Source organism: Vigna angularis, chromosome 5 (assembly GCF_016808095.1).
Source record: "Vigna angularis cultivar LongXiaoDou No.4 chromosome 5, ASM1680809v1, whole genome shotgun sequence".
In the NCBI taxonomy this organism is placed as follows: domain Eukaryota; kingdom Viridiplantae; phylum Streptophyta; class Magnoliopsida; order Fabales; family Fabaceae; genus Vigna; species Vigna angularis.
The window spans coordinates 557984-687468 of record NC_068974.1 but is presented as its reverse complement, the minus strand read 5'-3'; the positions used below and the strand labels follow the sequence as shown (position 1 = coordinate 687468).

Below are 129485 nucleotides of genomic sequence, written 5' to 3'. Positions count from 1 at the left end.
GATATTAAGGTAGCTCAGCCTTCACTGTCTAGACATCCTTAAATTGGACCTTCTCAACACTATATCAATTGAATTAATCAAGAATAACGTAAAAATGATGAAATTTATGACATATAACCAGCTTATTTATGATTAAAAATCATTGCTTTATTATTTAAGGGATTTGACCACATCAGACTTGTAGGTTTTTATTTATTTATTTTTACATAATTAGGGTAATTTTTTTAAATTAGCAAAATAAATATATGAAAAATATAATTAAAACGACTCAGTTGTGATTCAAAAGAAAAATATTCACTAGTGCAGCGAGGGGCTTTTACCGCGGTTGATTTTCACTATACGTCGCGGTTCATGAACCGCGGCATATTCAGCCGCGATAGTAAGTCAGACACTTTATGCCGCGGTTCTAACCGCGGTATATAGGCTGAGGAATATGCCGCGGTTCCCTAGACAACCGCGGCATAAATTCATTTTTTTAAAAAAAAAAAATTAAAAAAAAAATTAAAAAATGCACTATATGCCGCGGTTCAACCGCGGCATATAGGCCGACGAGTATGCCGCGGTTGGACCAGATATCATCATAGACAACATCATGTACTTCCTCTTCATGCACAATGCAGGAGATAAGTTGTAAATTATCAATATAACTGGCCAACAACTGTGATTGGTACTCAGATTACCAAATGGGTTCATTCCATCAGTGGCTAAAGCAAGCCTAAGATTTCTACACTCTTTACCAAATTCGGGGAATTGTCGATCAATATTTTTCCATTGCTTTGAATCAGCTGGATGACGAAGCAGCCCGTCAATTTTTCTCTCATCTGCATGCCATCTAAGATTTTTAGCATCTTTGGGATTCGCAAAGAAACGCTTAAGTCTGGGCACTATTGGAAGGTACCAAACTACTTTCAAAGCAGATCCATTTTTTTCTATCTGACCATTATCTTCACTATTGTTTTTTGACTTGTATCGTGATAAGCCACATTTTGGACACTCTGTCAAAAATTCAAACTCTTTCCTATACAAAATGCAGTCATTGGGACAAGCATGTATCCTTTTATACTCCATACCCATTGGACAAAGAATTTTCTTCGCATCATAATTACGAGTGGGTAGTGTATTTCCATCTGGCAACATTTCATTCAACAACGTCAACAGTTCTGTAAAAATCTTATCAGTCCATCCATTGCTCGCCTTCAAATTCATGAGCCTTAACACCGCTGACAAACGTGTGAACTTAGTTGAACCGACATACAAAGGTGTTTCTGCATCAGTCGACATCGTCTCATACACATGAGCTTTGGCAAAATTTTCTGCTCCAACATCGCGGATCATGTCCTCCAATTTGTCTTCATCCGGTCGATCTTCTTCCATGGTGGAATCAGTAACATTTACACTTTGAGAGTCAGTGGGAAAATCCATTTCTTCGCCGTGCCAGATCCATGTTGTATAGCATCTTAGAAAACCATCACATATAAGATGTTCTCTAATTTGAGTTGCGTTCAACTTTCTCTCATTCAAACAGTTCACACAAGGACATCTAAACTTCACTTCATCATTAGTTCTCCCCTCATTACGTTGCGCAAATTGTATAAATTCCTCTACACCTCTCTCGTACTCAGCACTAATACGTGGTAAATTAATCCAATTTCGATCCATATTCCTAAATATTACATAAATAATATTTTAAGGTTTATAAATAATACAAGAACTACAACACACATTACCAAAACTATAGCAAAAACCATATCATACATTACCAAAACTATAACAATTTCATGCACTATCAAAATTAAAGCAAAAATTATACCAAAACTATAGAAACTTCATACATTACCAAAACTATAGCATTATGCAAAAATTAATGAAGCAATCACGTTAAAAATGCAAATGGACATAAATACCTGGAAGAGGAACGGCGGCGGAGAGGGTGAAAAACGCAACACAACGGCGGCGGCGGCGGAGAGGGTGAAAAACGCCAGAAAATCACGATTTTGAACGGCTAAAACTCGTTTTTAAAGTCAAAAACGAATAATGACCGAACAATTTTGAGTTTAAACGGTTAAAAACGCAAAATCTGAGATGAAGGGTGGTTCGGAGGAAGAAGAAACGCGAAATCAGAGAGAACGCGCGAGGAAGACGGAAGACGATGCACTGTTCCAAGTTTTGTTTTTTAACTCTGAACGGGGGAATCTACCGCGGTTCACTACTTAACCGCGGTATAAAAGGGTTATATGCCGCGGTTTAACCCCAACCGCGGCATATACTAATTTAAAAAATTATCAGAAATGGCATTTTTGAAATTATATTCAAACTATATGCCGCGGTTCAGCGGGCAACCGCGGCATAAACATCGAAATATTTCAAATTAATATTAAAATAATTTCATATAGGCGAATATGCCGCGGTTCCCCAGAGAACCGCGGCATATACCCCTGAAACGTGTTCAACACAACTGTCTCCCCAACTGCCTTTCAGAGAATTTCAGAAGTTACAGGGGGTATATGCCGCGGTTCTCTGGGGAACCGCGGCATATACCCCCTGTAACTTCTGAAATTCTCTGACTGGCAGAGAAGTTGAGACGTTACAGGGGTATATGCCGCGGTTCCCCAGAGAACCGCGGCATATACCCCCTGTAACTTTTCAAATTCTCTGACCCAGTCAGCACCTGCAATAAATTGGCAGGGTATATGCCGCGGTTGTGCAGAGAACCGCGGCATATACCCTGTTATTTAATTTTTTATTCATACGTGGCGTCAAAGGCAATGGTTGACTGGGGTATATGCCGCGGTTCCCCGTAGAACCGCGGCATATATGTTCGTTTTATTTACAAAACTGCCACCGCGCACCATTATGCTGCGGTTTTCGTTGAACCGCGGCATAATGTGCGCTGTAAAAACCCGATTTTTTACTAGTGATTATCGACAAAAAAGTTATATTTTGAAATTTGACTTTGTAATCTGTTTATTTTTAATTTAAAGTATATATAGTACATACAATTTTATTTTAACCATAACTTTTATATTTTTTTTAAACATAGTTTTAAACTTTTTTATTTTTATATGCAAATTCATTTTTAATTTTAATCCATTTGTATAAAAGATGATTTATTTTAATTTTTTAAGAAAAAATTATGCTTCTATGCACAACTTTGCTTTGAATGGAAGAATTTTCCTGAGAAGCTTTTGTGAGAAGTTGAATATAAGAAAGGTAAGAGCAGGTAAAGGATTTAAATGAAGATATGTGACTTTTAAAAGGACACGGATAGTTAGCAAAACTTTCATGTTCTTTAATTTTAAATAACTTTTCAAATTTTCAAGGATTATAGCACTAAATTATTATCATTTCACAAATTTTATCGTTTAATTTTTCTGAATTTTATTATCATAATTTTGAATTTCATTAATCTTAAGGATCATATAAATTTGATCATCTTATGCTAATTTAGTAGTTATTTACTAATCAATGGTTGAACATGTGCAAAGACTTTGCAGTGTTTTGTTATCATACAAAGCTAAGAAACAAAAAGCTTAAAGACAAAGACCATATCAAACAATACAGTGGCAGGAGACCACGACAACATATCATATGCTATAAAAATGTTGTTTGATGAATCAAAATTCATAGGTTGGTTGATAGCTACGATGACTTCTCTAACTTTTCCTTTTCCTTATTCGTACGTTGTTCTGCTGATTGTTCTCCTCTTTCTCTCGTCTTTGTTCACTGCTACTTCTTCAAACTGTGGTGGTTCTAGTGTGAACTTAACCTCCTCTTTAAACAGCAAAGATTCAACGACAGCATGGAATTCACCTTCTGGCCACTTTGCCTTTGGTTTCCAATCAGTTCTATACGAGAACAAGGAGTTCATGTCCGTGCTTGCAGTTTGGTTTGCCAAAGACCCCAACAAAACCATGGTTTGGTATGCAAAGCCAGGAAAAGAAAAAACTCATCTTTTTCCGTTAGGATCAACAGTGAATCTCACAAGCAAAGGAATTGTCGTGTATGATCCAAAGGGTCATGACATGTTGTGGCAACGTCCAGAAAACAACACTGATTCTTTAGTATCATGTGCTTTTGTGCTAGACAATGGAAGTTTTGAGCTTGTGGATGATGATGGGAAGAAGGTTTGGGAGAGCTTTGAGGAACCCACAGATACTATTTTGCCTGGTCAGAATCTGTCTAGGCCTCGAAGCTTCAGAGCACGCCAATCTGACACGAGTTTTGATGATGGGAATTTTGAACTCAGTTGGCAGGGTGATAGCAATTTGGTTCTTTACCATTCTCCAAAATCAAGCAACGATGATGCTGAAAGCTCTCAGTCTCCAACACACGACGCTTACTGGGCCACTGGAACTGTCGGAACTGAATCACAGCTTTTCTTTGATGAGTCTGGACACATGTACATAAAAAATGGCACGGGCACAGTGATCAGTGATATCACAAATGGTGGATCTGATGAGTTCTTTTACATGGCTAGAATTGACCCTGATGGGGTTTTCAGACTATATCGGCACCCAAAAGGTGTGTACCTATGAAACATCGACATTTCCATTTGTTTCATGTATATGTGTTTGATATGTATCTGTATCTGATACCTATATTATTCTATACTTTACTATATATGCGTAGGTGAAGGATCCAAAACTTTTAAAAATAGTTAAGAGAATCCAATAGAACTACGTTTGAGATAAAAGATATAGAACCATGTTAGTCTTAATGTTCCAGAAATATGTTCTTAATTTGAATTATGATGCTGCATTTATCTGATTGTATGTGTTTCAAAAACAGATGAGAACAAAGCTGTGGCTAATAGTTGCAGTTCAACGTGGTGGAGTGTGGAGCAAAAGCATCCAGATGATATTTGCCTTTCCTTCACGAAGCAAACTGGGAATGTTATCTGTGGTTTTAACAGCTACTGTGTTAGCAGCGGTGAGAGGACTAATTGTGAGTGCCCGGAGCATTATTCTCCTTTCGAACATGACAATCTCATAGGTTGTAGACCAGATTTTCCACTGCCCAGTTGCAACAGAGACGGGTGGGAGCAGAATAAGGATCTTGTAGATTTCAACGAGTATCCCAATTTGGACTGGCCTCTCTCAGATTATGATAAGTTTGAAACTGGAATGGACAAGGATTTGTGCAGACAAAGGTGCCTTGAAGATTGCTTTTGTGCTGTGGCCATATATGGTGATGGAAGCTGTTGGAAGAAGAAGTATCCAATGAGCAATGGAAGGAAGCACGCGAATGTGACTAAAATAGCTTTTGTCAAGGTGCCCAAAACAGATTTAAACAATGATGAAAAAGAACAGACTACACTTGTGATTGTCATATCAATACTCCTTGGAAGCTCAGTGTTCATCAATGTCCTTCTACTTGTTGCTTTGTTTGCTGCTTTTTTCATTTTCTACCACAAGAGGCTTTTGAACAGTCAGAACCTGTCAGTTGGTACAGTCAGTCACTTTACCTACAAGGAGCTTGAAGAAGCAACCACAGGGTTCAAACAAATGTTGGGTCGAGGTGCTTTTGGAAAAGTTTATAAAGGGGTGTTGAGATCAAACGCAAGCAGGTATGTTGCTGTGAAGAGGCTAGACAAGGTTGTGCAAGAAGGTGAGAAGGAGTTCAAAACAGAAGTGAGTGTGATTGGACAAACCCACCACAGAAACTTGGTTCGTCTGTTTGGTTTTTGTGATGAAGGGGAGCATCGTCTTTTGGTGTATGAGTACATGAGCAATGGTTCATTGGCTGGTTTTCTCTTTGGGATCTCAAGGCCTCATTGGAACCAAAGAGTGCAAATTGCTTTGGGGATTGCAAGGGGGCTCACGTATTTGCATGAAGAGTGCAGCACTCAGATAATTCACTGTGACATAAAGCCTCAGAATATACTCCTGGATGAGTTTTTCACTCCAAGGATTTCTGATTTTGGCTTGGCAAAGTTGTTGCTGGCTGAGCAAACTAAAGCTGCTAGAACTGGTTTGAGAGGGACAATTGGTTACTTTGCACCAGAATGGTTTAGGAAAGCTACAATCACAACCAAAGTAGATGTTTACAGTTTTGGAGTGGTGCTGTTAGAGATCGTATGTTGCAAGTCAAGTGTTGCATTTGCGTTGGAAAGTGAAGAAGAGGCACTCATAGATTGGGCTTATCGATGTTATAGCCAAGGGAATGTAGCTAAATTGGTGGAAAATGATGAGGAGGCAAAGGATGATATGAAGAGGCTGGAGAAGCATGTCATGGTTGCAATTTGGTGCATTCAAGAGGATCCTTCACTCAGACCTTCCATGAAAAAGGTTACACAGATGCTTGAGGGTGTTACAACAGTTTCTGTGCCACCTTGCCCTTCTATATTCACTTCATCTTCTTTTTAAACTGCATCAGGGTGTTATTTACAACAGTTTTTGTCAATACTCAGTCTGTTACACATTGCATTGCACTTCTGCTAATTTATTTCACACTGCACTATTTCATCTGATTGAACATGGAATGCATCATATTTTTCTACTGCATGAATTATTTCAGCATGCATTAATCGACTGGACATTGAATAGGGAAATATATTGGAAACTCAAAAGAATGTAATGGGTTAATACCAATGATTTAGATTGAAACTCGGGTAAGATATTGATATCACCTCATATAACATATTTATAAGTATTTTTCTTATAAGATGTTTAACTTTTTATGTATGAAATTTACACTCACATTGAATAAGATGACCATTACTTACACTTATGACGTCTGAAACCTCTTTAGAAAGATTTTTCGTAAAAGGAATCCTCTCACATCTATGATTCTTCACCAGGTATTCTTTTGTGGGGGTGAGTTTTCAATAAATATTTTGAAGGAGCTAAAACTTTTATATAAATATATAATTTTTTTTAAGATACCAAATATATGAAATATAGTAAAATTAAAAAAAAATATTTCAAATTATACATATGAAAGAAGAAAAATTAAGAGGGCCAACACTTTTATATAAATTTGGTTAAGATACCAAATATATGAAATATAATAAAATTTTAAGAAAATATATTTCAAATTATACATATGAAAAAAAATTAAGAGGGACAAAGCTCTTAGGGTCAAAAAGTTTTTCATTAAAAAAGTCCATGATATCAAAATATCCATACAAGTCTTGTGGGTCACGGTCAGTCTAGGACCTTTGTTGACTGCAAGTGCATTGGTCGCAGTGTAGCAAGTAATAAGTATTTATGTCGTTATCTCTCAAGAGAGTTGTTCAACACTCAACAACTATTGCACTCAATAACTCAATTAAATCTCAATTAAACTACAAAGTTCACAAGAAACTATTTTTGGTGTTTTTATTAAATAGTTTGTGTGCAAGGAATTTTTGTATGTTATTAAACTATCGAAAAACTTTGCTTATGAATTCCAACATCTTTCTCCATTCTTTGTAACCCAAAAACTTTGTTCTTCTAACTCCCTAGCTTTAACACCCCACATCTTCCTATCTTCAAGACAAAAACTTGTTCTAAAGGCTTTAACCAATTCTAATAAAGGTATACAAGTCAAGTTATTCTTGTATTTACATTTCTCTAGCACTATAGAGCATAAAACACTACAACAAAGGCAAGAACAAGAATATAACCACTATAGAAAACAAAACTCGAACCACAACTCTTTCCTTTCCCAAAACCTTCAAAATTAAGAAAGGAAATCATCTCTGATACAGTCATGAGTGTGCACCCCCGTTACTCTTATCAAGACGTTTTAAGTCCTCAATACTTCCACTTAAATACACAAACTCTACAATCCAGACTTGGAAAGACATGACAAACCACAACGTTTAGACTCAATTCTACACTGGAAAGGGACAAACCCACAACCTTAAGGTCATCCTAATGACGAATTGCTCTGATACATTAATGTAACATCTCAAAATTTCCTTACCCTTAACCAAAAACATAATAAGGTCTTTACAAAAATAAAAGATTTCTAAAACTAAACTTCCTATTCTACACCTTAGCTTCACCGTTTCCTAGCACCTACTAACCCCGACATTCCCCTAAGCTCACACCATTAAGGTGATCATTGCAAAAGAAAACAAACACACAAACAGACAAAAACAACAAGGGTAAGCTAATATTGTAAACGAATCAAATCATACAATTATAATTCATCATACAACACATTTCACTTTAAAATCAAACAAGAACCTAAGAATATATTCATATTCTAAACTTGAAAAATCTAGATACAGGTATTGATGTCGAGCTATGACAAGTTATGCACTTGTGGTGGCCTCTACTGTTCTACAGAGTCATTGCCAATGGGTTTCACCCTACCATACAAACAAGGTTAGTCTGTTCAACATCTTAGGCCAAAATGGAGCACCTAGACTAGGGTCTCCTACTACTCCTCACCACATAATCCCGTCTCTACCTGAGATGGAACGATTATTTGAGCATCAGGATAATCTCCAAGACTAAGCTTCTTACATCAACACCTACTCTACAGGGCATCACCATGGAATCTCTCAACGAGAGTCATGGATTTATGTCCATCTACCATCCACATGATCAAAACAAGATCATTATAACCATCATATTCATCAACCATACACATACACATAAACATATTCAGAAATCATAAATATTTTTATTTAAATAATTTAAGTATAACAAATTTATAAACTTACTTACCCAAATAAAGAATTCAAAGCAAAGAAAACACATAAGAACTTAGAAACAAAGTGCCCAACAAATTTTAATTTTTTTTAAGGATAATAAATTATCACACTTGATAATCGATTATTCCAGACAAAATTCATAAAAAGACGACCTTCTGACTGAAATAATCAATTATCACATCTGATAATCGATTATTCCAAAATTTTTTAAAGAAAAGACAACATTTTGACTAAGATAATCAATTATCAAGTAAGATAGTCGATTATCTCTATTAGTTTTTACATTTAACATATTTTTTTCTGGTTTGGTTGCACTGTGACTCATCCAACAAATAAATAGGTTCCTCAAACATTAGAATTTATGCTAAAACATATTTATGGTTAAAATACTTGAGAATTAAACTGTAAAATAATTCTAGAGGGCTTGATTGATCTCTCTCATAATCTTCTATTTATAAGAATAAATTGATACAAAAGTACATGATAAATAGGGTAACCCTAGACACAATATAATCATGATAAATAGGGTAATCATAGACACAATATAATCATGATAAATAGGGTAACCCTTGACACAATATAATCATGATAAATTAGGATAAATATCCTAACAAAAATGAAGTGTTACTTTGCTCATTAGGCAAAAACTAAGTGCACTAAACCAACTCAACCATTGAAAAGTGCCTAAACTCAATTCCACACTTTCTAACACAAAACTTGGCAACCAAGGGGTCTAAAAAAGTCATAATTGACCCAACAATAGACCTCAAACCCTCTACTTTAACACAAATCCTCTACTTTATAATTTTACTAGTCAAAACCCCTAAAAATGAATAAAAAACCATACAAACTCAACCTATCAATTACCAACTAGTTCTACATCAGATTTCACTTAACTCAAAGCTTAAACAAGATTCAAATGACTATAAAATAGACTAAAACACAGTTTTCCCATTTGACCATTATTACCTCAACTTCTCACTTATCAAAACTTCCATTTTAGACCAAAAACCAACATATAACTCAGCCTACTCTCTACTTTCCAATACTACATCAAATTTATACATTTATACTTCATAACAACATTCACAAGCTCATTCAAGTCCAAATCAAAATCATCAATGTCATCATGCATCAAATAACCAAACACATTCATCAAAATACAATTAACAATAAAACAATAATTTCAATTAGAAACAAATCAACATAACATTATTCAACACAACATAGCAAGCATAAACTCACGCATCATAACACAAAATTAAGGACAATATTAGTTTTCCTTACTTGTTAGATGACCAAACGATCCTAAAAAATCTCAAACAGCTCCTAGAGATCAAAAGAATCTAATTGTGCCTACAAACAATAGAATCATGATCAAGGTATGCTGTTAGGACCACTGATCGACAATAAACTAACAATAGAGGTTGAATGACACATGCGAGAAATCCCCTTTGCATTGTCTTAAACTGAAAACTAAAGAAAAGGAGTAGAAAATAACTTACTCTACATGGAAGACTGATCGATTGAAAGTGGAAAACTCACCGTTGTGATCTCCTAGGAAATATCGAACATAAGTCTCAAGAGTTGAAATTCTTAGAAGGAAGGGAAAGAGAAGTCAAAGAATGAGTTTTAGAGAGATGACGAGTGTTTTAGATGATGAGACATGTTTATAAAATTATATTTATATTATTGAATTATTTTAACATTAAAATATTCGATCTCATTATTTTAAACACCTATCTAATATTCCATTTTCTAGATTTTTATACTTATTCTAAAATTGACTTCATAGAGTATACTAATAAATTTGATTTTCTTTCATAGGAATTAAATTTATGCTTAAAATAAATCATTTTAGCTAATGGTAGGATTAATATTAAATATAGTAAAAAGGATATTGCATTTTATTCTTTTAGAGTTTTTGGAGATTTTACAAAATATAGACTTGTCGAATTTAATCTTATATGATAAATTATAATCTTATTTAATATTTATTTACAAAACTTTATCTTTTCAATATAAATATATATATATATATATAATATTATGTTATTTGTTTTAAAGTATATTTTATTTTAAATGGTAGATAATTATTTTTTTAAGGTGATATGTTTGAAATCTAACCATTTTGATTATACTTAAATAGTAGATAACTTATCTAGTTTATAAGATCTTATAAGATTGTTATATCTAAATTGCTAATAAGTATTTTATTTATTTTATGTTCTATTTATATTTAAAACCAAAATTTTGAGTTATATATGATAAAATAAAGAAATACAAATATGATAGTCTCCAAACCACATCGAATACAATTTGTACGAGAAAAATGTTATAACTATCAACATAACTTTATTATCGCTTAATATTGACTATATAAATAAATATCATTTACATATTATTAAATAGACTTAGTAGAAACATATAACTGATAATGATACGTCTCAACACAATCATATAATCACTTATATATTTGTCTTAAATATTTATGTTTCTCTGTTTACATTATTTTATAGTTTTGATAAGGGATATGAATATAATTAATTTTAAACAAATTTATTATTTTTGTCTTTTTTCTCATTACATATATGGATTATTTCATAATTAGTTATTTTTTTCATAATAAATTTAAATTCCTTTTTATCTTATTAGGGCATTTTGATAAATAGCAACATCAGATAATTAGTTTTATTTATTTTTTATTTTAATTATATCTACTATAAATTTTTTTATTAGTTTTACTATTTTTTTAATTCAAAATTTTAATTTTTACTTCTTTTTTTCATCCTCAGTCCCATATCAAAGAGTGTGTTAATAATCTAGAAATGTTTTTTTCTTTTCCCTACAAATAATAATGTTTAAATATTAAGTCAATCAAAATATCGTTCGTAAATTTATTTTCCATTGTTGATATTAATATGATTGGACATCTATATTTTATATATAATCTTTACATTTTATTTGTGAAAATTATATTTTTAATGAAATTTTAAAAACAATATAACAGTATTTTTTTAAACTAAACCCTGAAAATAATTGAATAAAAAAAACGAAAGTAAATAAATAAATAAAAATATTTAACTAAACTTTTAGTTATCCAAGAAAGACAACTATACAATTTTAAACTTTCACACGTATAAATGTAGGATCTTATTTTTTTTTAAGTTAATTTCATGTTTTTCTTTTATATATATAATCAGGGTTACTGCATTTAAAATATCATTTACTTTAATAACGAGTAACTTGATGTTGAGATTTCATTTAAAAAAAATGTAATTCATGTGAACAAACTCTAGATTAATGATAATGTATAAGAAGAAGATAGTTTGTTTAATATCAAATATTTTAGTATTTGATGTGAAGATGAAAATTTATTAAATTTAAGCATTTTAATTTAGTTTATATTAAAAAAAGTTAATGCATTAATATATTTTTCAATTAATTTTTTATCTGTTTAGTTTTTTATTAATAGGGCAACATATCTATTATCTTACTTATTTTCTTAAAAATGTGTGAAGTTTTATAGTTATTATAAAAAAGTAATTAACTAAACTTTTATACAATTTTAATCTTTCACATGCCATAAATGTAGGATCTTATTCTTTTTTTTTTTCTAGCATAGCAAGGGTTAGTGCATTTAAAATATCATTTAATTTAATTATGAGTAACTTGATCATGATTTCACTTCAAATAAATTGTGATTGATTTGAATTTTTATGTTTTTAATGAACTATAACAAACCCAATATTAATGGTAATGTGTAAAACGAAGATAGTTTGTTTAATATAAAATATATTGGTAATTGATGAGAAACAATTTAAATGAATTACAACAAAACCTATATTAATGTTAATATATAAGAAGAAGATAGTTTCTTTAATTATCAAATATCTTAACTTTTATGAATTGAAAAAATTTATTATCAAATGGATAAAAAAGTTTGAAATATAAACATTAAAAACATATTTAATCTCAGAATTAATTATTTTATAAATATTAAATTAAATGTAATCAAAATCATAAACCGATTAAAACTTAATTGGGATATTGTATTGCATTGGATTTAGAGGGTATTTTGTAATTTTGTGTTGTGTGACGGTGGCTGAGAGTGTCCGAGTCGGAGTCCGAGTCGACCCGCCGCGATCTCATACACTCATTCATTTTCTCCGACTCACGAACCCAACCTTTTTGTTTTTCTTCGCTTCTTCTCTTCCAATTCCAATCGCTCCACCGGATTTCTTCGATCTGCAAGCTGGCTATGGACTACGAACCCTACGACAGTAGCGGTAATCTTTCTCTCTCTCTCTCTCTCTACTCTCTCTCTCTCTCTTCTCCTTTTAGGTTTAGGGTTAGGGTTTCTCCTTCTCTCTTCTTCTTCAATCTCCCTCAGCTCCTTCCTTTCCAATTTTTCCCGAATCAAAACTCATACGGACAAAATAACCCAAGTTCCGGAGCCTCTACGACTTATGGCATCGATTCATCGGACGATTTTTGTTTCTCTTTGGTTTTCCTCGATTAACAGCTACTGAGATACGCTCTTGCTCGTTTACTCGCGTGGCCTGAAATTGGGGGTAAGGCAGGGGGTTTAATTCAGGAACGGAAAGATACTGTCTGTGCTTTGAGTCAAGATCCTCGAATGTCTCTTTTTCGTGCTGTTATCTTTGAATGGGTTATGTTCTTTTTGAGTGGTTTAATGTGATATTGACCAACGTTGAATTTAAGTTTGGGGATTGTGTGCTTTGTTAACGGGGTTCTTATGGGTCAAACAAATGCTGGTATTAGTGTGTTGGGATTTGGAATAATTCGTGCATGGTGAGAAGTTGGTGTGTTGTTTCTAGTTTGTAATTTGTTTAACCCAAGCAAGCAACGGCATCTGGTTGTTTTTTATGTGCTGGTTGTGTCTTGTGCTGTGTGGTTAGTTACTACTGCGGCTACTTATGCAGTGAAGTGTTACTTGCAGTGTGTTTCCTGTGGATGGGTTTAACTTTTTAACAATGCTGACAAATCTGAGGGTGTTGATATTTGATTCCTAAGTTTAAAGTTTGGACTTGGTTGTCATGTTGATTTATTTGGTTGTGATGATTTCAGGAACTGATGATGATCTTCCACCAACCCATCAAAATAGAATTTCCAGGGGAGGAGGTGGAGGAGGAGGAGGTGGGGGACGTCTTGCCGGGAATGGAAGATCTGCTGTTGGTTCAATTCCGTACCCTAGGATGTATGGGGAAATTGATATGGAGACCCAGATTCATCAGCTTGAGCAAGAAGCTTACAGTTCAGTTCTAAGAGCCTTTAAAGCTCAAGCTGATGCCATTACTTGGGTATACTTTTTTCTTGTTGTTTCTTCAACTATAATGTTTTTGAAGTTTTTATTAGGTTTAAGTGACTACTATTCGCACCTGACACATTTTTGTTTTTCAGGAGAAAGAAAGTTTAATTACAGAGCTGAGGAAAGAGCTGAGATTGTCGAATGAGGAGCACAGAGAACTTCTTGGTCGAGTTAACGCCGATGATGTGATCCGGAGGATAAGGTCTTATCGAATATTGAAGCATGGGTTTTGTTATTCTTTTTTGTAGTTTGTCATGAATTTCCACATATGCATGCACTGTGTCATTGCTGTCAATAAATGTTTTTCTGGATAATGACTCCAGGGAGTGGAGACAGACAGGAGGCCATCAGCCTGGTGTACTTAATACTGGTCAAGGTCTTCATGACTCGGTTCCCAGTCCCACAGTCTCTGCTTCTCGCAAGAAGCAGAAGATTACACCATCTGTACCATCACGATCTTTCGCCGGGCCTTCTCCCCCGTTTCACCCCCAAACAGTGAGTGCACCCCACCAACCATCTTCCTCTGCAGCAAAACGAGGATCTGTTCCTGGATCAAAGGGGAAAAAACACAAACCAGTAAGTTGGTTTTATACAGAATCTAGAGTGCTTTTTTTTCTTTTTATGTACATTCACTGAGTTTAGGTTTGGTAAGATTATTGTGATTTGTTCTTTCACTTGCAGGGTCAAATATTACCTGGTGTCTCTTCGATGAAGCAGTATCCTTCCACTGGACCAGGTGGAAGGACTCAAGTGCCTAATAGAGCTGTCACGGGTGAGCATGCAGAGGGAGCATCATTTGACTCTTTGGTTGGTAGGAGAGTGCGGACAAGATGGCCTGATGATAATAACTTTTATGAAGCTGTTATCACAAACTACAATCCGGCTGATGTATTCACAAACCTAGATTACTTAGGAATTTGTTTTCCATTTATATGTTGCTTAAATGTTCACTTTTGTTCCCAACTTTTTCAGGGACGCCATAATCTGGTCTATGACATGGGGAGTGCAAATGAAACATGGGAATGGGTTAATCTTTCAGAGGTATATCTGTCCTCCTCTGGTGATAACTGAATTAATCTGCCTATTTTCTTTTAACACTTGTTTTTGGTACTTCATTGTTATAACACTTAATGTAAGATGGATAATGGATGTTACATTATTTGATGTGTTTTTTGTATCTCATTTTTTTTTTAATTCTTAGTCCTGGATATTGTGGCTGCTTCGTGGTCCACTTTATTGATAGTTAAATATCGTAAAAGATGGTGATTATAGGTTTAAGAAACTTGACAAAATCCAAATCGATAGCAAAATTAAGTATGTAACGTGTATTCAATACACCTGATTAGTGCAACACTGAAATGTATGAACAGAAACCCCTAGTGAAGCAAACAATATTTTCATTTGTTTTTAACCTTCATTTAATTCCCAATTGTGTTTCTGTGATTTTGGTAAGATGTAATACATGGTTGTCATGTTTTTATGAATGTTTAATACGGCCTGGAATATGGTTTTAAAAAGTCTTGATATTGACATGTTTAACACTTGTTAATGATATATTGTTTTTGCTAATTCAGATGCAGTATTTTAACTGCAGATATCTCCTGAAGATATTCAGTGGGTTGGTGAGGATCCAGGAATCAATCATCGTGGGGGTTTTGGGGGCTCTGGTCATGGGATGAATAGGTCTGTTGGACGGGATGGTGTTCCTGGAGGTGGAAGAGGCAGGGGAGCTACAAAAGGGCAATCCAGAAAAGATTTTTTGTCATCTCAAAATGGCATAGGAAAGAAGGCGCCTGATGATATACAAATACTTCACACAGACACACTAATCAAGGAGGTAATAGAAAGCATTTCAATTTGAACACTCTTTGAGATAGTTTTATTTTTATGGCTTTAATTGATAAAGAAATAGGTAGTCATACTGAGCCCTGACCACATGAAATATAGCAGTTCACTTGCTGTCTAAAGTTTCCGACTGAGTATTCTCCAGAGTAGTCAAAATCGGGATTAAAAACTTGGAATCACATGATTTTGCCCACCATGTCCAATTTAGAGCTTATGAAAGATTGAGCTAGAGAGGGATTTTGGTAGAACTGTTGTTCAAAATCATGTAAATGTCACTGCGTTTTTGTGTTGAGTTGCGATTCAGGGTGTTGGGGTTCTGCATTGCTCAAAACTCTTATTGGGTCAATTGATTCTGGGTGAAACACAAGCCTGATAAAAATTTGATCTCCTGCATGCACATTTGGTTTCATGTAATTACGTAATTGATCTTGTGTATCTCCTTTCTTCTTTTCTGCAAGCAACCTCTTTCCCCAAAAGAAAACATGGCCAATTTTACATGTCCATACTAAAAAGTAATGTTGTCAAAACGGACCACCTGCCCCATCCGGCCCGGCCCATTACGGGTTAGTCGTTTAGTGAGCCAATCTAACTCAGTTCATTTATTAGCAAACTGAAAAAATTGGAACCTGGTGCGGTTCACCACGGGTTGGTGGGTTAAAACGGGTTGGCTCTCACCTAATTACAACTTTTTTTTTTAAATCCAAAAAAATTACAATTTTTTTGTAATTCAAATTTAAATAATTTCACTTTAAAATGATGTTAAACTCCAAAGACAATTCAAAATAAAAAATTAACATATAATTCAAATGTAATCCAAAAGCAAATCCAAAAAGCGAATAAATAAGTTTATGATATTGATAATTTTTGTGTCATTTATTCATTTATAAGATTAGAGTTTTGAATGGATAAATTTATAATATCTTGCTCTCTTAAAACATCTTTTTCTTTATTCCCATTTACAATACAATAAAAAGAATGTTAACATATAATATTGAAATACAAAATAATAAATAATTAAATTATGCTATGTGGGTTGGTGAGTCAACCTGGTGAGTCGGATTCTAAGTGAATCTATAAAAAAATTTCATTTCTTTCAAACTCAACTCAGCCTGAACTCGTGGTGGGCCAGGTTGGCCCGCCGGTTCTAATCCATTTTGATGGCACTACTAAAAAGTGAAGCTGTGCAAAAGCATACCACTTGGTTTCACATTTTTCTCCTTCACTCACCGTTGTAACTTTTTTTTCAATTATGAGATATTTGCGCACACACACACATCTATTATGTACTAGTAGAATCTACTATCTATGTTATGATTCCGCAATTCTGATTGCTTGACCATACCATGATATACAATGATTTGTACCACAATCCCATGATTTACTATCTCAAGCCCTTTAGGATCCAACCATAATCTCAATTTTGGCTACCTTAGCATTCCTCTACCCGCAGACTGCAAAACCTTCTACCTAATTACAAATATACCCTGATACATAACTCCGATCAGTTATTCTGAGTAACTTCAGAGGCATTTTTTAACACTGAACTAATATGGAACTGTTAATGCAAGATAAGTTATTTTGTATCACATTCTAATAATACATGGCTGCCCATTGGAGTTATTTATTGGATTTAAATGCTTTATTCCATATGTTAAATTTCTGGTGAACTCGACAGGTGGAGAGGGTATTCAGTGCAAATCATCCCGATCCCCTTGAAATTGAGAAAGCAAAGAAGGTATTGAAGGTAAGGGGACCATTTTATTTCTCTGCTATTATATGTACTCAAGGTTGTTGACTTCTTTGAATTTCTTGCATTTGGCGTGTATTACCTGATCTATATTTCATGTATTGCAGGATCATGAACAGGCTCTTATTGATGCAATTGCAAGACTCAATGATCTTTCTGATGGTGAAAGTGGTACATCTCAATTTCTGTATCTCATTGCAATACTTCTGATTTTTGTCTTTTCCTAATTAGCCCTCTAAATGGTAGTAATTATACTTGTGGTAAGTAGTCAACTCCAGACAGCGGTATAGCAGATCATACAGTGGCTGCTCCACTAAATACAGTTGGTAGAATGAAGAAACTTAGAAAACGTTCAAAACCCTATCAATAATCCTAACGGTTTTAAACTCTAGTACCATAAACAAATGAACATTGATAGGAAACTTTCAGCACTCTGAAAAAAAATCCGTGAAGTTACTATAACCAAAGAAGTGTTTGTTTAGATTGAATTATTTTAATGATTTCTTTTCAAGCTTCCTTATAGACCCTTTGAAGACCAGGAAAAATATCTCTCCTCCCTCCAAGAAAAAGAAAAACATATACCAGGAATGTATATTACTTGCGGATGGTGATACTGAGGTCAATGATGCCTTTTCCTTGTTGAATAAATTTCCAATATAATAAATGTGTTTGGCATTCCTGTAATTATATTTGTCATTATGAGGAAAGGGCGGAAAGGGGATTTGGGGTTACCTTGCCTGTGTGGCAGGGAAAGAGGAAGAATCTATAGAAACATAAACAAATTGAAAGAAAAGCTGGAAAGGTAAGGGGGAGAAAATTCATCAAGTAATTATTGTCTTCTATTGTCTTGTTAGTGATTCTGATATGTAATTGGGTTCTATCCGGATGTCTCTGTAATGGAAGTCTTAGTTTCCACCTAGTATTTTATTAAACAAGACAGATCACACTTGGGCATCTCATTATCACTTCTAATAGAACAGAGGGAGGAGGAGTTTTCAAGAAGCTGCTGTAAAATCCAACCTGAACAGCCATAATGTGGAGGGTCTTGGCCAGAGAAGAGTGGGTATGGCTGGAAAAAGAGCAGATGAACCAGGGGTAAATAAATGTGGGGTTTCTCCAATCCTATCAAAAGGGCATACATTATGCCCACCCGTTGTAGTGGCTGCAACAGATGTTAATAAACACACACACACACACACTTCATGCTTATGCCATAATGGCAAGGTGAGATGCCTCATCTGTAGCTTCTAAAGGCCATGGTGCAATGCATCATAACATAATGAATCATTGCAATAAATTACTCCCTCTAAAATTAAGTGGAGGGGGTAGTATTTTTGGTTAGGTCTATTTGATTGCATGTTCTTAAGTACACCACAATTTCTGAGCATGCATTTGATTTTATTACCACATGAAGTGTTTCCTTAAACTGGTTAGTCTAACCTGTTGAGATGTTGACAAGTAGTTTGTCAACATATGTCTATCGGATTTATGAGCTACATGATATAATTAAGGGAAGTGGAAATGTAGCTACATGTAGAAGTGCTCAACTGTACAGGCATTTGATTTTATTACCACATGGAGTGTTTGCTTAAACTAATTAGTCTGACCTGTTGAGATGTTGACAAGTAGTTTGTCAACATATGTCTATCGGATATATGAGCTACATGATATAATTAAGGGCAGTGGAAATGTAGCTACATGTAGAAGTGCTCAACTGTACAGGCATTTCACTTCACCTTCAATTGTTCCACATCAGTTGGTGATTTTCATTTCAAACTTTTAGACTATGTTCCATACGAGTATATGATGTAGCATGGAAATGAAAGTATGACATACTACACCCAATTTTTCCGCCATTTTGGTTTACGCTAATGTTTTCATTGATGTTTCTTGGGATGGTGTCTTCTTCTAAACCATCGATAATAATAAGTAATGTCAATAAAAAATGAAAATGCATTTTATAACTTTCTGTGCCATTCAGACTAAACAGAGTGACTAATTAAGGAATCGATTACTTTTATGAAACCAAGCTTATTTTGTTATGGTTAAACAGATGGGGCTGGCCATCATTTCTCACATGCTCAATCAATGGATCGAGAGTGATGAAGAGGATCTGTTACTTTGTACAATGAGCAGAGGAGGCAATGTGTTGCGACAATTCTGGAAAAAGGGTGTATTACTCTTGTATTATGACATAAAGATTATTATCCTCTCTAACATTTTATAGCTGTAGGCATGGCTCTTGTGGATTAGGCATTATCTAGGATGGCAAATATTGTAGTTTGGTAATAATTATTTATTTCAGTTTGAAAGTTGACCTAGGACCAGCTGATACTTGTATAATTCTATCTCACTAGTGATTAATGTGTGGTAGTGTATAAATTCTTGTATTTGATGTGTCAAATTGGTGTCCACTTCTCAACTTTACATGTCCTCTTTTCATTGTTGTTTCAAATTGACCTATGGATCCTTTTCTTAGGAGTATTTTAAGTAGGTCATACTAGTCATCATAATTACATTAACGCTTTTTATTACCTATCTTCTATTTCTAAAACTCCAAACTTAGACCCATTCAATTGCATTGAAACTTGGTAATCTAACTTTTGATTTCATACTATAGGGGTTAGAGTTAACACTTATTTATTTATATAGTATCATTATCTATTTTAAGGTTTTTTTTTTCTTAAATCAACACATGCGTTGGCCCAAGACCTTAATATGATTGCCATCAAAATTCGTTGAAGTTCGATTTGTATTAACCTATTGAACCAAAGTTAACCTAATCTCTACTACCAAAAAAAGAAGAAAGAAAAGAAAAGAAAACTGTGAGAGAAGTTCTTTGGACTGATAAGACTTTGAAAGAAACGCAAAACTCCCCTCCCCATTGCCTAATCACAAGGAAAAAGACTCATAAATATCTTCGTATTAGCCTAATCACATGGAAAAAGACTCCTAAATATTTTCGTATTCAATGTAAGTACTTTAAGGACTAAATATATTGTCTTTCTTAAATGGATGTTTTAGTTTTAACTTTTATTAAAAACAATTATATTTCATCCTTGTATATAAATTAAGTGAAATAGTTCTCATGTCATTATAAAAATTTGATTTTTTTTTCATTTTTCCAAAAAATTAAAATAACTACTTTCTGTCTCTAATATTCGTTTAAGATATATAAATAGTATTTATTTTAATATTTTTTAAAATTACCCGATATCGTTGTCTCATAACAATTGGGTGTGTCATGGAATAGTCAAAACATCTCTTATTCTAGCATAAGCAATTATTAAGTATCATATAACATTAAAATAAAAAACAATTACTAACGTTAAAAGATGATAAACAGATTTTTTTACAGAAATTAAAATAAGAAAACTAGTCGTAGGAGAAACTAAAAATATCTTGAAGTGGAAAGTGGAAGGGGAATATATGTTTATGTGTTTGTGTATAAAGTTGAATACGTGTTTGGCACAACACTCTGAAGACGTTGCGTTGGAGGACGCGATATATGTATATTAATTTGTCTTCTTCAGAACTATTAATGTCATTATCTTAAGAAAAACATCGTACGAAACTATACTAATTTATATTTATTAGAAGTCCATATCTAAGATAAAGTGAATTTATATATAAATTATAAATTTAATTTATAATATATAAATGATTATAAATTTTATTTTACAAATTGATTTCATGGGATTGAATTAAATTTAAAGTTTATTTTTGTAATTATATTTATATAAATTATTTATTATTTATTTATTTTTTCTTAATAATTGTGTTGATGCTGTTTTGTCGTTACATTTGATGTCTGAGTCAATCCTCAATAACCAGACACGTTCACGAACGCCTGTGACACTAATCACGTAAAAGGGAACTCAGTTTTTTATAATAATAAATAACAGTAATAACAATGTGTCTTTGATTATTTTTTAAATAATTTAGTGTAGTTTTTGAATTTTTTTATTTTCTTTATGTCAATTTGGCGATCATTCAAGTATGAAAATCTAAGTCATCAGATAACTTGGTTTGACATATAACACATTTCATATTTTTACACTATTTTTTAGTCAGTTTAACACATGATACTTTGCCAAGGAATATTTTTTTTTTAATTTTGACACGTAATCTTTTAAATTTTGATGATAATAATTTAATAGAAAAACTAAATTGATTTTATAAATTAAAATTCAATTAAATAAAAAAATATAAAAATTAAAGTAAATCATATATCTAGATATAGAAATGGAATCACTCATTAAACGTAATAACAATTTAAGAAAATAATAATACCGATAATAGCTTGAACAAGCAATGATAATGTTATTGAAAGTTAATATATTAAAGAAATAATTAATATTATCGTATTGAATTTTTTACTTAAAACTGAACAATTAATTACTCTTAAGGATACTAATTATTGTTTTCATTAATTTGCGAGGTTAATGAAGCATTTAAAAGACATTAAGAAGAACTCAATTAAGAAAATATTTAATGATTAATAAAAATTCCATTTGCTTAATTTATATTGGTAAAAGGAGTTTAAGTTTGGCTGATTTATGTGTGAGCTTCAAAAAAAGAACTGGCAAAGCGCACTATGGCTGCTAATAGAGTACTTTGTTGAAGCAGAAGAAGATACTGTTTTTGGTCAGCAAAAGTGATCAGAAATTGAACTCTCACTTCTTCCAATCCATTACTGATCAATGGCTTCTGTGCAAATCCTGTGTGCATGCACAAGTAGTAGCCAGGTTCAACACCAGAATTCAATCAGATACAGATATGGATACCCCAGAGAGAAGATGAATGAGAGAAGGTGTTCAGTTAGAGTTGAAGGTGGGAATGGAATGGTTGTTCCAAGTTCAGAGGAAGAGAAGAGGAAGCTGAGAGTGTTGGTGGCTGGTGGAGGAATTGGTGGCCTTGTTTTGGCTCTGGCTGCAAAGCACAAAGGGTATGCAGTGAAGGTGTTTGAGAAGGATTTAAGTGCTGTTAGAGGTGAAGGTAGGCACAGAGGCCCAATTCAAATCTTGAGCAGTGCCCTTGCTGTGCTGGAAGCCATCGATCAGAGTGTTGCATGGAAGATAAAGGAGGCTGGCTGTGTCACTGCCAATAGGACTAATGGCTTTGCTGATGGTCTATCTGGAGAGTGGTAATTTGTTATGTTTCATCGTGTTTTTCTCTCTGATTGCTGTTCTTTGAAATACAACATGAGACTTCAAAAAGACAACATGGTATATACACTGTATAATACATGACAAAAGATACTGTTTTTTGACTGTTGTTTGTGTTGTTCTTTGATTAAAACTGGAGTTTCATCTCAGCAATCGGTGTTTTAAAGGTATGCATGCACTAATTCTAGCATGTTGAAACTCCAATTCTCTAGCAGGAGAATAATACCAGAAGCTCCTGAAGAACTCTGTCTAAGATTTGTTCCATATCATATACTATTTAAATTTAGGAGTGCTGGAAAACACTATCTAACACTCTCCTTCTGGCACACCACCCTCTACAATTGGTTTGGAAACTGAAAATCATGGGAGAGACTCATTACTTAAGAAGTAATTAATCCAATTCTTAAAATCTTGTGATTTCCAATAAGTTTTGATCAATAATAAAACTTGTATTCAAAAGATTGTGTTGCTAGCATTTTCATTCTAGTCAGTTTGCAGTTGAAAAAGTCTTCTGTGAGATCTTAGATTATTGCAGTTTTCTTTTCTATATATTGTTTATGACCATCTCAGAAGGTTTTAGGTGGTTTGGTATACAAATTGTGCTTTTTGTCACTCTCTTTTCTTTTTCTTATTTCCATTTCAGGTTCGGTGAGTTTGATCTTTTGACTCCTGCTTCAAGGAAAAGGCTTCCTCTTACCCTAGTCATATGTAGGATGACACTGCAAGATATATTAGTCAATGCAGTTGGTCCAAACATACTAAGAAACAAATCTAAAGTTGTGGATTTTATTCAGGAACCTAGCAAGGTTTGAGTTTCTCTGAAAAACTAATTTCTGATTGCATAAGGCTTATGTTAGTTCTTTTCAGATTTTTTTTAACGTTTTTTCCACTCACATCAGGTTAGAGTGATCCTTGAAAATGGTGAGCAACATGATGGTGATATCCTAATAGGAGCAGATGGAATATGGTCAGAAGTAAATTATACCACCCTTCCCTTCCAGTTTTATTTTCTTGTTTTCCTTGCTTTTTCCATTCAATCTATTCTGTTTTGTTTTCTCAGGTTCGTTCTAAACTCTTTGGGCGCCAAGAAGCAAATTACTCAGGTTTCACATGCTATAGTGGATTAACAAGTTATCTACCACCATATATTGATACAATTGGGTAGGTACTTCATTCCCAAATAACATGTTAGGACAAGGTTAATAAGCTATTCTGCTGTTTAAAGTTTCTGATTTGGTGACTACTTGAAGGTATCGAGTGTTCTAGGGCATGAACCAGTACTTTGTTGCTTCAGATGTTGGCCATGGAAAGATGCAATGGTATGCTTTCCATGGGGAACCCCCATCAAAAGATCCTTTCCTAGAAGGTATGTTTACCCTATGTTGAGTAGAATTTGGATTCTGTGTCGAGTTTTTTGTGTTGTCTTTCTGCTAAGTCTTCAAAATACAGATATTGATTTTGATGTTTTAAAATATATTAAAAAGTTTTTAATATATCAATATAAGTGTATTTTGAAGACTCAGTAGAAGAACAATACGAAAAACTCAACAAAGAATATGGATTCGTGTTGTGTGTATCAATTGCTATGGTGGTTGAAAATTTGAAACAAGTTCATTTGTCCATGTTTCAGCAGGTAAGAAGAAGAGGCTTTTGGATCTCTTTGGTAATTGGTGCAATGAAGTGATTGCACTAATATCAGAAACACCAGAGAATATGATTCTGCAGAGGGATATATATGACAGAGACATGATCAACACTTGGGGAATTGATAGAGTGACTTTGTTGGGTGATGCAGCTCATCCAATGCAACCAAATCTTGGTCAAGGGGGTTGCATGGCAATAGAGGTTTCTCATCTCCAACATTCAACATTCAACATCCAAAATGAAATGCATTTCCATCAGAATACACAATTCCGGCAGCATTAATATATATAGTGCTTCATGGATAAGCATTACATTATAACTAAAATCTTTATTTTGTTTATTAATGTATCTTATTTTCAGTTTCATTCCTCCATAAACCTGTAGCCATACCTAAGTAGCTAACCTCTTAATTTGTCTTCTTTTGTTGTAATACATTTTCAGGACTCTTACCAATTGATACTTGAGCTTGACAAGATTGCTAAACATGACCCTGATGAGTCTGAAGTTATCTCAGCCCTTAGAAGGTATCATATTTGTCTTTTCTTTTGTTTTCCTCTTTGGTATGTCATTTGTCATTTTAAACAGAAAATGGTTCTCCCTTTTGATACCACTTGAATGTAAAAAGCATCACATTCTCTCACAAATCCTAAATGTGTGTCACCTTGCCCTGAAACTGGTATGCTGATAATTTGGTTGAACTTTTGTGACTTCATCTTTTGTTAGATATGAGAAGAAAAGAATTCCAAGGGTAAGGGTGTTACACACAGCTAGCAGAATGGCATCAAAAATGCTAGTCAACTATCAACCCTACATTGAAGTCAAATTTTGGCCCCTATCAGTATGTTTTATCTTCATCTTCATTCCTGCAGAATTTATTTGAGACAAAATTTAGATGCAGTTTCTTATGTTCCTTCAATGTTGTTCTCCAAGTAGAATCAAATTTCCAACTTGATAGTTCATAGAGGAACTTTTACATCAAAGCTCATAGTAACTTATGCAGGCAATTGTTCCCACAAGACTTTTTTTCACTCCAACATGTTTGATAATGTGTTTTTGGCCTCCTAGGACAATTTTCTTAAATGAATGTAAAAGGATATAATAGAGAACAATTTGGAACCAATTTTACCCTTTTTCTAACAATATACTCACTGACACAAAAGGTAACATTTCAAAACAGAAAAACAGTCATAAACAGAGGCAAAAGTTAAGACTTGAAATGTTTTTCTTGTGTGAGAATATCATAGATTCTTTTCTTTTTCTTTCTGAAAAAAATGTCTGGATTCACCATTATATAAGAAATAGCAACAAAAGCATTCAAAGAACTATATATAAGTTTTGTCCATTTAAATGTGTAAAATCTTCAATTCTATCTAGTGACCAAAACAAAAGTGTTGTGACACCTGCCTGACCTTTTGATGTTCAGGAGAATGCAATAAATATACAGATAAAGCACCCTGGCATTCATGTAGCTCAAGCCCTTTTCAAGTTCACTTTTCCACAGTTTGTTACTTGGATGATGGCAGGGCATGGGTATCAATTTTTGCAGAATTTTTTTCAACCCTCTTTCTTGTTTTTCATACTAAGTTTTGAATATTGATTTTGGTCTTATTTTTTTCAGGCTGTGGTGAACACACATGCAACATGATGAAAATAACAGTTGAAGTAGTAATTTTTCTATGTATATTTGAGAACACTATACCATACCATGTGTTGAAGATGAAAGAAAGTGTATTTATTGATTTACATCGGTATAAATCTTTGAAAAATTAAAGCAAACTTGATTTTCATAAAGGTAGAAATGATTGCTTTTGCAGAGACAAGATGATTTGTCTTGCCAGTATTCACAATTATAGTTTCACTTTTAATGTCACCCTTATGGCTTGGAGAAACAGTATACTTTTATTATTAAAAAGTTATATATATATATATATATATATATATATATATATATATATATATATATATATATATATATATATATATAAAGAAAACATCAATAGTGATATGATGTTTAATGCCAAAATGATAAAAGCAACATTGTAAATTGTTGGGATTTGGGGTTTTGGAAATATAACATATATATCAAAATATTAATTTTCTAAATTTAAATAATAAATAAATATGATTTTATCTTCTTGTAAATAATATTTTTAAAAATTTGAAAGATTTCTTAAAATTAATTTAAATAAAGAGATATTAAGCAAATGTTCTAAACATTCCTTTTTATCTTAATATATATTTATTTCAACTTTAAATTTGACCCTCCTTTTTTTTGTAATTATTTTCTTTTTTCCTCTTATGTGATCACATTTTCATAGAACTTGACATTTCTTTTATTATATTTATTTTTCTATCAATCTTGTAATTTTTGTCTATTGTGTGGATTTCATGGTTCTATGGTAGAAATTTTAGACATTTTCTAGATGTTATAACATGATTTTTCATCTACTTCTTTTTTAATCTTTGAATCATATTTTTCAAATATTCATATTCTTTTGATATTAATTATTCTTTTATATCTTCTTCATTTTGTAATTAACTCTTCGTTCATTAAATTTAAAATAATATTTTTTCTTTCATGTGAATTTTGAAAATGTTTATATTATTTGTATTTTTAATAAAAAATAATTGTTTTCAAAGCACACCTTATAATATTTCTCAAAAGATCTTGATTAATCTCAAAATAACAGGTAAGACATGAAAAAATAATTTAACACTTGAGTTAATCTTAAATACAATTGTTTTTTTCATTTCGTAATTTTCATAACAAGTTGTTCTTTACTCTTGTCTCTTACTCTAAAAATATGTGATTTGTTAATGTTTTTGAAAAAATTTCTAGACCATGTGATTTATATCATTATTATTTATAAGTGAATGTTTTTTTAGATTTGTTGATAGTAAAACGTGACATTACAAGAAGTAATTTGTTTTTTTTATTTTTCTCATACAATTTTGACCTTTTGGAGATGTTGGAATCTGCATGTTTTTTTTACGAGTTTCAATTGATCACAAAATAAAATAAGTTATAAATCTAAATCATTAACAATAATTAAACAATACTATAGTCTTAAAGTATCTATAGGTGAATGTGTGTAATATCCTAATTTTCAATAGTATTAACACTAATATAGTATAAATCATACATTAATAAAACTAGAATAGTAATAAGGAAAACAATACAATTATAAAGACCATTTGTTTGATTAATGTTTCTTGAAAGCATCATAGGTAGTCCAACTTTCAATTTAAGCTTATGATTGAGAATGCTTGAGCATTTAATATCATTAACAAACTCAAGTAAAAACTATTCAACCTAAATTTCTTAGTCTTCATCATATCAACAAGGTGTGTTTGAGCTTAAATAAATTTCTTCTTAACCAAATATCATTGATAAAATGAACTCATTAACTTGTTTAATTGACTAAGTTGTAAGACAAAGTATTGAACCATCATAAAAAAAATTCAGGATTTATCATATTTTGTAGAAGGCCATTTTGCTTGGTTGGTTTGGGATTCTCGAGATACTTCCAAGTAGTAAAGACCATCTTTTTCTTTAGCAAGTCCAATCCTCCTCCCTGAGTCTTGTTCCTGAAAAACACATAGAGATGGAGGGAAATTGTAAAGCAATTGAGATCAGAGGTTAGTTTCTTTATGGAGAGAAGACTGGCTGAGAGTTTGGGATCATGGATAACACTTTTAAGCATAAGGTTGGGGTTTACTTGGATATTACCATATCCTGCAACAGTAGCTATTGACTCATTGACAACAATAATTTTTCTATTACTTGGTGAGGGTGTATAAGAATGAAACAAGTGGAATAAGTGTGTCATATCATCTATAGCTCCTGAATCCACAATCCAAGAGTTCACATTATATGAAATATTCATACAATAAGTTTTACCTGAGAAAACAAAAGAACATGATCCAGAGGGTTCCTTTATATTCCCCAATAACATTTTCAGTTTCTTTATTTCTTCCATATTGAAACTGTCTATTGCTGGAGATTCTTTAATCTTTGTTTGTGTTACGTGCACTTGGGACTTTTGTTGTCCTCCACGACTCACCCACTCCTTTCCTGGAGGTTTGCCATGCAATTTTTTCTTGGAACCTTGGTCTTTTTTCTTTTGTCTCACGACCTTCATTGTCGTTCCTCAACTATTGTTGGCCTTCATTGCCATTCTCATCCAAAAAAAGAGGCAGCCTTAATTGCTGCTGTTATTCTTTTCGTTGTGTTAACCTAACCTCCGATTACAATGTTCGGCGCTACATCAGGTAGAGAAGTCTCTAGTTCTTCACACAAAAATGGGGAACTCCAAGGTCTTCGAGCGTCATACAGACTTGATGGAAAAAAAATTCTCAAATGGTCCCAGTTTGTTATAACCTATCTCAAGGGAAAAGTATGTTTGGTTCACTCCTTGAAAATGGTCCAAGCATGGAGGATCCAACATTCGGAGCATGGGATGAAAAAGATTCCATGATTATGTCTTGGTTGTAGGACTCCATGGAAGCTACCATCAGTGACACTTGTATGTTTCTTAATACATATTTGGGACTCCATAAATCGCACATGTTCTAAAGCCAATGATGCTGCCCAAGTATATGAAATCAAAATAAAAATTGCAGCCACAAAATAGGGAAGCAGAGGAATCACAGAATATGCGGCACTGTTGCAGAATCTATGGCAGGAACTTGATCACTACAGAGTTTTTGAAATGAAGTTTGTTGAGGATGCAATCCTCTTGAAGAATTTCATAGAAAAGGATCGTGTGTATGATTTTCTAGCAGGACTAAATCCTGAATTTGATCAGGTTAGAGTGCAAATTCTAGGGAGAAAGGATACTCCTTCACTAGAAAAAACCATCTCTATTATTCGTGCAGAAAAGAGTCGAAGGAGTGTAATGCTTGAGTCTCAACTAATAGATGGGTCTGCTCTACTTACCAAACTTGAACTAGTGCAGAAAGGAAATGAGCAAAATACTAATTCTCTATGGAAAGGAAACAAAGAAAAAATAGACGAAGGTTTAATATGCATGGTATATGTCCCATCCAGGCAACAAGTAGCTGATGTGTTAACAAAAGGTCTCAATAGTCCTATCTTCCAAGATCTTATAAGCAAGCAGGGAATGACCAATATCTATTCCTCAGCTTGCTTATAAGATCTTGCAAGATAGGACTATTAAACCTTTTGTTAACATATCAGCTACTTGTTGCCTCGATGGGACATATGCCAAGCATATTAAACCTTCGTCTACTTTTTCTTTGATGAAGTGTTTATCTATTTCAATGTGTTTTGTCCGGTCATGTTGAATGAGATTATGTGCAATTTCTATTGTTGATTTATTATCATGGTACAATTTCATGGGACCCTTCAAATCATCTAGAATAATTTTTGTCCATAATAACTCACATATTCCTTGAGCAAGTACTTTGAACTCTGATTCGGCTGATGATCTAGACACTACATTCTGTTTTTTACTTCTCCATGTTACTAAATTTCCACCCAGGAAAGTACAATATCCAGTAGTCGATCTTCTATCAATTAGAGATCTTGCATAGTCTACGTTGGTGTAGGCTTCAAGGTTCAATCTTTAATTCTTCTTGAATAGGATTCCCTTTCTGGGAGTGCCTTTTAAGTAATGTAGAATCCTGTAGGCAGCTTGAAGGTGAGACTCCTTTGGTTCATGCATAAGTTGACTTATTACACTTACCGAATGAGTAATATCTAATCGGGTATGTACCGAATATATTAATTTTCCAACCAACCTCTGCTACATCCTTTTTTCTACTTCTGATTCATCTCCAGATTTACTCAGTTTGTGATTGGGGTCCATTGGAGTGGTTGCGGGTCTGCATCCAATAGTCTTTGTCTCAACCAACAAATCGATTATGTATTTTTGTTGGGATATAAAGATTCCTTGGTTAGAGTATTCTCCTTCAATTCCTAGAAAATATTTCAGTTTTCCAAGCTCTTTGAGATCAAATTCTTGGATTAGTCTTTGTTTAAATTTTTCCTTTTCTTTTTCGTCATTCCTAGTTACTATAATATCATCCACATACACCAAAAGAATTATTACTTTTCCCTTTTCTGAATGTTTTACGAACAACGTGTGGTCTCCTTGGCTTTGTTTGTAACCAAATCCCTTCACAGTATAATAAATAAGGATGAACTATGGTTGTATCACTATCGTCTAGGACATCCATCATTTAAGGTGTTATAGTTTATGTTTCCACATTTGTATGAAAACTTAGATATCTCAAAACTTCATTGTGATATACAAAGTCAACCAAAGATTGTAAATGTGTATAGTTGTTTTGAATTAGAAGATCTTCTGATATTTCCACATTGCCTTCACCAGTTTCATTTAAATTCACGTCTTTATTTCCTATGTTTAGAATCCATTAATAAGTCTTTTATGGATTTATCACTATCAGTTGATCTTATGCGATATAATCTCATATTTTGTCACCGTGTAAGAACTTTGCAATGTTTCCATAATTCATAGTAGTTTATTGATGACTTCACCACATCATATATTGTTCCTTTTCTGACAACATGAAAGATTTTCCTAAAAACACCTCAAAAAAATACAACTTTGCCACCAAATGGTGTATGGAAATTGTCTTCATTTCTATGTCACATAATATCCCTCAATTTTTTGTTAGAAGCTTTAGGAAACATAGGTATCGTTGTTACTACTTATGGCAATAAGGTGAGAGTTTTGTTTCTATCTAATTTATTTTGCTTGTAATTGTGAATGCTGGTGCATAATTTGCATGGTGAATTTGTGAGGTGTGTTCTTGTTGTTGTAGGTTATTGCTCTTTCAAAGAACGTCTTTCCCAGGGACATAAACGAAGATGAGCACGAGGAAGTGGAAGATACAATGAGGTTGGCTTACTTGAATAAGCCAGAGGTGTTGTACAAGCTTTGCAAAAAAATATGTGTTGAATGATATCTAAGTGAGTTTTATGACTTTTTATCTTTTAGTTATTTGATGTTATCATTATTCTTTGGATATGATAAATTGATACCAAAGTAGGGATGGTATTCTCTGGGTTGATGTTGTGGATTGGTTGTGTGTGTGTAGGGACAAGTGAAAGTGATGATGTTGTTAGGAGTTGTGAAGATGGTTGCGAAGAAGAAAACAAGTTGAGACATGATGAAGAATGATGGATCGACCTCACGCATATAGTTAGAACTCATACAAGATCAGTAGGATAGACCGACGTCATAATAGTTATAGAAGTTTGACATCTTAACATACAGTTCGACAAGCATAATATGAGATTGGCTAGTAGTATGACAACTTGACAGCTAGTGAAAAATCTTAGATTATAACTAGTTTGATATAAAACATGGAAGATCGACATGCAACGTAAGAGTTCAGCTCACAGTATAATCAACCCAATAGGCAACATGGAAGCTCGACATATAACATAGGAGCTCAACATGCAACATAAGAACTCAACAGGAAGCATGAGAACTCGACAAACATGATTTATATATTTAAAAACTAGGAAACTAAAGTTTGACATGAACTTGTGTTATAAGTCTTTAGGATGATTATCATCATAATATTGTTAAACCAATTTACTAATGTTTAAATTATTTACTTCCATGATTTATTCTTATATATTATATAAATTCTTTACCATGTTATACTATGAACTTTTATGATAAACTTCAATGTCTTACTTATTGTTGCAAAAAAAGAATCATTATTATCAAAATTAACAAATACATTACCTATAAATTTATTTTTAAGTAAATTATATACGGATTTATCAATATATGTTTACTTACGAATAAATTCTTAAATAATGTTAACTATTATCTATCCATAAAAATCAATAAGTAAAACTGTTTTATTTATTGATTTTGTGATTTATTTATGAATTTTTGTAATAAATAATAATAAATTTTCTTACCCATTGGATCAAGATTGCAGTTATAAAGTCTTGTCCATGAGCTATTCAAATTATTTTGGTATAGTGTCAGAATATGTACTCTGTACACAATTAAATAATTTCACTTATTTAACATTCAATGGTAAATGTTTAAAATTAAAATTAAAATTAAAATTAATCAAAACTGGAACTATGAAAAAGTAAGCAAATGACATACCTTATCATGAGCTTCAAAAACATTAGTCCATGATTTCTAAAGTACCGTATATGCATTTCTAATAACAAAAGTCATTGAATTTGTTTCATCCATGACTCGGGTCTTGATTTTATATCTACATATATAAATTTTTTTGAAAAAGATTGCAATGTAAGAAAAATACCAACTTGTATCAAAAATGAAAACCACCTGGGAGTAACCTTCATCACATGTTTATTATATTTTTTACAGAAGACATATTTTACCTGAATTACCTAATTTTTTATTTTTGATTTTTTTTTCAAGAAAAGATTTTCTAATTGTGTTCCCTTGGTGTGTATACTAAATAGATTAAGTTCAAAAATAGTTCAGTAAAGGGCCTAATAGTTTTGGGCCGTTCGAGGGAGAGCCCAAGAGTCCAAAAGCATTGTTTTGGGATCCGAAGCCCATTTGTTTAGGGTTGAATGTGGCAGTGCGGCGCCTTGTGAGTGCTATATATAAAGAAGAGTGTTTGCGAAACCCTCATTCATAGTTCTTCCCTTTCTCTCTAACTCTCATTGTAGCACTGCTGGTAATGGATCTTATAGTTTTTGTTTTTCCTCTTTTCTCTTATCGTTTTCATTGGTTAGTGCTTATGTTTAGAGTTGATTTAACAGTTGAAGCTGCAAACGATGTCGCATCGGAAGTTCGAGCACCCGAGGCACGGTTCCCTTGGATTTCTCCCAAGGAAGCGAGCTTCTCGTCATCGTGGAAAGGGTGACTTATTCAATATTTTTGGCCTGTTTGTTTGATATTTTTTGTTACTGTTCTTCACTGTGAGATTTAATTGATTTTGTAAAGGGATTTTTGGATCTGAATTAACTTTTAAGTGATTGAAACCAAAATGTTCTTTACAATGAGTTTTTTGTTTTTTGCGCTGGCATGAACAGTTTATTGCCATTACCTTGTGATGAGTGAAAAAAATTGCTTCCGTAAAAAAATGATTAATCAAGGCTGGAGTCTCAGAAACGGCTCTTTTTGCCAAAATCCTGTCAAAGGTTTTGGGATGGAAAACTAATGAGCTCGAGAATTGGCAAGCATTTTGCCATAGGCCTCTGGTTTGGAAGCATTTCTTCATCGATATAGGTATTTGGTGACATTCTGTTTTATGCTTGGCACGCGGAGGTTGAACATTTTCTCCTATTCAACTTACTAAATATTATATGAAACACGTACTTTTGGTGTTTTAAATACAATATTGAAGTTTTTAATGATTTTTGGAAGCATTTCCAATGTTGATTTTCAAAGGAATTGATTTAGGCAAAATTCATTTTGAACTCGTTTTTTATGTTGTATATCTTTTTATTCTAAATAAAGTTGTTAGTAATCATCATCTGCACACTTATTTTCACACAATTCAAACTATTGCTTTTGTTTTAATTCAATCAATCTGGTTGTAGTACAGATGAGAACCTAATATGAGAACGTTCACCTTAAATAATGATATCCATAATGGGAATATACCTTTAATCAAAGGAATGGCAGCAGTTGTCGTAGATATGGAGATCGCAATGGAAATCCAGGCATTGCATATGTATTGCAACTATTTATGATTATAATCCTTTGTGGGGAAATGTGTTTGCAATCCAGATGTCTTTTAAAAAAGGCTTGGGTTTGCGGGTTTTAATTAATTGTATTATTTACCATGTAATTCAATAATTCAGTTATTTTTTATGTTGTTGGTGATTGTTTAATTTTCGAAGTTTAGTAATTATTATTTAATGGTAGATGTATGATACACCATCACTTCACATCACTTTAAAATACAGTTCAAGGTAAGCACTTGTTAGCATTGTAACCGTCGAAACTATGCTTCCTGTAATACCTATACTGTATGATATTAGCTTATGACAGTATGTTATTGATAGTTGTCCTGAAAAGTCTTGTATTTTGTTACTGCAGTGAAGTCTTTCCCAAAAGACAATCCTAATCAACCATGCAGGTTGACTGCCTTTGTGGGCTACAAGGCTGGAATGACCCACATTGTCAGAGAAGTTGAGAAACCTGGATCAAGTAAGCATGGCTTTTTTGTCTAAATTATATGAAACAGATCAATTTCTAATCATCATTTGAGTTTTTTACAGATATTAAATGGAGCTTGATTGTTCACTTTTTATTATTCAGTTTTAACTAATTAAATTACTTCTATCAATTGTTGTCTCCTTTTATAAGAGTCATCTTTTATTTCTGATTTTGCATTCTTTTTAATGTCACTATTTTGGTACTCATTGGGGTTTTATATTTTTACCTATATGCCTTAGATGTTAATGGTTGCATTGTGTCTTTTCTTCTGTTGTAGAACTTCATAAGAAAGAAACATGTGAAGCTGTCACTATAATTGAAACTCCTCCGTTGGTTGTTGTTGGAGTTGTGGGATATGTGAAGACACCACGTGGCCTTCGTACACTGAATACTGTTTGGGCTCAGCATCTAAGTGAAGAAGTCAAGAGACGTTTTTATAAGAATTGGTGCAAATCTAAAAAGAAGGCTTTTACCAAATATACAAAGAAGTACGAAACGGAGGAAGGAAAGAAAGATGTTGAATCTCAGCTTGAGAAATTGAAGAAGTATTCAACTGTCATTCGTGTTCTTGCTCACACTCAGGTAGTTGAAGTGTTTAGATTGGATTTTAGTTTGTGCAAATAATCTATGTGGCTGAGTATGGTTACTTTTCTATGTTTTTTTTTGTAATGTCAACTGATTTGGTGGCTACTATGATTTTTATTGAAATGTTATGTTTTTTTCTACTGTAGATAAGGAAGTTGAGGGGTCTGAAACAGAAGAAAGCACATTTGATGGAGATCCAAGTTAATGGTGGAACAGTAGCACAGAAGGTGGACTACGCATACAGCTTCTTTGAGAAGCAAATCCCAGTGGATGCAGTTTTTCAGAAAGATGAGATGATTGATATCATTGGTGTGACTAAGGGTAAGGGTTATGAAGGTGTGGTGACTCGTTGGGGTGTTACTCGACTACCTCGCAAGACTCACAGAGGTCTGAGGAAGGTTGCTTGTATTGGTGCCTGGCACCCTGCCCGTGTTTCTTTCACTGTTGCCAGGGCTGGTCAGAATGGTTATCATCATCGAACTGAGTTGAATAAGAAGATCTACAAAGTTGCCAAGACTGGCCAAGAGTCACATGCTGCCATCACTGAATTTGACAGGTACAGTAGCTGCCTCTTTGTTATTTTAGTTCCCTTCGAAATTGTTGAATGTGATTTGTTTGCTAAATTTACTATTAATAATGACAGGACGGAGAAGGATATTACCCCAATGGGTGGGTTCCCACATTATGGTGTGGTGAAGGATGACTACATTATGGTGAAGGGATGCTGTGTTGGACCCAAGAAGAGGGTTCTCACTCTTCGTCAGTCCCTTCTCAAACAGACATCTCGGGTTGCTCTGGAAGAGATCAAACTCAAGTTCATAGACACCTCGTCCAAGTTTGGACATGGCCGATTCCAGACCACTCAGGAGAAACAAAAGTTTTATGGTCGATTGAAGGCATAAAGATTTTCATTTTACTACTGTATTAGTGTCATCAATTTTTGCAGCAAACCAATACATTGTATTTCATCTTTTTTACGTATTTTCATTTAAAATTTCAATTTTGTTAAAGATATCTAATATTGATATCTATTAATCGATTCAACTTATTATTTGCCAGTACTTTAAATTGAGATTTTGCTTATTTTAACGGTCAGCCGAGAGGTTGCTGAAATTTAGTCAGTCTGTGATAACCTTTGATAGTTATGAACAAACCCAAGTTTGTTTGCTTATTCATGTATTCGAAACTTCACTTATTTGCAATAAATGATCTTGCTATATATAAGCTAAGTAGTTTGTGTAAAACATGCTTAAGAAGCAATCCAACATAATATTTCAAGAGGTTAAAGTGAAAATCAACATTAAATCAAATTTGAAAATCATTCGACTTTAAAAATCAAGAAATTTGCTTGTACTAATCATTCTCTGATCTTTGTAACCTCTCTAATTCTTCTCCACGTAACAGAAAATTCTCTCATGAAAGTTAGAGTTTTTTTTTTTTTAATTCCGATGTATAAAGAATGGACTATGTTTTAATGAAATTTCAATTCTTTATCATAATATTAATATTTTACTTCTATCACATGTAATTTATTCACTCGATATTTGATTGTACTCATTTCCACAATTGCAATATTTAATAAATCTTATTTCTTTCAAACATCAAACACATTAATAAAAATAATCCTTACTTTTACTCTTTTTTCTTTGATATATTCAAATCTTTATCATTTTATTCTTAAAGATTTATTGATTATTTTTTTAATTTTAATTAACTACTAATAAAAGAAATTATTAATAAAATTATAAAAATAGTTTATTTATCTATACCTATACCTATTTAGAGGATTTTTTTAGTATTCACATTTATTTTTTATTTTATCCTTTAAATAATTTTTTTATAAATTAAAATATATATTTTTTTAATTTTATTTTTTAAGTAACTAATGTTTTAAATTTAAATTTTTTTATTAAATCATTTTTAAATTTAATCATTTTAATTTAAATATTATATACAAAATAAATAAAAATTATTTATAATAAAAAGGTTAAACACAAATCTTTATTAATAAAAACAACTTTTTATAATGATTTTTATACACAAATCTTTATTATTTTATATTTTATATCTTTTAGTTATTTTTTCAAACTCAAATAACTACAAAAAAAATATACACAGTAAAATTATAAAAGATATCTTTTTTGAGTTATTTTTATGATTTTTTAATATTTTAATAATTATTATATTAATTTTTATTATCAAAAGAAAAATAAGGATAGACATTCATGTTTCTACTAGTTCTTTTTATTTTTGCACTTAACTAATTATATTATGTTTTTAACTATGAAGTAAATAGATATGTTAAATTTAAAGTTAGATCAGACTAAAACAATCTGATAAATAGTATCTGAAAGGGAAAAAAAAAAGTATCCCTAACAGGCCTAGCAAACATTCCCAGGTCATTCATTCAGACACAGTTGGGTTTTGGCTCTTCTTCTCCTCTCTGCTTTCATCTCTCTCAAGGTTTGTTTGTTCACTGTGACTCTATAACGAACTGCAACTGTTTGCATCTAACCTGTTTGATAAATTGATATTCATTTACTTGACTTCAACTCTTCCTATTCATTCAACTTATCGTAGCTGTTATCCACTCAGAGAGAAGTAAGGGTTGTTCGATTCCATGACTACACGAATTGCACCTGGTGTGGGAGCCAATTTGCTCGGTCAACATGCCGCTGAGAGGAATCAAGATGCCACTGCTTATGTCGGCAATCTAGACCCTCAGGTAACTAACCTTCCCTTTCTGCACTTTCCTCACTCATTTAACCAATTACCACTTCATCTAGGGTTTATACCTTTTCTCTTTGTGCTCCAGATAAGCGAAGAATTATTGTGGGAGTTGTTCGTTCAAGCGGGTCCAGTGGGTATGTTTTATTGTTTTTGTTTCGTCACCATATATGCACCATCTGATTTGTTCGTTTTCTTAGTTTTAGGTTTAAACATACTCACTTTTCTTTGTTTATTTAAGTTAACGTCTATGTCCCGAAGGACAGAGTGACCAACCAACACCAGGGTTATGGGTTTGTTGAATTCAGGAGTGAAGAAGATGCTGACTATGTAAGTATTATATCATTTGGAATTCACTTCTCCAAACCCGAATAACTTCTTTTTTCTAATTTTGGGCTGTTGTCCACCCTTTTTCTTCTGATGTAGGCCATCAAGGTTCTTAACATGATCAAGCTTTATGGGAAACCGATCCGTGTGAATAAGGTATTTGCTTGTGTGTGGTGTTTAAGCATGTGAATGTTAGTATAGGAATACTTATACCAACTCTCCTGTTCGTTTTCTTGTGTTTGGTTCCCTTTTGAATGGAAGTTGTATTTTCTTTTTCCATTTTAATATGTTTGGCTTGTATGATCGAAATTATTAATTAAGATAACTAATGGAACGAAGCCATTCTTAATTGATTCATGATTGGTATGAGTTTCCTTGATCACCACTTCCGGAGGGATGTTAATATAAATAGCGCCTTGAAATGGACACTCTTTCTCTGTCTTTTTTTCTTGAACTGTACATTGTTCCACTCAAGGAACTGGAGAATGACATGTGTGCTAAGTACTATTTTAAGTAAAAATTAGTTATTTATCTTTTATTTTTCCAACCCTTATTGTATGCATTCCTGGATATCATTCTTATGTACTGATTAATCTTTCTTTGCTGTATTTGTTTGAACAAAATTTGTTTTACACTGTTCAAGTGATATCATGTCCCTTCATTAAAGAAATATTTAGTTTCCATGCTACTTCATTGATTTGCAATTTTTTCGGTTCCAGGCATCCCAAGATAAAAAGAGCTTGGATGTTGGTGCAAACCTTTTCATTGGTAATCTTGATCCTGTAAGTCACCCAATTATGCAAGTGTTAAACTGACTTATGCAGTTATGCATTAAGGTCAAGACTTAATTTGAGTGCTCCTAATGTTGCTGCAGGATGTAGATGAGAAGCTCTTGTACGATACTTTCAGTGCATTTGGAGTTATTGTTACTAATCCGAAGGTTTTGCTCTTTGAATATATTTATTTATGTCTAGTGGTAGTTGCTACTACTTTTCACGCCCTGCTATTTTCTTATTTCTCATTGTTGGCATTTACCATTTTGTTTTGTTTAAAAATATTTAGTATCAAGCCAATGACAACTAAAAATACCCACCTGTTTATAGTCTTTTGCCCTTTAAACAAATAAATTTGCTGCCCAGTGTATCCTTAGAGGCCATGGCTTTATAATTATGTCCCCCTAAACGCATTGGACCATGGTAGTCAGAATCCTGGGGAACATACATTTTTGTTTATGATCTGATATGCAACACCTTTTTTGCTGCAGATCATGAGAGATCCTGAGACAGGAAATTCGCGTGGTTTTGGCTTCATCAGCTATGATTCATTTGAGGCATCTGATTCTGCCATTGAGGTATGTTTCAGTCTATTTTAATCAATTGTATGAATATAGCAAGGCCAACCTTTCATTTTTTTTATACTTAGCACATGTGGATCATTAGTTCAAACTGGCCAAAACATATAACACAATAAAAGGAATAAGAGGTTGTCAATAATTATCAAATCTTAGACTAATTGACCAACTTTTGTTTCTCTAACTGGAAGGTTCTGAAATTCCAGGAGTATGAGGTCCTGGATTTGTTCCTTGTATTATGTGTAGAGGAAAAAAAATTTTGGTAGGGGTTCCTTCTCTAGTGCTTGACTGTATACCTAGAGAGATTTGTCTCTTTTATCTCATGGGAGGTAGTATAAGAAACCAGAAATACCTAAAATGAAATATTTACAGTTGTTTTTACTTTTCGTACCCTAAACAAATGGAAACAAAAGCATGTTAATATACATACTGAATCCATCAAAATTCAAGGTTCTTACAGTTATATCTGACTTCCATATTAATGCTTAATGGTTTGTTTGCATCGATAGTAGCTTTGTAATATTCCTGTTTTCTCTAATTCAAACTGATCAAAATAAAAAAATGGAATAGTTTCCTACTGCAGAAGAGGGAATACCATTGTGAAAAGCGACAGACTTTTTTTTTTTCTGCTGCTTGGGACTGAAACAGGGGACAATCCCAATGGTAGGACGAATTTAAAGAAACTAGAAGTTGGAGAATTGTATTTTGACATTTTGTATTACACAATATATTCTTTTTTACATTTTGGTCTAGCATAGGGCATTACACTAAGTAACAGAATGCTACACAAACCTACGTTAGGAATCCCTATTCCTCATTTTTGGGAATGGGAGTTCTTCTGATTTGGCTTGAACAGGATTGCCTTGACCAAAAGCATGAACCCTTCTTTGTATACCACTATGTGAAGCTGATAGGTCCTTCTGTTTTTAGCCAACCATGACCGGAAGTATTGATATTCAGATGCTGTAATGCCCCTTCTAAAAGTTGAATCTAGTAGGAAGCGTGGTTGTTTTGTTTTGCTAACTTTTAAGGTTAAATTACATGGAAGGGGTGGAAGTTATCATAATGTTAAAACAGATACCAACATAATTTTATACACTACGATGGAAAATTCAACCAAAGTTATAAATTAGGGAGATAAAGTACATCTAACCTCTTTTCATTTTAGATTAACACATGTATACATTAGAATCTTGTAGATATGTTAGAATCCTGTATAATAACTATTGATATTAGGATCAATTAGATTGATTCTATATTTGTTATAAGCCTAAAACCAGGGTAACTTAATATTTTTTGAAAACGAGCGAAATTTATTGTATGCCTTCACAATTTCTCTCTTAACATGGTATCAAAACTTGACAAGAAAGGAACTGTAAATGCTTTCCATGTGGGCCCACTTCTCATAAGTGTAAATTTTTTAGAAACTATGTACGCTTTCTGGATTTTGTTCTTTTTTTGCTGTGTTTCAGTGTTCATTGACGACAACTTTTTGGCAAGCTCTTTTGGGCTGATGATCATCACAATTGGCATTGCTTTACAAAGACCAACTCTGCAGCTGCCACATCCTCCTAGCACTTTTGCACTTCTTTTTCTACTGCACCCTCCAAGCATGTTTGCTCTCTTATAGTCACCCTGCCTTCTAGACACCTTTTGCTCTTCAACATCCACACTCTCCAAAAGTTATCTTGCCCTTTGAGAGCCTTTTAGCCATTCGGTAGGTGCTGTGCCCTCGAAGCATTTTTCCTTTCCAGCAACACTATGCGCATCAAGCGTTTTCGCTATTCTGCACCCACAGTACCCTTTGAGCAATTTTGCTCTCTGGTAACCTGTTGGGCTCTCCTAGCATTTCGTTCTTTGGTAGCCGTTCAGTTCTTGAAGAAGTTTTGCTCCCTGGTCACTGTCACATTCTCCGAGTTTTTTTTATGCTATTCCTTGAGCGTAATTTTTTGCTCTCTGTTTCCCTTTGAGTTTTTCCTTTTTGCTATTTGACAACTTCGGTGCTCTCTGACTCAGGAAAACTCTCCGCTGTGCTTTACAAGTAGTTTTGCTCTCCAATGGTTGTTGTGCCCTTTGATAATGTTTTGCTCTCTGGTAGTCATCGTGTCTTTTAAGCATGTTTGCTCTTTGGTGGCCGCTGTACCCTCTAACGAGTTTTGCTCATTGGCAACTGCTGTGCTTAGCAGTTTTTGCTATCCAGCTGAAGCTGGACAGATCTTTTGCTCTTTAGAAGTTGCTGTCCTCTGATAACGTGACCCCATGGTTGGAGCTGTCCTTTTCAGGCAACCATTTTGTGCTTTACTTACGGTCAACTTCCACCATGTCATCTTCACACGCCTACACCAAATTGATGTGTGAAACTGTCATTATTTAGTTTGTCAGCTCCAACAACCAACTGGCTGACATGTTTATTTAGTCTTTCAAGGGGTCTTGTGTTGATAACATTTGTAAAAAGGTTGACTTATATGATACATATGTTCCAGGGGGGGAGTGTTAAAAATATGATTTGAAAGACCAAGCATACCCAAATGTGAGAGAAAGTCGTCCATAAAAAGTATTTAGAGGTCTTGTGTTGAAGACTTTAATAACAAGCATATTGTTGAAGTTGATTATTTCTTTGACGCAGAAATTCACTGAGGGTCCTCGGATTAACTACATATGAAATAAGCTCGGTACATATGTCCTTTACGCTTCAACTTGAGTTGAGTGTTAGAATCTTGGAGATATGCTATAATCCTTAGATATAGTAGCTGTTGGTATTTGGACACTTAGATTGATTCTATATTCACGTTATTAGCATAAAATAGAGTAGTTGAATATTCCGTAATTATGTTTTCTCCTCAATAAATTGAGTAGCTCTGTTGTGGTCTAAACGCACGGAACTTATCATATGTCTTCTCAGTTTCTTTATTGTTAACAGTATAAAAAAGTATTAAAATTGTTCAATTTCAATTTGTTGTCTGGGTATCCAAAACGCACGTAACAAAAGAATATAGAAATTAGTGTAAGCATTTCCATGCCACTGATATTGAATATTTGTATATTTCATAGGCGATGAATGGACAATATCTTTGCAATCGTCAAATTACAGTGTCATATGCTTATAAGAAAGACACTAAGGGTGAACGGCATGGTACCCCGGCAGGTAAGACCTTTCTTGATGCTATTTCTATATTTTTTTATGGATTAATTCATGCCTATTGTTCCTTTTTGTAGTATCTGACTATCTGCTAATATATTTCTTCCGTGGTGCAGAAAGAGTTTTGGCTGCAAGTAATCCAACTGCACAGAAGAGCAGGCCCCATACTTTATTTGCCAGTGGACCTCCGACACTTCCCAATGTTCCTCAGGCTAATGGGGTTGTACCAGTGCCTCCCCGTCCCTTTGCTAATGGGGTCGCTCCTGGTTCGATTCCCGCCCTTCGTCCACCACCCCCTCAAGCTGCTGCGTTCCAGCCTATGCCAGTACCTGGACAACCAACCTGGCATCCGCAACAGCCTATGCCACCTCCACCTCAAATTCAGCAGTTCAGGCCACCACACCCTGGTATGCAGCAGATGCCACCACCTCCACAAGCTCCTCCCAGGCCTCTTCCACCACCAGCAGTAATGGGAAGTCAGCCACCACCTGTCTGGCGTCCGCCACCACCACCCCAGCATCAGGGTGGACGGCCTATGCCATACCCTCAGTCTATGCCTCCGCCACCACCTCCCCAGTAATCCTGCTATGCTGCCACCTTTCAATTGAAGGAATGCAAATCATATGGAGTGATGTTCTTGACTCCCCAATATCTGGAATTTTGCCCATTTATTGTTAGTTGTATCGTTGCATTATATTTCTGAAATAGTGTAGATTGTAACATGAACTCCCTGACCGCTAACAATCTTACAATTATTCCTGTCCAGTAAAGAGAGAGAAACATTTGAGTTTTGGCATCATTGCATGGTTATTTCCTGTCATATTATTAATGTGATGAAGCAACCAAACGACTTTGATGAGATTATTGAGTTCTAGACTTCCATAGAAATGATATTGTTAGGGGAAATGTTAAATTAACATTCATGTGTAAAAGTTGGGTAATGTAGTAAGCATACATGGATAGGGTTGAAAGAGGGAAACTTGTCACTGTTTTCATGGACATTTCTTTTTCTAATTCTTTTAAAATGTATTGTCTAGCTATTATTCATTTTTATTCTGTACAGATTACTGTAATTTGTACAGAGAAATAAGAGCTGCAAAGTTTTATGAGAAATAAGTCTTAACGAAAAGGTTTTTCCCAAGTATTTGTTTAGAATATTATATTAAATCAGTATATTACATATATTTTCTAAGGATTTTTAGATTAGTAGAAAAAAAACCATATGAATTTTCAAAACTCAGTTACTTTTTGTTATCAGTGAGCACGTTCGTAAGATAAAGAATATTTACTAATACAAATTCTTAAATTTTGTAAAGTGTTATTTTTTTATCCTTTCATATATTTCCTTCTCTCATGCAACAATTGGTAGAGGACAGTATTCAGTAATGAACAACTTTTTCTTGGAATCAAATTCCAATGCCTTTTCGTTTTTGCTAATAGCATACTTTTTTCCGCTAAATTCTTCCTTTTCTCTTTTTACTTTAGTAAAATAATCGTTAAAAGATTCTGAACTTTGCATTTTCCTATCCAAGGAGGAAAATAAGTAAATAAAAATAATAATTTTGATTGATGTGATATGCATTTATGCCATCATGGATTTGTTTTGACTCAGATTTATTTGCCATCACAAATCTTTTACAATTTTAGATTGAAATTATCTTTTGAATGCAAAGTTTATTATCAAAATATACATATATCAGAACGTTAATTGAATAACTACTATTATTTTTGGGTTATAAATATTTAATTACTAGTCATTCACAAGTTTGAATAGTTATCTATGGATAAATTATTTAAATTAAAATTATCAAAATCTTTTAAATTTTAAAACAAATATATATATATATATATTTTTTATTTTTCATGAAAAAGTAAAAAATATATTTCAAGTTATTTCTTTTTCCTAATTCAAAAAGGGCATCTTTATAAATTAAAATTGTCTTTTTTTTTCTAAAATAAAAATAAATGATTTTTTATATTAAAAATAAAATTTTTCTTTTACTGGATAAAATGAATATTTATAAAATTGTAAAGTTTTGTACTTAACACATTTTTTTCCAACATTAAATTATTAAATGTTCATGATCTTTACCATTTTCATAAATTTTTGTACAATGTTATGTATAAAACATGTGAATATAATTATTGTAATATTTTAAACATTATAAATATTTTAACTTTTAAATTTGCTTTTATACTTAAAGAACATTTTGTAAGAGTTTTTTTAACCTTTTGTTAAGTATATATACCTAAATATTTATTTGTAATTTAAATTTGATCAAAATTGTTTGTAGGTGGTATGTTTAAAAATTTTAAATATTGTTTAGACCTTATTCTTTAGAATTGGAAAGCTATTGGTTTAATTTAAATTTTTATTACATTTTTTCTCCACACACCAAACTCATTAATAAAATATTGTTCAAGCTCATCGGCATAATACATCATCTCTGATTCTTCTGAAGTTTATTTCCCAAAAAAAAAAGCAAACTTTTCATAAAATATAGTAGTTTATGTTTGATTAAAATATTATTATACCTGTTTCAAAATTTAGATTCTATTAGGAACTTTCGTTTATTGAATACAATAGCACACTGCAGAAAAAAAAAATACAAAATACCAATTTCTGCACATTCATAAAAACTTTATACAATTTTAATTTCTCAACTATTTAGTAAAAGATGTTCTAATATACCTTTTGAAAGGAACAGTATCTCAATTATGGCATGAGAAAAAATGTATAAAAATGAATGTTTGTAACAGAGGAAAACTGTTCTGCTAGGCCCTTCACCCTTATTTAATGATCTTGATTTCAATTGTGAAAGTTATAGGGAAGAAAAATTTATACCATATAACTAGAATGAAAAGAAGCTAAAACACCACTGAGATGCTACAAAATAAGAACCAAAACCCTATCTTCCATGATTAAGCCTAAAAATAACTTAACTCCAAGTAAAACCAGGAAAACTCAAAGATATAAGATGCCATTGAAAGATATGAATGTAATTTTGGTCCAAGAGAATAAAATTCAAGAACAGTAGACAAATAGAAGCTGATTGAGAAGATAAAAGATGAAGTAGGATTATAAATTTTGTGTGGTCAGAAGAAGGATTTGGTCAAAGAGTAGAAAGATTAGAAGTTGCATCTCAGTAAGAAGATGCAAACTAAACAGTAAACGAGATAAAGATATTTGCACTGTTCAAAAGTTAAAAAAGGGTAACATCAGAAGCAACAAGCTCATGACTGGTATGTGGTTGGAATAAAAAACTTAACAGGACCATTAAGCATTGATGCAAACAGAGCAACCCAAATATCAGACTATTCATGCACTTGCAATATTGAAAAGCAAGCAGAAGCATAAATTTAGAAGTAATCTTCAAAAGCAATATTCTTGAAAGTTTTCATAACTTACAAGAGAACATGGCCTTAGAAATCCATATTGCATCAAATATCAACAATTCAGGTTCAAATTTTGAAAAGGCAAAAGCTATCAAACAAGTTTATTCAATGGTAGATCAATCAGTGCTTCTGAAGAGTCTTTGTACACAACCCAGTTAGTTGTTTGTGGGTTTGGACAAGTAACACAATTAGGAAATGAGTTCATAAGAATTAGAGATGGTAAAAGTATACAAAGCTACAGATGTATAAGAATAAAATCCATAAAAAAATTGCAGTACCTGGAAATCTGAACAATTGAATAGAACATAAACGGCAATTAGCCCAGATCATACAAGCAAAATTGTCTGATATGATTATGACAGATGGAGTGAAACGAGTGATTATTATCTGATTATATCTTGAAGGAGATTGTGAGAAAAACAGAGAAAAACGAAGCAGGACTCACTGATGCAGAGCTTGAAGGATGTTCCTGATGAAGTTGATGAAGGAACAGAGGCCACCCAAGAAGTTATGATCAATCACACCATTCCCAGAAACGACATGAGCAAAGTCAACGAGTTTGACCAGAGGCTTGGCGTTCCCCTTCTCCTTCTCATACACCACCAGAACAGAACATGAATAGAAATGATACAGAGTCTGAACCTCAAACCACGCCTTCAGCTCCACCAACCGCTCCAAGACGGCGCCGAAAACCTCCGCCGCAAAGTCGCAATCGGGGTCGGAACGGGAATCGTCAGAGTTGGAGGAGGAGACGAATTTGCGGAGGACCAGGGCGACGCCCTCGGCGGAGAGAGTCTGGAGGAAGGTTCTGGAAGGTTCCCAGGAGGAGAGGGAGTCCTTGACGCCGGTGATTCGGAAGGCGAGGGGGATGGTTGAGGTGGTTCTGTCTTTGCTGAGGCTTTTTGCGATGTAGTCTTCGGAGTGACCGAGGTGCCAGGTCCGGGAGCCGATTTTGACGTCCATGACGGAGGGTTTGGTGTAGGGGGCGATGAGGTCCTGGAGGAGGAGGTGGGTGTGGGGGCCGGAGCCGTCGGAGGCGGGGACGACGGCGGTGCCGTGGAATGCTGGGAAGAAGGGGCGGATGGACGGTGGGACGGCGAGAGAGGTGTAGAAGGAGAGCTCGGCGGAGCCCCTGTCGTTGTCCTGCAGTGGCTTGTAGAACTTTCCAGAATCGTCCACCAGCGGACCCAGAACGCCGTTCTTTGCCATGTGACCCGCCACCTGGTGCTCCGGCACCTTCAGCATTTTCACGATTCTGAAACGGAGAAGAGAGGTCTGTGAGGAAGAAAACGCCCACCACAATACAACAAAACAACAAAACCAGTTATATTGTCTTTGTACACTTCAGATCCAAAGATGTATCGAACTTCACCATTATATATAATAGTTTATGATTTAAGATCCGAATCAGTTCTTTAGCTTTACACCATCTAATCATCCAATTACATTTTTTTTGGATTGATTTGGCGTGAAAGACAAAAAGTTATGATTTTTTTATTTTGTTTTGCAAAGAACAACAGTGTCACATGACGCAAAGGACAACAATGTCACCATTCAGCTGAGTTTCATTAATTCTGCAAAAACAAACCTACATGTCACATTCAAAGGATGGAAAAACAGGAAAAAACAGCTTTTCCAAAATAAAATTTTTTTCCTGATGCCACATTCGGCCAAAATTCACACGTACAAAGAACTGAACCCCGGAACACAACACAACATGGCTGATATAGAATTTACAATACCATAGTTCCTCTCCAAAGGAATCAAACATGAAATTGGTGTTTATTTCAGGACCTATATGAAAGTGGGGAATCCTTAGGGTAGCAACACAACAGATCCTGTGGTCTTCCGATTCTGCAGGTCTTCATGTGCTCTTGCTGCCTCAGACAAGGGATAGGTGTCAGTAACTCGCACCTTTAAGACACCAGAAGAAACCTTGGCAAACAAGTCTCCTGCAGCTTCCAAGAGCTCATCCCGAGTGACGTTGTAATGCTTTAAGGTGGGTCTTGTCAGGAACAAGGACTTTGTAGCCAGGGAAGATAATGGAACTGGATCAGGTGTGCCCGATGACTGCCCAAAACTTACCATGTAACCTCTAAGCTTCAAACAAGCCAAAGATCCCTGCACATGCATAGTTAAGGGCTTTGCTGATAATATGCCTAAAATTGTTAAATGATAGAATACAAACATTAATGGAACAGACCAAGGGAACCAAAGTCCAACTTTTTAAAAATGAAACCTCGCATATGTTAGTCAGTGTGGTCATAATCAAAGTAAGTAATCAGACAGACAGACAGTTATCTGAGAACTTTAGGGTTCTATTCTACTAATTAAAACCAGTGGCCTATCAGCTTTTGCTCTCTGAGTTTTCTGTTTTTGACTAATAATATTCATAAACAAGAATATTCACTTTGATATCATCACATGTCTCGCAAACTCAATTGAGAAAACAAATGCTAATTAGATGTAGCACTAGGATTTCATTTCTAAGTAAGAAAGTTACATAGTTCTGAGTTCTTTAACAGGGTGTAGGAATTCACTTGTAGATTTAAAACGACAATAAATTTAGTGTTCATCATCTAGGATCTGGTTGGTATTTGTTGATGATTTAGTTTTCTATGTACTGATCAACATAGGATCAACTGAATCATAAATCTAGCACATTCTTTTGGACACCTGATTATGGTTCAAGAATCAGAATATAAGTAAAAACCTGCTTATGGATACCACCAAGGAAGACACAACATTGTTATTATTGTTTTCACTCGTGCACCCAACAATTCGATTTTTAAATTGCACTTAGGCATAATATAGAATGTGACAGTTATACCTCAAATGTATCTTTTCCCACAGAATCATAGACTACTTCAACTCCATTGCCTGATGTAATTTCGTTGACACGAGCAACAAAATCTTCTTCTGTGTAGATTATTACATGATGACATCCATCCTCTTTGGCCTGAGCTGCCTTCATTTTATTGGATACAGTTCCGATAACGGTTGCCCCAAGAGAATTTGCCCATTGGCACAATAAGGATCCTACTCCACCAGCTGCTGCATGTACAAGAATCGTGTGACCAGGTTCAACCTGCAAAATGATAGATATCTTAGTCTATGTATGTCATCATATTGAGGCAAGATTACGGGAAACAGATTGACTATAGGATGAAACATATTTGGTTAATGTTCTAGTCAGCTATGATAACAGCAAATGTCACATCTTTGCTAGCTGCAACCATGTCTTTTGGTACTGAACCTGGGACATCACAAGCATGAATGAGGCAATCACAGATTCACACTAAGTGAGGAATATCTTAGTTCATTAAATCCTGCATTTGACTTGATTAATATCACTTTATTCTCCTCCTTAAGGTGAAATCTCATTTTCATTTCTCAGGCTTTGACATGATTGAATAGAATTCTATTTGGTACCCACGCGATTATAGATCCAATTGAAAAATAACGGGGACTTAAGTTGCAAATTGGAAGTACAGGATTTTAGCATGATTTTCATAAGCCATTGTGCTCTCTTAACGACAACAAATAGATTCTTCCATGTGGTTCTCTCAAGGTTCTTACCAATGAGTCACTAGAGGAACCTATATCTTCTTTTATAACAAGGAGTAACCAAGAAAAACACACGTTACCAGAATACCGAGTAGCTTGGAAACTAAGGCTACACAGAGCATTTACAAACATGAATGAGGAAAAGGTAACATAGATTGAGATGGAAAGATAGTATAGTAGAAGACATTCCTATAATCAATAAAACATCATGAAAGATAATGTCAACCTATAACTGTTTGAAGGCATACATATGAAATAGTAGGACTAAATAACTGAAGTCTATAACTGAAGTGAGCATATGGTGAATCAATCTCCCACATTCTAAGAAAATACACTAATGAATGTTGGTACAAACAATAGGAGATCCTTCAGCAAGCATAGAAATACACATACCTTGAAACATTGTTGAAGCAAATAACGAGTTGTCAAGCCCTTGGACATGATGGATGCCCCGATAATGGGGTCAATTGAGGGAGGGAGGGGAACTAGATCTTTTGCAAGAAGAATGTGCTCTTCAGCATATGAGCCCAGTGGTTGACACGAATAAGCTACAGTTTCTCCAACTTGTATGTCAGTGACTCCAACACCCACAGCAGTGACCACCCCAACACCCTCCACACCTACCATGCCACATTATTAGAAAGAGTAAAGCTTCATATTCTATTTTTCCTTTCTAGGCTTAATTACCCTTTTACTCATTCAGGTTCTAATTGTACCAATTGGGTCTCCAAGTGTTGCAAGTGTGTGATCAGTCTACAAGTTCTAATTCTACTAATTGGGTCATTCAAGTATCTCAATTGAAGAGATTAAAATTACACAGTTGCAACACATAGTAGACCAATTAGCTCAATGGAAATCTGGGAACTAAATCCACACATTTGTGATGAATAACTGAGAGACCCAAATTACACAGCTGATAGTACAATTACAATATTTGGAGAGCAAGTGTAAACTAAGTCTCTGTTTTCAACCAATACAACTACAAATATTAATAAAAGTTTGGTAGTAGTAAAGCAAAGAAACCTGGAGTGTAAGGTAAAGAAGGGACTTTATAAACTCCTGTCCGAAAATAGACATCAATGAAATTAACCCCGACAGCTTTGTTCCTCAGACGAACCTCGCCTTCTTTTGGATCTCCAATTTCCACATCTTCCCACTTCAGAACCTGTCAATTCCATAATTCAGTGTTGAATTATATAAGTGAGAGTGAAAGAGAAATGAAGAAAGAGACCTGAGGGCCACCGAGTTGGTGAACTCTGATAGCTTTCACCATGTTTGTAGTTGCCGATGATTTCGAAACAGAAGAACTGCACTGTATTGTATTAGTACACTAATGCTTTGCTTTGGAATACCATAAAATTCAAAGGGAAAAGGATATAACCCAAATGAATGTCACAGATTCCACAAGCATTGGTTCTATAGTCAAACAATAATTGAATACCAAGTTTTAATCTTTTTCTGAATTTTTATGATTTGCTTTTGATTTGTTTGTGGTCCATTCGTTATGGTGGCCGGCCGAAGAGTACACAAAGGATAAATATATCAAAGTGCGACCAATATTTGATTATTATTTTTATTAAATAATCTTTTTCCTTTATGTAAAAAGAATAAACTTTGGTTTAAGTTTCTGCAATTTTTTTAATATAACTTTAGTCTTTTAAACAAAAGTTAAGAGATTATTTTAAATCATGTTTAAGTGTCCTTTTATATAATGTTTTCAAGTGACCCTTTTCAACATGGAAAATATCATTTTCTTGTTAAAAAGTTAAAGTTTCACCCTTTTACGTGTTGATTGAATTCTTCCCACATTCATTTTGTTAAAAAGTAAAAAGTCAAATCATAATTTTGAACTTTCTCTTTTTTTCTTCTCCTATGTTTTAGTTATTCTATTTTAAAAATCCACAATTTAGATTAAACCATTAGTTTCAAAGTTTATTTTGATGCAATCGAACTTTACCTTAATATATTCATTTAAAGTATTTTTTTATAAACAATTTAATTAATTAAAAATAAATAACCTATGTAAAATTAAAAATCAGATTAAAATTATGGATATTTTAAATAAAAGAACTAAAATCATTAGAAAAAAAAAGAACAAAATCATAGATAACTAATTAAAAAGCACCGAAGTCATATTCTGGCCAAACACTTACGTTTAGCTTTGTTACTTTCTCCATTGCAGTTGGATTATAAAAGAGGAGCAACACTAGCAAATGGCTATGTACAAAGAAAGATAATATGAGAAGAGTACTGTGTAGCCAAAGTGAAGTCATCAAAGAAATTACTCTTATTTAAGTACACCGACTTGTGGTGAATAACACACACTAGCATAGAATTCATAATCTATAGTTCTTTTCAAGATGAATCACACACGCTAGCATATAATTTATAATCTATAGTTCTTTTCAAGATGAATCACCCAAGGATTTGGTGTACAACACCCCTATACACAACACAACTTAGAGTCTCATGGTATCAACACAATGGATCCTGAAGTCTTCCGATTCTCCAAGTCTTCGTGTGCTTTTGCAGCCTCTGACAATGGGTAAGTATGATTAACACGAACCTTCAAGACACCAGAAGCAACATTAGCAAACAACTCTCCTGCAGCCTCCAATAACTCATCCCGAGTGACAACATATTGCATTAGGCTGGGCCTTGTCAAGAACAGGGATTTTGCAGCCAGAGATGATAATGGGACTGGATCAGGTGAACCCGATGACTGTCCAAAACTTACCATGTAGCCCCTAAGCTTCAAGCATGCCAAAGATCCCTGCACAAATCACACAGCTCAGCATATGCATGCCTTGTTAATGACTTCTCTCGCAGTACTCTAAGTGCACTTCTACACTATAAATTTATCTCAAGTCCCTAAAGAGGCTGCAACTAAGACAGTTAAGGGTGACAGCAATTAAGGCTGCTTTCTAACGATAGTAATCCTTGGATTTCAGGCTCAAGCTATATAGATTGAAATCCATAGCCTGTCAAATCTTGGATTTAACCATTGATATTAAGTACTGTAACCTTCCGAAGAAACACAAATTTCTCCTTTCACACTATTAATGCATGTCACAAACTTAATGAGAAACCAAACACTAATAGAATACCACATTATGAATTCTAAATTAGTAAAAGGTTTACTGTAGAGAAATTCATTAGCATCTATCAGTTCATATGTAGGTGGGGAACCGTAATAATCGTATCTAGGACCTAGTTGGTGTTTAGTTCTAATTAGTTATTAACATAGGCTCGTCTGAATTATAAATTATAAATCTAATCACATATCTACAAACCAAATTATTATCATAGAAGGAACCTGTAAAGGATTAGAAAATAAGAAAATTCTAATGGATACAACCATGCATGAACAATTTGGCTTAATAACTTTTTAGTTCTCGTGGTATATCCCCTTTTATCCTAAAAAATCAGTGATTTTGCTTTTGGTCCTCGTTATTTGGTTGTACTCCCTGTAATATTTGATACACGTTGAATTAATCCTTGTAAAAAAAAAGTGAAGTCTTCTTTTAGGGACTAAATCAATATAACGAAACATATACTTCGGACTAATTCAGCATGACCTAGATATTATAGGAATAAATATCAAACAAAGACAAAAAGCCAAACTGATTGAAACCAATAGTAATTTTATGCAGGGATTAAAACCAAGAAGGACATATGTAACAAGGACTAACATACAATCTAATCTTAATCATTTTAGTTTTCCACTCAATTATCAAGTATCTAATTTTGAAATTTAATTTGGATGTAGTATAGAATAGAATAGGTACTACCTCAAAGGTATCCTTTCCTACAGAATCATAGACGACTTCAACTCCATTGCCTGACGTAATCTCATTGACGCGAGCAACAAAATCCTCTTCTTTAGAGATTATAACATGATGACACCCATCCTCCTTGGCTTGAGCTGCCTTCTCTTTATTTGACACAGTTCCTATAACAGTTGCACCAAGAGCATTTGCCCACTGGCACAATAAGGATCCAACTCCACCAGCTGCTGCATGGACAAGAATTGTATGACCAGGTTCAACCTGTAAAGTGATACGTACATAAACTCTGTTAAGAGAAAATAGACAAATCAAATCATGAAGTCATAGTTAATATACCATAGTCCGCAGTTGAAAACAGCAGATACAGAAGGAGAGCAACACTAGAAAGTGCCAAGTTCTAGTGAACGAAAAGAACATAAAGCCACGAGTAAGCCCAACCAAGCTCATCAAAACAGGGACTAGGTATATGAACTAACAAAGAACTAAATTAAAAAGCTAATTAATAGAGATTCTCAATAACTACAACTGACTAATATTCTGAGTCCTAAACTAACATCTGCTAAATATACTAATGAATCTGGATTAGTATGATGACAAAACTAATAGATAAAAGTAAAATAGCTTCAGCTACAAGGACTATAACATCATAGAAAATGACCTTAAAACAGCGGCGAACCAAAAAGTGAGTTGTCATGCCCTTCAGCATGATGGATGCTGCAATATGTGGGTCAATCGATGAAGGGACAGGGACTACTTTATTTGCAGGAAGTATCTGCTCTTCAGCATATGAGCCCATTGGTTGACCTGCATAAGCTACAAGATCTCCAACCTGCCTACCAGTGAGTCCAGCACCCACAGCTGTGACAACCCCAACAGCTTCCATACCTGCCACGTAAAAAGGGGCATCGAATTCAATACCTGATACCTTGGGAATTTGTGTCTCTCCTTTCTTAACACATTCTTTTAGCAGTAAACACATAAAAGAAGAAACAAATTAAAACAGTAAAATAACGAGAAAAGGATAATATTGACACCCACAACACAACGTAGAGTGTCACACACACACACACACACACACATCTACGTACTAAACCCACATCACAGAAGAAAATAAATAAACTGACTTTGTTTATTGAGAATGAAGATTGAGAAGGAACCTGGAGTGAAGGGAAAAGAGGGGGCTTTGTAAACTCCTTTGCGAAAGTAGACATCAATGAAATTGACTCCGACGGCTTTGTTCCTGACGCGAACCTCCCCTTCTTTGGGCTCTCCGATTTCCACGTCCTCCCACTTCAGAACCTGCGACGACGCGATGTCACTCATCAATTCAATTAGCACCACCGAATTCAGCAAAAAAGAGAATTTATGCATTATATTTACCTGAGGGCCTCCCTGTTCGTGAACCCTGATTGCTTTCACCATGTCTGTTGTTGTTGATAATGAAAACGAAGCCTTGATTGTGAGTGAAGAAGAAGAAGCAGAAGTAGAAGAGAGTGCAGAACGAGTGACCAGATGAAAGAGAGTTGGATTGCTGGCTCCCATTAACCTTAAAAATGACATTTGATATCGATCGTTTGATTTTTTGTTTTGTTTGTTTTTTTCTGAACAAGGGTGGTGAGAATTTGCTTGGACTAACTATTTTCAAACAAAATAATGACAAGAGTTTAAAGCATTTTTAATATTGAAGTGGGATATCACTTTGTTGACACGATTTATTCATATATGTAATTTTTTTAAATTATTCATTTCTATAATTTTTCAAAAAAGTTGCATACTATGAGTAGTGTGATTTGCGTATAATTTAGCTAAATTTATTTCCCAAGAGTCGGGTAAATTAATTTTTAGATGATAGAACTCACCTGTTTCATGCTTTCTTTTGTCTTTTATTCAATGGTACAATTGCTAGAGGGAATCGCGAGGGCTCAAACTAATTACCATTTACGAGTTCGTTTATATTGAAACTCTTGAATTTGCAACTTCTGTCGCATGTTGTACTTGACATAAACTTTATTTAGATGGTAAAAAGAAAATCATTAAACTGTTTGACGTGGTATTTTTGGTAGATGAGCTACGATAACGCTGTTCATTGTTGGTTTTACAGAAATTCCATTATGCTTTTCTACAACTCTAGCTTGAGAGAATCATTTTCAGGGACGAAAGAGACTCATCAAAACTCGACATTTATGTTGGCCATTGTCACCAGATTAGAATGCCAAAATCACTTTTCGAGCAAAAATATCTAGCCTGCTTTTTATCAAGTGAATGAAGGTAAGAAATTGTTACTAAATGAAACCAGCTGCTTCAATATATAGAAGGGATAGTGCCAGAATGATATGCTATAGTACTGCATGATTCATTTCCACTAGTTAAGAAACAAAAGTCCTACATCTCTACTAAAAGGGCAGGAATTAATCAAGGCTCATCAAAAAGACTTCTGACTTTCTAATATATACATAACGTTAACTGAAACATTTACATGCTGATATACAAGTATGAAACACAATGTCAGCCTATAACCTAACTCACTGAGACTGGTGCCTTGAATTTAGCTGTTTTACCTTTACCTCCATCCCATGCGGCTGTGAGGATGACCCTCCGTGGGCTTGACCCTACAAGATAATGAATATATAAATCATGAGGACAACTCTACTACCATATTTGGTAAGCTCTCCTAAACATTTGGGTTATGTCAATTTTGGGAAAGATGAAGGTATTTCTAAGATAAATCAGCCAAGAAAATGTAAGACATTTTTGTATTTTCCTCTTTCTATGAAGAGACATACAAATTCAGTACCATTACCACATATGAATGACGAAGCCAGGATTCATTAACAGGTCATGTCACAATTTCAGGATTAACTTCAGGAATCATAAAGGTGTTGAAGATTTTAACATCAAAATCTTTCAATTATAACTTTTCTCCTTTTCTTTCCATTTTTTATAATCCGATGATGTTAGTTAACCATAAAACCGATCCCACCAAGAGTGATAAATCTTGCTTGGTTAGCGGTTCTTATAGTTCATTCCATACTAATCGTTGATGCAAAAATCACAAACTATAGGGAGTAATAAATGACTAGGTAGTCATTTAGTCCATAAAATATTAAGAGCCAGCCACTCATTGTAGTTCTTAAAAAAACCTGAAATTTTTCATGATATCCCAGGAAGATAAATCTATCAGTCATTTTCATCCCTACTTCACCTTATGTCAGTTAACACTAACGGAAATGCATGCGATACATACAGCGCAAAGTTGGATTCACATGTGGCTTTGAAACAACATCATGTGAAATTACAAAAGGTAGCAGATCATTCATGATATTCACCAAGAAATGTGAAAACTGTGTCCACACTGCCATGCTAGGAGAGCTCGCTGAGTACTTCGAAGATCCTCTCTAATCCATTTTCTTAACTTTTATAATTCACTGATTCCTTTGTAATGAAATTTGGAAGTCCCCATTACAAAGAGCTTCGCGTTTCATTGAGTAGAAGGAAGAAGCAAATCGAACAGAATGTGTGAAATGGGTAAAGGAGTATAGGCAGAAGTTGGAAGCTGCGTTGCTCAATATATGCATCAAATATGGAGCTTAACATGCTACACATCCATTTCGTTGGTGCTGAGTTAAGACGAACCCAAATGACAAACACATTGATCTTTCAATGACCTCATGAGAATATTCAGTCTTTCAAGGACTAAAATAACGAATTCCTTACCTTTTAGGGACAAAATTTACTATTTACTCAACAGTAAAAATATAGTAGAGTCCATACCATCGGTTGCATCCTTTGTGGGGCCATGTAACAGGGATCATGGATGGATGCAATTGAGTTCAACTGTCCCTAAATCAAGATTCAACCCAAAACCAGATGTTATAAATCTAAAACCCCAAACTATATTAGAAAAAACCAAAGAGTAGGCACTATTTATTACCCGGTCTTGGATGCCATGCTGGTTGCAATAATAATCATTACGAATAGCAGCTACTGAATTCAATTGGTTGCACTTCAACAAATTAAGGAGAGCAAATTATTCTTTGAAGTAACAGGAAGCAGATTACAACTGGGTAACTGCTACATCATATTGAATTTCAAATTTCTAAATTTAGAGACCACCTACCATTCCAAAATCAATCCGCTGAGTAGAAAAATAGCCATCCGGATTCTGATCTTGTGCATTGGGGTTTTCCTATAACAAATACAGACCACAAGATATTTTTCTATGATGAAATATCACAATCAGTAATGAATCTGACATGTACTTCAAACAAGAAGCACCAACCATTTGCTGCCAGCTAGAATCGACTCCCATAGCAATGATCTCTGGTTCAGGGCTTACCTATCAAGCATCACTACATAAGAGGGGCACACAAAGGCTATCTGATGTTATGGAAACGGAGTCTGTAACATTAGCATTATGTCTGACATGACAAAATAACCTTTCTTTTTCTAAGAGTACCATTATTTTTGTTAGTATGATCAGCAGTATTACTTAGATTTACCTCTTGAGAACCAAAACATGGAAGATTCGGTTCTCTGACTCTCTGAATTGAACCATCCAGGTTCTCACACTTTCTCAAAGCTTCTTCCAACGCCTTTACAGCAGCAATGTAAGTCTCGTATGATAAAGACCCTTCATCACCCAACTCAAAAGCTCGTTGACATAAATTATTATAGCGCTCAGCCCTAGAGTCAGAGACAACGACATCTGCCACAGACAGATCTCTTTTCTTGGCATCTTTTGTCCAGCGTTTTAATATATACCGAGGTGGGATGCTATGTATACCAGAAATCTGTAGCACAATCATTACATGCCTACAAAGATAGCCATTGAACTCAAATGAATAGCAAGAGCATGATGCTTCTGAAGTCGATTCATTCCACGTCACAACAAAATCTTGATTGTCCTCGAAATCCTGAACCTTAAACATTTTCATTGCCCCATCTTCGCTCTCTTTCCTTGGATGACAAGCAACAGCTCCCAAGACCTCACCCTGGAACTTCTTAAACACTGCATTGGTGTACAACTCCACCATTTGTTTCCCAAAAGGTGATGGGGACTTCAACGCTGGCTGTCTACGCAGAGTTTCAAAATCAGCCTTGGCTTCCTCCTCACACTTACCCCTCAACACCACTCTGTACTGCTCCAGAAACTCTTTCATAGTAGTTTTCCTCTGCACATATTTATCAAACAGGCAGTTCATGGCTTCTGATCTCTGCACAGTCGACATTCCTCCTAAAACCCTGCCATTCATAAACGCAGGTACCCACTGTTTCCGATCCTCATAAATCTCACACAACCAACTCTCATCACCCATGTCAAACCTCTCAACCATCTCCTCCCACCTATTCTCAAACTGCTCCTTTGTCCTAGACCTCAAAACACACTCACTAAACCCACTCATAAACTCCCCACCGTGCCCACGAATCCGGCGACCGAGTTTCTCTGGAACCTTACTCAACACATGCCACAGACAAAAGCAATGACAAGACTCAGGAACCACTTGAGCAACCGCTCTCTTCAGCACTTCATCACGGTCAGTGAGCATCACCTTTGGAGCACCTCCTCCCATTGCCCTCAACCAATTCCTCATCAGCCACGCATATGTGGATTCAGACCCATCAGACACAAAGGCCAATCCCAGCAAGAAAAACTGAAGATGGTGGTTCACACCAACAAACGGAACAAAGGGCAATCTACACTCGTTTTTAACGTGAGTGGTGTCCAAAAGCACCACATCACTGAAGTGTCTATAATCAAGCCTAGCCTTAGCGTCCACCCAGAAAACACTCCTCAACCGCTGCTCCTCGTTAAGATCGACCGCGAAAAAGAAATTAGGGTTTTCATTTTGCATAGACATGAAAGCGTTGAGCAAAAATTGAAGGTCACCTTGGGCGAAAGTTAAGTATTGCGGTGTTTTTTTAACCTTGAGTTTCCTTGAGGGACTTGCCTTGTTGTTAACATTATTATTGGGTTTAGGGCTACTGTGAATGGGGGAAATTTGGTGGTTATGGTGTTTGATGAAAGAAGAGATTATCCATGTACCGTGGGGTGTTCGTTTCACGTGCATGGAAGCCTTGCAATCGGTTTTGGCCCGGGAAGGGGCCCGTTTGGGCTTGTGGCTTGGTGGGGCACCGTAGCGAGTGCAGGCGAATTTGGCGTCGATGAAGTTGCCGGAGATTCGGGATCGGCGGCTGGCTTTGATTATGGCGGAGAAACCCACAGATTTCGCGTGGGCTTGGTAGAATGCGAAAGCTTCCTCCTTCGAGTTAAACTCAGGCCCGGGCCCAGACGCGGGCTCCGCCTCCATTTGAGTCGGCGATTGTGAGATGGGAAGTTCAAAGATATAGAATCAGTGGGAACAAACCAAAAATCTCTTCTTTTCCCTTCCTTTGGTTTTTCCTTCCACTTAAATAAGCATTCTTTGTTTTTGCATCCTTGGAAAAATAAACAAGAATGTTGTGGCCTAACATAACATGTTCCTTTTAAAATAACTACAAAATTAAGTTAACATGTACAAATGTTCTGAACCTTTCCTTCTCTAAGTACATTGTCGAAAAGCAAAAACTGTTCCAAATGTACAGTGTATATATATATATATATATATATGTTCATAAAGCTAAGTACAAGAACAAGTACAACTTCATTGCACTTGGAGACCTACCTAATCATGCAATAGGCCTTTCTTGACATCTCTATGTTGCTGAACAATCAAAACTGAGCCATGAATGTCGAAGTCTGAAGAGGCCAAAACATCACCAACAGTTCCCAGTTCTGGGCATTCTTCCCAGTCACTCATACCAATTGTTAGTGAACTTTGCCCTCTACCACCTTTTCCTACTATAAACAAAGAATACATGTCCCCTATCTCTTTCAAAGCATCCACCGTTTCTGCTCCATGCTTCACAAACTTTTCCACATACCCTATTTGGCCTGAAGTCACATACCTGTTGTAGAAGTCCACCATGAATGTGTTGTCAATCTCATTCACAGTCTCCTCCCCAGACAGTGACATCAAAATTTCCTTTTCCTCTGATTGTCCACTCTCTATCTGTTCGTTCTGTGATGAAGAAGTCAGCAAAAATCTTATGATCGTTAAGTTCACGCGTGGACTTCCTGAAATGCGTAGGCTCCATGCAATAGCCTCACGATCATCAGGGCCACCGAAGAAAAGTGTTGCAATGTTTTGTATGCCTTCAGATGCTACTAGCTGTGAGAAGCCAGGTACCCTTGCAAGGCCTCTTTCCACTATGATACCAACTGAACAAGGGGCATGTCTTAGCACCTTCTGGTTGGTGATCCTTATACCCTCTTTTCCACTTTCCAATTTCCCATCAATGCGTTGGTGCTTGTGGAAGGGGAGTAGCACAATTGACACTTGGAGATCTTCTGCTTCATTGCACACATCTTCATACAAGGACGGGAAAGAAGACACTGCCCTTCTTTGGTGGACTAGAATCTTTGTTTCTGCAGTGAAGGTATCCAAAGAATTGTTGATTTCCACCACATCATTGCCCCCATAGTCCTCATCGTCGCTAAGGTCAGCAGTTTCTTTCTCATGGTACAACAAGTTGGACTTGATCTTCTTCACAAGCTCTATTAGGTGCATTAAGTAAGTGGTAGATGGTGATACTCCAGAGCCATGTATTGCTAGCACTGTGGCAAGTATGGCAGATACCTGACGAGGGTCATACACACAAGCCAGAATTCTGAGCTCATCTTCCATTTGTTGTGGTTCAATTGCAGTGTAGTTGCTTGCAAACATTTTGTCTTCCCCTCTGACTAGAAAAGCCACAACTACTCCTGATATTATTGTGTTCAGTACTATTGATACCAACAGAACATTGTACGCTTCCGAATCGAAAGTCTGTGAATCAAACACAAGAACCATTGAATTAGTTTGCAGATTTGAGATGAGGAAAAGATACGGAGGTACAATGCATTGAGTTTTTCCATATACCAAAATCAACTTACACTCAACTTTTAAGCTTGTTGAGTGAAAAGAGCTTCTACAAATTTAAGTTCGTAACATCAGTTCATTTCATCTTTTTATCCAAACAGTTTATAATTCAACAAAGTCAGGAAATATACTCACAATTACTTGCTTTGCTGCTGCACCAATGAATAGAAGGTCGGCATAACCTCTAGTGTTCAATATGAAGCCAAGAAAAATACCTTCACCAGTGGGAATTTTGAGGTAGCGGGTAGCTATAAGAGTTCCACCAAGCTTGCTTCCAATGCTCAATAATATCAATATGACCATATTGGCCACACGCTGAAAGCTCTTGAAGACATTTATCAGGTCACACTGCAACCCCAAGTAGCCAAAATATACCGGAAGCACAAAGTTGTAAATAGAATAACCAAGTTTGTGCAGCAATGTTCTAGCTGTTTTTCCTTCCTTGGGGAACAACAAACCAATGGTGAAACAACTAATAATACTGTTGTAACCAGAAATCTCTATTATCATTGAGCTAGTCAGAAGTATGAACAGAATGAGTAACAATTCAGGAGCCTTGAGGTACTTCTGGTTTCTATTTCTTGCGTTTAACCAAACTGCCAAGTGCCGGTTAAGGTAAACCACCACGACAGTGATTATAAGGCAACCGAAACCAGAAGAAATGTGATTTGCTTTTCTCCAGTTAACCATGACGTTGAAGAGCAACAAGCACCCCATTTCTGTGATCAACGCAGATGACACCGCCGTTCGCCCCACGTCTGATGCTGCAAACCTCAACTCTGCTGCCAAACGAATCACCATAGGGGAGCTTGTGTATGACACCACTAGCATGATGATCATTGAAAAATAATACAAAGGGGCATTGTCAAGGGTGTTTAGCTCTTGATGCAAGTAAAATGAGACAGATAGACCAAAAACAGCACCCATCAAGGCACCACCACAAGCTACAAGGTTTACCCTACGCAGATGGCGCATTGCGTAGTGCATATTCATCTCTAACCCAAACAAAAACATGAAGTTTATGCGACAGAAGAAGCTTACAACTTCATAGTAGTTTATTGAGCTAGCAGGAAAAAATGTAGCCTTTATATACGGAATGTGTGACATTGGACCTAGCGCCAACCCAGCCTGTTGAACGACAATGCAACGAAAAAGACTTAATAACAGTGAAACCTCAATTCTCTACAAACAATGTACAAACAGAAAAGGAAAACATCATTGTTCAATATTCATCAACAAAATTAAGGTGCTTGGTGATTGATTACTACCAGAATCTGCGCAATTGGTCCAGGTTGACCCACAGTCCTAAACACAACGTTGAAGATATGTGACACGACAAGAATGCAGGACACTTGCATGCCCATTGAGCTTAGGGGGTTAACCAGATCATTGTTGCAGAACATGGAGTGAGTGGCATCCATTGTGCTTGCAGTGTTTCTCAAAACTAAAACAAAAACTCAGAGGAATCAAACGTTATAGAAGCAATTCATACGAGGTTCTATGTTCTGTCAATCTTCTTTTGCATAAGGGCATGATGCAATCTTTGTTTCAGATCCTAAATTATTGGTAAGAGACACGTAACACAACACAGGCCCTTTATAGTTATTCTTCCTACACTTTAGCTCATGCTAACACTTATTTATTATTTTTTACGCAACTCAAAATAAAATATTTTTCTGGCCACAATAGTTATCATTATTATTATTATTATTTTATCTATGTAACTGAAAATATTATTAATTTTAATTTTTTTCATAAAATAATGAATATTTGATTAAGAAAAGAGAGTGAAAAAGAGAAGTAGTTTGGTGGTGGTGAGTTAATCTTGGGACTGAGTCAGAGCAGTCGCCTTCCAATACCCATATCTCTGTCTTGTCATCTGCTGCCGTCTTTTCTCAGAACTGCAATTTCTCTCTCTGTTTCTTTCAGCTTTGGCGCAAAATCATAAAAAAGTTTTCACCTTTCTTCTCTCTAATTTGTTCAGGTAACAAGTAGGTTTTTCAATTCCTTCATTTTTCCATCAGATTCTCTTCTTTCGTTTTCGTTGTTCGAGACTACTGACTAGCCGTAGAAGCCCGATCGTTTCTCTTCCTTGGCTTTTACTGCACACGCTAGTTGTTGTTGCTGTGATTTCTCTCGTGTAAAATTATTTTTTTATTGGTTTGATTTTCGAGGAAATCGATGATCGGAAAGCTGTCAACTAACTTTATTCTATTTCTGAAGGACTGGGATCCTGTTCCTGACTAGAATTTTGTCAATTGTCGTTGTTGACTCGTGTTTTGGGTTCATGTGCAGGATCAAGTAACGACTTTTGAGTTTGTTCTTGACCGCTGTCTTCCATGCCTTCGATCATGTCACCCCAGTGGCAAGACAAGGCAGCTGGTTTCTTTTCTTCCTCCGGTATCATTCTCTAATTTGCTGCACTCTTCTCTTTCTTATTTCCTTTGTTCTTATAAACTTTTGGACAGTTTGTACCTGAGATTTTTGTGTAAATTAATTCCATAAGCTTATTGTAATTCATGAAAGAAGGTTTATTCGTTTTGTGTGCTGTTTTTTTTTTCAATTATTGAGAAGTTATTTGAATTAAGCCTCTCTGGTCTCTGATTGTTCATGTATGAGTTTGATGCAGGAGTCAAGCTTAAAGAAGCCAAGGAATCAGCAGGAACATTTGTTGGTGAGGTCACCAAAGATACAAAAAGCAATGTGACTGAAGTGGCTGGACGAGTGGGGTCAATGGTCAAGAGTCGGTGGGCACTTCTCCAGCAGCCATCCACAAGACATGCTGTGCAGGATCGCTTGATATCAGCAGCTGCTACAACTGGCTCGCTCCTGAGGAGAGGCTTGTCTGGGACAAAGGATAAGGTGGTTGTGGGAAAGTCCAAGGTTGAAGAGGTAACATAGTTGAGTAAAAGATTTTAGATTGTGATGGTTGACTTTTTAGAAAGGGATAAATGATTTTGTTCACAAGGTTTTTAAACAAGAAACAGAATGAGCACAATTTGTAATTTTAGTAAATGTTAAGTATGTCAACTTCAAATGAAGACAAAAAAAAGTCTTAGCATGGCAATTTTATTTTATTATGACATCTAATCCCTTTCTTTTGGGTAAAGGGAATGCCTTATCCAAACTGATTTTGGATTATATAATTCTTTCAGTTGGATGTTGCATAACTCGTGGTCTGGTTGTAGATTGTTCTAAACTGTTATTCTGAACTTGGTGTTAATCAAATGGATCTTTGGAATTTTCGTTCTCTTGTTTTTCTCTCTTCTATCCTTTCCTTCTTTAAATATCTTACTTGCTAGTCACATGCCAGGATATCATCAGTTTGTTGCTCGTAATCTTTACTTTCTTCTCTTTGTGATTTTCCATCATGTTGATTTATTTCAGGTGGCAAAAATTACAGCACAAAAAAGTAAGACTATCTTGACAGATATTGAAAGATGGCAAAAGGTAAAATGATATTGGGCTATCGTTCACCTATTTTTTACTATATGCGATTTGCATTTATTCTTACTGTAATATTCTTGTGCAGGGAGTTGCAAGCACTGATGGTAAGTTTCTGAAGCACAAGACGGAGAAAGAGAGCAGTTTTTCTCATGTATCACAGTCTTTTGTTGGCTATGTAGAATAGGTTCCATTATTCCCACAAGGCATTTTGGGATAAATTCCACTTTGATACTTTTTCAGTAACAGTTTTTGACTATTAGGTCATATGGAAGTATAGCATTCTTTGTTTTTGTGTAGCTTTTTACTTTGTATTTAAGATTTGCTGCAATGGTGCTTAATTATTAGCTTATTTTGATCCCAGTATTTGGAGTTCCAATTGAGGTTACTGTGCAGAGGCAAGATTACTGCAAACCTATTCCTCGGATATTGGTCAATTGTGCAGATTATCTTATAGTTTCAGGTAGCTATTTCTAGAGTAAGACTCCCCATTCATGGAGCAGTTGTTTTATTTTTTAATCTTTGCTTTTGATCTAATAGTTATTTTAAAAGCATTTGGTCCAATAGTAATTTCATTAATTTTATTTTAAGCAGGTTTGAACTCGCCAGATCTTTTTAAATCTGAAGGGAATAAAAAGGTTATTCACCAATTGGTTTCCCTATACAACCAAGGTAATTCAACCATTCTCAGTGATGGGTATGTTTGAGTTATTATACTTGGATGATATTATGCATGCTACTGTAATTGCATTGCAGATTCTAATGCTTCAATACCAGAAGGCACGAATCCCCTTGATGTAGCAGCTCTTGTGAAATATTACCTTGCTAGCCTTCCTGAGCCACTTACCACATTAGAGCTTTATAATGAGATTAGAGGTGCTCGGTCCAGCATATACTCCATGAGAAACATACTCAAGAGGCTTTCCAGTGTAAACTACATGACCCTAGAGTTTATAACCGCCCTTCTACTCCGAGTTAGCCAGAAGTCACTTCTCAACAAGGTAGGAAACTTACCTTTAAATCCTATTCTTGATCTTCTTAAGTGTATTTTTTTAATTTTATTATTTGATCAATATTATTTTTTTTTGTAATAGCACCCTGCTGTTGTACAATATATTTACATTTTTTTATCAATATATTGTTCGTGTGGTAAATGGAGCACACTGTTGTCCAATATATTTATGTTGGACCAAGAGTAATCATGAGTTTAAACTATCCTCATAAATCATAATAAAACAAGAAAGAAAAGAGATAGAATATGAAAAAGATTCATTACCAAAATTCTCCTCTTGTAATATTATTCCTTATTTCAATATCACTATTTCCTAGGTACATAACTTGCTTTGTTATGATTGGCTGCTTTCCTCAGTCCATGCAATATCGCTGTGCTTTACTATTCGTTACATGTTTATTACTGCATAAAAGCTGGATTAGAGTAGCATGCTGAAGATTTTTGATGTTTTCCAGATGGATGCTCGGAGCTTAGCTATGGAAATGGCACCTGTTATTATGTGGCAAAAGGAAAACAGACCTGAATTTTATCGTCAATATTGGAATCAGATGTCAAGAAGTCCTTCCGAAAAGAGTGTGGATACACCACCTGGTTCATTTGCTGCCTGGGACATGCTTTCCGGTAAGCAAAAATATACTTAAACATGTAAATTTTTTAAGATTACCAACTCGACTTCGAATATTATTTACTATTGACGATGGCCAGAAGGTTGGTGGCCACGTGGTGCATTACATGAAATCACTAGTTTCTTAAACAATGGGGATTTTTATCAAAATGATCTATATACAATGATCTTAGCTAAGCTTCAACTTTTACATTGCCATGTGAGGGAAGACCAATGAAAGGCCTAATAAGGGGAGTTGAAGAAGATCATTGGAAACCTTAAGGAGGCAGTTCATATGCATAGTCTTCTTTTGTTCATTGGAATTATATGTCTAGTAGTCTTTTTTGTTAAGAATCATGAATTTTGAGAATGTTATAAACATATTTGGTCAGCTCACTAGAGTCTTAGACAATGTTTCATGGTTATTCTTGAAATGTTTTGTTGGAAAACTATGAAGCCCGGATACTTAAAATATGGGAACATATCTGTGTCAGATATTGATACTCCTCGGATACTTTCTGGGGATACTTCCATATACGTATCCAGAAAGTATCCAAATATATTTTTATAAATTTTTAAATATTTTCTAAGATACTTCTGGGATGCTTAGGTAACTCATCTAAAAGGTATCCAATCCTTTTTCATTTGAGTTTTTAAGGATATAAGTTAGATACTTCTAAATAGTATCCAAAAAAGTCTGTCTTAAAGCTTCTTGAGCAGTCATATTCTTCCTGTATTCTTTGAAGAGTATACTACCTCTTGAACATGTCTATTTGTCAATTGTGATCACCATAGTAATGAATTAACAAGGAAAGTTCATTTTCTCTTTAATTATCAATATTCTACATCTACGTAAACTATTTTATAATTCTTTTAACAAAACCATGACATATCATATCCTAAATATAAAAAAGTTGTTGTACCCGTGTCGTATCATATCCATGCTGTGCTAAGTATCCAGACTTCATAATTTTAAAATATGGTTAAACAAACATAGGAATACTCGTATCTGGAAATATTTTGTAAAATATTCTTACCAAACACACAAACCTAAATTCATGAGTTAAGGTTCCAGGGAAACTCAATTCCCTACCAATAACCCCTAAGAGAAACCATTTGAAAAGTGAAGTCCTCGATTTAAATTAAATGAACTATCCAAAATCTTGGTTTTTAATTGTGCACTGTGTGGAATTGTTTGTAGCCAACGTCTAATTGTGGGCAAAACCCCTGTTAAAATTTGAGAATATTTCTTACCGTGTGTGGCTTGCTGTCTGATAGGTTTACCGTCTGTTGGATTCTTTTATTTTATATTTATTTTACCATGCATCTACTTATGAAAATAGGTTGCTTCTGACAACTTATGAGAAAACGAATAGTCTACTCTTTGTTTTCTGTGTTTTCTTTGACCAACACACTACCTGCAGAGTAAATGAAAGCACTTGTAATGATTATTTTTTACCCAATGGGAAGCATGACTCTGCAAGCCTACAAAAGCTACTCTTCGGATTCACTTGAAGTAGTTAAAGTTTTGTTTTTTAATAGTAAAACATTATCTTCTGACAACATACAAAACATTTTCTTCTCCATTTTTCGTCTCATCTGTTTCACCAAAATTTAATCCGCATTTCTTCTGATTTAATCTCTTCTCCTCCATTGTTAAGCCTTTAACAGGCTCTTGTTGCTGGTGTAGTTGAAAGCATATTTTTTTTACTATTTAGTGCTGAAACATAGTAAGTGGAAATAAGAAGATTTTTAGTGCCATACTCCTTGAATAATAAAACCTTAATAGTGGGTAACAGTGAAGTGTCTCATTCCTGGGCTTGAATGTTCGGCATTTTTCTTATAGGGTTGACGCTGATTTCTTATGTTTTTACGCCAGTTTGGTTGAGCAAATCAATACTATAATCCAAGTCAATTACTACTAAAATTAACTGATTTTAGCTTCATCTTGGGATTATCTTTCTAGGAGGGTGCCAAATTCAGTTTAGCAGTTTATTATTTTAGTTCTCTTTAACTAAACTCCATCTGCAAAAATTAATGCAGATTATAGACTTATCAGATTAGTACTGATTGAAGATTGCCATTTCTTTTCTTGTTTCTTGTGCTACAGATGATGGTGAAGCCATAGACGCATCCTCTCCTATTCCTTTGGATGATGGCACGCCAGTAGACTTTGGTGCAATTGAAGTTATTCAGTTGCTCGTGGAGCATCATAATGCAATCTTCACAGATGCAAATGAGACAGTTTGGAAATGAATTGTTTTACTCCTCTTCCTGTATTTGTTGGCTGACTTGGATATATTGGTCTAGGAATATTTTTTTCCCGATCTGGTCAAGAAGATCATTCTTAAGAAGCTATATTTGAAGTTATCCACAATCATTTAGCTGCAAAATGATGTTTGGATATTACCGGTCGGTTCTAGTGATAAGAGTATTTGTTTTTCAATTTATTTTGCTTTTAGAGAGTGACGATTTTACTTCACGAGAAATGTTAGTGACACTTGTATAACACACTCTTCGTAACACACACTCTATGATTGGTTAAAATTTGTTGAAAACTACTGAAAGAGAATCATTAAATGAGTAGTTTGACCCATCAAAATTTGTGAATTCCCACAAAATTCAATCAATAGTAGAGTGTGTTCAAGAGTGTGTTAGGAATCAGTGTTGGTATACCGCTTCATATATGTGGGGGTAAAAGTAGCAAACTTTGTACAGCCATAATTGCAGAAATTATTGTCACTCGTGTGCTCTGTTATCATGGTCTTTTGAGTGGATTGATGATATGCGATCTTTGTTTATAGTTACGTATAGAATTGTGTATTCGTATTTGGTACACTGTACTTGAATGGATCATTTAAATACTATCCCTGATTGTTGGAATGCTGCGAAAGGGATGAAGTTTGATTTGAGGAGCTGCTGAAGTAAATACCAAGATTTTTCATTTTTTCTTTCCAAACTGGAGATTTATAGTTCATTTTTACTTAGGATCTTAGAATTCAGTGTACATAAATGCCTGTTTTTTGGGGGGCCATACTAGAGCATAGTCAAAGGCTATTCTGTTCATATTGCAACTAAACAGGATGCAGTATAAAATGAAAAGATTCTGAAGACCGTTCCATGTCATGTATATAGCCTTTGAGGAACAAGATAGGTTCTATTTGCTTTTTGTTTGTTTCTGGTTGATGAAATGAAGTACCTACAAAGTATAATAAATATGGGAAACACTCAAATGTGCAAGTATTAAGTTCAATGACTAATTAGATATTGTTCAGTTTGAGTTTTTCCTTGATTGATTCAAGCAACCTGATATAAGTTCATAGATTGGCAAACATCTAGTTTTGACAGTATACCAAAAAGATGGCACATGTAAAGTAGGAAAACGATTACAGGGCATAGCAGTTAGCACTCCAATCAAAAGATAACAGTTCATTGTTTTGTTGAGGTTGGAATCTGCTCAAAGTATTCAAAAATCTCACTTGGGAAGTCCTTGAATAAGACTTTTGAAGTTGTAATTTGATAATTTTCCTCCAATCCAAGAGTAGGCAACCCGGTCCCAAGCTTCTGGCTGCATACGCATTCTGAGCACTTCTTCTCATCGAACCCATCAATAAAATTTGGATCAAAGGTCTCTGGAAGAAGGTCCTGGCACTCTGGGAAGAGTGGAAAGTCGATTAGTGGCTCAGGGAGCAGAGGGAAGTTGTTCCCTGATGAAGACTCAAACGATGGTACTGTGTGAAGATGGGTGGCCTCAACCTCAACTGCACTCAAGTAATCATTTTCCATCTGTTCATAGTTTGGCTTTACCAAATCTTGAAGGTTGATCATCTCGAACACCTCGGTGTTTCCCATGTAGGAAGTAGTGTAACAAAGGTTTTCCTCCACCTGGTTTGAACTGCATGGAGGAGCCTGAAATAGCTGTTATGTATTAAATAGAGCATTTTATAAAAGATACGAAAACCCTGCTACAGTGAAATTACTGACACATCTAAGCTTGTGATAAAACCAATGGTTACAAAACCCTGAATGTGTGTAATTTCTGACCACTTTAGTAGTAAAGACTCTCCCAAACTTAGGAGGGTCCAACAACAATAACGAAGTGTTATATTTATATATTACATATTCTTTCTATAGACACTGAATAGATACATATACCTTATCCGCTAGCACTTGAGTAAGAGGAGTTTTTCCCTTGCTTTTCTGCAACTTTAACGTTGTTGGCTTCTGCAACATCCTCTCCAACCTTTTTCTCCGACTGCTCCAAAAGTTTTTCACATCATTGTCTGTTCTCCCCGGCAAATATGTTGCAATTTTGGCCCATTTGTTCCCAAACTGTGTCTGCATTTCTATCACCAATCTCTCTTCTTCTGCCGAAAACTTGCATCCACTACACATTCCAAACTTTCCTCGTAAAACAAAACAATCAAAATGTGTACATCATCGCATCATCATTAGTACTACAACACCAACACCTACACCATCGTCATTATCAATAGTAGCAATCAAAATCACTTTTGAATTTAACAATAGTTTCGTAGAAAACCCAGGATGTTAGATTTTAGATCGAAAAATGAATCTGGTTTTCTTCGTAGTTTTCCCTCAGAGTCAGATTCTGCATGATCAAACTCTGTGGGACAGATCATAGGAGAAACAAACAGATAACTTTGTCACTAATACTGGTAACAAAGCACCAAAGTTCTTATACTACAAGTCATGCACAGGTTAACACTAACACACAAGAATTCATGCATGCATGCATGCAAAGAAAAGGATGAGAGAGAGAGTGAGAAGTAAACTCTCACGTCTTCAAGTTTGGTCTAAGTTTGTTAACCCATCTAAGGCGACAAGATTTTCCTGTTCGCGGCAAGAAGCCTTTGGATCGAATGGAGCTCCACTCTCTTGGACCATACTTTCTGACATGTCTCAGAAGAACTTCATCTTCTTCTCTGCTCCATGGTCCCTTCTTCACGTACCCTCTCTCCAACTCTCTTTCCATTTTCAATGCTTCTTCCTCAATCTTCACCCACACCACACTAAATCTTTTTCAAATATGGATATGCATGTTTTTCTTTTCTCATCTTTCTGACGTGGCAATATCTGGTCGGAGATGCCTTCTGGGGGCGTAGGTGGACTCCATGCAGAGGATTGCTCTCTCCCCCCACTCTTGTCGGTTTTGACGGTTAGTGGGCAACATGCGCCATTTGTTCTCCGTACAATTAAGGTTTCTATTTCAAACTGCCCCCAACACTTCCATCTATATTTTATTCAGTTAAAGATTTAAATATTTCAAATTCAAATTTTAACGAGCACACCATTTATAAATTATAAATTCAATCTGCCATGTTTTAAGAATTTAACTATAATTTAGAGAACATATTTTTATATTGGAATAAACACATAATTTAGTGGGTATATATATATATATACCCATAGTAAGATAGTTTCAAACGTTGAAATTACTATTATATACGTACTCAGTAATTTTTGTTTTTGTGAATAAAGGAAATAAAGGAACAGCATCAAATAGATGTGGGAGAGCACCATCAAGATTAAGACAAAAGTGAGAAATTTTGGTGATGAAAATTGTAATAACTTGTGTTTTTTTATATACATGTGAGTTAGTTTTAAATTATTTTATTTATTTAATCTTTAATTTACTTGGTATGGGATAGTTCTAGTTTTATATGAGAAATGACGAATGATTGTAGCATTTGAAAAAGGTGAGGGAATAGAGAGTTTTGGGCCTTCACATTTTGGGCTGTATAAAACGAATTTTGCTGTTTTCATCGTGCACCTCCGATTATTTTATCTTACACCTCCATATTTTTTTAAAAAATTTCAAAACTGTCTTTTCCAATTCAAAAACTTTTACACCCCTTTTTTTGTGGTTGATGAGGATTTTTTCTTCAAAATTCAATGAAGTATTTTTCAAGATTTCGTCGAATTTTGAAATTTGATGATAGATTTTTTATTTTCTTCGTTAAATTTTAAAATTTGATAAAGTTTTGAAAAATGTCTTGTTAGATTTTGAAATTTAATAAAATGTAGGATGAAATTATTGGGAGACAGGTGAAACAACCAACGAATTTTGATTAAAAAAGCGGTTAAGTTAAGCTTGCATTTGATATTGGATTATTGTTTTCTACACTCCAACGTTAATAGAAAAAACTAAAATATTTTTTTCTCCTTGTGCCATACTACGACTACTTTTGATACCTGTCGATTGTCAAGAAAATGGTGAAAAGGGTATAATTTTTACAATTTATTTTTACTTTCCAATTTAATACTATTCATTTGGTTATGGAGTTATTTCCTTAGACATATCTAGAACATTGTAAACATCTTTCATGTATGAATATATGTCATTTATGATGTATTTTCCCGTTACTTATAACATTTAAACAATTTCTTTTTCTACTTGATTTTTATTATTTATATCTCCCTTACTTTCCATTCATTCATATAAAGAAAGATTAAAATTATTTTTTCTTTTCCATTTTTATCCTATTTCCTTTCCATTTAAATCAATCACAACCAATTGTCATCTTCTTCGTTTTTAATCCTATGTTCACACTTTATTCTTATGTTTCTAATCCCTTTTCTTTTAATGTATGCCAACTCAAATTTCTAAAAAAAATTTTAAAAAAAAGTTAATATATAATTGATAAATAAAAGTAAACTAGAAAAAAATGGAATAAATGATTAAAATGAGAAAATAATTAAAGTTATCCAATATATATGATAGAAGAAGGTTTTGTTGTACACATTATCACATTCGTGTGGAAAAACTTTTATATAAAATAGACTCTTAAAGAAACTAATAGACTACAAGTTAAACTTTCCAAGATAATAAGATATCAAACTTACACTACACTTTTTGAAAAAAAATAAAAGATAAAAAGTCCATATTTCACCCCCAATTTTAAATAGACCAAATTTATTTAATAAAAAATTTATTTTAGATCAAATGTACTTTTATCTTAACAATAATTAAATTTTCTATTGAATTTTTGATATTATTTATTTATTTTGTCTTCAAAATATAAAATATAAAATATCAAAATTAGTGTACATAAATATATTTAAAACGCATAAAGTAACACTTAAAAACTTAAACGGATCAATATTTAATGTGCATAATAAATAAAATAAATAATTATAAATAATGACAAATATACTTAATTTTAACTTTAATTTCATTCTGTATATATTTTACTTTTTTATTTATATATCACCTCTTTTTCATTTAAAATAGTGATGATATGTATTCTTTCAATTTTTGTTTTTCATTCTCTCCTAATATTTAATAGGCTTTTCACTCATAAAATTTAATACGAGATAATGATATTTCACTTGACATCTCAATTCCAGCCACTTATTTAATACAAGTACAGGAGCCTTAAATATGTGGTAAAAAAATTAAAAATGTTTTATGGAAATTATTTTATATTTTTGACATAAAGGTGGTAAAAAAAGAAAATAAAATGCATAAGAACTAAATAATGAATTATTTTATATCCGTTTGTGTTGAATTGCAGTGGGAAAGATCATTGAATTTGATGTGTCTTCACAGAGTGAATTATTCAGTTCTCTGTCCTTACGCAACACAACATCATCCATCACATTTAACATTCACACTTATGTGTTTGTTGTACATTGGATGTTGGAGTGAGTGATGTCTGAAGGCTATTCCTGCGGCTGCTCCGACTCCGACTCTTCTTGCGGCTGTTGGTCCACCACCGCCAGCGCCGCCGCCACCAGATCTGAGGCTTCAACCGAACTCAGACTCTACAGAGCCTTCATCTTCTGTGTCCCCATCTTCTTCACTCTCATTCTCCTCTTTCTCTTCTACCTCTTCTACCTCCGACCGCGAACCAGGCTCCATTGGATCACCAACTTTGGTCTTCCCAACAACGACAACGACCACAACCACAATGCCATCTCCACTGTAAGCAAAGTAACATTCTTTTTTACCCTCTTCGATTCATTCGCATTTCTTTCTGTTCAATTTGCTTCTGGGTGCTGCTCTGCCAGGCTGAATTGGGCTTGAACAAGGAACTCAGAGAGATGTTGCCCATTATTGTCTACAAGGAAAGCTTCTCTGTCAAAGACACCCAGTGAGTTCATTTTCTTTTATCACTTGTTGTTTCCCCTTTCTTAGAATATGGACTTGGAGCAAACACAGCCAAAACTTATTTAGGTTGTTTTAGTTGTTAATGGGGATTTCTAACACATCCCTTTCACGTCTAGCATTAGAAATTTTGAGCATGAGATTGATAGAACTAGCCATTCACTTTGACCTCATGATGATCGCTCTATAGGGCAAACGATAGACTCTGATATCATGTTTGAATTTGAGTTTACGCCTTACTAAACTCTAAAACCAAGTTAATCAGGGGCCATTGGATCAGAGTTGCTTCTCAAATTTATACACTGTTTTAGTCATGTTACCAGCTCATGTGAGATCTCTAACATCTACCTTAAATTGAAGGCTAGACAATTTTGAGTGTCCTGACCAAGGTCCAATTGTAAGATAGACTTCGGTAATGTGTTAGAATCATTGGTACGGCCTAGCTCAACCTAAAACTTATCTTTTCCTACTTATGTACTGTATTTTAATTATATCTAACAATGTAGAATTTTCAACACATTTTACGTTGATGATTAAACATTTTAGTGAGAACGAGAAGTTCGCAGGACTGAACATTTGTTACAGGAGGTCTACTAATAAGTGACAGGATATGTCTAGTAATAATTATTAGGATTGATTTTGATGCTATCTTAGAATTTAAGTTTAGGTCTAATTTAATCTCAAAAGGTAACTCTTAGGGTGACAGTTGTCTTCCACCTAGCCATATCATTACTGGGCTCTGATTCTGTTAATGTTGTAGTTGAAGTTAAGTAAATACTTAAGGACGGGACAACTTGCAGTGTTCTTTCTGGAGTTAATGTCAGCTGATGTCAGGAAATCTGTTAAAGAAATGTCCCAAATAATGTTCTAGGACTTGCTCGTGATGCCCTTAGCTTTGAGCCTCTTTTGTTGGACCAGGAAACAACTGTTTCGTATTTTTAGCTTTCTTCATGCATGATATGCTTTGTTGTAGATGCTCAGTGTGCCTTTTGGACTACCAGCCAGAGGATAGGCTTCAACAGATACCTGCATGTGGCCACACATTTCATATGAGCTGCATTGATCTTTGGCTTGCCACCCACACCACCTGCCCTCTCTGCCGCTTCTCCTTACTAACCATAGCTAAATCTTCCACACAGACATCTGATATGCAGGTAGATGTCAGCAACTTCAATAGTTTTGTAGGATCCTTTTTCAGCACTGAATTTTTATATATAAATAGTTTTATGACTATTTAATTTATAACTGTTTGAGAAGGAGTGCTTGCAAGTTACTACTTTGTCCCACATGGTTTTAATCTTGACCCTTTTTCAAGCCACATGTTCAGCGTTAATGACAAATCAATACAATATACCTTTTCAAAATTCTAAGTGTAAACATACTTATATTAATATGGATGCATATAATTCAATATTGATATATCTGCGTATAAATCTTCTGATTTTCTACAAAGAAAGTATGGATTAGAAACTGTAGGCGAATTTATAGCAATTCAATTGAATTATTGTTTATATTAGATGAGTTGTTGTTCTCAATAGTACTGGACTTATTAGATTATTGATCAATGGTCATGCATCACATATATACTGACAACTGCAACAGTCACAGTCACAGAACAATGAAGAAGCACAAGCCGTGGAATTATCTGAATCAAGATCTACTATGCATACAGAAACCACTGTCCTCCGAAATGTCTCTGGAGAAGTTGCAATCAGCGCTCCCTGCATTGATGTTGAAAGGCAAAATGAGCAAGACAATCAATAAGAGCTAAAGAGCAGCGTGGCATGAGAGAGACTCTTTCTGGTAATTTATTTTGCTTTCTTCATATTCATTGCAATCAATGTTTGCACCTCAACTGATACAGACACTGACAAAGCTACAACAAGGTCTATTTCTTCACTGTATGGTTTATTTACAAGGTAGCTTCGTCAGTTGGTGAAAGTTTTCTGTATGAATTATCAGTTTGTTTTAAAATTCAGTCATGTAGAAGATTGCATGAAATGATCTGTTATTACACTAGACTTTATACTAAATTAGTGTTTGATGGAAAGCATGTTTCTTAGTGTTTGATGTTGGGAATGGTTGTAATGAGAGAAACAGTGACAAGATCTAAGAATATTGTGCTCAGCCTGAATACCATCATAAATTGAAAGTACTAGAGATTCCTAGAGACATATCATCCATAGAGCTCCCCCGACTCATAGGATAGATAAAGAAATCTGTAGGAGTGGCTGCAATAGGATCTGAACATGCAACAGCAACCAAAGGACAAAAACATGTACTTTTCATAGGAAGTGTAGAACAACTAATTCATAAGGATAAAAGTTACAAAAGAGAACTAGAGATGGGGATGAACTGTGAAGCAATGAAAATATTCTTAGAAACTATTCTCTACTTTTCGTAGGAGGGATTTGTTTATTATCAGAAGGGAAGTTTGGATGTTCAGCATCATATAACATTGATTTGTACTAGTGTGATTACCTGGGTCATGCATGGGATGTGTTATCTTTTATGTATATAAAATAAAATACATGTAATCTTTTTGTACTTCAATCATTTATTTAACATTATGAAATGAAAAGCTAATTCTTTGGTTCAATTCATGTATTCTTTTAAGGAAGTGTCCATGCATCTTTCATACACACACAAATAAATAAATATAAATATATATGTATGTATGTATATGGAGAAACTTACTACTCCCTCCATTCACATAACAATCTTTTTAGCTTTAATTATTTTCTAAAATAATCGTCCTTTTAGTTTCTTAAACTATTTTTTTTTTCTAAATACTCCTACATTTAATTAAGTAATACAAGAACACTTACATTAAAAAGAGACACAAAAATGGTTAAAAAGTTGAGGGTATTTTTTCTTATTACTATTCTAAAAAGAGACAACCTTAAAATATTATTATTCTGGAATGGTGGTTGTAAAGTATTTTCATTGTACTCTGTCTTTGTGTTCAAAATAAGAAATAGAGTTAAGATGATGAAGTATATATTTATAATTATTGTCATCCAAGCTTCCAAGCTCAACCCCAACAGTTTCCAGCATGGGATTCATAAGCTTCCTCCTAAGAATTTAAGCTTTTTGAGAAAGTTAGGCTTTGATATTCTCTAAGATTGTTTTGAAATGTTTGCCTTTTATAAATCTTTATTTAAGGTAAACCAAAAGATTATTAAGTTGATTTCCATCTAAAATATATTACCTTTCTTTTCATGTATCTTCTTCTGCTCATTGGTGAAACTTGAAATGGATCATTACTTGATTTATGATTCAAACTTTGCATTGAGTAGTTATATATGATGTTGATAATCACTTCAATTATTAAATTGATGAAATCCAGATAAATTGGCATACTTGGATTATTTCCAACTCAGTTGAGGTCCTCCAGAGTATGCACAGCAACAACAATATGCATGGATTGATACTTCAGCAAAAAATGTCTTAATTTGGGAAACTACAACTTTGATGGCACATATGAATTGACTCATAATTGTTGTAACTTATGGTTTCCCTGAATGAATGGATCTTTCAAGCATTATAACTTTAGCTAGTGTATCTTAAATAGTTTACTTCATAAATGAAGAGTATCTTTTGGCTTTCACTTTTTGTTTTCATTAAAAATGCAAAGGGATTGCTATTGAATTTTGATCCTTTGTCATGTTAACTAATCAATAACATTACCAATGAGGATTTTATTTTATTGACAGATTCTTTATTATTAATAATTTTGATTTGTGGATAGATTTTATCCATTACCAACCGTTTGGATTGACAGTTGTTAAATCAAATTTTTTCTTATAATGATTCCTGCTGCATGAATACTTTCAAAAGTAGCAACGCATATATATCTTACTGTAAGAAGATACAGCAACATTTACTGGATTAAAGTTTCCATGTTTAAGTTTGGGTTAGATTAAGTTTATGAGCTGAATTTTTTACAAACAGCTGCAATGTGATTCCTACAAAACCATGTTTGTTGTTAAAATTTTAATACATATTATAATAAAATATAATTATATAGTATAGATATAATGTAGATAATAAGTTGTTTAGTTTTCACAAATTTTATATACTATATATATTATATATAATCAATTTTTTTTTATTTTCTTTTCTATTCATTTGTTTAGTATATTTTGATATTATGTATAAGTATAAATAATATATCTTGATTTAATTAATTATTTTATTTTCTTTTTTCTTGATATGGTATTAAAAGTATTTTTTTTCGCATTGAAAAACTCCTATGTCTAATGGTCGACCGTTTTTAGTAATATGATTATATTTATTTTACATGCCAGTCATTTTTTTTCAATGGTTTAGTTTTTTTTTTCTTTTTATCAATCATTTTATTATGCTTTTACTCTTATTAATAAAATCCATGTATTACCCAATCAATATGTTATTCTTGTAGTAGGTATGGATGATGTTCAAGTTTATCCTACATTAGTGTTTTATAAAAAAAATTTATCTTGATTCAATTTTGGTATTTTTTTTTGTCCATGTCTTATTAGTGTATGATGATTTGTTAATCATCTTTCTTAAAGATTATTTTTTTTATTCAAGAGAGGCTTCACTCCAAGAAAATTGTCAATGGTAATTTTATTAAAGAATTGTATGTGCTGTTTTTTTTTTTGAATTTGTCACGAAATAATTGTAATTTTGCTTCGTGTAATACTAGTATAAATACTATCGGTTTTTGCAAAAATGTTAATGTTTTGCACGCAAGATTTGGACATGTCTCCGATAAAGTCTTTCAACTCTTGAGTAATGATGACATTCCTTTTGTTATTTCACATAATTTTTCTAATTCCAATTTTCAAATTTGGCATCTTGCTAAAGTTTAGAAGATTATTCTTTTACTTCACTTAACGAGGTGTCTCGATCATTATTTTGATATAATGCATTGTAATCCTACATTCAAAGATCATCTAAAGTATGTAAAAAAGATACTTTAAAAAAAATATCTTTGTTGTACCTCTTGAAAATTTAAATTTAAAAAAGATAGTATTCTTTTCCTTTTATATATATATATATATATATATATATATAAAGTAATTTATTGATATCAAGTTTTTAGTAAAATATCCCAACAATATCTTATTATAGTAAAAGGTAATATAAATAAAAGTTATTGTGACATGTGCTAGTTATATAGGGCTTAAATTGAAAAATTATAATAAAAATGATTACACACAATAAATTTTCTATCGTACCATTATTTTTTCGTTAATAAACCATAAAATTATTATTATGTGGTGTGTAATAATATTTTTTTTATAAAATTTAATTTATGATCATATTTCTATAACCCTTTTGACTAAACGAAGAGGTTGAAGGGCACCGCACATATAAAGCATATCATTGGAACATTATAAACTTTATGTTTTATGACCATACACTTGTATCTCTTACAACCAAATTCAACAAAAACAAGCAACCATCTTGAAAACTTCCTCGCCATCCCAAATAATTTTAAAAATATAAAAACCAGGAATTAAGCAAAAGTTATCACTAATCACAAATCTTTATAGACTATCATAAAAAAAATACAAAAAAGTGACCATATGTAAATGTAAGAGAATAATAAATAAATACAACTTTTAGGATTTGTATTTATACCGTACGTACGTGGTCTTCATATCATAATATATTTTGAGTCAACCCAAATCACATTAATAAATCACATCCATAGCTTTCATGTAAGGGTTCTTTAACAAATATTATTTTTGCTTTTTCAAGAATTAAAAAAATCTTATCTTAGTTAAAATAAATAAAAAAATAAACAGATAGCACTTTGATTTTAGGTTTAATAGGTTCGGAAGTTCTTATATTTGTGTGTTCATTTCAATTGAGTACTCCAATTTTGGAAGTGATCAATTGCATCCCTAATTTGGTAAAACTGAATCAATAATGCCCTTGCCGTTAATTTTAGTGGACAGTGTTAAATTTAATGTATCGTGCCATGCTGACGAATAATTTAATTATGTCGTGGCACATGGGGGTAGAATTTATTTTATTTTAAGTTTAAAATAAAATACTTTCTAGGGTAAACACCTCGCTCTCACACTCTTCCTCTTCCAGATCCTCTTTTGATTTCAAACCTTCCTTACCTTCTTCTTCTTTTCCATTCTAATCATATTATTTTAATTTTTTCTCAAACCACTGTCAGACATTCCAACAAAACAACACCAACTCTCCCATTAATCGGTAACCTCCTGCAGATCGATTCTCTTTAGTTTTACATTTTTTGTTTTATTTATATATATATATATATATATATTAGACGTTAAAAGATTATTTTCTGTCTAAGATAAAAATTAATTATGATGGTTTAAGAAAATATTAATTACCGGTAAGATTGTTAAAAAAAGCATTGACTATCAATGGTTTTGGAAACTATAGACACCTAATACTAGATATATATTTTTTACAATTAATTTTGTTTGAATTATCATATTACCTTTAAGAGGAGATTATGAAAGAGTTATTTTTAGACGTTAAAAGATTATTTTCCGTCTGAGATAAAAATTAATTATGATGATTTAAGAAAGTATTAATTACCGGTAAGATTGTTTAAAAAAGCATTGACTATCAATGGTTTTGGAAACTATAGACACCTAATACTAGATATATATTTTTTACAATTAATTTTGTTTGAATTATCATATTACCTTTAAGAGGAGACTATGAAAGAGTTATTTTTAGACGTTAAAAGATTATTTTCCGTGTGAGATAAAAATTAATTATGATTGTTTAAGAAAGTATTAATTACCTAAGATTGTTAAAAAAAGCATTAAATATCATTGGTTTAAAAAACTATGGACACCTAATATTAGATATATATTTTTTACAATTAATTTTGTTTAAATTATCATATTACCTTTAAGAGGAGATTATGAAAGAGCTATTTTTAGACGTTAAAAGATTATTTTCCATCTGAGATAAAAATTAATTATGATGGTTTAAGAAAGTATTAATTACCGGTAAGATTGTTGAAAAAAGCATTGACTATCAATGGTTTTGGAAACTATAGACACCTAATACTAGATATATATTTTTTACAATTAATTTTGTTTGAATTATCATATTACCTTTAAGAGAAGATTATGAAAGAGTTATTTTTAGACGTTAAAAGATTGTTTTCCGTGTGAGAAAAAAATTAATTATGATTGTTTAAGAAAGTATTAATTACTGGTAAGATTGTTAAAAAAAGCATTAAATATCAATGGTTTAGAAAACTATAGACACCTAATACTAGATATATATTTTTTACAATTAATTTTGTTTGAATTATCATATTACCTTTAAGAGGAGATTATGAAAGAGTTATTTTTAGACGTTAAAAGATTATTTTCCGTGTGAGATAAAAATTAATTATGATTGTTTAAGAAAGTATTAATTACTGGTAAGATTGTTAAAAAAGCATTAACTATCCATGGTTTAAAAAATTATGGACACCTAATACTAGATATATATTTTTTACAATTAATTTTGTTTGAATTATCATATTACCTTTAAGAGGAGATTATGAAAGAGCTATTTTTAGACGTTAAAAGATTATTTTCTGTCTGAGATAAAAATTAATTATGATGGTTTAAGAAAGTATTAATTACCGGTAAGATTGTTTAAAAAAGCATTGACTATCAATGGTTTTGGAAACTATAGACACCTAATACTAGATATATATTTTTTACAATTAATTTTGTTTGAATTATCATATTACCTTTAAGAGGAGATTATGAAAGAGTTATTTTTAGACGTTAAAAGATTATTTTCCGTGTGAGATAAAAATTAATTATGATTGTTTAAGAAAGTATTAATTACCGGTAAGATTGTTAAAAAAAACATTAAATATCAATGGTTTAGAAAACTATGGACACCTAATACTAGATATATATTTTTTACTATAAATTCTGTTTGAATTATCATATTACCTTTAAGAGGAGATTATGAAAGAGTTATTTTTAGACCTTAAAAGATTATTTTCCGTCTGAGATAAAAATTAATTATGATGGTTTAAGAAAGTATTAATTACCGGTAAGATTGTTTAAAAAAGCATTGACTATCAATGGTTTTGGAAACTATAGACACCTAATACTAGATATATATTTTTTACAATTAATTTTGTTTGAATTATCATATTACCTTTAAGAGGAGATTATGAAAGAGTTATTTTTAGACGTTAAAAGATTATTTTCCGTGTGAGATAAAAATTAATTATGATTGTTTAAGAAAGTATTAATTACTGGTAAGATTGTTAAAAAAAGCATTAACTATCAATGGTTTAAAAAACTATGGACACCTAATACTAGATATATATTTTTTACAATTAATTTTGTTTGAATTATCATATTACCTTTAAGAGGAGATTATGAAAGAGCTATTTTTAGACGTTAAAAGATTATTTTCCGTCTGAGATAAAAATTAATTATGATGGTTTAAGAAAGTATTAATTACCGGTAAGATTGTTTAAAAAAGCATTGACTATCAATGGTTTTGGAAACTATAGACACCTAATACTAGATATATATTTTTTACAATTAATTTTGTTTGATGTTTGAATTATCATATTACCTTTAAGAGGAGATTATGAAAGAGTTATTTTTAGACGTTAAAAGATTATTTTCCGTGTGAGATAAAAATTAATTATGATGGTTTAAGAAAATATTAATTACGGGTAAGATTTCTAAAAAAAACATTAACTATCGATGGTTTAGAAAACTATAGACACCTAATACTATATATATATTTTTTACAATTAATTTTGTTTGAATTATCATATTACTTTTAAGAGAAGATTATGAAAGAGCTATTTTTAGACGTTAAAATATTATTTTCCGTGTGAGATAAAAATTAATTATGATGGTTTAAGAAAGTATTAAATACGATTGTTTAAAAAAGCATATAATAACAATGGTTTAGAAAACTATAAACACCTAATATTATATATATATATTATTTACAATTAATTTTGTTTGAATTATCATATTACCTTTAAGAAGAGATTATGAAAGAGTTATTTTTAGACGTTAAAATATTATTTTCCGTGTGATATAAAAATTAATTATAATGGTTTAGGAAAATATTAATTACTGATAAGATTGTTAGAAAAATCATTAATTATCAATAGTTTAGAAATATATGGAAACCTGATACTAGATATCAATGGTTTAGAAAAATATACAACTCCTTAGTTATAAAAACATGTTGTTATGAAAAATAACATAAAATTACAGCATTACAATGGGGCACTTTGGGAATATACATAAAATCTCACTCTCCGTTATAAGGAGTACGTAGAGTGACATTTTGTCAACTTGAGCAACTCTCACTCTCAGATAAACAAAACACTCTGTTTTTTCTGACAGTGTATCCATCTCCGATTTCCTACCTACATTCACTCAATGGTCGAAAACGGAGATTCTCCGCCGGACCGCTGTCCAGTGGAGGAGGTGGCTCTAGTGGTGCCCGAAACCGACGATCCATCACTTCCGGTGATGACTTTCCGAGCATGGTTTCTGGGATTGACATCATGCGTGCTCTTAATATTCCTGAACACGTTCTTTGCTTTCAGGACTCAGCCACTCACCATCTCTGTCATTCTAATTCAAATCGTCGTTCTTCCCATAGGAAGGTTCATGGCATCCACGCTTCCCTCCAAAGAGTACAGCTTTCTGGGGTGGCGCTTCACCTTAAATCCTGGACCCTTCAACATGAAGGAGCATGTGATCATCACCATCTTCGCAAACTGTGGGGTGTCCTTTGGAGGGGGTGATGGTAACTCCATTGCCGCCATTATTGTCATGAAAGCTTATTATAAACAGAGTTTGAGCTTTCTGTGCGCCCTCCTCATCGTCTTAACTACTCAGGTTCACTTACCTCTTTCAAATTTTGTATCTTTGCTTTTTATTCATTCCTTTGAGTAAAAGGGTGGAACTTTTAGAAAGTGTTTGGTTTGGTAATATTTTTAATTTATTATTTAAGGGAACTTTTAAAGATAATTATTATTTTTCTCTTCTCTTCGTAAAGAGATTTGTGGGTGATGGGTGGATGGGACATAAATAATTCAGTCTGAATGTATATTTATTAAAAGATTAAAATGAAGTCTGTCTTTGAGATCTGTAAGGATATAAAATTTCTTTCATTGGTATGCTTTTTTTTAATATAAAAATCTGTTTCTTCTTATATGTTTTTCTTTTCTTTGGAGCATATATTCTGTTCAATCTGTTTGTTGAAATTTGCTTTTAAACTTACTATTATTGTGAATGATTGAGTTGCAGATGTTGGGGTATGGATGGGCTGGGATTCTGAGGAGGTATCTGGTTGATCCCGTTGAAATGTGGTGGCCTGCAAACCTTGCTCAAGTGTCACTCTTTAGGTTCATTCTTGTTCTTTTCTTAAATGTCATGTTTTATTAAACTGTTTAATTATGTGTGATGTTTCATTTTGTCTGGTGCTAAGTGCTATGCTAAGCTAACTGCTGGAACTTCCCAATGAACAATTTAACCGTTTGTTTACACATTCTTCTATTTAGTCATTTATTATATCCTCTAATGCTACTTTGATTACATCAATATAACCTTATGCTACAGGGCACTCCATGAAAAGGAGCAGAAATCAAAAGGTTTTACTAGGATGAAGTTTTTCCTCATTGCCATGGGTGCAAGCTTCTTGTATTATGCATTCCCTGGCTATCTGTTCACGATCTTAACCTTCTTCTCGTGGGTTTGCTGGGCATGGCCAAATAGCATCACTGCACAGCAAGTTGGATCAGGTTATCATGGACTTGGGATTGGTGCCTTCACATTTGATTGGGCAGGGATTTCAGCTTACAGTGGGAGCCCCCTTGTTTCACCATGGACTTCCGTTGTTAATGTGGGAGTCGGATTTATCATGTTCATATATATCATTGTGCCTGTGTGTTACTGGAAGTTCAACACTTTTGATGCCCGTAAGTTTCCTATATTTTCTAACCAATTGTTCACGTCTTCTGGACATATATATGACACTACCAAGATCTTAACCCCTGAGTATGATCTTAACATTGATGCATACAACCAATACGGCAAGTTATACCTTAGTCCTCTGTTTGCATTATCAATTGGATCGGGTTTTGCAAGATTTACTGCTACCCTCACTCACGTGGCACTCTTTTATGGCAGGTAGGTTACGCTTTTAACATGAATTTATTTATAACTCGATCGCCTGAAGTCACTTTATATGAGATCACTTTTAAATCACTTCTGAGTAAATCTTTCTAAATTTAAAGTAACAGATGTAGAATAGTTCGAGACTGAAATATTTTCTTTTTCTCAGAGATATTTGGAGACAAAGTAAATTCGCGATGAGTGATGCGAAATTGGATGTCCATGGTAGACTAATGCAAGCTTATAAGCGAGTACCTGAATGGTGGTTCCTCAGTATATTGTTTGGGAGCATGGCACTATCCATGCTAACGACCTTTGTGTGGAAAACTGATGTGCAACTTCCATGGTGGGCTTTGCTCCTTGCTTTTGGTTTGGCTTTTGTTATAACCCTCCCAATTGGTGTCATTCAAGCAACTACCAACCAGGTACTATCTCCAATATTCCTGTCCCTTCCACTATTTTATTTTGATGCAAAGTTTGAAGCAATAGAGATTTAACATTAGTTTGTTTTCTGAATCATGTGGCAGCAACCTGGGTATAACATTATAGCACAGTTCTTAATTGGTTATATCCTTCCAGGAAAACCAATTGCAAGTTTGCTCTTCAAGATTTACGCGAGAATCACCACCGTCCATACTCTTTCTTTCTTGTCAGATCTCAAACTAGGCCATTACATGAAAATTCCTCCACGATGCATGTATACCACTCAGGTATACGCACCTTCAAATCTCCTAATCCAACTCCTTTCGTACTAGGATTATTTTTTCTTATTCTCTAGTTGCTTGATTCATTTTTGGCCTATAACCTCGAAACAGCTTGTGGGAACTCTTGTTGCTGGAGTAATGAACCTTGCAGTGGCTTGGTGGATGTTGGATAGCATTAAGGACATATGCATGGATGATAAACTTCACCATGACAGTCCTTGGACATGCCCCAAATACAGAGTGACCTTTGATTCATCTGTTATATGGGGTCTGATTGGACCAAAGCGGCTCTTTGGACCCGGTGGGCTATACAGGAACCTTGTGTGGTTATTCTTGATTGGAGCAGTATTGCCCGTTCCTATTTGGGTGTTGAGCAAAATCTACCCTGGCAAGAAATGGATACGATTCATAAACATACCTGTCATAAGCAATGGCTTTGCTGGAATGCCACCGGCAACTCCTACTAATCTTGCAAGTTGGCTATTGACTGGAACGATCTTCAATTACTTCGTGTTCCGCTACAACAAACGTTGGTGGCAGAAGTACAACTATGTACTATCTGCAGGACTAGATGCAGGCACAGCTTTTATGGGTGTTCTAATACTCTTTGCACTGCAAAATTCTAGCCATAAGCTCAAATGGTGGGGAAGTGAAATTGACCATTGCCCCTTGGCCACTTGCCCAACTGCACCTGGAATTGTGGTTGATGGGTGTCCAGTATTCAAATAGAGAACAACAACAATGACCTCAGCTTTTGTTTTTTATGTTTGTATGGGGTGGGGACAAAGGTAGGTGATGCAATCCTGTACGATGTATTCCTTTTTTGGATTTTTTTTATCTTGTATAGCTTAGTTTGTAAGGAAGATGGCTATTGTAATTTTTAGGATTAATCATTTCGAATGTTTTTATTTGTGAAGAATCGTCTTAATTAGGTCTTCGTATTCTTTTATCTCACTTAAGTCTCTTGATTGGGATTTTGCCATTAATTTTAATGAACGACGTTAAAATTGTAGAGAAATAGGATGCTGACTTTGCATGTGTAAGACAAGTGGAGCTACGTGGAATTTAATTATGTTAAAATTTTAAAAACTATCCTCTTCCTCTTATGAATGACTGAAACTTTTTCAATAGCTAGTATATGTATTTCTAAAAACCAGAAAAAATGCTGCATAATGAATGCCATGTTCTGGATGGCAGCAAAAACAAATTAATTTCTATTCCTAATTAATTTCTTCATCAGATTAAAATTGGATTTCTGATTCTAATTTTCCACAGAGAACTCAAATAAGGGTTCAGACTTTGTATTTTTAGAATTTGGAAACCCAGCCTTAGCTAGCTTTAGAAACCTGTTTCTTTTTTCCAGTTCGTCCTCTTTTTCTTTTATGTGAGCCACTTCTTCTCTCTAATCTCGCGGACCACCCAACCTTGGGAAAACCATCCTTGGCTCGTGCTTAAGGGGTGATCTCACGAAGACGCGACGAAAAGGCGTCGAAGGCACGTTGGCAGTTGTTATTCTTCTTCCCTCCGTTCTAATTCGCGGCAAGGAGGAAGCTTCCTTCTCCTCTTCTTCTGTTTTTGATTGGGTTCCGTAGAGGTTTCTGTGCCGATACCTGATATTTGCAAACTGAGACTAGGGTTTTCACTTCAAATCGATCTGGGAATCCTAGGTTCCCTCTGTATTCGAAATTTGGTTGAGATTCTTCTTCCTTGTAGATCGGCGGTGAGGGCTTATGCGTTTTGCGGCGAGGGTTTGGTTGGAGATTTTGAGGGTTTTGATTATTGCGATTTTGGATGTTATTGAGATTTGGTTGTTCCATTGCAGGTTGATGATTGCAATTTGATATTCGCCTCTCAAACTGAGGGTTTCTGGCTTGCTATCTGATTCGTGGTTCTTCCTATAAGAGGAAGAGGATAGTTTTTTAAAATTTAAAATAATTAAATTTTATATAACTCTGTCACATGTCTTACACATACAAAGTGAGCATCCTATTTTATTACAATTTTAATGTCGTTCATTAAAATTAACGGTAAAGTTCCAATTAATTTAATTTTACATAAATAAAACCCTAAATAAGATAAAAAGGAATATGAAAATCTAGTTGAGACAATTCTGCATTTTCAAAAGGTTTAATCCTTTTCGACATCCCTATTTATGTACGAATGTCTCAATTGGGTCCTCGTTTTCTAAAGTGTATCAAAATGGTCCCTATTTTTGAAAATTAATATCAATTGAGTCCTTTCCGTTAAGTTGGCTGGACGGCGTTAAAAAAATTGATGAGTGGATGCTGAGATGACGAACGAACGCTTGTCCACCAGCAAACGAACGCTCGTCCATCAGCGAACGAACGCTCGTCGACCACCGAACGAACGGTCGTCCAGTGTTCGCTGGTGGACGAGCGTTCGTTCGTCATCTCAGCATCCACTCATCAATTTTTTTAACGCCGTCCAGCCAACTTAATGGAAAGGACTCAATTGATATCAATTTTCAAAATTAGGAACCATTTTGATACACTTTAAAAAACGAGGACCCAATTGAAACATTCGTACATAAATAGGAATATAAAAAAGGATTAAACCTTTTCAAAATGATTAAACCTACCTTTTACTTTTGAGTATGAGAATTAAATTTTCTAAATTAGAAACTATTATCTCTTAAAAAAGCTAGAAAGTCCCAAGACTCCTCTAGCCACCTTCAAGCACTTCTCTCACTTCCATAATTTCCATGCTTACATTTTCTCTCATCCTCCACGCTAAACCACTCCTCCGCTGCCACATTTTAAGCTTCTCGTGCGCGCCTCAGCCACGTTATCACGCTTCAGCCACGTCGTGTAACATATTCCTTCTCTCGCTGCCACGCGTGGAAGTCTCATTTCCTTTCCTATCACACGTTCGATAGAGCACTTTCATTTCTCACAGCCTCACTCTCATTTCTCTCCATTTCGGTTTCACGGCGTCTTCACTCTCTTGAGAGATCTTCATTGGCCAGCCAAGGTTAGTCACAAATCTCCATTTTCTTCTCACATTTTTCCCTCACCATAACTTATTCCTTCATTAAAATCCATTTTCCACCGATCGTTTTCCATTTCTCACCGATTAAACACTTCTCCTCCCTTGGATCTTCCATTTTCACCGTTTAAAACACCATTCCCACCGATTAATTGGTTCGTTTTAGGGTTCTTCCGTCAACCTAGGGTTTTAGGGTTTTTCGAGTTGAATCCCCTCCGTTTTTGGAGTGTTTTCCTAGAGTCTCTTCCGATTTCTCTCTCGATCTAGAGATTTGTCAACATTTATCGCTGCGTATTATTTGTCGGAGAAGCTTCGAGGAGATCGGGTTTGTGTTCACTCAGCTTCATTCGGCCTCTCCTTGGAGCCTCGTCCATCACTAGGCTTTTAGTACAGCTATAACCTATATAGGGTGAAAGCAGAAAGAATAACCAATTTCTTAGAAAAATTCGGTACATGCTTGTCACTGTTGTTAGTTATACATGTCGCATAATAGATGGGGCTTTGTTGGTAATGGAACGAAGTATGACTTTAAATGCTTTTTGAAGGCTTGAAAAAATTCGCCTGCACTCATCTTTCACCACTTCAGAAACCATTATACATGGAATTGCAATTTTGTGGCCTTAGAAGAAAGAGAGACTTGCTTAGTAGTGGCGTGGAACCAATACTCTTTGCACTGCAAAATTCTAGCCATAAGCTCAAATGGTGGGGAAGTGAAATTGACCATTGCCCCTTGGCCACTTGCCCAACTGTACCTGGAATTGTGGTTGATGGGTGTCCAGTATTAAAATTGGATTTCTGATTCTAATTTTCCACAGAGAACTCAAATAAGGATTCAGACTTTGTATTTTTAGAATTTAGAAACCCAACCTTGGCTAGCTTTAGAAACTTGTTTCTTTTTTCCAGTTCGTCCTCTTTTTCTTTTATGTGAGTCATTTTAGAAGCTTCAAGCTTCTTCTTCTCTCTAATATGACTTAACAAAAAATATGTCATAATATATTAAATCTATGACTTAACAAAAAATATGTCATGATATATTAAATCTATTATAACGTAAATTTTTGCTACGTGTCTACTATCACCTCAAAACTATGTTTATCACCTCAAAACTATGTTTATCACCTCAAAACTATGTTATGCAAAAATGAAGTTATAACAGATCATTTTGATACGGCATAATTATGATTTCTGAGTGAGTATATTTTGGCTTTCACTTTTTTTTCATTAAAAATGCAAAGGGATTGTTGCATTTTGATTATGTCTAATTCATTTTGTCATGTTCACTAATTAATAACATTGATTTTATTTTATTGACAGATTCTTTATTATTAATAATTTTGATATAACTGGTAGATTTTAACAATTACCAACCGTTTAGATTGATCAAAATATAATACATATTATAATAAAATGCAATTAAATAGTATACATATAATGTAGATAATGAGTTGTTTAGTTTTCACATATTTTATATACTATATAAATTATATATAATCAATTTTTTTATTTTATTTTCTATTCATTTGTTTAGTATGTTTTGATATTATCTATAATTATAAATAATATATCTTGATTGCATGAATTTTTTTTTCTTGATATGGTATTAAAAGTGTCTTTTTCTCATTCATTTTAATATTATTTTTTTTCTGTCATCAATGTCATAGGTGAAAACTCTTATGTCTAATGGTCCACCGTTTTTAGTAATATGATTATATTTATTTTACAAGCCAGTCATTTTTTTCAATGGTTTTATTTTTATTTTTTCCTTTTTCATCAATCATTTTATTATGCTTTTACTCTTATTAATAAAATCCATGTATTATCTATCAATATGTTATTCTGGTAGTACGTATGAATGATGTTGAACTTTATCCTACATTAGTGTTTTATAATTTTTTTTAACTTAATTCAATCTTGGTTTGTTTTTTTTCAATGTCTTATTAGTGTATGATGATTTGTTAGTCACCTTTCTTAAAGATTTTTTTTTTTATCCAAGAGATGCTTCACTCCAAGAAGATTGTCAATGGTAATTTTACTAAAGAATTGTATATGTTGTTTGTTTTCAAACTTTTTACAAAATAATTGTAATTTTGCTTCTTGTAATATTAGTATAAATACTATATGTTCTTGTAAAAATGTTAATATTTGACATGCAAGATTTGTAGATGTATACCATAAATTCCTTTAACTCTTAATAGTAATGACATTCCTTTTGTTATTTCACATAATTTTTCTAATTTTAATTGTCAAATTTGTCATCTTGCTAAAGTTTAGAAGATTATTTTTTCATAGGAGTCTAGATCATTATTTTGATATAATGTATTGTAATCCTACATTCAAAGATAATCTAAAGTATGTAAAAAGGAAAACTATTTGTCTGAGTATATATGCTTTAGTACCTCACACCCTTATCCTTTTCAAAAAATTTATTCTTTGAACAAACTCAATTCACGGTACAAAACTTTTATCAATTACGATACGAAAAAGCGTATAATTGTGAGTTGGGATTTTCTGTACGTAGTACATAATGGGTAGACTAGAATTATGCAAGGAATGGATTGGATGGATGCATGCATGTTTGGGGTCTACATTTTTTTGTTGGTAAATGGGAATGTGACTCAAGAACTCAAACCAATAAGAGGTTTAAGACAGGGAAACCTGATGACCCCATTCCTATACCTAATAGTAGCTCAGTGGTTGGCTGGGATGGTGAGACATGCTATTAGAAAGCAAATGCTTGAAGGTGTAACAATTGGAACCAATGCAATTAGGGTTAACTTGCTCCGATTTGCATGTGACACTTTTTGTATTTCAAGGACTTCAGCAAATATATTGGTAGTTAGTTTTTGGGATTTTGATAAAAAGTACATGTAAATATAGATAATAGTATATATTATATAGATTGAGTTGAGTAGAGACTACAATTGAATTTCATCTTATTCTACTGTACCATTACTATCTTGTCTATTTAATATGTAAATCCTTCAATGTCATGAAAGTACTCTTAAAGATATATCTAAGCTCATTCTTTCAGCCTAGAACCTAAGAACTTTCAAACCTAGTGTAATTCCTCCAATTCTGATTAAATGATCTCTTGTCTTAAGTGTAGAACTCTTACATTAATCATATTGTCTAGATCATGTGGAAGCCTCTAATAAGAGTGTGATGGTGATTAGACCACAGTTTGAGATCCAACCCAATCCAAACCAGTGAAATGAGTTGTCAATTCATCCACATAGTTTGAGACCTATCTTCCAACTCAATCCAAATCATTAAAATAAGATGACTTGTCAATTCATCCAAGCAATAAGTATAAATCAAACCATAAATTATTGAATGAAAGCATAGATAAATACCAAAGGAGTATAGGTGTACATAGAATTAAAATTGATTACATCTAGTCTCAACACGAGTGAGTTCAGCTACTCATACAATATTGCAATACAATTTTAGCAGCATATATACATAAGATTTATAATAATAACATCTCTTGTTCTTCTCGACTCAATGCTTAAATGAATACATGAGGTCTTTATTTATAGAAATTTGTTGGTGTTGCTTAGCTTAATTTTTGGTGCTCAACCATAGAGGTTTCCTTCTATAAGGTTTTCTTCTCAGCTCAACCCCTTGTCCTCCTGGTGCTCAACACTTGACCTTTTCTCTTAGGAGGGTTTTCTTGGTTGCTCAACCTCATGCATTGGTGCTCTAACTTTTCTTGCAAAAGGGGTTTCCTCATGTGGCTCAACTCCAATTTGTTGTGCTCAGCGAGAAAGTCAAAATATGATGTTCTGTCTTTTCTACTTCCATGGCTCAATGCTAGTGATTGTAGTTTAGCTACATAGTTGATATTTTCTCTCATATTCACTGCAAAATATCATTACAATTCATAAAACTCCAAATCTTAATACCTCATTTTGTATCTTAAGCCAAAAATGATTTATTTTCCTATAAATACAATCATTTAATACATGATAAGTGTCAAATTTGATACGAAATTCAAGGTATCCTACACTTATCAACGCGTATGTCTTATCAATTCTGTTATTTCGACTCTTCCAGTTTTCTACTTATCCTTTTTTCAAAGCACTAAGTGTGTTTGTCAAATGATCAAGAAAATACAAATAATTTTTTTGTGCGGATGGGGGAGGGGGACTCAAAGGATTGAAAGATAGCTTGGATTAAATGGCAAAAGTTATGTAAACCAAAGTTTGAGGGTGGGTTGGGAATCAAAGATCTAGAAAAGTTTAATATAGCTTTACTAGCGAAATGAAGAATGAGTGTGGAAAATAAGGGGCTGTGGAAGGAGATCGTAAATTCAAAGTATGAATGATGGAGAAACTTAAAAGTATAATAGAGTAAAGCAAACATCATGGTGGTGGAAAGACTTAAGTAAAGTGTGTGGGTAAGGGCAGTTGGATCAGGAAATTATACAAAATTTTGGGAGGACAAATAGAAGAAAAAATACCTCTTAGTCATAGGTTTCCTCAATTGTTTTTCATATCAAATAGTAAGGAAAAAATGATTGGACGGCTAGGTGAATAGAGAGTTTGAAATCTGTCTTGGAAGAGAGAGATTAGTATGGGAATCAGACCAAGAAGAAGAACTAATGCAAATCATAACAAACCAAATATTTGATATTGAAAAGGAAGATACTTGCTTGGAAAGAAGATGAGAATGGAGTATTTCCATTATGGTTGGCATACAATATATTGCAAAATGTTTTGGCGCGGGACAACACTATATTGTTTAAATTTTTTTGGAGTTTGAAAGCTCTTCTAAATGCTCAACATTTTGGGTAGAAAGTCTTATTGAATAAGGTACCAATAAAGGACAACTTAGTACACATAGGTGTTGGGTTAGAAAGTACTTCTTGTGGATCAAACACAAAATCTCTTTTGTCTCGTTTTCATACTCTCACTGGTACTAATGTCCTATTCAATGTCAAAACCTTGTAAAGCAAAACTGGTGAGATGACAAAGGTTATGGAATAACTTAGATTCTATATGTAAGTATAGAATAGACAGTTACATTTTCTTTCTTTTTAATACGAGTATAAATATGTAACCTTTGAAATTTTGCAAAATGATCAAAAAGGAAAATTAACAACCCTCACGATTACAACTAAACACAGAATTTTAATAATGAAATTGTTCGATTTTCTAAGTTAAATGTTTGACAGTGGAGGTGGGAGTTGTAATAGGAAGCAAGAAAGCCTAGAAAAGTCGAGAAAAGCAGAAAGAATTTCCATTTCAGAGTGGGAAGTTGCTTTCTTTGTTCTGCTGTTGATCCATGGTGTCAGAAAGAGGCATTCCTCTTGTCTCTGGCAAACCCAACAACGTCAAAGTGGAGGAGATTATAACCACTCCAAACACGCCATAAGAGAAAACCTTGTTCTTTCTCCTAGCAGATATCAGAAACGGACTGAACATGCACCCAAACACCACAGCCTGTCTCGCAACCGATGCTGCAGTGTTCCTCACGCATGTCGGAAACAGCTCCACCATGAATATCAGAAACACGTTAAAAGCAGTGCATGCACAGAAAAACGATGCCACTGCAAACCCCACCTTAACACCTTCACTGCCTATCACCACACACACTATGCAACATATCCCACTTCCTACTGAGAACACAAGAATCGATAACTTTCTCCCGCAGTTTCCCAAGAAATAGGTCACCACGCAAGACGGTATTTCCATCAACGCATTCAACACAACTGCAAGGTATATGTTGTAGTTCAAGTTTCCCACTGCTAATGGCATCCCTAAGTACACCATTCCAATGCCAAGACCTAACCCCATAACTCCCACCATCCGTTTTGGAGCCCAACTTGTTCTTAACAACACTGCTATCGATGAGTAGAGTTGACAAAATGAAACCCTTTTTTCTTCTGCTGGTGGATTTAAATTTGCAGCGTTTTCATTAACTCCTTTCAGCATTTCCATTGCTTCTTTGACTCGACCTTGCATGAGAAGCCACCTTGGAGACTCGGTGACGAAAAGATAAGCAATGAAAGAGTATGAAATAGCAGGAACAGAAATCCACACGTAAAGATATTTCCATGAAGAATTTCTGTTGGCATAAGGTTAAGGTTAAGGTTCACTCTTTCTTGCTCTCTCGCTTCTCCAAGGACGTTAAGGTTCACTCTTTCTGAATCACAACCAAACCACAGAGGGAAGGTTCTGAATCTGAACAGTTTTGGGGTTTTGGGATTTGGTAGGAGGAAAATAAGAATATCCCAGTCAAAAGATCCTTAGAGAGGCTGAAAGTGATCTTCACCTATTTTCTTGTCACTACTCAACAGGTAAGAGATAGTTTTTTGCTTGCTAAAGTAATATATCTGTGTTTCCCATCCCCTTCTGAAGGCAAAGAGTTGACTTGCTTTAGATGGTTTTCTTCCAATACCTGACTGGTCAATGTGCAGGGTACATGCTCTTGCCAGGTGTGGCTTATGCCAACAAAAATTCTTCATGGAAATATCTTTACGTGTGGATTTCTGTTCCTGCTATTTCATACTCTTTCATTGCTTATCTTTTCGTCACCAAGTCTCCAAGGTGGCTTCTCATGCAAGATCGAGTCAAAGAAGCAATGGAAATGCTGAAAGGAGTTAATGAAAACGCTGCAAATTTAAATCCACCAGCAGAAGAAAAAAGGGTTTCATTTTGTCAACTCTACTCATCGATAGCAGTGTTGTTAAGAACAAGTTGGGCTCCAAAACGGATGGTGGGAGTTATGGGGTTAGGTCTTGGCATTGGAATGGTGTACTTTGGGATGCCATTAGCAGTGGGAAGCTTGAACTACAACATATACCTTGCAGTTGTGTTGAATGCGTTGATGGAAATACCGTCTTGCGTGGTGACCTATTTCTTGGGAAACTGCGGGAGAAAGTTATCGATTCTTGTGTTCTCAGTAGGAAGTGGGATATGTTGCATAGTGTGTGTGGTGATAGGCAGTGAAGGTGTTAAGGTGGGGTTTGCAGTGGCATCGTTTTTCTGTGCATGCACTGCTTTTAACGTGTTTCTGATATTCATGGTGGAGCTGTTTCCGACATGCGTGAGGAACACTGCAGCATCGGTTGCGAGACAGGCTGTGGTGTTTGGGTGCATGTTCAGTCCGTTTCTGATATCTGCTAGGAGAAAGAACAAGGTTTTCTCTTATGGCGTGTTTGGAGTGGTTATAATCTCCTCCACTTTGACGTTGTTGGGTTTGCCAGAGACAAGAGGAATGCCTCTTTCTGACACCATGGATCAACAGCAGAACAAAGAAAACAACTTCCCACTCTGAAATGGAAATTCTTTCTGCTTTTCTCGACTTTTCTAGGCTTTCTTGCTTCCTATTACAACTCCCACCTCCACTGTCAAACATTTAACTTAGAAAATCGAACAATTTCATTATTAAAATTCTGTGTTTAGTTGTAATCGTGAGGGTTGTTAATTTTCCTTTTTGATCATTTTGCAAAATTTCAAAGGTTACATATTTATACTCGTATTAAAAAGAAAGAAAATGTAACTGTCTATTCTATACTTACATATAGAATCTAAGTTATTCCATAACCTTTGTCATCTCACCAGTTTTGCTTTACAAGGTTTTGACATTGAATAGGACATTAGTACCAGTGAGAGTATGAAAACGAGACAAAAGAGATTTTGTGTTTGATCCACAAGAAGTACTTTCTAACCCAACACCTATGTGTACTAAGTTGTCCTTTATTGGTACCTTATTCAATAAGACTTTCTACCCAAAATGTTGAGCATTTAGAAGAGCTTTCAAACTCCAAAAAAATTTAAACAATATAGTGTTCTCCCGCGCCAAAACATTTTGCAATATATTGTATGCCAACCATAGTGGAAATACTCCATTCTCATCTTCTTTCCAAGCAAGTATCTTCCTTTTCAATATCAAATATTTGGTTTGTTATGATTTGCATTAGTTCTTCTTGGTCTGATTCCCATACTAATTTCTCTCTTCCAAGACAGATTTCAAACTCTCTATTCACCTAGCCGTCCAATCATTTTTTCCTTACTATTTGATATGAAAAACAATTGAGGAAACCTATGACTAAGAGGTATTTTTTCTTCTATTTGTCCTCCCAAAATTTTTTCTTCTATGACTAAGATAGAAAATGAGGTATTAAGATTTGGAGTTTTATGAATTGTAATGATATTTTGCAGTGAATATGAGAGAAAATATCAACTATGTAGCTAAACTAAAATCACTAGCATTGAGCCATGGAAGTAGAAAAGACAGAACATCATATTTTGACTTTCTCGCTGAGCACAACAAATTGGAGTTGAGCCACATGAGGAAACCCCTTTCGCAAGAAAAGTTAGAGCACCAATGCATGAGGTTGAGCAACCAAGAAAACCCTCATAAGAGAAAAGGTCAAGTGTTGAGCACCAGGAGGACAAGGGGCTGAGCTGAGAAGAAAACCTTATAGAAGGAAACCTCTATGGTTGAGCACCAAAAATTAAACTAAGCAACACCAACAAATTTCTATAAATAAAGACCTCATGTATTCATTTAAGCATTGAGTCGAGAAGAAATATAATAGTAGTAGCAAGAGATATTATTATTATAAATCTTATGTATATATGCTGTTAAAATTGTATTGCAACATTGTATGAGTAGCTGAACTCACTCGTGTTGAGACTAGATGTAATCAATTTTAATTCTATGTACTCTTATACTCCTTTGGTATTTATCTATGCTTTCATTCAATAATTTGGGATTTGATTTATACTTATTGCTTGGATGAATTGACAAGTCATCTTATTTTAATGATTTGGATTGAGTTGGAAGATAGGTCTCAAACTATGTGGATGAATTGACAACTTATTTCACTGGTTTGGATTGGGTTGGATCTCAAACTGTGGTCTAATCACCATCACACTCTTATTAGAGGCTTCCACATGATCTAGACAATATGATTTATGTAAGAGTTCTACACTTAAGACAAGTGTCGCAACCGGAATCGCGACGGGACGACGATCCAAAAAAGAAACGGGTTTCGAAAAGAGATTTTGGAGTCGCCACCATAGTTTATTTTGGAAAACTACGGAAAAACCATAAAACGATAAGACACAGTCCGCGAAAACCAAATTCTGGGTTCGGGAGTCGGTTACGCGTAGGGAAGGTATTAGCACCCTACAACGCCTGCCCGAAGGCAATACCTTTAACTAAATGCGCGAATGTGATGTGATTTTCAAAATGTTAAACTATCCCTTAAAATAAAATTCTAAATAAACAAAAAATATTTTTTAGGTTTTTGGGCCCGACAAGGATTGACCTTGCTCCTACGTATTCTCATTCAAAATGAGAAATCAGGGTTACGTAGTTCTAGCTGAGAGATTACTTGTAGTTTGGGAATATTTTAGTATTTTTAATAAAGAAGGAAAAGGTTTTCTAGCACAAGGCCTACGCGAGCGGTCGCACGTGTGCTTAAACCTTTTCAAAATATTTTTATTTGATTTTTAACTTTTTATAAAAGAAAAGGGAAAGATTTTCAGCACAAGGCCTACGCGAACGGTCGCACGTGTGCTTAAACCTTTTAAAAATATTTTTATTTGATTTTTAATTTTTATAAAAGAAAAGGAAAAGATTTTCAGCACAAGGCCTACGCGAGCGGTCGCACGTGTGCTTAAACCTTTTCAAAATATTTTTTGTAAATTCTTTTTATTTAAACTATAAATATTGTATTATTAAATATATATTTTAAGATAAGTAGATGTCTAAAATAAATAAATAGAACAAAATAAAATAAGGAAAAAAATAAATAAAAATAAAATAAATAAACAAAAGAAATGGAAGTAGCCGAACGGACGTTGGGGACAGATTCAGAATAACGAGCGTTCGTTGGGGATATAACGGACGTTTAGAAACGGAAACTGAATGACGAACGTTCGTTAGGGAGAGAACGAACGTTCGTTGGGGGAAAGATGGCGAACGGACGCTAAATAACGAGCGTTCGTTGTGGGGATATGGCGAACAGACGCTAAATAACGAAAGGTGAATAACGAGCGCTCATTGACGAAAGATGGCGAACGGACACCTGGAACGAACGCTGAATAACGAGCGCTCGTTGGGTAAAGATGGCAAACGGACGCTAAATAACGAGCGCTCGTTGTGGGGATATGGCGAACGGACGTTAAATAACGAAAGGTGAATAACGAGCGCTCATTGAGGAAAAGATGTCGAACGGACGCTAAATAACGAGCGCTCATTGAGGAAAAATGGCGAACGGACGCCTGGAACGAACGCTGAATAACGAGCGCTCGTTGGGTAAATCTGGCGAACGGACGCTTAATAACGAGCGTTCGTTGTGGGGAAATGGCGAGCGGACGCTAAATAACGAGCGCTCATTGAGGAAAGATGGCGAACGGACGCCTGGAACGAACGCTGAATAACGAGCGCTCGTTGGGTAAAGATGGCGAACGGACGCTAAATAACGAGCGCTCGTTGTGGAAAAGATGTCGAACGGACGCTAAATAACGAGCGCTCATTGAGGAAAAATGGCGAACGGACGCCTGGAACGAACGCTGAATAACGAGCGCTCGTTGGGTAAATCTGGCGAACAGACGCTTAATAACGAGCGTTCGTTGTGGGGAAATGGCGAGCGGACGCTAAATAACGAGCGCTCATTGAGGAAAGATGGCGAACGGACGCCTGGAACGAACACTGAATAACGAGCGCTCGTTGGGTAAAGATGGCGAACAGACGCTAAATAACGAGCGCTCGTTGTGGAAAAGATGTCGAACGGACGCTAAATAACGAGCGCTCATTGAGGAAAAATTGCGAACGGACGCCTGGAACGAACGCTGAATAACGAGCGCTCGTTGAGTAAAGCTGGCGAACGGACGCTTAATAACGAGCGTTCGTTGTGGGGAAATGGCGAGCGGACGCTAAATAACGAGCGCTCATTGAGGAAAGATGGCGAACGGACGCCTGGAACGAACGCTGAATAACGAGCGCTCGTTGGGTAAAGATGGCGAACGGACGCTAAATAACGAGCGCTCGTTGTGGAAAAGGTTTCGAACGGACGCTAAATAACGAGCGCTCATTGAGGAAAAATTGCGAACGGACGCCTGGAACGAACGCTGAATAACGAGCGCTCGTTGAGTAAAGCTGGCGAACGGACGCTTAATAACGAGCGTTCGTTGTGGGGAAATGGCGAGCGGACGCTAAATAACGAGCGCTCATTGAGGAAAGATGGCGAACGGACGCCTGGAACGAACGCTGAATAACGAGCGCTCGTTGGGTAAAGATGGCGAACGGACGCTAAATAACGAGCGCTCGTTGTGGAAAAGGTTTCGAACAGACGCTAAATAACGAGCGCTCATTGAGGAAAAATGGCGAACGGACGCCTGGAACGAACGCTGAATAATGAGTGCTCGTTGGGTAAAGCTGGCGAACGGACGCTTAATAACGAGCGTTCGTTGTGGGGAAATGGCGAGCGGACGTTGGGGATGAAAGCCTAATAACGAGCGCTCGCTGGGAAATGGCGAACGAACGCTAAATAACGAGCGTTCGTTGTGGGGAGATAGCAAACGCTAAATAACGAGCGTTCCAAAAGAGGCCTAAGGTTCCCGGACGTACGCTCATTTCTGGGCCCGGCCCACATGGTCAATTTCTAACCTAGAATTTTCTAGGGGTTCAGGAGGTTCATCCTCATTCCCACTCTCTAGCTCACGGCCTCTCTAGAGACCCAAGGTCTCCTGCTCGACACCACAAGTTCACCGCCCCCTCTGCCATAGCCGGCCACCGTCGCCTCAAACAGAACGCGCCTTGGCCTCGCCGGCGACCCCTCGCACCACCAGAACCACCGTTAGCCAAGACACCACCGTTTCCACTCCTCTCTCTTCGAAAACCAGCGATTCTCAGGGATGGTTTTCCTCCGTCTTCATCTCCGATCCGCTCGTGCCATCATCACCCATCAACATCAACTTCACCATTGCTAAAGCCTCCACGACGAACACGACCACTGCCACGATAATGTCCCTCCCCGTGCCTATACTCGTCCACCTCCTCGGCCACCTACACGGTCACCATCACCTACCAGGACAACCTTAGCGACGCCGCTGCCACCACCACACAGCAGACTACTACTTCCAAACCGCCAACCACGAAACAATCAGCCACTCTCTTCCTCTTAAGCCTGCCCAAAGTAGGGGTTCTATGCCATGGCCTCCTTCGTCCCATTCATCCTCACCGAAAGAGTGAATCCAGTGGAGGAGACCTCGAAATTCTGAGGGTCCATTTGAATATTGGGACGATGAGTGTGTAGTGTGCATATGAGCATGAGTGGGATAGATGATTCTGTTACAATGGTATATGGGCTGGCGAGACAGGGTGCATGGAGCTTATGCAGTAAGCATACATGATGAATTTGAATGTACAGGTGAACAAAAACCTACCTGCTGCTGGGGCTGCTGCTACTGCTAGTTGTGTATCCGGTGACCTCCTCTTGCCAGTGCCGGTGCCAATGATGACTCTGGATAATGATCCCAGATGATGGTTCCTCGTATGCCCTCTTTCCCCCTTTTTTCTCTCTCTGATCAAACAAAATCCCCCCACTAACCACCTGGTCTCCCCCTTTTCTCTTTCCAAAAATCTTGGAAAAATCCTCTCTAACAAACTGGTCCCCCCTCCTCAGACATGCTTCCCATACGCCACTTCCCACGTTTTCTATTTTTTTATTTTATTTTATTTCAATTTTATTTTATCTTTTAATTATTTTCAGTTTTAATTTTATTTTTCAAATTTTTAATTAATTCTATTAAAACAAATTGAAGATAAGAAAAATAGAAATTGAATTAAAAGCAAAAATCTAAATACATAAAAATAGAGTAAAACAAAAAAGGTAAAATAAAAATAAAATAAAAGAACCCAATAAAAACACATTTTTTCAACCCGGGCAAAATTGAGTGTTAACAACAAGAATTCATTTAATCAGAATTGGAGGAATTACACTAGGTTTGAAAGTTCTTAGGTTCTAGGCTGAAAGAACGAGCTTAGATATATCTTTAAGAGTACTTTCATGACATTGAAGGATTTACATATTAAATAGACAAGATAGTAATGGTACAGTAGAATAAGAGGAGATGAAATTAAATTGTAGTCTCTACTCAACTCAATCTATATAATATATACTACTATCTATATTTACATGTACTTTGTATCAAAATCCCAAAAACTAACTACCAATATATTTGCTGAAGTCCTTGAAATACACAAAGTGTCACATGCAAATCGGAGCAAGTTAACCCTAATTGCATTGGTTCCAATTGTTACACCTTCAAGCATTTGCTTTCTAATAGCCTGTCTCACAATCCCAGCCAACCACTGAGCTACTATTAGGTATAGGCATGGGGTCATCAGGTTTCCTTATCTTAAACCTCTTATTGGTTTGAGTTCTTGAGTCACACTTCCATTTACCAACAAAAAAAATTGTTGTAGACCCCAAACATGCATGTATCCATCCAATCCATTCCTTGCATAATCCTAGTCTACCCATTATGCTACAGAAAATCCCAACTCACAATTATACGCTTTTTCGTATCGTAATTGATAAAAGTTTTGTACCGTGAATTGAGTTTGTTCAAAGAATAAATTTTTTGAAAGGGATAAGGGTGTGAGGTACTAAAGCACATCTAGTCAGACAAATAATTTTCCTTTTTACATACTTTAGATTATCTTTGAATGTAGGATTACAATACATTATATCAAAATAATGATCTAGACTCGTATGAAAAAATAATCTTCTAAATTTTAGCAAGATGACAAATTTGACAATTAAAATTAGAAAAATTATGTGAAATAACAAAAGGAATGTCATTACTATTAAGAGTTAAAGGAATTTATGGTATACATCTACAAATCTTGCATGTCAAACATTAACATTTTTACAAGAACATATAGTATTTATACTAATATTACAAGAAGAAAAATTACAATTATTTTGTAAAAAGTTTGAAAACAAACAACATATACAATTCTTTAGTAAAATTACCATTGACAATCTTCTTGGAGTGAAGCATCTCTTGGATAAAAAAAAAATCTTTAAGAAAGGTGACTAACAAATCATCATACACTAATAAGACATTGAAAAAAAAAACAAACCAAGATTGAATTAAGTTAAAAAAAATTATAAAACACTAATGTAGGATAAAGTTGAACATCATTCATACGTACTACCAGAATAACATATTGATGGGTAATACATGGATTTTATTAATAAGAGTAAAAGCATAATAAAATGATTGATAAAAAAAGGAAAAAATAAAAATAAAAACTAAACCATTGAAAAAAATGACTGGCTTGTAAAATAAATATAATCATATTACTAAAAACGGTGGACCATTAGACATAATTAAGAGTTTTCACCTGTGACATTGATGACAGAAAAAAAATAATATTAGAATGAATGAGAAAAAGACACTTTTAATACCATATCAAGAAAAAAAAATTCATGCAATCAAGATATATTATTTATAATTATAGATAATATCAAAACATACTAAACAAATGAATAGAAAAGAAAATAAAAAAATTGATTATATATAATTTATATAGCATATAAAATATGTGAAAACTAAACAACTCATTATCTACATTATATGTATACTATCTAATTGCATTTTATTATAATATGTATTATATTTTGATCAATCTAAACGGTTGGTAATTGGTGCTTGGTGCCAAATTTTGTGAAATTTTGAAAGTGTTGGTTTTTGGGGTTTGATGGTTGGACTGACCTCTTTATATCACCAAACGGCTACTGTAAAAATCTTGGTGCAAGAAATTTTTCATTTTTGTGGATTTTGAAGGAAGCCAAGTTTGGTGGTGAAAGTTAGCTAAGTTTGTGGTTCATGGTGCCAAGTTTTGCGAAATTTTGAAAGTGTTGGTTTTTGGGGTTTGATTGTTGGAATGCCCTCTTTATATCACCAAAAGGCTACTGTAAAATTCTTGAAGCAAGAAATTTTTCATTTTGGTGGGTTTTGAAGCTATCCAACTTTGGTGGTGACAGTTGACTAAGTTTGTGGTGATTGGTGCCAAGTTTTGGGAAATTTTCAAAGTGTTGGTTTTTGGGGTTTGATGGTTGGAATGCCCTCTTTATATCACCAAAAGGCTACATTAAAAATATTGGTGCAATAAATTTATCATTTTGGTGGATTTTGAAGCTAGCCAAGTTTGGTGGTGAAAGTTGGCTAAGTTGGTGCTTGGTGCCAAGTTTTGAGAAATTTTGAAGGTGTTGGTTTTTGGGGTTTGATGGTTGGAATGCCCTCTTTACATCACCAAAAGGCTTCTGTAAAAAGCTTGGTGCAAGAAATTTTTCATTTTGGTCGTGTTTGAAGCTAGCCAAGTTTAGTGATGAAAGTTGGCTAATTTTTTTGTGCATGGTGCCAAGTTTTGGGAAAATTTCAAAGTGTTGATTTTTGGGGTTTGATGGTTGCAATGCCCTCTTTATATCACCAAAATGCTACTGTAAAAATCTTGGTGCTAGAAATTTTTCATTTTGGTTGGTTTTGAAGCTAGCCAAGTTTGGTGGTGAAAGTTGGCTAAGTTGGTGCTTGGTTCCAAGTTTTGGGAAATTTTCAAAGTGTTGGTTTTTGGTTTTTGCTAGTTGGAATGCCCTCTTTACATCACCAAAAGGCTACTGTAAAAATCCTTGTGCAAGAAATTTTTATTTTGGTGAGGTTTGAAGCTAGCCAAGTTTGGCGGTGAAACTAGGATAAGTTTGTGGTGCATGGTGCCATGTTTTGGGAAATTTTCAAAGTGTTGGTTTTTGGGGTTTTATGGTTGGATTGCCCTCTTTATATCACCAAAAGGCTACTGTAAAAATCTTGGTGCAAGAAATTTTTCATTTTGGTGGGTTTTGAAGCTAGGCAACTTTGGTGGTGAACGTTGGCTCAGTTTGTGGTGCATGGTGCCAAGTTTTGGCAAATTTTGAAAGTGTTGGTTTTTGGGGTTTGAGTGTTGGAATGCCCTCTTTATATCACTAAAAGGCTACTGTAAAAATATTGGTGCAAGAAATTTTTCATGTTGGTGGGTTTTGAAGCTAGCCAAGTTTGGTGGTGAAAGTTGGCCAAGTTGGTGCTTGGTGCCAAGTTTTGTGAAATTTTGAAAGTGTTGGTTTTTGGGGTTTGATTGTTGGAATGACCTCTTTATATCACCAAAAGGCTACTGTAAAAATCTTGGTGCAAGAAATTTTTCATTTTTGTGGGTTTTGAAGCTAGCCAAGTTTGGTGGTGAAAGTTGGCTAAGTTTGTGGTGCTTGGTGCCAAGTTTTATGAAATTTTGAAAGTGTTGGCTTTTGGGGTTGGATGATTGGAATGCCCTCTTTATATCACCAAAAGGCTGCTTTAAAAATCATGATGCAGGAAATTTTTCATTTTGGTGGGTTTTGAAGCTAGCCAAGTTTGGTGGTGAAAGTTGGCTAAGGTGGTGTTTGGTGCCAAGTTTTTGGAAATTTGCTAAGTGTTGGTTTTTGGGGTTTCATAGTTGGAATTCCCTCTTTATATCATCGAAAGGCTACTGTAAAAATCTTTGTGCAAGAAATTTTTCATTTTGGTGGGTTTTGAAGTTAGCCAAGTTTGGTGGTGAAAGTTGGCCAAGTTGGTGCTTGGTGCCAAGTTTTGTGAAATTTTGAAAGTGTTGGTTTTTGGGGTTTGATGGTTGGACTGACCTCTTTATATCACCAAACGGCTACTGTAAAAATCTTGGTGCAAGAAATTTTTCATTTTTGTGGATTTTGAAGGAAGCCAAGTTTGGTGGTGAAAGTTGGCGAAGTTTGTGGTTCATGGTACCAAGTTTTGGGAAATTTTGAAAGTGTTGGTTTTTGGGGTTTGATTGTTGAAATGCCCTCTTTATATCACCAAAAGGCTACTGTAACATTCTTGAAGCAATAAATTTTTCATTTTGGTGGGTTTTGAAGCTAGCCAAGTTTGGTGGTGACAGTTGGCTAAGTTTGTGGTGATTGGTGCCAAGTTTTGGGAAATTTTCAAAGTGTTGGTTTTTGGGGTTTGATTGTTGGAATGACCTCTTTATATCACCAAAAGGCTACTGTAAAAATCCTTGTTCAAGAAATTTTTATTTTGGTGAGGTTTGAAGCTAGCCAAGTTTGGTGGTGAAACTAGGATAAGTTTGTGGTGCATGGTGCCAAGTTTTGGGAAAATTTCAAAGTGTTGGTTTTTGGGGTTTAATCGTTGGAATGCCCTCTTTATATCACCAAAAGGCTACTGTAAAAATCTTGGTGCAAGAAATTTTTGATTTTGGTGGGGTTTGAAGCTAGCCAAGTTTGGTGGTGAAAGTTGGCTAAGTTTGTGGTGCATGGTGCCAAGTTTTGGGAAAATTTCAAAGTGTTGGTTTTTGGGGTTGATGGTTGGAATGCCCTCTTTATATTACCAAAATGCTATTGCAAATGACATTCGGAAAGAAATGAAGGTGAGTTTTAGAGCAAAAGTTACAGATCTGCATCTTAATTTTCATTGTGATTTTATTACCATTTATAAACATTGTTAATTCATCCAGTTGATGATTCCAGGACTGATCCATCAGATGATATCATTGATTTCGGCATTAACTTCTGTTACCTTAATTAGATATAAATATGATTAAGCAATATTACCTTTTACATGATATTACCTATTTTTTCAGGCATTGAATGGAAAACTTCTGAAAACCAAAGACAGAAATACAAGAAAGGATATATAGAGGGAATTAAGGACTATATCCAAAGAAGAACGTAAAAAGCAGCAGCTTGTTGTAACAGATGTACTTAAAAGTGCAGATGTAATATTAACTACTTTGATTGAGGCTTTCTCCAAGAAACTAGACAACACTTCATTTGATTTGGTGATTATGTATGAAGTTGCTCAAGCACTTGAGATAACATGTTGGATACCTCTGCTGAAGGTACTGTTTAAAGAATACCCACTACATTTAATTTTATTCACTACACTAACCCATTTAGATTTCTGACTTCTTTTTATCTTCTGATTACATACCCAAGCCATGTTTTATTGGTTTTTGAACACTCCATATTATCACCATTATGGTTGGTGGGAGGAGGGAAAATAGAGAAGTGATATTCCATGACAAATATAGTTAAAATAAAGCATGGTTGGTTAGTTTTTATACAATAAAATCTCCCGAAACCAGAATTTGAAAACTAAATATTTTAATTTGGATCCTGATATTGGTCCAATTTTTTTTCTTTTATTTCTGAAATTGTGACATCGAAATTGATGAGAGCTTTAGGAAATTTGGGATTCCAAATATACCCCTTGCCCTATTTCATTAGAAATCACTGTTCTCTTTCTTCCTTCTCGTTCATCATCTTCGTTCTAGCTCTCCCTTTTGGTTTTCAGTCTCCCTCTTCCTTGTTGTTCTCCTTCTACGTTTTTGTTACATCTCTTCGTTTTGGTCAATGTCGTCCTCTTTGTGGAGTGTATTGTGCAAAATGGCAAGTTCCGGTAACCATGGTCCTTCGACGAGCAAGGTAAATGCATTCTTCCTTCATTTTGTACATTGCGTTTCCGGTTTGGATTTTGGGTTTTCCCTATTAAATTTTTTGTTGTTTTTGTTTTAGGGCTTTTATGTTTTGGTTATTTTGTTTGTTGTTGATGCAGTTGAGGGTTAGTCACTCCTTTTTAACAAAGTACATTTCTACTTTGAACGAGCAATTGACAGAGGAGCACCGATCACTGATTGCGGAGATGGTGGACATAGTGTTTTATGTGAAGAACCGTCCATGAACACTGGATTTTTTTCCCCAGGAGGCATGTCCACCAATCCACCTCCAATGAAGACTTACGTGAGGATAAGGTCACGAAGGTGTTACAAGAGCAGAGTGCTTAGGACTCCTTACACTCGATTTCTTAGAATAAAATATGAGTGTTATTTGTATAGATTTCTTAAGAGAAAGTAATACAAAATTGTACATAGATGAACAAATGTTTGTAATTTGGAATATATTTTGTTCAATGTTAAGAGAAAGTAATACAAAATTGTACATATTATTAATGTTAATTAAATTTCCTTTGTTATTCTCATTGTGAAATGAGGTTTTGTTTGAATTGTTAATGAATGAAGTGGCCACTTTGATTAGAATTGATGTATTTGATGGAGGAATGAAACAATGCCTGTGACATGATGAAGTTAGGTGAAGTCCTGGAACTTTTGCACCAAAAAACACAGTTGTAATCGATTACAACTCATTGGTAAACGATTACACAAACAAAATCCAGGATTTGTACAAAAACTTATACTACAAGAGTCAGTTGTGGTAACCTAGGTGACCACAGTCAAAAATTTTAATTTTTTGACATAAATCCACTAGTTTTCACTTGATTTTGGTGTTTAAGTGTGAGTAAAGGCTGGAAAGTCATGTTTGGGGACCCCATGATTGAGGAAAGGAACAATGTTTATGAGATGAACAACTTAGATAAAGTCTTGAAACTTCTACACCAAAAAATACACTTGTAATCATTTACTGATGCTTGGTAAACGATTACACGAACAAATTCCAGGATTTGTACAGAAACTTGTACTAGAGGAGTCAGTTGTGGTAACCTAGGTGACCATAGTCAAAATTTTGAATTTTTTGGCATAAATCCACTGGTTTTCACTGAATTTTAGTGTTTAAGTGTGAGTAGAGGTTGGAAAGTAATGTTTAGGCACCACATGCTTGAGGAAAGGAAAAAAATGTTTATGAGATGAACAACTTAAATGAAGTCTAGAAACTTCTGCACCAAAAAATACACTTGTAATCGTTTACAGATGCTTGGTAAACAATTACACGAACAAAATCCAGGATTTGTACAGAAACTTGTATTGCAGGAGTCAGTTGTGGTAACCTAGGTGACCATAGTCAAAATTTTTAATTTTTTGACATAAATCCACTGGTTTTCACTTGATTTTGGTGTTTAAGTGTGAGTAAAGGCTGAAAAGTCATGTTTGGGCATCCCATGATTGAGGAAAGGAACAATATTTATGAGATGAACAACTTAGATGAAGTCTTGAAACTTCTGCACCAAAAAATACACTTGTAATCATTTACAGATACTTGGTAAATCATTACACAAACAAAATCCAAGATTTGTACAGAAACTTGTACTAGAGGAGTCAGTTGTGGTAACCTAGGTGACCATAGTCAAAATTTTTAATTTTTTGGCATAAATCCACTGGTTTTCACTTGATTTTGGTGTTTAAGTGAGTAAAGGTTGGAAAGTCATGTTTAGGCACCCCATGATCAAGGAAAGGAACAATGTTTATGAGATGAACAACTTAGATGAAGTCTTGAAACTTCTGCACCAAAAAATACACTTGTAATCGTTTACAGATGCTTGGTAAACGATTACACGAACAAAATCTAGGATTTGTACAGAAACTTGTACTACAGGAGTCAGCTGTGGTAACTTAGGTGACCACAGTCAAAATTTTTAATATTTTGACATAAATCCACTGGTTTTCACTTGATTTTGGTGTTTAAGTTTGAGTAGTGGCTGGAAAGTCATGTTTGGACACCCAGTATTCACAAAAGTAATAATGCTTTATGTAAGACCCGTATTTTTAGGAATGGTGGGGACATGGTGGTCACCCACCTCTTGCTTTATTAGGAAGCTATTATTGGAGGTGCTGGGTCACGGGGGAAGCTTAGTAAGGTGAGGGCTTTCATTTTGGCATGTGAGAAAGAGAGAGAGGGAGAGAGCAGCCAAGGGAGGAACCCTTTCTCCCATTTCTAGCCGTTCAAGGAGCACCCATGAGAAGCTGTACCAACTTCAGAAGGACTGAGAGGAGGATCTGGGTTAGGCATCTGGTGAGAGGAGAGTCCTTGCAGCAAGATCTGGGAGAGGAAGTGAAGAATTGTTGAGGTTGCAAGGAGATCTTGATCTGCACATCTGGGAGGAGATAGATCCCAAAATTTACAAGGAAGTCTTCAAGAGGTAAGGGGAGTTTGATTTATTTCCTTGATTTTTGTGATATTTTGTGTTTGCTGCAAATCTGGGTAGAATTTGGGAAGAAGGGGATGAAGATAGGGGTTTTTGGGTTTTTCTCTGGAATCTGCGCAATTCTGCAGAATTCTGCAGAATGCACGTACGTCCAATTTTGGTGAGTCAAAATTGGACGTTCGTTCCAACGGTGCTCGACCAAATAGTGGTCGGCCAATTTCCGAACGTTCGGTAATTGTTCTGAGCGTCCGTCCGAATCAGCCAATGTAGAACATTCGTCCGTATAGTGCTCGACCAAGGTCAATCAGTTTTGGAACGTTCGGTCATTTAAAGCTAGCGAGCATTAGCGTTCATCCTTGGTTTGCAATAGTGATATTAGCGTTCGGTCAGGGCTTATTTTAAAACCGTTCGGTTGAAACCTAAATTGATAGTGTCCGGTTAAGTGTGAATTTAACACTGTTCGATTTAATCGCTCGGCCAGGATTCTAGACGTTCGTCCAAATAATAGTGAGCGTTCGGTTTATGGGTGTAAGTGAGCGTTCGGTTTATGAGTTTAAGTGAGCGTTCGGTTTATGAGTGTAAGTGAGCGTTCGGTTTATGGGTGTAAGTGAGCGTTCAGTTTATGAGTATAAGTGAGCGTTCGGTTTATGGGTGTAATTGAGCGTTCGGTTCTGGGTGTAATTACGCGTTCGTTCTTAACTTGGAAGTTTTGGGTAACAATCTTGAGCGTTCGGTTTTAAGTGTTCGGTTTGGATCTTAGACGTTAGACCTTGGTTTAATTGTGTTTGTGAGCGTTCGTTCTCGATGATGTTATTCCTCAGGAAGTACTCGTCTGAGGTAAGGTACGACTGGACTTGATCTCGAGCGTTCGTCCTTGGAGCTCGGTTAATAAGGTTTGGTGTTCATCGGCAGCGTTCGGCCTTTGATGATGATTGATTTCAGAACGTTTGTTCAAACAGCATCAGAGTGGGAAATAGCGTTCGGCATTAATGCATGTATCCGTGGGAGTATTTTGAAACAATTATTGAGAATTGTTGGTTATTTCCTTGATCCAATATTGGTTTATTTATACATATTATTGAGAATATGTATGAATTCGTGATTGAGCACGTTTATTCTGTTGGAGGTGGTACATACACTATGTTATTTATTTGTAACTTCGTCTGTCTTTTGAGCATTTTTGCTAGTCTCACGCGTGAGACTGAGATTCGAGTGTCACCTTCTTCTGCGCGAGGAGGTGAATGTCTCGCCCAATGACTTCGGCTTGTGTTGAGTATAGTGCATCGTTACGCGTAGTATCGATGTTTTTACTCGTTAGTCCTTGAGGAGTCGGGGAGATAGGTCTGAAGTCGCGATGGAAGACGGCTCGGGTCGCCTGTTATTGAGAGCAGGTTATGACGACGAATTACAAGTAAACGACATTAGTTTATGAAAGACTAGTTGGCATCGTCATGTGGATCGATTTATCATGGGAATTGTTATAGTTTATATTTAATGAGTTTATGATGTGATACTTCTGATTATTCATCTTGCACGTTGTGGCTGTGGTTTCCAACCATGATGATCGTACTGGTACGGGAGAGATGGCAGTGCAAATAAAGCTGGTTTTGAAATAATTCTTCGAGAGAGACAGGAAGTATAACTGGTTGGGTCTATAGGTAGTAAGCGTGCGTTATTATTAGTGACGTCCGGTCTTGGTATTATTTACTTTCGGGTAGCAGGCGCTATTAGGTAACGATTGATCTTGATGTTAGTTGTTCTCAGGTAGCTAGTATCCGGTCATATTTTGGTACCCTAAGGTTTAGTTTGATTACGTTCGGTCAGTACTGAGGTGTTCAGTAGAGTACTCTAGGCGTTTAACCCTGACTCAAGCGTTCTTTGTTCTAGTGTTCTGTCTCGTAGCGATGGTTCTTAGAGAATGATCCTTATTGGTGATGTTGCTCTGAGGTTGCAATCATTTATGGGGAGTGACCGGCCTTGACATTCGTTGAGGTAGCGATCGATTAATAAATAGTGATTAGTTGTGATGATGCATGATTCAGGCAATGATCATTCATAGGTAGTGCTCGGTTTGGATGACGCTTGTCTCAGATAAGGATTGTTAACGGTTAGTGGTCGTACGTAGGGAACATCGAGCCTCGATGAGGTTACCTTCAGATAGTGTTAAATCCAGTAAAGTGATCAATTAAGCGTTCGTCCGAATGGTACTTAATCTGTGGTGTGCGAGATTTGACCTTTGAGCGATCGTTTGAATAGTGTTCGAAATAATGGTAATTGATCTAGTAGAGTGTGCTGTCTCAGCGTGAAGTCTAAGTGTTTGATCTTGCTAAGCATTCAGTCTCTTGGTGTGCGGCCTAATGGTATCCGGTTTAATAGCATTTGGCGTCTAGTGTCGAGCCTAAGTGATCAATCTTAACGTTCGTGCAATCAGTATTCGATAAATAGGAAGCTCGTGGAGTTAGCGTTTGTTTCTGTGAAGCCTAAGAAAATAATGTTCGACCTAATAGTATTCGATCTGGCGTTCGATTACTAGCTTTCGGCCTAGTGTTTGATCTCAGTGTTCATTATGAGAGGGTTCGGTCATTATGGCTTCCTGATCTTAGTGTTCGGCTCATTTGTGCATGATCACTTAGCGTTCGTTCATATGGGATTCAGCCTAATAGTATTCATTAGATAGGGTTTGGCAGATAGCGTCCGTCCAAATAGTATCCGGTTAGAATGTTTGGGAGATAGCTTTGTCCAGTAGCTCATCATTGTATCTTCCGTATGGGTGTCTAGTAGAAATTTTGGTAGGTTGGTATATGGGGATGTCTAACCTAAATATTATATGATGTTTATATCAAAACAATTATGCATATTTTTATAAATATTTTTGCATGTTAGCTCACCCTTACTTATTTGTGCATGTATTGGAAAATCTTATTTTTGCGATGATCGTATAACGTTTTTGTTATACGGGAGCAGATGAAGAGATGTCGCGTGATCTGGTGCAAGTGCAAGAAGAGATGGAAGAGTGTATTAGAAGGATTCAATGTTATCTTTACTGTTAAGTCTAAGCTGTAAACTTTTGTATAAATTTGAACTTGAGGTTCGGGGTGTTACCGTAATTGTATTATTGTATTATTTTAAGTTTTGAATTTTAAAAAGGGCTAAATTTTTTTGGGGTGTTACACTTTATAGTCGATTTTTTTGTTCAGAAGTCTATTACGGAACTTGGTTTATTCAAGTAGGTATTTATGAACAATAATCCGCAAAAGGTTGATGTATACATTCATGATGAGAACTTTATATTTTTGTAAAGCACTTGAGTATTAAAAACATTACAATAGTAAAGTAGCAATATAGTAATCCATGCCTCGCCGATGTGTGCGGAAAACCAACTTACACCTTCTCGGTGTGTACGAAATACCAAAACGTCGCCACCAACGAACTTCCAAATAAGGGGAAATGATAGAACTCAAACAATGCAAAAACACAATACGGGTGTTTCTGAATAATTTTTGAAAGTCGAAAAAGACTGACAGAGATTCTCAAGAGACTAGAGAACGAAGAGCGACTTCGCAAAAGTGCTCAACTTTGCAATTATATATAATCAAATATTATATCTAAAATATATTAAATAGTCCACTATTATATTATTTAAAAATATTAATAATCAATTATTATAACATAATATCTTAAAAATTAAATTATAAAGATATTTATAATATATTAAAATGATAACAATGATGTTATAAGTAATCATATCATAAAATATTATTTATACATATTTTGAAAATATTTTATAACAAATATATACAGTAATACTAAAAAAATCTATTTAACAGAGAATAAATGTGACATCCCAAAAATACAGCCATAAACTATATATTAGAATAATCTCATTTCACACGTGTGCTCAACCTTTAAAATTTTTGTAATTTTTAATTAAGAAGAAAAGGTTTTAGCACAAGGACGACGCGAGCGGTCACACGTGTGCTTAACCTTCAAAACGTATTTTTTGTAATTTTATTTAAGAAAGAAGAAAAGGTTTTTAGCACAAGAACGACGCGAGCGGTCACACGTGTGCTTAAACCTTTAAACGTATTTTTTGTAACTTTTATAAGAAAGAATAAAAGGTTTTTAGCACAAGGACGACGCGAGCGGTCACACGTGTGCTTAAACCTTTAAACGTATTTTTTGTAATTTTTTATAAGAAAGAATAAAAGGTTTTTAGCACAAGGACGACGCGAACGGTCACACGTGTGCTTAACCTTTAAATCGTAAATTCTTTTATTTAAATTATAAATATTGCATTATTTAATATATATTTTAGGATAAATGGATATCTAGAATAAATAGATAAAACAAAATAAAATAAAATAAGACAATAAAAATAAATACAAAGATAAAAATAAAATAAATAAAAAAATAAAACAAATGAAACAAGATAAACAAAAAAAAAAAATAAGTAAATAAGAATAAAGCAAAAAAATAGGGGCCCGAGAAAAGGGGTGTCGAACGGTCCGTCGCAGGCGACCGTGCTGTCCGTGGAAGTGGCCGAACGTACGTTGGGAAAGGATTCAGAATAACGAGCGCTCGTTGGAGAGTTGACAAACGGACGTTGGGAATGGATGCTGAATGACGAGCGCTCGTTGGGGAGAGTTGACGAACTACGTTGAGAAAAGGAGCCTGGATGACGAGCGTTCGTTGGGTGATACGACGTACGGACGTTGGGAAAGGAGGCTGAATGACGAGCGCTCGTTTGGGGGAGATGACGAACGGACGTTGAGTACAAGAGGGTGGATGACGAGCGTTCATTGGATGAGATGACGAACGGACGTTGGGAATTGATGCTGAATGACGAGCGGACGTTGAGAAAAGGAGGCTGAATGACGAGCGTACGTTGGTGACGAGCGTTCGTTGGGAAAGTAGGCTGAATAACGAACGTTCGTTGTGGGAGATGACGAACGGACGTTGAGTACAGGAGGGTGGATGAAGAGCGCTCGTTGGTGACGAACGTTCGTTGGTGACGAACGTTCGTTGTGGGAGATGACGAACGGACGTTGAGTACAGGAGGGTGGATGACGAGCGTTCACTGGATGAGAATGACGAGCGGACGTTGGGGAAAACGGTCACCAAATGGTCCGTCCAAGAACTAGCCGGACGGACGTTTGGAAAGGAGGCAGATGACGAACGTTCAAAAAGGGCTTAATAACGTGCGTTTATTTCTGGGCTTGGCCCACCCGGGTGGTTTCTAACCTAGAATCCCCTAGGGTTCGGCGTCTTCCCTTCCATTCCTCACCCATTCAGATCCAACACTCTCCCGTAAGCCCACTCCCTCAGCTCACCCTCTCTCCAGAGACCCAAGGTGACCCAAGGTCTCTTACTCTCTCCGCAGGCTCACCGCCGCCTATGCCAGCGTCTGTCTAACTGGCCGCCGTGACCCAGCCTCTGTTCCAGTCCACACCACTGCTTCCTCCTCCGTGGCGTCGCGCACCGCCAGAGCCCGTGTCGGCCCAAGCTCCAATCAGCTCCTTCTCTTCTCCACCTCTTTCCTCACGTTTTTTTTTTGTTTTGTGTTGGTTGATTAGAATTCAGAACTGGGTTTGTTCATTCTCTGTTTAATTGATGTATAAATTATATGCGTGATAAACTAGGAGGAAAAATAGATTTTGGTCTGAGTTGAATTTCTGAAAATGAAGAAGTATGTGGTTATATGTGACGGCTGGGGATTTTGGGGTATCACAAGTCAGGGTTGATGATGATAATGGGGTTGTGTATCCGGGAAGATGAAATGGGTTTTGCTTTGCTTGACCATTACTGCTCTGAAGATGGTGGAACTGGCGTTCTGCTGTGTTGTGGTTTCTGTGTGCAGGTTGAAGAGATGAATTTGAATTTGGAGTGGGATGATGAAAATGGAGGAAGAAGGCGATGATTGAAGATTGGGTGATGGAGAATGGATTCACACAACAATCATACATAACATAGCAAGTAACGTGCACAACAACAAGTAAAAGCGAGAGATCAAATGCAACAAAACTCACTAAAACCTGATGGCAGACGTGCAAGACAATGTTTACCTTTTGAAGCTTGGTTTACTCTTTATTATCCTCGTGCCTCAGATGGATTCTTCTTCCTTGTGGCTGGCCATCTTCTGTCTCTGCATTCAAAATTTTTCTTTTTCCTAGTTGACGGGGATTTTGTTTTTTTTTTTTCTGCGGTTAATGGTGTAGGTTGAGGGAATAGTGGATTCGTGAATGAAAATCTGTCTGAGGTGAGGAAATGGGAGTGAATCGAGGGGATTCGAGAGTAGTGTCCCTCTGGGTGATGTTGGTGCCTCCCTGCCTTTTTTTGACTCTCCAAAAGCTGGATCCTAATGAAGCCAGTTCCCCTCCCAAAAATGCTTCCATCTATGATCAGGGGCGTATCTTTTTTTTATTTTTTTATTTTCTATTTGTCTTTTTTCTCTTTTTATGTTTTAGTTGGGTCAATTGCTCAAAGCAAATCAGAGATCCTTTCCCTTATGTATGTATGATTGTAACTTCGCGTATGACATTTGGGTTGCAGACTGTGAACATCATAATGCAGTAATGCAGGAAAGCTTAACTTGTGCTTCTGTAGCCCGACGAGAACAGGGAAAAGAAAAGTCTGTCATTCCTAAAAGGGCTTAGTTGACCATTATATTTTTCTCTCTTTTTTTCTTTTTTTTTTCTTATATTTTTGTTTGTTAACGTTTAACTAAAAACATTTATATAAAATAAAACTTAAACAGTAAAAAGAAACTAACATAACAAAGGATAAAACGAAATAACTCTAAATAATAAAACGTAAAATAAAACAAAACAAAATTAAATAAAATTAAACAAAATTAGAATTAAAAATAATAATACAAAATAAAATAAAATGATGAAAATAAAAAGTACAAGACATATTAATTACCGGTAAGATTGTTAGAAAAAGCATTAGTTATAATTGATTCAGAAAATTATGGACAGGTAATACTACAAATCAATGTTTTAGAAAAATATACAACTCCTTAATTATAAAAACAGGTGGTTATGAAAAAAAACATAAATTTAGAGGATTACAATGGGGCACTTTGGGAATATACATAAAATCTCACACTCCTTTATAATGAGTACGTAGAGTGACATTTTGTCAACTTGAGCAACTCTCACTCTCAGATAAACAAAACACTCTGTTTTTTCTGACAGTGTATCCATCTCCGATTTCCTACCTACATTCACTCAATGGTCGAAAACGGAGATTCTCCGCCGGACCGCTGTCCAGTGGAGGAGGTGGCTCTAGTGGTGCCCGAAACCGACGATCCATCACTTCCGGTGATGACCTTCCGAGCATGGTTTCTGGGATTGACATCATGCGTGCTCTTAATATTCCTGAACACGTTCTTTGCTTTCAGGACTCAGCCACTCACCATCTCTGTCATTCTAATTCAAATCGTCGTTCTTCCCATAGGAAGGTTCATGGCATCCACGCTTCCCTCCAAAGAGTACAGCTTTCTGGGGTGGCGCTTCACCTTAAATCCTGGACCCTTCAACATGAAGGAGCATGTGATCATCACCATCTTCGCAAACTGTGGGGTGTCCTTTGGAGGGGGTGATGGTAACTCCATTGCCGCCATTATTGTCATGAAAGCTTATTATAAACAGAGTTTGAGCTTTCTGTGCGCCCTCCTCATCGTCTTAACTACTCAGGTTCACTTACCTCTTTCAAATTTTGTATCTTTGCTTTTTATTCATTCCTTTGAGTAAAAGGGTGGAACTTTTAGAAAGTGTTTGGTTTGGTAATATTTTTAATTTATTTTTTAAGGGAACTTTTAAAGATAACTATTATTTTTCTCTTCTCTTCGTAAAGAGATTTGTGGGTGATGGGTGGATGGGACATAAATAATTCAGTCTGAATGTATATTTATTAAAAGATTAAAATGAAGTTTGTCTTTGAGATCTGTAAGGATATAAAATTTCTTTCATTGGTATGCTTTTTTTTAGGAAAATGATACTTGAACAACCTCTTTTGACAACATTTAGACACGGGACACGTTTCTAAATATGAGTGGTCCGCGTGGAAAATGAAAAACCAAATGAAATCTGACGTGGAAAGGGGGCGAGCAGGGTTTTCAAGTTGGCGTTTCAAATTTGAAATTCATTTGGAAGATTGTAGAGAGAGAAGCGCGAACATTGAGAGGGAGACTGTGACCTAGAGAGAGTTGGAGAAAGGGAGTTCGAGAGAGAGATGTCTGACGGAGTGCTTGTCGGAGTGCCGCCGGACAACGTTGAAGGCCGTGTCGGAGCTAGTCAACCCCTCCAGCCGGTTCCGATTCACAGCCGCCGCAGCTCTGACGTTGGCCAACGAAGCGAAGATGGCATCGTCTTCCGTCCGGTCCGGCCCAGCGAACTAGGGGCGCGTTCAAGGTCTCGCTTCGTCCCACCTGCTTCCGTCCCTGTCCCGGAGTGCCGCCGGAGCATCGCCGGAGTGTCGCCGGAGTGTGGACTGTTCGGTGGACAAAAAAGAGGGGTTTTCCGGGTTGTCAGTCCCACCCACACCTTTTTCTTCGTCTGTGTTCCAACCGCCACACCTCGTGTTCACTCAAGGTTCGTTTTTTTTTATTTCAGTGGAATGAAGGTTTAATACATGCATGATGTTGTTTGTGGATGGTTTTGGTTATGTATGAAATGTCTCCCAAGTGGATTTTGTTGTGTTACTGATTTGTATAGATGTTGTTTGGTTAATCTTACATTGTTGTTGTAATTTTGTTGGATTGGTAGACGTAGCTGAAGTAGATGATGTTGTAATTTTGTTTGGTTAATTTTGTTCCCAGATTACTTAGAAGTAGCTGAAATGAGGGAAAACAAACAAGGCACCCCAAAATGAGAGTGGTGGACGTAGTTGGCCTTGCTGTGCAAAAACTGGAACCCAGGTACCCAATTATTTTGCCTAAGGTACCAGTTCTGTTCCTGTACCATGAGTGTTAGAAAATGTATTTTTATGTGGCACAAATTTGTTAAAAAATGTTAAGAAATTGTTTCCAGATTACTTAGAAGTAGATCAAATGAGGGAAAATAAACAAGGCACCCCAAAATTAGTGTGGTGGTCGTAGTTAGCCTCGGTGTGCTAAAACTTGAACCCAGGTACCCAGTTAATTTGCCTTAGGTACCAGTTCTGTTCCTGTACCACGAGTCTTACAAAATGTATTTTTATGTGGCACGAATGATATGAATTAATAAATTACTATTATTTTTTTGTTCTCTTTTTGGTTGTCTTTTAACAAATGCTCACAATGTTTATTATCATTTCCATTTTGTTCTTTTACTTGATTGTGTTGGTGTAATGTAATTTCACTTTTTGTGTTGGTGTAGTGTGATGGAGGAACTTGGTGAACAAAGTAAACGACGTGATAGAAGGAAGAAGGAACAAAGTAAAGAACCGTTTCAACAACCATTTATTTCATAATAAATGAGTTGTAATTGTGGCAATCTTTTTGACGTGGTGGTTGGGGTACATTAAATGGAAAACAGAACACTAAAAACCACATTATGTGCACAAAAGTAAAAACCGACCGCTATTAACATTGAGACCGAACGGTATGAAAAAGGATATTAGGGAACGGTCGCTAAATATCGACCGTCCTAACAACGAACAAGACAAGGCCAATGTTAAAAGTCAAAAGTAAAGCACAAGTAAAACCCCATCATTTCAAGCACAAACCGAACGGCCCTAAGAATGGGGCGAACGGTTGCTAAATAACGAGCGTCCTAACAACTAACAACACAAGCCGAACGTTAAAAGTAAAAAGTAAAGCACAAGTAAACACGGATCATTGGAAGCAGAAACCGAACGACCCTAAGAATGGGCCGAAAGGTAACCATGGAGAACGAACGGCCTCATAACGAACGAAATATATATGGACCAAAGTCGAACCGAACGGTTAAATCAACTTAAACAGTAAGGTAAAGGCCCAACGGCCGTATAGGTGACCGAACGGTATCAAAGTTAAGAACGAGCGCTCTTTAAACAACATTTCTGAAATCGTTCGGCAATGACTTTGGCAGACCGTTCGTTGACGCTCGGTTTGTAGTGGTCGGCCTAAGTGCAAGCTTCAACTGAACAGTGGGTAGTGATTGACCGCCCGTTCGTTGACGCTCGTTTTGGAGGACGTTCGGTCTCCATGGTTACCGTTCCGCGAAGTCATCAGAAAACCATTCGGTCATGACATTTTGCACACACAGGCCAACATCCTACACCACACTCATTTAGGGATGCCTAATGTCTTCTCGGTCATTTGTTGTATTTGTGATTAATTTGGAAACAATTATTTGGGAATGTATTAACAAATTCATGCCACTCCAAGCTCAATTGCTAACGCTCCAGCTGCAGAACCAGAACTGGTACCAAAGGCTAAATAAATGGGTACTTAGGTATAACTTTTTCCACACAAATGCGAACTTGGTACACCACACTTATTCAGGGTTCCTAATGTCTTCTCCCTCATTCGTTGTGTTTGTCATTAATTTCGAAACAATTATTTGTCAATTTATTAACAAATTCGTCCCACTCCAAGCTCAATTGGTAACGCTCTAGGTGTAGGACCAGAACTGGTACCAAAGGCTAAATAAGTGGGTACTTTGGTATAACTCTTTGCACAGACAGGCCAACTAGGTACTTGGATAAAACGTTTTGCACATGAAAGTCAATTAACTACAACAAACTGAATTTTAACTACCAAATATATTTCTCAACAATTTCTGAAATCAGATTGGATGTGCAACCAATACATAAATATGAAATGTAACAAGTGTTCTTTCATCAATAATCCCCAACATTCTACAAAATGCCTAAATCTTCCAACACTTGATTCTTCCGCACGTTGTCCACATCCAAAATCCATTGACAAACATATTGCTCCCTAACTTGTTGTAGTTCTTCCTGCAAAGACAATAATGCTCAAAACATGAATCCAATGCAACATTTGTATGAAAGATGCACAACTCTCATTTTGGGGTTCCTTGTTTGTTTTCCCTCGTTTCAGCTACTTCTAAGTAATCTGGGAACAATTTCTTAACATTTTATTAAGAAATTCGTGTCACATAAAAATACATTTTCTAGGACCCTGGGTTCACCAACATAACTGGTACCAAAGCCGAATGAAGTGGGTAATTGGGTTCAAGTTTTTTCATAGCAAGGCCAACTAGGTTCACCACTCTCATTTTGAGGTGGCTTGTTTTTTTTCACAGCAAGGCCAACTAGGTCCACGACTACCAATCCAACAAAATTACAACAACAATGTAAGATTAACCAAACAACATCTATACAAATCAGTAACACAACAAAATCCACTTGGGTGACATTTCATACATAACCAAAACCATCCACAAACAACATCGTGCATGTATTCAACCTTCATTCCACTGAAATAAAAAAAAAACGAACCTTGACTGAAGCCGAGGTGTGGCGGTTGGAACACAGAACAGTCCACCGAACAGTCCACACTCCGGCGATGCTCCGGCGGCACTCCGGGACAGGGACGGAAGTAGCTGGGACGAAGCGACACCTTCAACGCACCCCTAAGTCGCTGGGCCGGAACGGACGGAACACGATGCCGTGTTCGCTTCGAGCGGTCGACGTCGGAGTTGCGGCGGTCGTGAAACGGAACCGGCTGGACGGGTTGAATATCTCCGACACGGCCTTCAACGTTGTCCGCCGGCACTCCGGCAAGCACTCCGTCGGACCTCTCTCTCTCGAACTCCCTTTCTCCAACTCTCTCTAGGTCACAGTCTCCCTCTCAACGTTCGCGCTTCTCTCTCTACAATCTTCCAAATGAATTTCAAATTTGAAACGCCAATTTGAAAACCCTGCCCGCTCCCTTTCCACGTCAGATTTCTTTTAGTTTTTCATTTTCCACACGGACCACCCACATTTAGACACGTGTGTCGTGTCTAAATGTTGTCAAAAGAGGTTGTTCAAGTATCATTTTCCTTAAAGTTATAGGTATACATTTACAAATGTGATAAGGTTTCATTCAACATTAATTAACTAAAATTTAAAGTCCTTATTTGTAAAAAAAAGAAAAAGGTAAACTTTTGGGGATACTTGTTTATTTTATTTTTCCTATTTGCAAAAGTTAAAACGCCTCTTTAAAACATGACGAAACAAAAACTGGGTTTTTCTTTTAAGCAGATCTAAGTCTAACCCAATTTTACTGTTTAAAAGGCTTGCTTGCAGTGCCTACGAGTTTTCGGCTTTGGCACTATTAAGGCTCTTTCGGATTGAATAGAAAACGCGCAAAGTGCTCCCATCAAAGCGTTTTCACTGCCTCATTTTGTTTCTCATAGTTCGCGGTAAGCACTGAATCGATTTTCATTTTTCTTCTATGGATCAAAATTGACTCAAATTGATAACGTCTTTTACTTTTCATGGATCATTTGATTTCGATTAATTCTTAAATGGTTATTGTCACGTCGTTGTTGAATGAATGAGAGTGATGTTAGAAGAATTTTTCTATTTTGGTTTTGGTTGTCATGTACTGAGGATTTCATGACATGCTGTAATTGATAGTTGTAGGTCCCCACTTATGTGGGTATTTACTCTATGCAATTAAGTGAGTTTTGTTTTTTTTAGCTAGTCACTTGTGAGTGTGTGTGTTCAAAGTGTAGGCTTAAATGGCATGCAATGTGGCATTGGTGGGTTTTGGATCCCTGAAGGAACCTGGTACTTCTTGAATTGCTTCTCTTGTGCAGTTCCCCTCTTTTAATAGGGGAACTTGCATTGTTCTTTGCATAATTTACTAAGAAAGTAGGGTTGTAGACAAATCGAGGATTGATAAGAATGAGATATTCCTTAAATATAAATCTAATTTGTTTTTTCTGACAAGATTTTTATTTCATTATAAACGTGAGTTTCTTTTTGCCAGAGAATGTGGATTGGTTCATTCGGTTGATAATATTCGTGTGAAATTTCGGAAGGTGTGAGACTATGCATTTGAATTTGTTGTTTTTTTAGTTTTGTTGATATAATGAAATTTAATTGCTGACTATAGATCCTAATTTTTTATCATATGTACACTTTGTTATCAATTTAGTGACACTGGTTTTTTATATTTTCATTTCTTTCTCATTGATATGCAGGTGAACTTAGTTGACCAGAGCTTGACAATTGGCAGAAAATTGTTTCGAAGTCTTTGTCTAGTGCGATGGTTTACATAACTGAGTGGGACATGTAAGACCCTAGAATCTCAAGAATTTACCAAGTTGTAAAAAGTTCAAGTTATAATGTAAAATGGAATGCTGTCAGGTTTGACATGGTTTACTATTTTAATCATAACTTTTTGTAGAAAATATCAATTGAGTTTATTCTTGTTTTATTGGAAACTAGACTCAAATATCTTTAATTGGACATATAAATATAAATTTTTGGACTACCGGGCTAGCTGCAGTAAAATTATTAAAACTCGGAAACGTTAATCACGCTCAGGTATGTTCAGTTTTGACCTATGATGACTGTTTTGCTTATTACTCTCTCTACCGAACTCCAATGGAGTTGATTCTTGTTTCATTGGAAACTAGACTCAAAGAGCTTCAATTTGACTACTCATACGCATATTTTGGACTTCGGGAAGGGGTCTAACTGAGCTGGGGAAAACGTGACAGTGTTGCTGTCCAGGGGCTAGCGTCCAACCTTAATTTTAGGTACATTTTTACAAGTTGCGATTTTTTTGGAGTGGGTAGGTTGTGTTCTGCACTAGGAGAACATTTTGGAACCTTTGGAGACTTTCCTACCATGTTTTAGGGCTGAAAAAAATGGTTTAGGATGGTTCATTGGTTGTTTATTATTGCTAAGTACCAAGTGCATAGGTCCTTAGTTGTCTAAGGCATCTTCTTTTAATTCCAAATCAGATTTGGAGTTTTGGGGAGAGTAGAGAGGTCCTTGGTGGGAGGTGAACGAAAATCCTAAGTGTTCTAAGTGTGGAGACTGACTTGGTCTAGCAAGGAGGAGAGGAATTGCTCTCTTTGAAGAAGAGAGATTTAAGTTAGAATTTTCTTTGAAATTGAAAGTGAAAACAAGCAAAGGTGGTGGTCTAGAGGTATCAAGAGTGAAGAATTTCTTGCAAGGAGAAGAGGTAGGGGAGCTAATCCTTTCTTGATTATGATCATGAATATGAGTATGAATGTGTTAAAATTTGGTAATGGTAGTTGTCGCAACCGGAATCGCGACGGGACGACGATCCGAAAAATAAAAACGCGGTTTTGAAAAAAAGAGATTTTGGAGTCGCCACCATAGTTTATTCTGGAAAACTACGGAAAAACCATAAAATGATAAGGCATGGTCTGCGAAAATGAGATTCTAAGTTCGGGAGTCGGTTACGTGTAGGGAAGGTGTTAGCACCCTACAACGCCTGCCCTAAGGCAGTACCTTTAACTAAATATGCGAATATGATGTGGTTTTCAAAATGTTTAACTATCCCCTAAAATAAAACTTCTAAATAAACAAAATATATTTTTTAGTTTTTTGTTCCCGACAAGGATTGACCTTGCTCCTACGTATTCTCATTTAGAATGAGAAATCAGGGTTACGTAGTTCTTTTAGAAAACTGCTTAAAAATTTGTTTGAAAATTGTTTAGAAAATTTGTTTGGAAATTGTTTGAGAATTTTGTTTGTAAAATGATTTTGGATTTTTGGGAAAGTGAACCTGACAAGGACCGGCCTTGCTCCTACGTATCTCCACTTTTGATGGAGAATCAAGGATCACGTAGTTCTAGCTAGCAAGACTGTTTGTTGTTTGAAAATGTTGATGTTTTTGGTTTTTTGAAGATTTTATATTTTTTTATTTTGTATTTTTTGTATAATATTTAAATTTTTGCGTAATGAGCACTAGGCTGATGCGTATGATCGCACGAGCACTCACACGACTTTTTCTTTGGTTTTTTATTGTTTTGCGTAATGAGCACTAGGCTGATGCGTACGATCGCACGAGCACTCACACGACTTTGTTTTGTTTATTTTAGGTTTAATCATTCACTAAGTCCCTATTTTCGCATGGAATCTCAATTTCGTCCCTTTCTTTCTGAAAATATCAATTGGGTCCCAATTTTATGAAAATTGCAACAAATCGATCCTTTCCGTTAATTTGGCTGGACGGCGTTAAAAAAATTATGAGTGAATGCTGAGATGACGAACGAGCGCTCGTCCATTGAGTATTTGGTGGTCAGGCCCGGTTCTCTATTTTTTTTTATCTCTTTTTTCTTATTTTGTTCGTAGGCTTAAGCCCAAATTAAAGGGGTGCAAATCATGAAACAAAGGGTGCAGAAAAGGTTCTCTTTTTTTGTTTCAGGGTTCAAAGCCTCTTTCAAACCTAATCAGAATCCCTTAGGGGTTCTATTCCCTTCTCTCCATTCCAAACATCCAGAAAGCCTGCGGACCGCTTCTCTCCCAACGAGCCTTGCCTCGTTCTCCAACTCACGCATCCAGCCGCCGCTATCTACAAGCCAAAACGTTGCCCGGCCATGGCCGCCGCTGCTGCCACCTCTTCTTCGTGCGCGAGGCCGAGATGCTCGCCTTCTGTCTATCGCGTCACTGCTTCCAGCCGCCGCCGCACACGCACCAATAAGCCGCGAACCAGACCAACCACTGCTGCACACGATCCGGCCACCCAGGGAGTGGTTCGCTTCTGCCACCAGATCCAGGCCCCTCATCCCTTCTCTTCTCTTCGCGTGACGGTGTTATCGGCTGCCAGCTGAAGGAACGGTTTCTCCCCCTTTGTTCCTGTACTTTGATTGGGTTTGACTCTTGGTGTTTTTAGTGGTTGAACTGGATGTTGATTTGGCCGTGTGTGAGTGTTACGGAAGAAGATAATGAAGCTTTTGGGTGATGGGTTCTTGTGACGTGCGTGATGGAGGGTGGTGTTTCACTGTCTGTGTGAAAAAAAATGAAAATGGTTTTGGTTTCTTTGACAGTTGAAAGATGAAGTTGAAGTAGGGTGGTTACGGGTATATCCGTGGGTGTGTGAATATGGGGAATGAGTGTTTAGCCGTGTATAAGGTGTTGTTGTTGATGGGTGAATATGGAGGATGGGCAGTTACTAGTAGCATGTGGGCGTAGGGATGAAGAGATGGATTATGGTTGAAGGTAGAGGTATCCCCAGTAGCCATGGGTGTATTTGGGTTGTTGGGAATGGATGAAGATTGAAGGTTGGGTGAGGGAATAAGGATTGTGACGGGAATTGTAGTGGAGGTAGTGAATGAGTTGTGAAGAAGAAATGGTTGGGATGGTTACGGGTGAGAGGAGCCAGTGCTTTGTGCCGTGGTCATTAACATTTGGAGATCAAAATGAAGTAAAAAGAGGTGATGATAGGGGTTGGCCGTGAGGTGACAACGAAGAGGGAAGGGACGAATATTGATGGATGTTGGAGGTGAGGACGATCAAGGGGTTGTCTGTCATGAAGGGATGAAGATGATGGGCTGTTGGAGATGAAGGCTCCTCCAGAATTTGAAGTTCGGTCATGGCATCATCATCTCAGGTGTCCTCCCCTTTGATGGAGGCCAATGCACTCCTTAAATTGGCAGAAAATCCCCAAATTGTCGGCAAGCCTCCTGGGGCCCTGACGAGCATGGGGAAATCACCTGGACGAGCGGTAGAAAAGAAGTGAGTTGGGCGAGCGCCAGAATAAGGAGTGACCTGGACGAGCGGCACGATTGTAAAAAGCCGAACGTCTGTGATATTCGGTTCTTGAACGAACGCCTCAGACTGTTTGGACGAACTCTAAGAATCACGCAGGGCGAACGTTAAAAACGAATCAACTGGATCCCCGAACACTGACATCAAATCAAACTAGACCGAACGCACTAAACTGAACGCTAATCAAAATAAAGCACCATTAGTACGTACGCAGAAGACCAACATCATGCAGACCGAACGTTAATTTCACCAACCGAACGTTCAAATGAAGAGACCGAGCGTTCTTTTAAACAATAATGACCGAACGCTAATAATTACTAAAGAACGAACGGTAAACATGCGAGGCCGATCGGTCGAACACTTGAATAGTGGAACACTTGAGGATGACGGTTATATATTGAAACGCTTGAGTATGACCGAACGATAGTGTGTGGAAAGCTTGATGATGACCGAACGGTTGAAACGAAGGACGAGCGTCCTAAAGGACCGAGTGGCCGAACGGTGACTAGTGAATGCCTCATGGATGGCCGAACGTTTAAGGTGATATCGAAATGCTGAACAATTGAGGATGAGCGATCGGTTGAGGCTGAGAACTAACGAACGTCCTATCAAACTGAATGACCGAACGGTTGAGCACAAGCGGGCGAGCGTCACTGAGACGCATGGTAAAGGACGATCGGTTTCATGCAGAGGATGGAACCGAACGCGCTCAATGGAAGACGAACGTTTTTTTTTTTTTTGTTATTGTTTTTATTTTATTTATTATATTTTCTTCTTCCCTTGTTTATTTATCTATTTATTTGTTTATTTGTTATTTTTTTCTTTTTATATACATATATTTTTTTTATTTTTCTTTTTACGATAAAATAAATTTATCTAGTTAATCTGAACGAAATTGGGTGTTGACAGTAGTTATATATTGACTTGTGTAAAATTTGGTTTTCATGATTATAATTTCTTATTTTCTAGTTACTGTGGTGAAAAATTTCTATTAATTGTTTTGACCGTTGGATTTAGCTAAAATTTTAGTATGTGAATCCTAAGACCTATTACTAAACTTTGACCGTTCGGATTTGAAAATAGAAGTCTGTACTTGGAGAAATAAATACTGCAATTTTGAGTAAATTAGTTACCCTGTAGTTCTGTTACTAAGTTGTCTCGGTAAAAATATAGATTTTGACCTATTTAACCGTTAGATCAACCTCAAAATTTGATATATGATTCTTAGGACATATTAATACAATTTTACCGATCGGATTTGTAATTGAAGGTCTATGTTTAGAGAAAGAAATTTCGAAAGGGTGAAACAATCGGATGAACACTGTATTGCTGTTCTTAAGCTGTCATGGTACAAATTTTATATATATTTCATCTACCGTTAGATTTAGCCCAAACTTTAGTATGTAGTTCATAAGACATATTAAGTGATCTTGACCGTTCAGATTTGGAATTAGATGTCTGTGCTTAGAGGAATTCATTCCGCATTTTGAGTTTAACCGAGAACCACTTAAATTTCTGTCTCTGAGTTACCTCGGTAAAATCTCCATATCTATTTAGATAACCGTTAGATTAATCTGAACATTTAGTATGTTGTTCCTAAGAGATAGTGGCATACTTCGACCGTTCGGATTTTAGATCGGAGTTACAGATTTAGAGATATTAATTTCGTATCTTCTCAGGGATCTCAATATTGCTTAATTTATGTTTTTGGATCATTTATACAAAAATTATGATTTCCGCCTCATTGACCGTTGGATTGGACTGAAAATTTTACCATATGAGTTAAACATGCTGATTATTAGTTTGATTGGTTCAGATCTGTAATTAATGATATGAGTGAAGAAAAATCTTTTCATGAAATAGTAAATTTATTTGCATTGAGTAAAAAAAAACTTGGATAATTATATCCTTAAATTGTTTGTGTAGTTGTATTTTGGAGATTGGAGGATGAGTAATATAATATATTCTATATTATAAAATTTAATTATATTGAACATTCTGAGTTGTCATAATTATTTGAGTTAAATCATGAATTGTAAATAAGTTGATGGTAAATTTGGATGGGTAGTATAGGCATTATTGCCATAATTGTAAATCTGAATTTTTATTTATTTTCCTACGACTTTGGTAAGTCGAGAGGGGAAAGGTTTGAAGCCGGACACTACTTTGGTAAGTAGGTGGGAAAATGAGAGGTGAATTTAACATAAACCGTACTACTTTGGTAAGTAGGCTGAATATTACCTTCTTGTGCTACTTTGGTAAGTAGACAATATCACCTTATTGTGCTACTTTGTTAAGTAGACAATATCACCTCATTGTACTACTTTGGTAAATGGACAATATTACCTTATTGTGCTACTTTGGTAAGTAGACAATATCATCTTGTTGTACTACTTTGGTAAGTAGATAATAAAAATCACCTTGT

At 35.3% G+C, this 129485-nt stretch overlaps 16 protein-coding genes, 2 long non-coding RNA genes and 1 pseudogene across 31 annotated transcripts; 12 read left to right on the top strand and 7 right to left on the bottom strand.

The window, feature by feature from the left end:
• The first annotated feature begins 3558 nt into the window (after positions 1-3558).
• On the top strand, positions 3559-6467 carry LOC108320729 (G-type lectin S-receptor-like serine/threonine-protein kinase LECRK3). Its single transcript, XM_017552246.2, has 2 exons — positions 3559-4521; positions 4789-6467. The coding sequence occupies exons 1-2, from the start codon at positions 3600-3602 to the stop codon at positions 6363-6365; spliced, it is 2499 nt and encodes an 832-aa protein (XP_017407735.2). The 5' UTR covers positions 3559-3599; the 3' UTR covers positions 6366-6467.
• A 6275-nt stretch (positions 6468-12742) lies between these two features.
• On the top strand, positions 12743-19998 carry LOC108320738 (protein EMSY-LIKE 3). Of its 2 annotated transcripts, none has more exons than XM_017552255.2 (10): positions 12743-12936; positions 13739-13971; positions 14072-14181; positions 14303-14555; positions 14661-14867; positions 14952-15020; positions 15574-15816; positions 17500-17568; positions 17679-17742; positions 19625-19998. In XM_017552255.2, exons 1-10 carry the CDS (start codon positions 12909-12911, stop codon positions 19672-19674), a joined length of 1326 nt encoding a protein of 441 aa, XP_017407744.1. In that variant the 5' UTR covers positions 12743-12908; the 3' UTR covers positions 19675-19998. The 2 variants fall into 2 exon arrangements, with proteins under 2 accessions (XP_017407744.1, XP_052734386.1); XM_052878426.1 differs by lacking the exon at positions 12743-12936 and adding an exon at positions 13205-13221.
• Positions 19999-22145: 2147 nt separating this feature from the next.
• On the top strand, positions 22146-26205 carry LOC108320734 (zeaxanthin epoxidase, chloroplastic-like; annotated as a pseudogene).
• Positions 26206-32962: 6757 nt separating this feature from the next.
• On the top strand, positions 32963-36199 carry LOC108320745 (60S ribosomal protein L3). The gene is made up of 6 exons (XM_017552262.2): positions 32963-33056; positions 33142-33241; positions 34427-34537; positions 34824-35128; positions 35278-35687; positions 35775-36199. Exons 2-6 carry the CDS (start codon positions 33157-33159, stop codon positions 36031-36033), a joined length of 1170 nt encoding a protein of 389 aa, XP_017407751.1. The 5' UTR covers positions 32963-33056; positions 33142-33156; the 3' UTR covers positions 36034-36199.
• A 1264-nt stretch (positions 36200-37463) lies between these two features.
• LOC108320739 (uncharacterized) lies at positions 37464-43474 on the top strand. Of its 2 annotated transcripts, none has more exons than XM_017552257.2 (10): positions 37464-37594; positions 37727-37856; positions 37947-37995; positions 38100-38188; positions 38285-38341; positions 38905-38967; positions 39060-39125; positions 39450-39536; positions 42588-42681; positions 42792-43474. In XM_017552257.2, the coding sequence occupies exons 2-10, from the start codon at positions 37752-37754 to the stop codon at positions 43253-43255; spliced, it is 1074 nt and encodes a 357-aa protein (XP_017407746.1). In that variant the 5' UTR covers positions 37464-37594; positions 37727-37751; the 3' UTR covers positions 43256-43474. The 2 variants fall into 2 exon arrangements, with proteins under 2 accessions (XP_017407746.1, XP_017407745.1); XM_017552256.2 differs by having other exon boundaries at positions 37712-37856.
• LOC128196788 (uncharacterized) lies at positions 41064-42156 on the top strand. Its single transcript, XM_052878425.1, has 2 exons — positions 41064-41432; positions 41553-42156. The coding sequence occupies exons 1-2, from the start codon at positions 41298-41300 to the stop codon at positions 41781-41783; spliced, it is 366 nt and encodes a 121-aa protein (XP_052734385.1). The 5' UTR covers positions 41064-41297; the 3' UTR covers positions 41784-42156.
• On the bottom strand, positions 42560-47316 carry LOC108320741 (inositol polyphosphate multikinase beta-like). The gene is made up of 2 exons (XM_017552259.2): positions 46517-47316; positions 42560-43433 (listed from the first exon to the last, which is right to left on the bottom strand). The coding sequence occupies exons 1-2, from the start codon at positions 47314-47316 to the stop codon at positions 43367-43369; spliced, it is 867 nt and encodes a 288-aa protein (XP_017407748.2). The 3' UTR covers positions 42560-43366.
• LOC108320740 (uncharacterized) lies at positions 47191-51127 on the bottom strand. 3 transcript variants are annotated; one of them, XM_052878423.1, is made up of 6 exons: positions 50870-51127; positions 50662-50803; positions 50032-50258; positions 48902-49159; positions 47866-48192; positions 47191-47326 (listed from the first exon to the last, which is right to left on the bottom strand). In XM_052878423.1, exons 1-5 carry the CDS (start codon positions 50909-50911, stop codon positions 47887-47889), a joined length of 975 nt encoding a protein of 324 aa, XP_052734383.1. In that variant the 5' UTR covers positions 50912-51127; the 3' UTR covers positions 47191-47326; positions 47866-47886. The 3 variants fall into 3 exon arrangements, with proteins under 3 accessions (XP_052734383.1, XP_052734384.1, XP_017407747.1); XM_052878424.1 differs by lacking the exon at positions 47191-47326 and having other exon boundaries at positions 47683-48192; positions 50662-50794; XM_017552258.2 differs by lacking the exon at positions 47191-47326 and having other exon boundaries at positions 47683-48192; positions 50870-51125.
• A 775-nt stretch (positions 51128-51902) lies between these two features.
• On the bottom strand, positions 51903-55058 carry LOC108320720 (uncharacterized). The gene is made up of 5 exons (XM_017552234.2): positions 54807-55058; positions 54584-54725; positions 54085-54311; positions 53430-53687; positions 51903-52411 (listed from the first exon to the last, which is right to left on the bottom strand). The coding sequence occupies exons 1-5, from the start codon at positions 54984-54986 to the stop codon at positions 52106-52108; spliced, it is 1113 nt and encodes a 370-aa protein (XP_017407723.1). The 5' UTR covers positions 54987-55058; the 3' UTR covers positions 51903-52105.
• Positions 55059-55702: 644 nt separating this feature from the next.
• On the bottom strand, positions 55703-59916 carry LOC108320746 (protein FAR1-RELATED SEQUENCE 1). 5 transcript variants are annotated; one of them, XR_008249166.1, is made up of 7 exons: positions 57926-59913; positions 57706-57762; positions 57544-57612; positions 57358-57429; positions 57141-57266; positions 56753-57043; positions 55703-56035 (listed from the first exon to the last, which is right to left on the bottom strand). XR_008249166.1 is itself a non-coding variant. In XM_052878422.1 (6 exons), the coding sequence occupies exons 1-6, from the start codon at positions 59732-59734 to the stop codon at positions 55949-55951; spliced, it is 2157 nt and encodes a 718-aa protein (XP_052734382.1). In that variant the 5' UTR covers positions 59735-59911; the 3' UTR covers positions 55703-55948. The 5 variants fall into 5 exon arrangements, 2 of the variants coding, with proteins under 2 accessions (XP_052734382.1, XP_017407752.1); XR_008249167.1 differs by having other exon boundaries at positions 57198-57266; XM_052878422.1 differs by lacking the exon at positions 56753-57043 and having other exon boundaries at positions 57198-57260; positions 57926-59911.
• Positions 59917-60088: 172 nt separating this feature from the next.
• LOC108320737 (cation/H(+) antiporter 2) lies at positions 60089-62924 on the bottom strand. The gene is made up of 3 exons (XM_017552254.2): positions 62653-62924; positions 61526-62512; positions 60089-61291 (listed from the first exon to the last, which is right to left on the bottom strand). Exons 1-3 carry the CDS (start codon positions 62803-62805, stop codon positions 60089-60091), a joined length of 2343 nt encoding a protein of 780 aa, XP_017407743.1. The 5' UTR covers positions 62806-62924.
• Positions 62925-63182: 258 nt separating this feature from the next.
• On the top strand, positions 63183-69202 carry LOC108320742 (uncharacterized Rho GTPase-activating protein At5g61530). Of its 4 annotated transcripts, none has more exons than XM_017552260.2 (10): positions 63183-63368; positions 63680-63784; positions 64014-64276; positions 64772-64834; positions 64917-64935; positions 65193-65291; positions 65423-65500; positions 65585-65829; positions 66296-66461; positions 68555-69202. In XM_017552260.2, the coding sequence occupies exons 2-10, from the start codon at positions 63724-63726 to the stop codon at positions 68698-68700; spliced, it is 1140 nt and encodes a 379-aa protein (XP_017407749.2). In that variant the 5' UTR covers positions 63183-63368; positions 63680-63723; the 3' UTR covers positions 68701-69202. The 4 variants fall into 4 exon arrangements, with proteins under 4 accessions (XP_017407749.2, XP_052734379.1, XP_052734380.1 ...); XM_052878419.1 differs by having other exon boundaries at positions 65420-65500; XM_052878420.1 differs by having other exon boundaries at positions 63183-63375; positions 65420-65500.
• Positions 69203-69873: 671 nt separating this feature from the next.
• Positions 69874-70839, bottom strand: LOC108320728 (probable transcription factor MYB58). The gene is made up of 2 exons (XM_017552245.1): positions 70600-70839; positions 69874-70362 (listed from the first exon to the last, which is right to left on the bottom strand). The coding sequence occupies exons 1-2, from the start codon at positions 70837-70839 to the stop codon at positions 69874-69876; spliced, it is 729 nt and encodes a 242-aa protein (XP_017407734.1).
• A 3139-nt stretch (positions 70840-73978) lies between these two features.
• Positions 73979-78185, top strand: LOC108320723 (RING-H2 finger protein ATL7). Of its 2 annotated transcripts, none has more exons than XM_017552240.2 (5): positions 73979-74392; positions 74479-74561; positions 75549-75729; positions 76178-76378; positions 77925-78185. In XM_017552240.2, the coding sequence occupies exons 1-4, from the start codon at positions 74120-74122 to the stop codon at positions 76337-76339; spliced, it is 699 nt and encodes a 232-aa protein (XP_017407729.1). In that variant the 5' UTR covers positions 73979-74119; the 3' UTR covers positions 76340-76378; positions 77925-78185. The 2 variants fall into 2 exon arrangements, with proteins under 2 accessions (XP_017407729.1, XP_052734378.1); XM_052878418.1 differs by having other exon boundaries at positions 73979-74401.
• A 5576-nt stretch (positions 78186-83761) lies between these two features.
• Positions 83762-87268, top strand: LOC108320736 (oligopeptide transporter 3). Its single transcript, XM_017552252.2, has 6 exons — positions 83762-84456; positions 84868-84965; positions 85180-85749; positions 85904-86159; positions 86262-86444; positions 86550-87268. The coding sequence occupies exons 1-6, from the start codon at positions 83992-83994 to the stop codon at positions 87165-87167; spliced, it is 2190 nt and encodes a 729-aa protein (XP_017407741.1). The 5' UTR covers positions 83762-83991; the 3' UTR covers positions 87168-87268.
• Positions 87269-88971: 1703 nt separating this feature from the next.
• On the top strand, positions 88972-92454 carry LOC128196786 (uncharacterized). Its single transcript, XR_008249164.1, has 2 exons — positions 88972-89429; positions 89990-92454. It is a non-coding gene; the product is annotated as an uncharacterized LOC128196786 (long non-coding RNA).
• Positions 92455-94208: 1754 nt separating this feature from the next.
• On the bottom strand, positions 94209-95524 carry LOC108320726 (organic cation/carnitine transporter 3; the record flags this gene model as incomplete). The annotated part of the gene is made up of 1 exon (XM_017552244.2): positions 94209-95524. A coding segment is annotated over one exon (834 nt), but the record flags the coding sequence as incomplete, so codon positions are not given.
• On the top strand, positions 95311-97595 carry LOC108320725 (organic cation/carnitine transporter 3). Of its 2 annotated transcripts, XM_052878417.1 has the most exons (2): positions 95311-95745; positions 95866-97595. In XM_052878417.1, exon 2 carries the CDS (start codon positions 95871-95873, stop codon positions 96723-96725), a length of 855 nt encoding a protein of 284 aa, XP_052734377.1. In that variant the 5' UTR covers positions 95311-95745; positions 95866-95870; the 3' UTR covers positions 96726-97595. The 2 variants fall into 2 exon arrangements, with proteins under 2 accessions (XP_052734377.1, XP_017407732.2); XM_017552243.2 differs by having other exon boundaries at positions 95311-97595.
• A 7120-nt stretch (positions 97596-104715) lies between these two features.
• On the top strand, positions 104716-108400 carry LOC128196787 (uncharacterized). The gene is made up of 3 exons (XR_008249165.1): positions 104716-106880; positions 107094-107937; positions 108068-108400. It is a non-coding gene; the product is annotated as an uncharacterized LOC128196787 (long non-coding RNA).
• Positions 108401-129485: the final 21085 nt, after the last annotated feature.

What these genes read in the sequence shown, in the direction of transcription:
- LOC108320729 (XM_017552246.2), top strand. Translation starts at nt 3,600, where the DNA reads ATGTTGTTTGATGAATCAAAATTCATAGGTTGGTTGATAGCTACGATG. An exon ending in ACTATATCGGCACCCAAAAG is followed by an intron (nt 4,522 to 4,788) that starts GTGTGTACCTAT and finishes TTTCAAAAACAG; the next exon opens with ATGAGAACAAAGCTGTGGCT.
- LOC108320738 (XM_017552255.2), top strand. Translation starts at nt 12,909, where the DNA reads ATGGACTACGAACCCTACGACAGTAGCG. An exon ending in GATGTGATCCGGAGGATAAG is followed by an intron (nt 14,182 to 14,302) that starts GTCTTATCGAAT and finishes TAATGACTCCAG; the next exon opens with GGAGTGGAGACAGACAGGAG. An exon ending in CAGACACACTAATCAAGGAG is followed by an intron (nt 15,817 to 17,499) that starts GTAATAGAAAGC and finishes TGAACTCGACAG; the next exon opens with GTGGAGAGGGTATTCAGTGC.
- LOC108320745 (XM_017552262.2), top strand. Translation starts at nt 33,157, where the DNA reads ATGTCGCATCGGAAGTTCGAGCACCCGAGGCACGGTTCCCTTGGATTT. An exon ending in AGTTGAGAAACCTGGATCAA is followed by an intron (nt 34,538 to 34,823) that starts GTAAGCATGGCT and finishes CTTCTGTTGTAG; the next exon opens with AACTTCATAAGAAAGAAACA. An exon ending in GCCATCACTGAATTTGACAG is followed by an intron (nt 35,688 to 35,774) that starts GTACAGTAGCTG and finishes TAATAATGACAG; the next exon opens with GACGGAGAAGGATATTACCC.
- LOC108320739 (XM_017552257.2), top strand. Translation starts at nt 37,752, where the DNA reads ATGACTACACGAATTGCACCTGGTGTGGGAGCCAATTTGCTCGGTCAA. An exon ending in AACCGATCCGTGTGAATAAG is followed by an intron (nt 38,342 to 38,904) that starts GTATTTGCTTGT and finishes TTTCGGTTCCAG; the next exon opens with GCATCCCAAGATAAAAAGAG. An exon ending in ACGGCATGGTACCCCGGCAG is followed by an intron (nt 42,682 to 42,791) that starts GTAAGACCTTTC and finishes TCCGTGGTGCAG; the next exon opens with AAAGAGTTTTGGCTGCAAGT.
- LOC128196788 (XM_052878425.1), top strand. Translation starts at nt 41,298, where the DNA reads ATGCGCATCAAGCGTTTTCGCTATTCTGCACCCACAGTACCCTTTGAG. An exon ending in TGAAGAAGTTTTGCTCCCTG is followed by an intron (nt 41,433 to 41,552) that starts GTCACTGTCACA and finishes TCTCTGACTCAG; the next exon opens with GAAAACTCTCCGCTGTGCTT.
- LOC108320741 (XM_017552259.2), bottom strand. Translation starts at nt 47,316, where the DNA reads ATGCTGAAGGTGCCGGAGCACCAGGTGGCGGGTCACATGGCAAAGAAC. An exon ending in ATCCTTCAAGCTCTGCATCA is followed by an intron (nt 43,434 to 46,516) that starts GTGAGTCCTGCT and finishes TTTACTGGACAG; the next exon opens with GAATAATTGTAAGATTGTTA.
- LOC108320740 (XM_052878423.1), bottom strand. Translation starts at nt 50,911, where the DNA reads ATGGTGAAAGCTATCAGAGTTCACCAACTCGGTGGCCCTCAG. An exon ending in TGCTTCAACAATGTTTCAAG is followed by an intron (nt 49,160 to 50,031) that starts GTATGTGTATTT and finishes ATCATTTTGCAG; the next exon opens with GTTGAACCTGGTCACACGAT. An exon ending in TGGGAAAAGATACATTTGAG is followed by an intron (nt 48,193 to 48,901) that starts GTATAACTGTCA and finishes ATGCATGTGCAG; the next exon opens with GGATCTTTGGCTTGTTTGAA.
- LOC108320720 (XM_017552234.2), bottom strand. Translation starts at nt 54,986, where the DNA reads ATGTCATTTTTAAGGTTAATGGGAGCCAGCAATCCAACTCTCTTTCAT. An exon ending in ACGAACAGGGAGGCCCTCAG is followed by an intron (nt 54,726 to 54,806) that starts GTAAATATAATG and finishes GCGTCGTCGCAG; the next exon opens with GTTCTGAAGTGGGAGGACGT. An exon ending in CTCTTTTCCCTTCACTCCAG is followed by an intron (nt 54,312 to 54,583) that starts GTTCCTTCTCAA and finishes TTTACGTGGCAG; the next exon opens with GTATGGAAGCTGTTGGGGTT.
- LOC108320746 (XM_017552263.2), bottom strand. Translation starts at nt 59,734, where the DNA reads ATGGAGGCGGAGCCCGCGTCTGGGCCCGGGCCTGAGTTTAACTCGAAG. An exon ending in AGCATGGCATCCAAGACCGG is followed by an intron (nt 57,267 to 57,357) that starts GTAATAAATAGT and finishes ATCTTGATTTAG; the next exon opens with GGACAGTTGAACTCAATTGC. An exon ending in CACAAAGGATGCAACCGATG is followed by an intron (nt 56,036 to 57,197) that starts GTATGGACTCTA and finishes ATTATCTTGTAG; the next exon opens with GGTCAAGCCCACGGAGGGTC.
- LOC108320737 (XM_017552254.2), bottom strand. Translation starts at nt 62,805, where the DNA reads ATGGATGCCACTCACTCCATGTTCTGCAACAATGATCTGGTTAACCCC. An exon ending in GACCAATTGCGCAGATTCTG is followed by an intron (nt 62,513 to 62,652) that starts GTAGTAATCAAT and finishes GTCGTTCAACAG; the next exon opens with GCTGGGTTGGCGCTAGGTCC. An exon ending in TTGGTGCAGCAGCAAAGCAA is followed by an intron (nt 61,292 to 61,525) that starts GTAATTGTGAGT and finishes TTTGATTCACAG; the next exon opens with ACTTTCGATTCGGAAGCGTA.
- LOC108320742 (XM_052878419.1), top strand. Translation starts at nt 63,724, where the DNA reads ATGCCTTCGATCATGTCACCCCAGTGGCAAGACAAGGCAGCTGGTTTC. An exon ending in GGTTTCCCTATACAACCAAG is followed by an intron (nt 65,501 to 65,584) that starts GTAATTCAACCA and finishes ATTGCATTGCAG; the next exon opens with ATTCTAATGCTTCAATACCA. An exon ending in TGCCTGGGACATGCTTTCCG is followed by an intron (nt 66,462 to 68,554) that starts GTAAGCAAAAAT and finishes CTTGTGCTACAG; the next exon opens with ATGATGGTGAAGCCATAGAC.
- LOC108320728 (XM_017552245.1), bottom strand. Translation starts at nt 70,839, where the DNA reads ATGTGTAGTGGATGCAAGTTTTCGGCAGAAGAAGAGAGATTGGTGATA. An exon ending in CTCAAGTGCTAGCGGATAAG is followed by an intron (nt 70,363 to 70,599) that starts GTATATGTATCT and finishes AATACATAACAG; the next exon opens with CTATTTCAGGCTCCTCCATG.
- LOC108320723 (XM_052878418.1), top strand. Translation starts at nt 74,120, where the DNA reads ATGTCTGAAGGCTATTCCTGCGGCTGCTCCGACTCCGACTCTTCTTGC. An exon ending in CCATCTCCACTGTAAGCAAA is followed by an intron (nt 74,402 to 74,478) that starts GTAACATTCTTT and finishes CTGCTCTGCCAG; the next exon opens with GCTGAATTGGGCTTGAACAA. An exon ending in CACAGACATCTGATATGCAG is followed by an intron (nt 75,730 to 76,177) that starts GTAGATGTCAGC and finishes CAACTGCAACAG; the next exon opens with TCACAGTCACAGAACAATGA.
- LOC108320736 (XM_017552252.2), top strand. Translation starts at nt 83,992, where the DNA reads ATGGTCGAAAACGGAGATTCTCCGCCGGACCGCTGTCCAGTGGAGGAG. An exon ending in TTCAAGCAACTACCAACCAG is followed by an intron (nt 86,160 to 86,261) that starts GTACTATCTCCA and finishes ATCATGTGGCAG; the next exon opens with CAACCTGGGTATAACATTAT. An exon ending in GATGCATGTATACCACTCAG is followed by an intron (nt 86,445 to 86,549) that starts GTATACGCACCT and finishes ACCTCGAAACAG; the next exon opens with CTTGTGGGAACTCTTGTTGC.
- LOC108320725 (XM_017552243.2), top strand. Translation starts at nt 95,829, where the DNA reads ATGGTTTTCTTCCAATACCTGACTGGTCAATGTGCAGGGTACATGCTC.